The sequence below is a fragment of the Hyperolius riggenbachi genome, chromosome 6 (genome assembly GCF_040937935.1).
Source record: "Hyperolius riggenbachi isolate aHypRig1 chromosome 6, aHypRig1.pri, whole genome shotgun sequence".
Classification (NCBI taxonomy): Eukaryota; Metazoa; Chordata; class Amphibia; order Anura; family Hyperoliidae; genus Hyperolius; species Hyperolius riggenbachi.
In genome coordinates, this window is record NC_090651.1 from 1 (window position 1) to 142,934 (window position 142,934).

At 50.0% G+C, this 142,934-nt stretch overlaps 1 protein-coding gene across 1 annotated transcript; it reads right to left on the minus strand.

The window, feature by feature from the left end:
* Positions 1-2,703: 2,703 nt before the first annotated feature.
* On the minus strand, positions 2,704-101,185 carry LOC137521342 (mannan-binding lectin serine protease 1-like; the record flags this gene model as incomplete). The annotated part of the gene is made up of 5 exons (XM_068240466.1): positions 101,079-101,185; positions 74,435-74,660; positions 50,207-50,384; positions 48,575-48,709; positions 2,704-2,897 (listed from the first exon to the last, which is right to left on the minus strand). Coding segments are annotated over exons 1-5 (738 nt in total), but the record flags the coding sequence as incomplete, so codon positions are not given.
* Between the last annotated feature and the right edge of the window lie 41,749 nt (positions 101,186-142,934).

Consider the following 142,934-nt stretch of genomic DNA (forward strand, 5'->3'; position numbering starts at 1 on the left):
TCCCAAAACAGCATCACAAAAACAAAGCAGCTATACAAACGATGATTGTTATTCACAATTAGAAACACCTACCATACTTATATGTGGCTTCAAAAACCAAAAAGGATAAATGAAAATATTAAATCACAGTATACAAGATTCCGCTCACTTTATGCGTTTAGACTACCCCCATCATAAAAAAGAAGAGGTGTGCATGCACATCCCTATCTAAATGGGGATCAAGCCAATTTTGGCATAAGCATTGATCAAAAAAAAATTTCATAAACATCATGCGGAAAACTAGATGTGAGATGCCCCAGCAGAAAGCCCCCAAAGCCCCTCCCACTAGAAGAGCAGTGTAGACCCATAAGGTGTGGGATGCTTCACCGAACATCCCTAAGGTGGCAGAAAGGGGGACATAACTTGTGTTTTCATTGAGGCCTGGCTCCTTAGTTGCCTCCAAGTCAAATATCCACCTTGCTTCACGCTGTAGAAGCAGACGATCCATATTTCCACCTCTTGCAGAGTTATGAATTCTGTCCAGACCAACAAAACGCACATGTTTGAAACCTACCACCGTGGACGGACTTAAAATGCTTCGCCACGGGAGTAAGGATATTATGATTTGAACTCTTGATACTTCCAATATGTTGCGAGATGCGTGTACGAAATTCATTTTTGGTCTTTCCCACATAAAATGCCCCGCAAGTGCAGAGCAGCAGGTATACCACAAGAGTAGTGCTACAATTTACATAATGTGGGAAACACCAATCCCGACCATCCGGAAGGCGAACCGATCTGCCCACCTGGATATAACGGCATACCGAACATCCACCACAGGTGTATGTACCAGTCACCTTACAGTGCTTTTTGTTGGCCTGAGGATCGACAAAATGACTGTTGACCAAGAGATCCCGTAGGGACGGTGCCCTCCGGAATGAATAAAGGGGAGTTTGTGTTAACACTGTGCTCAATTTGGCATCGTTAGTGAGGATGTGCCCATGCCTGTCCAGTATCCTAGAAACCTCTCGATGCTGTGCCGAGAATCTGGTACAGAACCTGATTGTCTCCGACCTCTCACGGGTGGGACATCTACTCCTATCCAATAGGGCAGATCTGTTTGCTAGTATTAGCTCTCTTATAAGCCTTAACAAGAATCTTATCCTTATATCCTCTTTGTCTGAATCTCGATCTCAGCTGCAGGGCCTCCCTCTGAAAAGCATCATCCTCTGAACAGTTGCGTCGAATCCGCAAATACTGTCCGGTAGGGATACCATTAATAGTGTGTTTTGGATGGAAACTTTCTGCTCTCAAAAGTGCATTTGTTGCCGTTTCCTTTCTATATAACCTTGTAGAGACAAGGCCCGCAGCCGAGACCGAGATCAGAAGATCCAAAAATGGGACCTCCACATAACTCATGTGCATAGTAAATTTGAGATTCCAAATATTCTTATTGATAGCTGTCATAAATTGTAATAATAATTCCTTGCCACCCGTCCAGAAAAGCAGGATGTCATCAATGTACCTGTGCCAGGCTAAAGCGTGGCACAGGTACATTGCCAGGTCCTCATCGGAAAACAGCTCCCTCTCCCACGCCCCCAGGTACAGGTTGGCATACGACGGAGCACACGTGGTGCCCATCGCTGCCCCCTCCTTCCCTATACAGTTCCCTGGTGTCTATGGCCACCCTTCCTCCCCTATACATTTCCTTGGCATCTATGGCCACCCTTGCTCCCCTATACAGTTCCCTGGTATCTATGACCACCCTTCCTCCCCTACATAGTTCCCTGGCATCTATGGCCACCATTTCTCACTTATACATTTCCCTGGTATCTATGGCCACCCTTCCTCCCCATACAGTTTCCCTGGTGTCTAAAGCCACCCTTCCTCCCCATACAGTTCCCTGATATCTATGACCACCCCTCCTCCCCTATACAGTTCAATGGCATCTATGGCCACCCTTCCTCCCCTATACAGTTCCCTGGTATCCATGACAACCCCTCCTCCCCTATACAGTTTCCTGGTGTCTATGGCCACCCTTCCTCCCCTATGTAGTTCCCTGGTATCTATGGCCACCCTTCCTCCCCTATAAAGTTCCCTGGTGTCTATGGCCACCCTTCCTCCCCTATACAGTTCCCTGGTATCTATGACAACCCCTCCCCCCTATACAGTTCCCTGGTATCTATGGCCACCCTTCCTCCCCTATACAGTTCCCTGGCATATATGGCCACCCTTCCTCCCCTATACAGTTCCCTGGTATCCCATGACAACCCCTCCTCCCCTATACAGTTCCCTGGTGTCTATGGCCACCCTTCCTCCCCTATACAGCTCCCTGGTATCTATGACAACCCCTCCTTCCCTATACAGTTCCCTGGTGTCTATTGCCACCCTTCCTCCCCTAAACAGTTCCATGGCATCTATGCCCACCCTTTCTCCCCTATACAGTTCCATGGTATCTATGCCCACCCTTTCTCCCCTATACAGTTCCCTGGCGTCTATGGCCACCCTTTCTCCCCTATACAGTTCCCTGGCATTGGGAGGACTGATTTCTGAGTTCTGCAAGAAATTGCTAAGATAGGAGAGTCATCCAGAAATGTGCACCTTTCCATTCTTGCACACAGTGCTTGAATGATTGCATTTGTTCAGCAATGACACCTTGTAGTGCTGCATGTGTAGACAGGCCTTTCACTACAGGCAGTGGTAATACTATAAATCCTTGCTCACCTGTAGCCGGTCATATGGACATGAAACCTCCGGATGAGACTCCACATCAAAGTGCAGGAACCTCAGAAGAATGGAGAAGCCCTCCTCCACCTGGATTTTGTATTTGCAGTTGGTGAGCTTTGGATAGAACCCGGGGAAATCTGGGCTTGTAATCTCACCTGAGCTTTTGGTGTACATCATGGGGTCACATTTAACTGGAGTAAAGAAATACCATGTTTAGCATTGATAACTGAAGACTTGCAGACTGGCTCTTGTTTATAGAGAAAAAGCATAGCCACAGCAAAGGTAATGTGTTAGCTGTAGTTTGGGCCACGAGCATTCCTAGGCTAGCATATTATTGACAATAATAATAATATCACTCCACCATCATATTGATTGATACAGCATGTGATCCTATTTGGCCACCTTCGTGTAACTTTATCAATCTACTATTAGCATTACTTGATTAGGTACATGTTAACAACAGATCAACCACAAGGCGATTCTGGGCAGTTGCCTAGGGCATGGAGAGTAGGGATTTCCCATCATAAAATTGGAAAATGGCATCGGAAAATTGGATTTCCACAACTCTGTAATTTTAGGCCAATCACAGCCCTTTGCGAGTATTCAACCAATCAGAGATTGCAAAATTTTAAAAACATCAATTGGATTGTTGCAGTAATTATAGGTCATTCAAAAGACACAGATACTACCGAGTTTTTGTGAGTCTTCTGATTGGCATTAACCATTTCAGCCCGTGGGTATTTTTCACCTTATGCATCAGAGCAATTTTTACCTCCCATTCATTCGCCAATAACCTTATCACTAATTATCACAATTCATTGATCTATTGTAAGGAAACACGGAAAGGCCGCCGTCTCTCAAGGTGAGGCGGCTGTTTCCGCATCCAGCATGGCGTCACAACGCGGAAAAAACGCCGCGTAGGCAGTGCGGCGGAATCCGCATTGGTAACGGCGGAATCCGCATGGGTAACGGCGGAATCCGCATCAGAGGCGGCCCCCGCACTAGATACATTGCATGACAGTGCTGGTGTGGCTGGGACTGATAGTCCACCAAGATTCAGACTTACACGCGCGCGAGCACAGAGGCAGAGTTTAAATAACAGCTAGAAGGAAGTCAGCTGACCAGCTGGGTCAGCTGACAATTTCCACTGCTCTCATTGGACCAGCAATTAGGGAGGTCCTGGAAAGGTCCTAGAGTATATATACTGCTGGTTGTTCACTTGCCCTTTGTCTGGCGTGCGATCACATATGTGGAAGCACCCAGATCCGTAGTCAGATCCGCAAGTGTGCCGGGACCAGCTGGAGCTGTAATCCTACACTTAGCTATATTCTGTTGATAGCTAAAGTACTAGTTTGATTGTGATTATCTGTTATGACTTTTGCCTGCCTTGACTACCCTTCTGAACTCTGATCTTGTACCTCGATAATTCTGATACTCTGTTGCCGATCTCCAGCTCGTTTCTAGACTCCGCCTCAGCCTCCTGATTCTGTACCTCGATATATCTGATACCCCGTTGCCGAACCCTGCCTGTACCTAGACTCCGCCTTTTACGACCTGGCTTGTCCGACCTCGAGAACCGACCTTACCGTTAGAGGCGGTTCCTCGCTCTGTTAGCGACCCTTCCTCCTGAGGGTCACTTTCAGACATCCTTCCTACTGTCAGTCTGACTCCTCCCGTCTTGGAGAGCTCAGGTCTGCGGAAGGAATCAGTGCAGTACTCCTTGCTGCACTGAGGCCTAGTCCTCAAAGTGTTACTGTTACACCAAACACTACACTCTACTCAGGTGAACAGAGGTTAGCTAGTATATCGGATTATCAGTGATACTGCAGATTACGTATAATCTGGTATACATCTGTATTCCCAGTGATTCTGCAGATCACTGGTAATCAGATCCTCTCTGTGCTTCACTGATCGTTACATCTATATCTTGTTTTTTCCACCACCAATTATGCTTTCTTTGGGTGGTACATTTTGCTAATAATTATTTATTTTTAAATGCATTTTCACAGGAATATTAAGAAAAAAATTCATTATTTCTCAGTTTTTGGCCATTATAGCTTTAAAATAATACATGCTGCCATAATTAAAACCTAAAGTATGTATTTTATTTGCCCATTTGTCCCGGTTATTACACCATTTAAATTATGTCCCTATCACAATGTGTGGCGCCAATATTTTATTTGGAAATAAAGGTGCATTTTATCAGTTTTGCATCCATCACTATTTACAAGCCTATAATTAAAAAAATGTTTGTAATATACCATTTTCACATGCATACCATCTTCACATGCATATTCAAAAGTTTAGGTAACTATTTATGTTTTGGGGTTTTTTGTTTTGTTTTTTTAACTGTAATGTTTTTTTTTTCATTAAGAATTTTTGGGGGTAATTTTTGGTGTGGGAGGTAAAGAGTTAATTTTAAATGTAATAATCTATATATATAATAGAGTAAGTGCCTCAACCATCAAGCAAGAAGAAGAAGTAGCGCCCTGCCCCCAGGGCGTGCCTCAACCTTCAAGCCAGAAGAAGAAGTACTTTCGATGAGAAAATGTATGCATGCTCAAACACCAAGTTTAACCCTAGCAAGTCTGGCTTTGCAAATCTGGCCTAATTGGCTATTCATGAGGCAATGCTCTTGCAAATATGCATTTGCTTTCACATGCCAAACTATGCAGGGTCAAAAAAACAATACCGCAAAGTGGTCGCCCTGCGGGTATTAGTTCATGCTACATCAGCACTATCCATGAGTGCCACAGGGAGGCTTCCAAATGCCCTGATACAACTGGGGGGACCGTGGGGTCCCAGGCTCTCTCACTGCCTGGGAACCACAGCGGAAACCCGGAGGGGGAGGCTGGGTGGTGCAGCCGACCCCCCAAGCGTGGCCAGAGAGCCGTCTGTACCCTCCTCCCAATATTAAAAACAGGCACTTACCTTAATGTCCATTGTTTTTTGCTACATGCGCATACATTTTCTCATGGAAAGTATTTTTTTTTTTTTTATTCAACAGTTTTTATTGAATTTTTTTTTCCCAGATTACAAGTACAAGTAGCATAGAATATTGCAAACAGAGATGTATCGTATAAGACAATGATCTAGAATTCCATCAAAACAGTCAAGAGGGTTACACACGAGTGTAGAGTAGCCTCTGGCTTTGCCACTCAACGTAGCAGAATGAGGTAAGCCTCTTATAGATACAGTCCCTTAGCCAGATGCACCAAGGGGCTGGTGCCACTAGTACTTGAACAGCTTAATTTATAACCTAAAGTAAAGTAGCTTAATGCAATAAAATAAAATAGAATAAAAGATAAAATAAGAGAAAAGGAGCATTAATTAAATGAAGCAAAGTAGATTAAAGAAAAGAACACGGAATTAAACTGGGCTGAGGTAGATTAAAGCTACCCAGCCTACAGAACATAAACGCACTCTGCTCCTCTGCCTTTCTAATTTCTGCTTGTTCGTCCAACTTATATCTATATACCCGTAAGAACTGTAAGCGCTAGAAAAACTAGAGAACCGACCAAAAGGGACTAAAGTTGTGTAGGCTATGGGCCTGTGCATCCTATTTGCTGACGTGCTGTTTGGGGAGGGAAGTATAACGCGTAGTGATCTAAGAGATATCCATGACATAGACAGAACCATTGGGGCCTCCAAGGCCTCTGATACTTGATTCTAGGGACAGGTTATATTGTGATAGCTGCAGTAGCTGGGCAAATGAGGGAGGGTCAGGAGACTTCCAATTTGAGACGATAAGGTGTCTAGCTGCTGCCAGGACATGAAAGACCGCCATTCTATGTTTGATTTCCAAGTCTTCTAAGCCTATATTTAAAATTGCGAGAGTAGGGGATAGGGTGAAGGGGTGATTAGTGAAGGCCTCTATTTTTTCCTGGATTTTATACCAGTAATGTTTCAATTTGGGACATTCCCATAATAAGTGAGTCAGTGTTCCCATCTGACCACATTGTCTCCAGCAAAGTGGCGATTGTGAAGGAGAGAAGGCGGCCAGTTTTCTGGGGGTCAGATAGCATTTGAGGAAAATGTTTTGCAGTGTCTCCCAATGCGTAAGGCAGAGTGAGAGTTTGGAGGCAAGCTGCGCAGATCTGATTAACTGGTTAATGTCAATGTTGGATTGGAGATCATAGGCCCAACTTTTAGCGTATTTTGATAATGCGAGGTGGGAGTTCCTCATGAAGGAATCGTACCAAATTGAGATTCCCTTTTTTAAGTACATTGGGCTGTTTAGAGAGGCGTATACCTGTTTAGGCAGGGAGGGAAGATTTATCTTGTGTGTAGTAACCCAGTGTTTAAGCCTTAAGTAAGTGAAGAGTTGGGAGGAGTCTAGACTGAATATCTGCTTGATCTTGTTGAAATCCCATAGTCTATTACTTTCATAAATGTCGTTTAAGTGCGGGATTCCTGCTTGGGACCACTTAGAGAGGGCTATATTCCCCATTAAATTAGCAACTGATTTCAGGTCGACTCTAATGTGGGAGTTGTGGGTGTCCGCTGAAGATGTGAACTTTTTATAAAACTGCCATGAATTTAAGGTTGCCTTGCATGTGATTAAGGTAGGAGGGGAGGGAACACTACCCATAAGAATGCCCAGTATTGAATCTTTGAGAGGTAGCGAGTGGCAAGCGCTTTCTATATCCACCCATTTTTTACTCAGGTTATTATTTCACTAGTACCTGGACATGTCCAAAATGCATGCGTGATAGTATATTTCCAAATTAGGATGGCCAAGACCTCCCTTGTTTTTTGGGATGTGCATATTTTGCATTTTTAGTCTGGGCTTCCTACCAGCCCAAATGAATTTCGAGATTATTTTGTTTAAGTTAATGAAGAAAGATTTCCTTATAGGTATGTTAATAGATCTAAATATGTAAAGGATTTTTGGTAAAATCAGCATCTTGAATGAATTCAGCCTCCCAGCCCAGGAGAGTTCGACTTTAGCTAGTCCCTCCAGGTCAGTCATTACAGAAGATATTAAGGGAGCATAATTAGCGTCAAAAAGACCCGCTACTGAGGTGGTCAACTGTATTCCAAGGTACGGGATAGATTAGAGGGCCCAAGGAAAGGGAATTTTGGTAGAGATTAATTTTTTCAATTCTTGGGATAAATTTAGATTCAGCATTAGTGACTTAGAGTGGTTGACCTTGTAATAGGATATTTGTGAAAAGTTATGCAGAGCTTTAACCGTGCTCTGGACTGGAGAGAGGACAATGGTTCTGTCAGTGTCAGTATCACGTCATCCGCGAATAAGCCAATTTTGTGAGAATTCCCGCCAATATTAATCCCCTTGATGCCCTGGTTACTCCTTATCGACTCGGAAAGGGTTTCCATCAGCAGCGTAAAAATTAACGGAGAGAGAGAGCACCCCTGCCGAGTGCCATTGGAAATTTGGAATATGTCAGAGTAAAACCCAGAGGCATTGATTCTAGCTGATGGGTTGGAATAGAGCGCCAAAATACCCCTCAGAGAATCCCCGGAAAACCCAAATTTTTTTAACGTGTGTTCTAGAAATAACCAATGGACCCAGTCGAACGCCTTCTCTGCGTCCAAAGTAAGGAACACAGAAGGCGTCCGACCGGTCTCCAGATAGTGCAGAAGTGATATCATCCTCCTTGTGCCATCAGATGATTGTCTATTTTTGGTGAACCCAACTTGGTCATTCTTGACCAGTAGTGGGAGCAAATCTAGTAATCTATGGGCGAGAATTTTCACGTACAGCTTGGTGTCCGTATTTAAGAGCGAGTTGGGACGGAAACTGGCAGGATTGCTCAAGTCTTTGCCAGCTTTTGGTAAGACCACTACCGTAGCTAATAAATATTCCTGAGGGATTTGGCCTGAAGATCTAAATGTATTGAATACCTTTGCTAAGCGTGGGGCTAAAATAGTGGCATATGTCTGATAATATTCATTTGAGTACCCATCTGGGCCTGGAGCCTTGTTATGTTTCAGTGACTTTATTAAGGAAATGACTTCCAGGGCGGTAATGGGAGCGTTTAATGAGTCAAGGTGATCCTGAGAGAGTGAGGGTAGGTTGAGGGTAGATAAAAACTCCTCAATTTGCTGCGGAGATGGTTGGGGGGTCTTGGTATCATATTGCAAATTATAGAGATCTCGATAAAAGGATGCAAAAATATCAGCTATCAATTTAGGGTTAGTGACCCTCTGATTAGTTAGTGGGTCGATTAAGAACGGAATACGAGATTTAGCCTGTTTAATTTTGCATTTTTGAGCCAAAAGAGCTCCTGATTTATTACTTTGAGAGTAATATTTAGATTTAGTTCTAAGCATGTTGAATTCAAATTTGTGCAACAGCAATAAACGGAGCTCCTGGCGAGCTTGGAAGAGGTCTTTCAAAAGGTCGTGGCCCGCTGAGTTTTTATGTAAAGCTTCCAGGCGAGAGATTTTTGAGAGGATAGCTGATATTTGAGCATTACTTTGATTCTTTTGAGTAGAACCCATTTTGATTAAGATTCCCCTAATGTATGGCTTGTGAGCACTCCATACGAGCGGCTCGCCCGTTTCACCTCCCTCATTCCATGAGAAAAAGTTTCTTAGATTATCAGCGATGTATGCATTGTTTTTAGCTTCTTTTAAAATGGAGGTATTCAATCTCCGCTGACTGTGTTTAAAGTCACAGTTCAATTGGGTTATTGTAATGGTGATGGGAGCGTGGTCTGACCACGTGACTAGACCTATCGTAGAATCAGAGATTTTTTGTAAGGTGTTGCCATTCATGGAAAGTATTTTGTGCAGTTTGTATCCTTTGGAGGCAGGTGGTGGATGGCTTGCTCCGGTGGTGTGAGCCCTGGAGTGAGTTGTCTGCGTCAGTCCTCCCCCCCTCTCTGGAGTGTTGTATGTGAGCCAGCCCTGAGCTCTAAAGCTCGGGGTGACCCACTGCTTCACTCATTTCTCATGTGGAGCCCCCAAGTTAATGCGCATGTAACAGAATGCAATGGATGTTAAGGTAAGTGCCTGTTTTTAATATTGGGAGGTGGGTGCTAGTGTTGGGCGAACATCTAGATGTTCGGGTTCGGGCCGAACAGGCCGAACATGGCCGCGATGTTCGGGTGTTCGACCCGAACTCCGAACATAATGGAAGTCAATGGGGACCCGAACTTTTGTGCTTTGTAAAGCCTCCTTACATGCTACATACCCCAAATTTACAGGGTATGTGCACCTTGGGAGTGGGTACAAGAGGGAAAAAAATTTAGCAAAAAGAGCTTATAGTTTTTGAGAAAATTGATTGTAAAGTTTCAAAGGAAAAATTGTCTTTTAAATGCTGAAAATGTCATGTTTCTTTGCACAGGTAACATGGTTTTTACCGCCAGGCAGTCATAAATGTAATAAAGAGAAGAGGTTCCATAAACAGGGACCGGTAACGCTAACCCAGCAGCAGCAGCAGCACACGTGATGGAACAGGAGGAGGCGCAGGAGGAGAAGGCCACGCTTTTTGAGACACAACAACCCAGGCCTTGCATGAGGACAAGAAGCGTGCGGATAGCATGCTTTTTACCGCCATGCAGTCATAAATGTAATAAAGATAAGAGGTTCAATAAACAGGGACCGGTAACGCTAACCCAGCAGCAGCAGCAGCACAGAGCACACGTGATGGAACAGGAGGAGGCGCAGGAGGAGAAGGCCACGCTTTTTGAGACGCAACCCAGGCCTTGCATGAGGACAAAAAGCGTGCGGATATAGCAATGCTTTTTGCCGCCATGCAGTCATAAATGTAATACAGATGAGAGGTTCAATAAACAGGGACCGGTAACGCTAACCCAGCAGCAGCAGCAGCACAGAGCACACGTGATGGAACAGGAGGAGGCGCAGGAGGAGAAGGCCACGCTTTTTGAGACGCAACCCAGGCCTTGCATGAGGACAAAAAGCGTGCGGATATAGCAATGCTTTTTGCCGCCATGCAGTCATAAATGTAATACAGATGAGAGGTTCCATAAACAGGGACCGGAAACGCTAACCCAGCAGCAGCAGCACACGTGATGGAACAGGAGCAGGCGCAGGAGGAGAAGGCCATGCTTTTTGAGACACAACAACCCAGGCCTTGCATGAGGACAAAAAGCGTGCGGATATAGCAGCAATGCTTTTTGCCGCCATGCAGTCATAAATGTAATACAGATGAGAGGTTCAATAAACAGGGACCGGAAACGCTAAACCATCCCAGATGTTCATTGGTCATGTTACTTGGTTGGGGTCCTGGAGTGTTGCGTAGTCATTTCCAATCCAGGATTGATTCATTTTAATTTGAGTCAGACGGTCTGCATTTTCTGTGGAGAGGCGGATACGTGAACCTTGCAGGCAACGGCATTCTTCAAGCTTCGGGTTATTTTGCTGACCACGTGCTCATGCAACTCAGGCACTGCAGAGCGCGCAAAGTGGTAGCGGCTGGGAACCACGTAACGTGGGATGGCCACTGACATCATGCCCTTGAAGCTGTTTGTCTCCACCACTCGATATGGCAGCATTTCGCAGGCCAGAAGCTTGGCTATGCTGGCTCTTACTGCCACGGCCCGGGGGTCATTTGCTGGCAATTTCCTCTTGCGCTCAAACATCTCCGAGACAGACAACTGAACCGTAGGGCTGCACAACGAAGGGCTGTTGGTTGTTGTGTTTGATGAACACTGGGAGACCTCAAGAGCACTACTCCGGAAAGTGACAGTGTCAGCGTCATCTGATTTTTTGGAATGTTTTGAACCACGCAATGGCTGGGCTACTGCTGCTGCTGAGGCGGGTCTGGTGGTGAGTCTGGTGAACCCAAGGGAGGCAGTGTTGCTGGTGGTACCCTGTCCTGCCGCGTTTGCCCACAGAGTGGGATGTTTGGATAGCATGTGGCGGCTCATGCTGGTGGTGGAGAGGTTGTTAATACTTTTCCCCCTGCTCAGGCGGGTCTTGCACACCTTGCAAATCGCCATGGTAACATCCTCAGTGCAGTCTTCAAAGAAAGCCCAGAATTTGGAGCACCTGCCTTGCTGGCGATTTCTGTTTGCGCCTCTTTTGCCTCTCACTTGAACTTCCACGCTTGTGGTGCCTGAAATTGCGCGCCGCCTACCTTGTGGCACAAGGCGAACTCGTGCAGCAGTGGGTTCTTCAACAGACTCATCTGTGCTGCTGCTACGACGGCGATGTTCTCGTTCACAAACAAAATCTGGGTCTATGTCCACATTGTCCATACCCTCCTCTTCCATCTCCTCAAACTCGTCATATGTCATTGTGGGGGGCCGCCGCCGTGGAGTACAGCTCCCCAGCACAACCGTCAGGGGAAACACCTCTTCCCTTGCCCCTCCCTCTTTCACCGGATTTCTTCCTCATTTCACTTATCCTTACAGTACACGCTGACTGGCAGCAGTACAGTGGCAGTACAGAAATGCTATACAGTGGTGGGTGAGCGGTGTACCACTATTGCCAGCAGCGACACAGAGCACAATGCTATACAGTGGCGGGTGAGCGGTGTACTACTGTTCCCAGCAGACAAAGAGTGGCAGTAAACACAATGCTATATAGTGTGGCTGAGCCGTGTACACAGAGTGGCAGTAAACACAATGCTATATAGTCTGCTATATAGTCACCCCGAACGGGGTGATGTTCTGCAGCACCCGAACAGTGGCGAACACTGTTCGCCCAACACTACTGGGAACGCAGATTTTAGTACCTAAACACACGATACAACATGTTTTCCGGGGTCGGACTCTGAGGCACATACAGATGGTCCCGATCATCATCCTCATCATACAACTCTTCTCCTGAGTCTGACCCACCCACCACCTCTGCCACCCCAACATCCCCAGACACAGTCACAGACCCCTCATCGTCCTCAACATTAACTTGGGATGCTGGCCTGAGCCCGACCTCCTCCTCCACATCAGGCCCCATCATCCCCTCAATGGCAGCCCTCATTAATCGCTCTGGCGCCGGACCGATGGACACAACGTTCTCCTCCGGGGAGGGCTGCTGCTGACCACTGGCTGCTGGGGTGGATGTTATAGCTTGCGTGGGGCGTTGGCTGTTGCTGTTGTTGGGAGTGCTGCTCACAGCGGAGGTCTCTGAGGAACTCATGGTGAGCTCATATAGTGGTTGACGGTGAGTGGAGTATTACTGATCCCAGCAATATACACACTGACTGGCAGAGTACGCAATGCTATATAGTCTGGCTGAGCCGTGTACACAGAGTGGCAGTGAACAATGCTATATAGTCTGGCTGAGCGGTGTACACAGAGTGGCAGTACACACAATGCTATATAGTCTGGCTGAGCCATGTACACAGAGTGGCAGTAAACAATGGTATATAGTCTGGCTGAGCGGTGTACACAGAGTGTCAGTAAACAATGGTATATAGTCTGGCTGAGCGGTGTACACAGAGTGTCAGTAAACAATGGTATATAGTCTGGCTGAGCGGTGTACACAGAGTGTCAGTAAACAATGGTATATAGTCTGGCTGAGCGGTGTACACCGAGTGTCAGTAAACAATGGTATATAGTCTGGCTGAGCGGTGTACACAGAGTGTCAGTAAACAATGGTATATAGTCTGGCTGAGCGGTGTACACAGAGTGTCAGTAAACAATGGTATATAGTCTGGCTGAGCGGTGTACACAGAGTGTCAGTAAACAATGGTATATAGTCTGGCTGAGCGGTGTACACAGAGTGTCAGTAAACAATGGTATATAGTCTGGCTGAGCGGTGTACACAGAGTGTCAGTAAACAATGGTATATAGTCTGGCTGAGCGGTGTACACCGAGTGTCAGTAAACAATGGTATATAGTCTGGCTGAGCGGTGTACACAGAGTGTCAGTAAACAATGGTATATAGTCTGGCTGAGCGGTGTACACAGAGTGTCAGTAAACAATGGTATATAGTCTGGCTGAGCGGTGTACACAGAGTGTCAGTAAACAATGGTATATAGTCTGGCTGAGCGGTGTACACAGAGTGTCAGTAAACAATGGTATATAGTCTGGCTGAGCGGTGTACACAGAGTGTCAGTAAACAATGGTATATAGTCTGGCTGAGCGGTGTACACAGAGTGGCAGTACACACAATGCTATATAGTCTGGCTGAGCGGTGTACACAGAGTGGCAGTACACACAATGCTATAGAGTCTGGCTGAGCGGTGTACACAGAGTGGCAGTACACACAATGCTATGTAGTCTGGCTGAGCGGTGTACACAGAGTGGCAGTAAACACAATGCTATATATAGCGTGGCTGAGCGAGGTGCACAGTGGCAGTACACACAATGCTATATAGTCAGGCTGAGCCGTGTACACAGAGTGGCAGTACACACAATGCTATATAGTGTGGCTGAGCGAGCGGTGTACTACTATTCCCAGCAGACACAGAACAGTAAACACAATGCTATATAGTGTGGGTGAGCGAGCGGTGTACCACTATTCCCAGCAGACACAGAACAGTAAACAGAATGCTATATAGTGTGGCTGAACGAGCGGTGTACCACTATTCCCAGCAGACACAGAACAGTAAACAGAATGCTATATAGTGTGGCTGAGCGAGCGGTGTACCACTATTCCCAGCAGACACAGAACAGTGAACAGAATGCTATATAGTGTGGCTGAGCGAGCGGTGTACTACTATTCCCAGCAGACACAGAACAGTAAACAGAATGCTATATAGTGTGGCTGAGCGAGGTACACAGAGTGGCAGTAAACAGAATGCTATATAGTGTGGCTGAGCGAGCGGTGTACTACTGTTCCCAGCAGCGACACACAATGACTGGGGGGGACCCTGGCTAGCGTGGCTGGAGAGCGAACTACCCTGCCTGCCTACCCAAAGCTAAACCCACAGAGAAATGGCGGAGATATGACGTGGTTCGGGTATTTATTTACCCGAACCACGTGACCGTTCGGCCAATCAGAGCGCGTTCGGGCCCGAACCACGTGACCCGTTCGGCCAATCACAGCGCTAGCCGAACGTTCGGGGAACGTTCGGCCATGCGCTCTTAGTTCGGCCATGTGGCCGAACGGTTTGGCCGAGCACCGTCAGGTGTTCGGCCGAACTCGAACATCACCCGAACAGGGTGATGTTCTGCAGAACCCGAACAGTGGCGAACACTGTTCGCCCATCACTAGTGGGTGCGGACGGCTCTCCCCGGCACTGGCCACGCTTAAGGGGGTCACCTGCACCACCCAGCCTCCCCCTCTGGTGTGCCGCTGTGGTTCCCAGGCAGTGAGAGAGCCTGGGACCCCGCAGTCCCCCCGGTTGTATGGGGGCATTGGGAATCCTCCCTGTGGCGCTCCTGGATAGTGCTAATGTAGCATGAACTAATTCCCGCAGGGCGACCACTTTGCGGTATTGGTTTTGTGACCCTGCATAGTTTGGCATGCGAAAGCAAATGCATATTTGCATGAACATTGCCTCATGAATAGCCAATTAGGCCAGATTTGCAAAGCCAGACTTGCTAGGGTTAAACTTGGTGTTTGAGCACGCATACATTTTCTCATGGAAAGCCTACTTCTACTTCTTGCTTCAAGGTTGAGGCATGCACTGTATTAGATAGATAGAAGATAGATAGACAGATATAGATAGATAGATAGATAGATAGATAGATAGATAGATAGAAGATGGCCGCCGCTTTACATGTCTTTCATGGAAACAACATTTCCTTTAATGTTATACAAATTCCTGCGTCAGGTAACTGTTTGTTTCTATCGGTCGCATACTTCTGGAAAAATGTCATTGAGGAAACTGTTGCTCTCGAACTTCGCAACATGGCTGTGAACTATGTTTACCAACATTGGGATTACATCGGCGATGTGTTGTCCGTTGTTCTTAGCCATGAAAACATAGACATACAAGTATGCGCAACACTATGCCGACTATAGAGATGAGCTGAAATTTTCGAAATTTCGAACTGCTTTTATTACGAATGCGAAATTTAACATTACGACCCAAATTCGTAATTTCGTAATTAATTTTCAAATCGTAATTTACAATTTCGTAATCGAAATTTCACTCCCGTAATGACGAATTTCGTGTCTCCAACCGAAATTTTACTTTTTCAGGTTTGTAAGGGTTTCTATCCCTCTAGATGCCTAAAATGAATAGCACACCCAGCCAGCCACCTCTCTCTCTCTCTCTCTCTCTCTCTCTCTCTCTCTCTCTCTCTCTCTCTCTCTCTCTCTCTCCAGAGATCTGTAGTATTTCAAAACCATACTCACATTCATGACATGTCCAGGGATAACCCAGGCCAACCACATGGAAGACAGCTATGCTCACCACCATACCACCAAACACACACTAAATAGACTGCTAACCTAAATCTTACTTGTAGACAGTCATATGAGACACATGCTGGGTGCAGGGCTTTGTGATTGGACCATGGACCATGCGATAGAGTGAGGTGCAAAAATGAAATCATGCCTAGCAGAGGATGGTTTCACAATGCTAAATGCTAGGCTGGCTGTGGTGCAATTGGTTAGTGCGTCTGGCTGGTAACAGCAAGGTTACAGGTTCGATTCCATCCAGGCATGTCTTTTCCTTTTGCGTTCAACAGTTGTCCAAACAGAGCCAACAGAGCCCCAGATAGCCATGTAGAGTTAGGTCACAGCTAGCCTGGCTGTGGTGCAATTGGTTAGTGTGTCTGGCTGGTAACAGCAAGGTTACAGGTTCGATTCCATCCAGGCATGTCTTTTCCTTTTGAGTTCAACAGTTGTCCAAACACCGAGCACAAAGTTTTGCATGTGTAAAGTTTTACGCACGCAAAATACCCCATGGGGTTCAATGGCGCAGCGCGCGCACGCAAAAGGAAAAGACATGCCTGGATGGAATCAAACCTGTAACCTTGCTGTTACCAGCCAGACACACTAACCAATTGCACCACAGCCAGGCTAGCTGTGACCTAACTCTACATGGCTATCTGGGGCTCTGTTGGCTCTGTTTGGACAACTGTTGAACGCAAAAGGAAAAGACATGCCTGGATGGAATCGAACCTGTAACCTTGCTGTTACCAGCCAGACACACTAACCAATTGCACCACAGCCAGGCTAGCTGTGACCTAACTCTACATGGCTATCTGGGGCTCTGTTGGCTCTGTTTGGACAACTGTTGAACGCAAAAGGAAAAGACATGCCTGGATGGAATTGAACCTGTAACCTTGCTGTTACCAGCCAGACACACTAACCAATTGCACCACAGCCAGCCTAGCATTTAGCACTGTGAAACCATCCTCTGCTAGGCATGATTTCATTTTTGCACCTCACTCTATCGCATGGTCCAATCACAAAGCCCTGCACCCAGCATGTGTCTCATATGACTGTCTACAAGTAAGATTTAGGTTAGCAGTCTATTTAGTGTGTGTTTGGTGGTATGGTGGTGAGCATAGCTGTCTTCCATGTGGTTGGCCTGGGTTTGATCCCTGGACATGTCATGAATGTGAGTATGGTTTTGAAATACTACAGATCTCTGGAGAGAGAGAGAGAGAGAGAGAGAGAGAGAGAGAGAGAGAGAGAGAGAGAGAGAGAGAGAGAGAGAGAGAGGAGGAGGAGGAGGAGGAGGACGACTGACTGACTGGCTGGCTGTGCTATTCATTTTAGGCATCTAGAGGGATACAAACCTTTGCAAACTTTAAAATACTAAATTTCGTAATTACGAAAATTTGCGTAATTTGCGAAAATTACGAAATTTCGATTACTGCTAAAATCGTAATTGTAGAAATTTCGGAAATTCGTAATTAGGTCATTACGCTCATCCCTAGCCGACTACATGAGCACTTCTGGTGTTTATGGTGGGGAGGCAGAAATTGTCGCTATGTCCCAAATACTTCCCGCAACTATCACCATTCACTTCAGAGAACATCCTCATGTCTCTCCTCGAGTTTACAATCCCTGCCATTGTCTCTTCATTTCCCTGCTCTTTAGTGGCCCGTTGGATCATGGCCATTATGAAGTTCTCTTGCCTCTTACAATCACACGTGATGACGTTCTGCTGCCATCTATTGACAACGTTGGTACTGAACAAACACATTCCACACAGAACTTTCAATGCACCATTTGTTCGAAAATCTTCCGACTGCAGAGATATCTCAATGCACATTTAGAAACTCACTCCACTGAACAAACGTATAAATGCACCATTTGTTCCAAAACGTTCCGACAGCAGAGATATCTCAACGTACATTTCAAAACCCACTCCACTGAACAAATGATACAATGTGAACATTGCCACCAATGCTTCAAAACTACTCGCGCTCTCAAGAACCACTTACAAACTCATTCCAGTCACACCTTCTACTGCACATTCTGTAACAAACACTTCACGGCTCACGTGGATCTCCTCAACCATGTCAAAATACATACAACAAATAGATTTGTATGCAACATTTGCGACAAACACTTTAACGCATGCACATCTCTCACCAAGCATGTCAAAACACATTCTGTGACTCAGTCCTTTCAGTGTGAATACTGCAGTCAATGCTTCCAAACATCATTTCTTCTCAGCAAACATACTGTAACGTTCTGCTAGTGAGTGAGGGACACTAGCAGACTGACAGATATCAGAGACTCCCTGAAGGGAAACGCCGTACAGTTATAGACAGTGTCAGTAAAGACAGAACTGACACTGCAATACAGATATGAGAATAGTCAGACAATCGAGTCGGCAACAGATCTGATTGATGAAGTACAAAATCAGCAGGCAAGATCAGAGTGAGTAATTAGGTAGAGGTCGGCAACAGATCAGATTGGCAGAGGTACAGAATCGTTAGGCAAAATCAGAGTAAGTATTCAGGCAGGGGTCAGCAACAGATCAGATTCGCAGAGGTACAGAATCGTTAGGCAAAGAGAAGTCAGATAAACAGGCAAAAGTCAAACACAGTAATATCAATAAAATAAGCTGAGCTAGTATGGAATCCCCGGGGTCCTGCCGGTTCAAGCCACACACGGACTGACTAAGGTCTGAAGCCTTAACTGCGTAGTGTTAGCTAGAGCAGAGGAGACAAGGTGGAACTGACAGAATCAGGCTAAATAGCCCGGGGTGAGAGAATAGGCACGCCCCCATCCTGTCCAGCAATCAGCATTCGGAGGTGGACCCCTGCGTGTCAGCTGACCAACTGTCAGCTGACACGCTTCCTAAGCGCATAAGAGGTGCGACGCTGACAGCGTGTGCGTCCACCCTCCTTCTCTGCCTGCGACTGAAGCCCAGCTGGGGAGCCGCAGACGTCATCTCCAGCAACGCGGCCAGCCGACCCAGAAGTCGCAGACATGCTGCTGGCCGTTACAGCGGAGGTAAGCTCCGCAGACCTGACACATACGAAAGCACATTCCCAAAATATAATCTTTCAATGTGTACATTGCAAAACCTCTTATAAAAGCTCACATCTTCTCGCAAACCACATGCGCAGTCACCACATTCAACTTTCTGCTGCTTTCCAAGAAGATACCGCCAATCCCGTCCAGGAACATAACATTGGCCTACCTACCGCACTATGTAATTCTTGCAATGCTCTTCATTGTCCATCAGAGGTCAACAAATCGGGACATTACACTTAGTGTTGTCATAACGGCAAGGTGTGTTTGCCATCCCTATCGCAACCTCCTGTTTTATTACAAGACCTCTTGACTGGCAAGAACCCACTGTCCTGGAATTATTGTGATCATATCAGGGAATACAACTCTGCTTTTACTTTTGCTTCAATGGGTGCCCACATCGCTCAACCACCTGGCCACGGACAGTATGTTTTCAGAATTCATGGTCAAATTTATCATCAAGTCTCTCCTTTATATACCAATCCTAACATGTCACCACAATACGGTCAGTTATATATCTTCAATTCCGCTGAGGCTACCACTCAACGTTTGCAAAAAGAATGTAACAGCGCTTGCAAGGACATTTTGTTGATGAAACTAGACAAAATGATACGAAAGGTTAATCCCTTTGCTAAGTCTTATATGCAAATGCATGACATTATCAGTCACAGTAACTCTGTTGCTGCTGTACGAATGGTATTCACGGAAAACCAAGTCTGGATATCAGAAGGTATAACTCCCCATCCTGTCAAACTGATGTTGCTACTATCTTTGTAGGGGAAGACGGGGAACCTCCTGCCCAAAGCGACATTTGCATATACCCAATGGGAGACGCTTGCAAGCGTATCTCTGTACTCAATATGAACTGCAATCCCATGGTTCTATTCCCTTACAGAGATCCAGGCTGGCACATACAATTGACACATGTTGAGCACAAGCAAACCGCTAAACGAACACGGGTCACACAACTACAATATTATGCTTACAGGCTTGCCATGTGATATGAATTTTCCACCTTGCATTCCAGTGGTAAACTCTTCCAGCATTACGTCGTTGATGCGTATTTCCAAACAGAAGGCGCGCGTTTACTAGTGTTGGGCGAACACCTGGATGTTCGGGTTCGCAAACGTTCGCCGAACATGGCCGCGATGCTCGGGTGTTCACGCCTAACTCTGAACATAATGGAAGTCAATGGGGACCCGAACTTTCGTGCTTTGTAAAGCTTCCTTACATGCTACATACCCCAAATTTGCAGGGTATGTGCACCTTGGGAGTGGGTACAAGAGGAAACATTTTTTTTTTTTTTTAAAAGAGCTTATAGTTTTTGAGAAAATTGATTGTAAAGTTTCAAAGGGAAAACTGTCTTTTAAATGCGGAAAATGTAATTTTTCTTTGCACAGGTAACATGCTTTTTGTCGCCATGCAGTCATAAATGTAATACAGATAAGAGGTTCCAGGAAAAGGGACCGGTAACGCTAACCCAGCAGCAGCACACGTGATGGAACAGGAGGAGGGCGGCGCAGGAGGAGAAGGCCACGCTTTGAGACACAACAACCCAGGCCTTGCATGAGGACAAGAAGCGTGCGGATAGCAATGCATTTTGCCGCCATGCAGTCATAAATGTAATACAGATAAGAGGTTCCAGGAAAAGGGACCGGTAACGCTAACCCAGCAGCAGCACACGTGATGGAACAGGAGGAGGCGTAGGAGGAGAAGCCCACGCTTTGAGACACAACAACCCAGGCCTTGCATGAGGACAAGAAGCGTGCGGATAGCAATGCATTTTGCCGCCATGCAGTCATAAATGTAATACAGATAAGAGGTTCCATAAAAAGGGACCGGCAACGCTAACCCAGCAGCAGCACATGTGACGGAACAGGAGGAGGCGCAGGAGGAGAAGGCCACGCTTTGAGACACAACAACCCAGGCCTTGCATGAGGACAAGAAGCATGCGGATAGCAATGCTGTTTGTCACCATGCAGTCATAAATGTAATACAGATAAGAGGTTCCAGGAAAACCTCTTGCCAGGCAAGGGATGTGTCTCAGCTTAGCCAACTTTAAAGCGTGAATGAGATTGCTCCCATTGTCACAGACAACCATGCCTGGTTTCAGGTCCAGCGGTGCCAGCCACAAATCGGTCTGTTCCTTGATTCCCTTCCAAATTTCTTCACCTGTGTGCTGCTTATCTCCAAGGCAGATCAGCTTCAGTAAGGCTTGCTGACACATGGCAACAGCTGTGCTGCACGGCTTCCACGACCCTATTGCTGGGTTACCGATGCCGGATGAGGTACCGCTTTGAGAGGCGTTGGAGGAGAAGGAGTCAGAGTCAAGGTAGGTGCTGCTGTTATCTCTGAGGGACGCCGGTCCAGCAGTTTGCGGCGTGGGCAACACCCGCGCCGTAGCTGGTGAGGAGTCGCTGCCAGGCTCCACAAGGTTCACCCAGTGCGCCGTCAGGGAGATGTATCGACCCTGGCCAAAGGCACTCGTCCAGGTGTCTGTGGTGAGGTGAACCTTGCAGGCAACGGCATTTTTCAAGCTTCTGGTTATTTTGCTAACCATGTGCTCATGTAACGCTGGCACTGCAGACCGCGGAAAATAGTATCGGCTGGGAACCACGTAACGTGGGATGGCCAGCGCCATCATGCGCTTGAAGCTGTTTGTCTCCACCACGCGATATGGCAGCATTTTGCAGGCCACAAACTTGGCTATGCTGGCTGTTAGTGCCACGGCCCGGGGGTCATTTGCTGGCAATTTTCTCTTGCGCTCTAACATCTCCAGGACAGACAACTGAACCGTAGGATCGCACACCGAAGGACAGTTGGTCGTTGAAGACTGGTAAACGTCAAGAGGACTGTTGCGGAAACTGACATCGTCGTCTACTACGGATGTTTGTGTACCACGTAATGGCTGGGCTGCTGCTGAGGAGGGTCTGGTGACAACGGAGGCAGTGTTGCTGGGGGCTGGAAGCGAGCCGCTACCCTGGCCTTGCGTGTTTGACCACAGAGTGCTATGTTTGGCTACCATGTGGCGGCGCATGCTGGTGGTGGAGAGGTTGTTGATATTTTTCCCCCTGCTCAGTCGGGTCCTGCACACCTTGCAAATCACCATGGTAACATCCTCCCTGCAGTCGTCGAAGAAAGCCCATACTTTTGAGCTCCTGCTTTGCTGGCGAGTTTCTTTCGTGCCCCTTTGGCATCTCACTTCTACGGCTATGCCTGTTGTGTCCGAAATACCCCGCCCCCGCCTACTTTGTGGCACACGGCGAACAGCAGTGGGTTCTGCAGCCGACTCATCCGTACTGCTGCTATCCCGACAGCGAGGTTGTACTCAATAATCCGGGTCTGTGTCCACATCGTCCAAAACCTCCTCTTCCATCTCCTCATCTGTGACTGTGTCTGTGTGCAGTGGACTAAAGCTCCCCAGAACACCCTCTGCGCACCTCACTCCCATGTCTTCAAGATGTTCTTGGTGGACCTCCTGCAATTCCAATTCCTGCGCACATTGCTCAGGGATTTGGGTGTCTTTGTCCTCGCCTTTCATTTCAGTGCGTGGTGCATTTACCTCGCACAATGGTTGTGAATCCGGGTGCAACATTTCTGGCTGTTCCATTGTTTGTGGGGGTAGGAGTGGGAATAGCTCCTCCGAAGAGGCCATTGTGCCCGGAAATAATTGTTCGGACTGGTTATTCGGCCATTGTGTGCATGGTGTAGCTGCTTGTTGTGTCACCGTTGTGCCCACTGGCTCCTTGTAACTGGCAGAGGACCTCGTGCGTGACAACAAGGATGTGCTGGTGCTGCTGCTGCTTAACCCGCTGCTGGACGCTTGAGAGGTCATCCAATTCATTATCCGTTCCTGCTCTTGTGGATCAGTGAGGGTTGTTTGTCTGGCACACATGGGTGGTATTGAGTGGGTTTTCTTAGATGCTCCACTGCGGCCTCTACGTGAACCGTCAGGGGAAACACCTCTTCCCTTGCCCCTCCCTCTTTCACTGGATTTCTTAATTATGGTTGTACTGATCCCAGCAGTACACGCACACTGACTGGCAGTACAGTGGCAATAGACATTGCTATATAGTATGTTATAAACTGGTGATGGACGGAAGTACTACAGATCCCAGCAGTACAGTGGCAATAGAAGACAATGCTATATACTATGTTATACACTAGTGATGGACGGAAGTACTACTGATCCCAGCAGTACAATGGCAATAGAAGACAATGCTATATACTATATTATACACTGGTGATGGACAGAAGTACTACTGATCCCAGCAGTACAAGCTGACTGGCAGTACAGTGGCAATAGACGACAATGCTATATACTATGTTATACACTGGTGATGGACGGAAGAACTACTGATCCCAGCAGTACAGTGGCAATAGAAGACAATGCTATATACTATATTATACACTGGTGATGGACGGAAGTACTACTGATCCCAGCAGTACAAGCTGACTGGCAGTACAGTGGCAATAGAAGACAATGCTATATACTATGTTATACACTGGTGATGGACGGAAGTAATACTCATCCCAGCAGTATAGTGGCAATAGAAGATAGTGCTATATACTATGTTATACACTGGTGATGGACGGAAGTACTACTGATTCCAGCAGTACAGTGGCAATAGAAGACAGTGCTATATACTATGTTATACACTAGTGATGGACGGAAGTACTACTGATCCCAGCAGTACAGTGGCAATAGAAGACAATGCTATATACTATATTATACACTGGTGATGGATGGAAGTACTACTGATCCCAGCAGTACAAGCTGACTGGCAGTACAGTGGCAATAGAAGACAATGCTATATACTATGTTATACACTGGTGATGGACGGAAGTACTACTGATCCCAGCAGTACAGTGGCAATAGAAGACAGTGCTATATGCTATGTTATACACTGGTGATGGACGGAAGTACTACTGATCCCAGCAGTACAGTGGCAATAGAAGACAGTGCTATATGCTATGTTATACACTAGTGATGGACGGAAGTACTACTGATCCCAGCAGTACAGTGGCAATAGAAGACAGTGCTATATGCTATGTTATACACTGGTGATGGACGGAAGTACTACTGATCCCAGCAGTACAGTGGCAATAGAAGACAATGCTATATACTATATTATACACTGGTGATGGACGGAAGTACTACTGATCCCAGCAGTACAAGCTGAATGGCAGTACAGTGGCAATAGAAGACAATGCTATATACTATGTTATACACTGGTGATGGACGGAAGTACTACTGATCCCAGCAGTACAGTGGCAATAGAAGACAGTGCTATATACTATATTATCCACTGGTGATGGACAGATGTACTACTGATCCCAGCAGTACACGCTGACCGGCAGTACAGTGGCAATAGAAGACAATGCTATATACTATGCTATATACTGGTGATGGACGGAAGTACTACTGATCCCAGCAGTAAACGCACGCTGAGCTGACTGGCACTACAGTGCTGTGGCAAATATAGTATAGGAGGCTGGGGGGCCCTGGCTAGCCTAGCTGGTGAGAGAGAGTCTAACCTGCCTGCCTACCCAAAGCTAAACCCAAACGCAAGTGGCGGAGAAATGACGCGGTTCGGGTATTTATTTACCTGAACCACGTGACCCGCTCGGCCAATCGCAGCGCGAGCCGCGTGTTCGTGCCCGAACCACGTGACCCGCTCGGCCAATCACAGCGCGAACCAAACGTTCGGGGAACGTTCGGCCATGCGCTGTCAGGCCGAACATACGTTCGACCGCATGGCCGAACACCACGAGGTGTCCGGCGAAGCCCGAATCGAACTCGAACAGCCCGAAATCCGGGCGAACCCGAACAGTGGCGAACACTGGTCGCCCAACATTAACGTTTACATTACCTATGCTCCCATCAACAAGATTTGCGTGTAGAGCAATACAGGGGATTTCTTGATGCTGTCGCTGCTAAAGCACAAGACCATAACCTCCGCCTTGGACAATTGATCATTCTTCCCTCTACCTTTCAAGGGAGTCCAAGGTACATGCAACAGAACTACCAAGATTCAATGGCAATTGTCCGCAAATGTGGAAAGCCTGACTTATTTCTAACCTTCACCTGCAATCCTACTTGGCAGGAAATCTCCAACGCCACTTCTCCTCATAACTGACCAGAACACAGACCCGACATCGTTGCCCGCGTCTTTCATATCAAACTGCGAGAATTCCTAACAGATATTCTCGACAAGAATATTTTTGGCAATGTTATCGCTTACATATACATCATTTAGTTCCAAAAATGAGGATTGCCTCATTGCCATATGTTACTTACACTTGACTCACAATCCAAAATAAGGACCAAAGATGACATAGACAAGTATGTCTGCGCTGAGCTTCCAAATCCCCAAATACACCGTTGACTTTTCCAAATTGCCACTAAATGCATGGTCCATGGTCCGTGTGGAACGCTCAACGCCAACTCACCTTGCATGAAAGACGGCACGTGTACCAAAAGTTTCCCAAAGGACTTCAATGCTGAGATGCAAGAAAACACACAAGGATACTCCGTATACCACCGAAGACAGCTGTTGGATAGTTCCTTATAATCCCTGGCTTTCTCAGAAATTCAATGTGCATATTAATGTTGAAGTTTGCGCCTCCATTCAATGTATCAAGTACCTGACTGTATAAGTATGTGTACAAAAGACATGACGCTGCATCTATTGCACTTCACAAGGAGCCGGCCAATGGTGTTTTCCAACATGATGAAATACAGACTTTTCTTGACAGTAGGTATGTTAGTGCTCCGGAGGCTATGTGGCGTTTGAACGAATATGGTCTTTCCAAAAAATCTCACGTTACTACACGATTACTGGTTCCTATGCCAGAAAAACAAGTCATCTTCTTTCATGAAGGTCACGAGAAACAAGAGCTACAAACACAAGCTAACAAAAACACTATGCTCTTAGCATGGTTTGAACTGAACAAGACAGATCCCGAAGCTGTGGACTTACATTACACGGATGTTCCACAACATTACACATTCCAACAGTCGTCTGGAAAATGGAAAAAGAGAATCAGAGGAGGCACCAAAGTAATCGGTAGAATGCCTGTTGTTGCTATTAACGACACAGAACGCTATTATCTCAGACTTCTCCTTACCCGTTCCGTAGGCGTCAAAAGTTTTCAGCATCTACAAACTGTCAACGGCGTCCAATGTAACACTTTCAAAGAAGCATGCCAACAATTAGATCTTCTTAAAGATGACAAGATATGGGATGATACTCTTACAGAGGCATCCCAGATACGAATGCCATTCTTCTTCCAACAACTTTTCGTTTTTGTCTGCCTCTTCGGTGAACCGCACAATGTTCCACGCCTTTGGGACACGCACAAACTCTCCCTGTGTGAGGACCTTCTCACAAAATACTCCCCAGCCACCGCTTCCATGTATGCTCTCGTGGAAATTAACGACATGCTCCAACCACATGGCCGGAACCTGCACAAATTACACCTACCAACCACTGACATTCTTCCCCTGTGTCATTCATCTGTCACCATCAACACTCAGGTTGAACAATCGAACGCTATGGAACACTACACTAAACTCAACACAGAACAAAAAAACACTGTTGACTCTGTTTTACACGCTGCATACAGCGATGCCTATCTGCGGCAAACATGCTTTTTCTTAGACAGTCCTGCAGGAACAGGGAAAACCTTTGTCTACAAAACTCTGATTCATACCATCAGAGGAAGGGGAGACGTTCCTACAGCCGTAGTATCTACCGGAATTGCTGCAACCAGGGGCGGCGCTACACTGGGGCTTGCTGGGGCTGAAGCCCCAGCTGACAAACTGTAAGCACCCCCCTGAAAGCCCCCCTATCTGTCAGCGCCGATCAGGCGGCCCGGGTGCAGGCTCACTGGCTGAGCTGAACGCACGGAGAGTGGCCCGCCCCGCAAGGGTACGTGTGCACTGTCACGTGATGACGTCTGGCGGCATCACGTGACATGCAGCGCGCTCTCCTTGGCAGCGCGCTCTCCTTGCCCGGCCGTGCAGCTAGTTGCTGCTGACAGCCGGGACAGGAGAGGAGACAGTCAGATTGCATCACTGACTAATGACTAGTCTCCTCTCTCCAGACTCTCCACCGCACAGCAGCACTGAACTAGTCTACTCTCTACCCAGTCAGTCAGCAGTCACAGTCACACCCAGTGGCAGTAGCCCACCCAGGCACCCGCGGACAGCGCACAGGACTGGAGGCTCCGAGGCTGAACTCCGACAAGGTGGGTGGGGTAGGTGTCCTCCTGTGACTGTCCTGTTCACTCCAGCCAGCCTGGCTAATTGTTGTTGTTTTTTTGCACCAGACAGCCACCTAGGCCTGAGCTGCCCTCCTGAGCCTAGCACCAGCAGGCACCACCAACCACCAGGCCTGACTCTGAGCAACCCCCTGGGGGGCCCCACTCCCCAGCCCACCCACCACCAGCCGGTCCTGAGGCCTTCCCACCACCAGCCAGGCCTGAGCTGCGCTGCGGCCCCCAGCCCACCACCACCAGCCAGGCCTTAGCTGCCCTGGGGCCTCCAGCCTACCACCACCAGCTAGGCCTGAGCTGCCCTGGGGCCCCCAGCCCACCACCTACCAGGCCTGAGCTGCCCTGGGGCCCTCAGCCCACCAAATACCAGCCAGGACTTAGCTGCCCTGGGGCCCCCAGCCTACTACCACCAGCCAGGCCTTAGCTGCGCTGCGGCCCCCAGCCCACCACCACCAGCCAGACTTGAGCTGCCCTGGGGACCCCAGCCCACCACCTACCAGGCCTGAGCTGCCCTGGGGCCCTCAGCCCACCAAATACCAGCCAGGACTTAGCTGCCCTGGGGCCCCCAGCCTACTACCACCAGCCAGGCATTAGCTGCCCTGGGGTCCCCAGCCCACCACCACCTATCAGGCCTGAGCTGCCCTGGGGCCCTCAGCCCACCACCACCAGCCAGGCCTTAGCTGCGCTGCGGCCCCCAGCCCACCACCACCAGCCAGGCTTGAGCTGCCCTGGGGCCCTCAGTGCATTAACTGGTGAAAAGCTTTCTCTTATGTGCATTTACTGGTGAAAAGCTGTCTCTCATGCGCATTTACTGGTAAAAGGCTGTCTGTCATTACATGCATTAACTGATGAAAAGCTGTCTCTTATGTGACTTACTGGTAAAAGGCTGTCTCTCATTACGTGCATTAACTGGTGAAAGGCTGTCTCTTATGTGCATTTACTGGTGAAAGGCTGTCTGTCATTACGTGCATTTACTGGTGAAATTTCATATTTTTTTTATGTAACTACATCAGCTGGTACAACTACATTACAGTTAGCCCCGCCCGCATAATGTCATGACCACGCCCCTTAAATTCTCCCATTAAGCCCCTTCTGCCTGCCCTTGTGCCCCCTTTGAGCCCCCCAAAAATCTGAAGCTGGAGCCGCCTCTGGCTGCAACATTGTTACCGAGTGGATGTACTGCACATTCCGTTTTAAAATACCTTTGAAGCTGACTAATGCTTCCACATGCAACATCAAACCTACCTCACCACACGCTCAACATCTGCTGCAATCGAAATTGATAATATGGGACGAGGCACCAATGATACATGCATACGCATTCCAGGCTGTTGACAGGTTATTATGTGACCTCACGGGTGAGACGCAACCATTTGGAGGGAAAACTATACTATTCAGGGGAGATTTCAGAGAAATACTCCCCATCATTATGCGTGGCTCCCGAGCACTTACTGTTGCCAGTTGCATTAACAAACAACCTTTGTGGCATCACATGCATGTACTTACACTGATGACAAATATGAGAGCACTCCCCCACGAAAAAGATTTTGCAAAATGGCTCCTCGATGTTGGAGACGGAAAAACCGGAACAGCTGTAATATTGCCTACACATTGTTTTCCTCTGACTTCTGATCTCGTTCAAGAACTATATGGTGACATCGACTTCTCAACTGTCACTCCCGAAATACTGAGTACCCGAGCTAAATGAATCGTCACCAACGACGACTCGCTACACCTTAATGAACAAGTACTGAAACGTATCCCTACCCATGAAGTAACTTTCACCAGTGTTGACTCCATCGTCACAGACGATCCCGCAGATCAACTTTCATTCCCAGAAGAATTTCTTAACAGTCTTACGCCCACTGGCATGCCTCCGCATAAACTGAAAATTAACATTGGTGCAGTCATTATGCTTCTCAGAAACCTCAAGCCAGCAAGAGGTCTGTGCAATGGCACTAGACTGACTGTCACGCACATTCACCGCAATGTACTGGAGTGTAAAACTATCGCAGCTGCTACCCCACAAACTGTCTTTATTCCCCGCATTTCCCTCACCCCATCAGATTCAAATTTGCCTTTTACTTTTACACGCAGACAATTTCCTGTTAGATTAGCTTTTGCTATGACAATTAATAAGGCACAGGGGCAAACTTTCATCAAGATATGCCTGTACCTACCAAAACCAGTATTCAGTCACGGACAACTGTATGTTGCTCTGTCCAGAGTTCCATCTTTTCATTCCCTAACAGTGATAACCTCAGACCCCACCCCATCTGCACAACTGTGTCTATCAGGAAGTCTTCACGCATTATTAATGATGTGGCGTATGCTACAACGCGGGTCGGCTAGTGTGTGTTTATTTCATTAACACATTTATGTAGATGTAGTTTTACTACTTTTTTTTTAGTCCTGGAAGCGAACGCTCTCACTTCCAGGAAGCATAAGGAGGACGGGAAACTTTTTTTTTAATCTGAAAGACGGCGGCTTCTGATAAGAGACCGTCGGTTTTTCTACCAGGGGCTTAGATCAGTGAATGGGAACTATGTTCCTATTCATTAATCTCCAGGCTAATGAGGGGCATGCAGCGCAACAGCAACAATTTAACCATTTAAGCCACCTGGACTTAATTGTCACATTTAGGTGGCTTAAACGGTTACATTTTCGAGGTTCTCCAAATCTTCACAGTGAATCACTGTATTCTCTAATTAGTCCAAGACTACAGAGTACTTACAATTTTCTATTTTCCGATGTACCTTGAAGATTCGGAAAATAGGAAATACTCGGTAGTATTGGACTAATCAGAGAATATTGACTGTGAAAATCAGAAAACCTCAGAAATTTGAGGCAAATCAGATGACTGGAAAATGCTCTGCAGTATCCAAGTCTTTTGATTGGCCTATAATTACCGAGGCAATCCGATTTCCATTTAAAAGTCTTTCATTCTCTGATTGGTTGAATGCTTACGAACTCCAAAGTGCTTAGCCAATTAGCTGGTTACAAGTACAGTATATTGTAATGTGAAGTACAGTGACATTTTTTTTAATTTTTTTTTTTTTATGGAATCCGTAATATTTTGTGGGTGTAAAAGTTACTGACCTCCGCTAAATATTATGTATTTCATAAAAACCAAAATGTTTTTGAATTCAGAAATTGCATTACTGACGGTATACCACGGTAATGGAAATCAGCATTTGCAAAAATTGGATTTTCCAACCATTCCTACTGGAGAGAGTCTAGTGGCCTGGTGGATGGTAACCCCTCCAAATCTTATTAAAGAAAGCCTGGTGATCATCAGCGGTGGGCAAAGCTGCTATCTTGCCTAGGGCCCCTTTCATCATCTTAACCCATTTCTGGTTAAATGGATTCCATGACCCTTGTCCAATGTGCAGAAGACTTGAAGAGCGGACTAATATTGGTAATGATGGCCTGGAGAACAGTTCCCGGCAAACTTCTGGCATTCGCCGTTCCCATTTAATGCAAACTTTTGTACATGCTAGAAACACCATTTGCAGGGTTTGTTAAGGTAAACTGTGGGAACAAGAGGAAGAAAAACATTTCAAAAAAGACCTTGCAGTTTTTGAGAATATAAATTTTAAAGTTATGACAAGAAAAATGTATAAGTTTAAAGAGACACTGAAGCGAAAAAAATGATGATATGATGAATTGGTTGTGTAGAAGGGGTAATTACTAGAACGTTAGTAACAAAATACAAAAAAATATTCTCATATTTTTATTTTCAGTTGTACAGCTTTTTTTTTTATAACATTGCATCATTCTCTAATATTTGCAGTTTACACATTACTCAGCATTCTAAACGTTTTTGCAGAACAGGCAGTGAACTTTTGACCTGTCCTGAACTGTTCTCTGTAAAAAGATTAACACAATATAGCTGAGATAACCTAATCAGAAGTAAGAGCTCTCTGTGACTTTCAAAGTGTCAGAGCTCAATGGCTATTTGCATAGATAACAACTGGAGTTTCTTAACTCTTCCTGTACTGGAAACAATATTAGACTTATGTCTCTGCTCCTAATGCTTTATTTCTTAGCTGTACTACACAACCAATTCATTATATCACTAGTAGACCCAAGCCCGTTTAAAAACGGGCTCTAGGTCTTTTTTAAGGACTTCCGAGGCCAAATGAAAAAAAAAGTAAAATATCTGCATCATATTTTATGGCACGGAGGATGCCGTCCACAGCTCTAGGGCCAACCCCCCGATCCACGCTACAGCCGGCCCGGGGGGCTATTGAGCGGCGGGGACCCATCGGAACGGCACGAAGGGCGCGGACGGCGCCTTAAAATATGATGCAGGTATTTTACTTTTTTTTTTAATTTGGCCTCGGAAGTCCTTTACCTCCGCCCCCAGGAGGGAATCCTTCCTCCTCTTGGGAATCCTCCCTCCTCTTGGGAATCCTTCCTCCTCTTGGGAATCCTCCCCCCATCTTAGGATTCCTCCATCTTGGGATTCCTCCATCTTGGGATTCCTCCATCTTGGGAATCCTCCCCCCATCTTGGGAATCCTTTCCCCTCTTGGGAATCCTCCCCCATCTTAGGATTCCTCCATCTTGGGAATCCTCCCCCATCTTGGGAATCCTTTCCCCTCTTGGGAATCCTCCCCCCATCTTAGGATTCCTCCATCTTGGGAATCCTCCCCCATCTTGGGAATCCTCCCCCATCTTGGGAATCCTCCCCCATCTTGGATGCCGCTCCATTAAGAAATTGGTGAGTTTCTGAGTCTTGCTGTTGTGTCCTACTTTATGCGCTGCAGCCAAATCGCTGTTTACACTTCACTGCTTATTAGGGATGGTCAATGAGATGCTAATTCTACAGGGAGTGCAGAATTATTAAGCAAATGAGTATTTTGACCACATCATCCTCTTTATGCATGTTGTCTTACTCCAAGCTGTATAGGCTCGAAAGCCTACTACCAATTAAGCATATTAGGTGATGTGCATCTCTGTAATGAGAAGGGGTGTGGTCTAATGACATCAACACCCTATATCAGGTGTGCATAATTATTAGGCAACTTCCTTTCCTTTGGCAAAATGGGTCAAAAGAAGGACTTGACAGGCTCAGAAAAGTCAAAAATAGTGAGATATCTTGCAGAGGGATGCAGCACTCTTAAAATTGCAAAGCTTCTGAAGCGTGATCATCGAACAATCAAGCGTTTCATTCAATAGTCAACAGGGTCGCAAGAAGCGTGTGGAAAAACCAAGGCGCAAAATAACTGCCCATGAACTGAGAAAAGTCAAGCGTGCAGCGGCCAAGATGCCACTTGCCACCAGTTTGGCCATATTTTAGAGCTGCAACATCACTGGAGTGCCCAAAAGCACAAGGCGTGCAATACTCAGAGACATGACCAAGGTAAGAAAGGCTGAAAGACGACCACCACTGAACAAGACACACAAGCTGAAACGTCAAGACTAGAGTTGGGCCGAACGGTTCGCCGGCGAACGTGGTTCGCGCGAACGTAGGTGGTTCGCGTGCGGGTACCGCACGCGAACCTTTTGCGGAAGAAGTTCGGTTCGCCCCATAATGCACTGAGGGTCAACTTTGACCCTCTACATCACAGTCAGCAGGCCCAGTGTAGCCAATTAGGCTACACTAGCCCCTGGAGCCCCACCCCCCCTTATATAAGGCAGGCAGCGGCGGCCATTACGGCCACTCGTGTGCCTGCATTAGTGAGAGTAGGGCGAGCTGCTGCAGTCTCTCATATAGGGAAAGATTAGTTAGGCTTAACTTCTTCCTGGCTGCATACCTGTTCTGTTCAGTGAGCCCTCAGCCCACTGCATACCTGTACTGTGATCCTGCCACTGCATACCTGTTCAGTGATCCTGCCACTGCATACCTGTTCTGTTCAGTGAGCCCTCAGCCCACTGCATACCTGTACTGTGATCCTGCCACTCCATACCTGTTCAGTGATCCTGCCACTGCATACCTGTTCTGTTCAGTGAGCCCTCAGCCCACTGCATACCTGTACTGTGATCCTGCCACTCCATACCTGTTCAGTGATCCTGCCACTGCATACCTGTTCAGTGATCCTGCCACTGCATACCTGTTCTGTGAACCCGCCACTGTATACCTGTTCTGTTCAGTGGACCCGCCACTGTATACCTGTTTAGTGAACACGCCACTGCATACCTATTGAGTTTGGTGTGTCAGTGTGAAGCAGTACCTTAATTACACTACCTGAATGATGTATACACATGCAAGATGTTTTAAAGCACTTTAGGCCTGTCATTTAGCATTCAATGTGATTTCTGCCCTTAAAACGCTGCTTTGCGTCAAATCCAGATTTTTCCCGGGGACTTTTGGCGTGTATCCCACTCCGCCATGCCCCCCTCCAGGTGTTAGACCCCTTGAAACATCTTTTCCATCACTTTTGTGGCCAGCATAATTATTTTTTTTTTCAAAGTTCGCATCCCCATTGAAGTCTATTGCGGTTCGCGAACTTTAACGCGAACCGAACGTTCCGCGAAAGTTCGCGAACCCGGTTCGCGAACCTAAAATCGGAGGTTCGGCCCAACTCTAGTCAAGACTGGGCCAAGAAATATCTCAAGACTGATTTTTCTAAGGTTTTATGGACTGATGAAATGAGAGTGAGTCTTGATGGGCCAGATGGATGGGCCCGTGGCCGGATTGGTAAAGGGCAGAGAGCTCCAGTCCGACTCAGACGCCAGCAAGGTGGAGGTGGAGTACTGGTTTGGTATCATCAAAGATGAGCTTGAGGGGCCTTTTCGGGTTGAGGATGGAGTCAAGCTCAACTCCCAGTCCTACTGCCAGTTTCTGGAAGACACCTTCTTCAAGCAGTGGTACAGGAAGAAGTCTGCATCCTTCAAGAAAAACATGATTTTCATCCATCTCACGCGTCCAAGTACTCCACAGTGTGGCTGGCAAGAAAGGGTATAAAAGAAGAAAAACTAATGACATGGCCTCCTTGTTCACCTGATCTGAACCCCATTGAGAACCTGTGGTCCATCATAAAATGTGAGAATTACAAGGAGGGAAAACAGTACACCTCTCTGAACAGTGTCTGGGAGGCTGTGGTTGCTGCTGCACGCAATGTTGATGGTGAACAGATCAAAACACTGACAGAATCCATGGATGGCAGGCTTTTGAGTGTCCTTGCAAAGAAAGGTGGCTATATTGGTCACTGATTTGTTTTTGTTTTGTTTTTGAATGTCAGAAATGTATATTTGTGAATGTTGAGATGTTATATTGGTTTCACTGGTAAAAAGAAATAATTGAAATGGGTATATATTTGTTTTTTGTTAAGTTGCCTAATAGTTATGCACAGTAATAGTCACCTGCACACACAGATATCCCCCTAAAATAGCTAAAACTAAAAACAAACTAAAAACTACTTTCAAAAATATTCAGCTTTGATATTAATGAGTTTTTTTGGGTTCATTGAGAACATGGTTGTTGTTCAATAATAACATTATTCCTCAAAAATACAACTTGCCTAAAAATTCTGTACTCCCTGTATTCACATTTATGCAGCCTGGAAATACACTATCTGCATTTGATTGGTCCATTTCCAAAATGTACATTTACATTTATTCAGAATTATTAGCATCTCATTACCGTTTATGTGTTGTTTAGGGTTAGGGTCAGGGTTAGGGTTAGGGTCAGGGTTAGGGTTAGGGTCAGGGTTAGGGGAAATTGCAACCCTTTATGAAAAGTCCTGGAATTAAGATGTTAGGTTAAGGGTCAGGGTTAGGGCCAGGGTCAGGGTTAGGGTCAGGGTTAGGGTCAGGGTTAGGGCCAGGGTTAGGGTCAGGGATAGGGCCAGGGTTAGGGTCAGGGTTAGGGCCAGGGTCAGGGTTAGGGTCAGGGTTAGGGCCAGGGTTAGGGTCAGGGTTAGGGCCAGGGTCAGGGTTAGGGTCAGGGTTAGGGCCAGGGTCAGCGTTAGGGCCAGGGTTAGGGCCAGGGTCAGGGTTAGGGTCAGGGTTAGGGCCAGGTTTAGGGTTAGGGTCAGGGTTAGGTCCAGGGTCAGGGTTAGGGTCAGGGTTAGGGCCAGGGTTAGGGTTAGGGTCAGGGTTAGGGCGAGGGTCAGGGTTAGGGTCAGGGTTAGGGCCAGGGTTAGGGTCAGGGTTAGGGCCAGGGTCAGGGTTAGGGTCAGGGTTAGGGCCAGGGTCAGGGTTAGGGTCAGGGTTAGGGCCAGGGTTAGGGTCAGGGTTAGGGCCAGGGTTAGGGTCAGGGTTAGGGCCAGAGTTAAGGTTAGGGTCAGGGTTAGGGCCAGGGTCAGGGTTAGGGTTAGGGTCAGGGTTAGGGCCAGGGTTAGGATCAGGGTTAGGGCCAGGGTCAGGGTTAGGGTTAGGGTTAGGGCCAGGGTCAGGGTTAGGGTCAGGGTTAGGGCCAGGGTCAGGGTTAGGGTCAGGCTTAGGGCCAGGGTTAGGGTTAGGGCCAGGGTCAGGGTTAGGGTCAAGGTTAGGGCCAGGGTTAGGGTTAGGGTCAGGGTTAGGGCCAGGGTTCAGGGAAATTGCAACCTTTCATGAAATGTACTGGACATAGAATGCTTCTCCATACAAGTGGTAAAAATATCTGAACTCACAGCCAATTATTGTGGAGAGAGATTATTCTGCTGGATGCCTGACTGACGTCTCACTATTGAAATAATTTAGCATAATAAGATATTCAGTGGACATTCCAAGTACTGATCTGACAGAGGAGGAGTTGTGTTCTAAAGCTATTGATAAAACCAACAAAATATACAAAGGTTTATTGTAACAAATGTAATCATTTTATTGATCATGTGTGAGTGTTGATCTGGTCTGATCACATGACTTTAAGGTGGGCGGTACCAGCTTCTGATCTCACTTCCTGCTTCCAGGAGGTTTTATTCTTCTACAAGACACAAGAAAAGGAGGGGTATTTTGAGATTGCCACTATAAGCACTGGCATAACATACACAGGCCTATTAGCAAAGGGGTAGCTAAGGAGTTAGGGGCCCAAGTACAAATTTTACATTGAGCCCCTGAAGCACCCTATACATAACAAATGAAATGGAGCATAAAATCCTGCCAACAGCATGAGATAGGTGTAAGAAGGGGAGGGGGCAGCTGCAGTGTGAGAGATGTGTAAGCAGGGGAGGGGACAGCTGCAGTGTCAGAGAGGTGTAAGCAGAGGAGGGGACAGCTGCAGTGTGAGAGATGTGTAAGCAGGGGAGGGGACAGCTGCAGTGTCAGAGAGGTGTAAGCAGAGGAGGGGACAGCTGCAGTGTCAGAGAGGTGTAAAGCAGAGGAGGGGACAGCTGCAGTGTCAGAGAGGTGTAAGCAGGGGAGGGAACAGCTGCAGTGTCAGAGAGGTGTAAGCAGGGGAGGAGACAGATGCAGTGTCAGAGAGGTGTAAGCAGGGGAGGGGACAGCTGCAGAATAAGAGAGGTGTAAGCAGAGGAGGGGACAGCTGCAGTGTCAGAGAGGTGTAAGCAGGGGAGGAGACAAATGCAGTGTCAGAGAGGTGTAAGCAGGGGAGGAGACAGATGCAGTGTCAGAGAGGTGTAAGCAGGGGAGGGGACAGCTGCAGTGTCAGAGAGGTGTAAGCAGGGGAGGAGACATATGCAGTGTCAGAGAGGTGTATGCAGGGGAGGAGACAGCTGCAGTGTCAGAGAGGTGTAAGCAGAGGAGGGGACAGCTGCAGAATCAGAGAGGTGTAAGCAGGGGAGGGGCCAGCTGCAGTATCAGAGAGGTGTAAGCAGAGGAAGGGACAGCTGCAGTGTCAGAGAGGTGTAAGCAGAGGAGAGGACAGCTGCAGTGTCAGAGAGGTGTAAGCAGGGGAGGGGACAGCTGTAGTGTCAGAGAGGTGTAAGCAGGGGAGGGGGCAGCTGCAATGTCAGAGAGGTGTAAGCAGAGGAGGGGACAAATGCAGTGTGAGAGATGTGTAAGCAGGGGAGGGGACAGCTGCAGTGTCAGAGAGGTGTAAGCCGGGGAGGGGACAGGTGCAGTGTCAGAGAGGTGTAAGCAGGGGAGGGGAAAGCTGCAGTGTCAGAGAGGTGTAAGCATGGGAGGGGACAGCTGCAGCATCAGAGAGGTGTAAGCAGGGGAGGGGACAGCTGCAGCATCAGAGATCTATCAGCAGGGGAGGGGGTAGCTGCAGCGTCAGAGAGGTGTAAGCAGGAGAGGGTACAGCTGCCGCATCAAAGAGGTGTAAGCAGGGGAGGGGACAGATGCAGTGTGAGAGAGGTGTAAGTACACCCCGTGCTGTGTTCCCCTTGTGTACTAACACAGCCACTCTGCTCAGCCATAAAGTACAGCCCGCGCCCCTCTGTGTATGAGCATGGCCACTCTGTGCAACCACAAAGTACAGCCCGCGCCATGCTCCCCTCTGTGTATGAGTGTGGCCACTCTGCATGGCCACAAAGTACACCCTGCTGCATGCTCCCCTCTGTGTATGGGTGTGGCCACTCTGGACAGCCAAAAAGTACAGATTGCACCATGCCCCCCTCTGTGTTTGAGTGCAGCAACTCTTCACAGCCACAAAGTACAGCCCGCTCCATGCTCCCCTCTGTGCATGAGTGCGGCCACTCTGTGTGGCCACAAAGTACAGCCCGCTCCATGCTCCCCTCTAGTGGTGCTCGGATACCTCTTTTTGATATCTGGATTGTTCCGGATCTAGATAGCAAAAAATCTGGATAAATCCAGATATCTGGATACCTGTAACGATCGGTGAAGCACAGAGAGGATCTGATTACCGGTGATCTGCAGTATCACTGGGAATACAGATGTATACCAGATTATAAGTGATCTGCAGTATCACCGATAATCCGATATACCAGCTAACCTCTGTTCACCTGAGTAGAGTGTAGTGTTTGGTGTAACAGTAACACTGAGAGGACTAGGCCTCAGTGCAGTGCACAGATTCCTTCCGAAGACCTGAACTCTCCAAGGCGGGAGGAGTCAGGTCGAGAGTAGGAAGGATTGTCTGAAAGTGACACTCAGGAGGAAGTGTCACTAACAGGACGGGGAACCGCCTCCAATAGTAAGGTCGGTTCTCGAGGTCGGACAAGCCAGGTCGTAAACACACGGACAGATAAAGTACAGATTCAGAAGGCGGAGGCGGAGTCTAGGTACAGGCAGGGTTCGGCAACAGGGTATCAGAAATATCGAGGTACAAGATCAGGAGGCAGAAGCAGAGTCTAAGGACGAGCCGGGGTTCGGCAACAGAGTATCAGAGAATGGCAAGGTACAAGATCAGAGTTCAGGAGGATAGTCAGGCAGGCAAGGGGTCATAACAGATAATCACAATCAAACTTGTACTTTAAGCTATCAACAGAATCTAGCTAAGTGTAGGATTACAGCTCCAGCTGGTCCCGGCACACTTAAGGATCTGACTAAGGGTCTGAGTGCTCCCACGTTGTGTTCGCAACGCCAGACAACCAGCAACTGAACAGCCGGCAGTATATGTACACAGAGATCTCTCCACACCTCCCTAAGTGCTGGACCAATGAGGGAAGGCAGAGTTGTCAGCTGACCAGCCTGGTCAGCTGACCCCTTTCTGGCCACCACATAAGCCCTGTCTCTCCGCACGCATGCGCGTCATTCTGAACCTGGAGGGACTATGAGTCCCAGCTACACCAGCACCGCTCCGCGGTGCAACGGGGCCATGCACGCTAACCGCCACGTCAGACGCGGTGGTTTCTCCGCGTTCCGCCATGCCCTTCACAGCCGCCTCACGTAGAGTAGAGGCAGCTGCTTTTCCGTGCTGTGCCATGTGCTCCACGGAACCAGCCGCCCCACGCTGAGTGGAGGCGGCTGCCTTACCGCGATCTCTCACAATACCTCTTTTTGATATCTGGATTGGTCCGGATCCGGATAGCAAATAAATAAAGTTAACTGGATTCGACCCATTTGGAAATCCGAGTCTATCCAGATATCCGAACCCATTATCCGGATTGAAATCCAGAATCCAGATTGAAATCCGGAAGTGGCCTTTATATTGCTTCCAAAATGTCTTTTATAGTAAATGATGCATGAAGCATCATGTTTTTTTAAAGAAAAACGGCAATTGTTTATGTGGGGAGGTATAATACAAAAAAAAAAGAAAGAAAGAAAGAAAAAAGAAATGGCTGTAAATTAACATCAGGAGGTTCCAGACGGCGGTCGTGCAGCCCACATTGTGTCCAATACACAACTGGGACATCACAGTTTTCAGCCCAGACATCTCAAAAAAATTAAACAGTTTTTTTTCCAACAAAATACAGCTATTGTAGGTGGCGTAATAGCTGGTGGCAGACTGGCAGCAGAAGCTTTGTTCTGTGTGGACTCTGGCGGTGGGTAGAGATCTCTGTTGTAGAGCTGGTGGCGGCCTGCTCTTCCACCATCAGCTCCATCATAGGCTCGGCGTCTTTCTCCTCCAATCTGTGCCGACGACCCTGCTGGAAAATGGCCGCTGCATGCTGCTGCACCTCTGCAGTGTGACTCCCCCTAAGAGCTGGGGGCCCAGTGCATCCACGGCCAGTGGCTAGCGGCGGAATGGACACTGACGCGGCAGAACTGCCGACTGTGGCGGCAATTCTGCTCCCTCTCCTCTTGCCCTTGCTTTTCATGCTGCCCCTCCCCCGGCTGCCAGTGCCAGCAGACATAGTACAACTTTATATGTGTCCAAATGAAGTGGGGTACTTGTACTTTATTCAAATCAGTAGTACTAGTAGATAGTAGCAGTAGTAGAACTTCAACTAATGGAGTGACAGCAGAGTAGCACACACTGACACACTAACTGTCTGTCTATCTGTCACACTGTAACAGCACTGCAATGAAAGTAAGCTAACTCAATGCAAATTAACTATATATAACTGGTAGTAGTAGACTAGTTGTAGTAGTACTAGTAGAACTTCAATTGACGGAGTGACAGGAGCACACACTAACTGTCTATCTGTCACACACTGACTGACTCTAATGCTGGGTACACACGATGAGATTTCCCGCTCGATTTGCGGATCGATTCGATTATTTCAAACATGTTCGATTGGATTTCGATCGTTTTTTCCGTCGATTTTGCATACCTATCATGAAAAAAACGATCAAAATCCAATCGAACATGTTTGAAATAATCGAATCGATCCGTTCGATCCCGGGAATCGAACGGGAAATCTCATCGTGTGTACCCAGGCCAGCATTAAGCCCAATCTACACGATACGATTCTTTATACGATTCGATTACGATTTTATTTACGATCCGATTAAATCCGACATATCCGATCGGGATTTGATTCAATTCGATTTGCCATTATTTTGCAATGGCAAATCAAACTGAATCGAATCAAATCCCGATCGAACATGTCGGATATAATCGGATCATAAATAGAATCATAATCGAATCGTATAAAGAATCGTATCGTGTGGATTGGGCTTAACAGCAGCACTGCAGTAAGTATCTGTAATAAATGAAACTAAAGGTAGCCATACACTGGCTCGATTCCCGGCCGTTTCGACAGCAGATTCGATCCCGGGATCGAATCTGCTGCCAATCGTTCGCGGTAAACGCAGCCGCCGATCCGATTCCCTCCCGGAATCGTATCGGTCCGTCGATCGCGCCGTGCGGGAAATTACCCTTGATCGCCCGCGGGTAAAGTGGGCGTCGCTAGCGGCGGCCGATCCGATCAGGTATACATTACCTGAGGCTGGCTCCCGGGCGTCTTCTCCGCGCTGCACGGCTCTGTTCCGGCTCCATCCATCCCGGCGCTTCCTGTGTCACTGCAGTGACCAGGAAGTTCTAATAGAGGGCGCTCTATTTGAACTTCCTGGTCACGGAGTAACACAGGAAGCGCCGTAATGGATCTGGAACAGAGCCATGCAATGCGGAGAAGATGCCCGGGACCAGGCGTCAGGTAATGTATACGGGGGGGGGGGGGGGGGAGACAGGCGGCAGGAGCAGCTCAGCAGATGGTGAATCGGTTTCAGGCTGAAATCGATTCACAATCTGTTTGCAGTAAAGGCAGCCATACGATCCCTCTCTGATCAGATTCGATCAGATAGGGATCTGTCAGCTGGTCGATCTAATGGCACATCGACCAGTGTATGGCTACCTTAACATAGTAGTAGAGGAGGGAGAGATGAGATGGAGCCAGCACTGCAATTAGGGTAATTTATTGAATGAGTAAAAAACAGGAGCACTTACAGTCAGCGAAGTCGGATGCAAAGCGGGAAGGTGGGCGCCAGGTCTATGTCCCCCTGCGGACGTCCGTTTCGCGCAACAAGCGCTTGTTCACCGCAATGGGGACATCTGCCTATTGCCATACAGCCTGTGCACGCTTTTGGAAGGGGATTACATTGCCACAGTCACATGCAGATTAAAAGTCAAGTCCAGTTCCCTGCTGCAACCTTGAGAGTGCTGAAGTCTCATCTCCTCTACCTATAACTAACACAGTAGTAGTACTCTCTCTAACAACTAACTACACAATAAAATACTGGTGTAGTACAGGTGTTTAGGAGCAATAACGCTAGGTTTAGCACAGCAATACAGCACTTACTTAGCCAACAGCACTGGAGAAGTCTCTCAGTGAGCAGTCACAGCAAGGATGAGATTCTCATAATGGCGCCCGCCTTATACACAGGAGGGGCTGGCCAGGGTTCCCCTCTGTGATTGGTTGCTAGGGCTTTGGCTGGGAGCCCTCTGATTGGCTCAATGACATCATGGATGTCATCTCCATGGGTACGCTATCCAGATCCGGGTACACGAACTAGGTATCTGGACCGATTTCCGGATACCTAATACGTATCTGGATTCGCTCGGATAGTGCATTCCGGATTGATCCAGCTATCTGGAATCCGTATCCGAGTTCGGATACCAGAAAAAAAAGTTCAGATATCTGGATAGTTTGGGTATCTGGAATCTGGATGAGCATCACTGCTCCCCTCTGTGTATAAGCACAGCCACAAAATACAGCCCACGCCAAGCTCCCCTCTGTGTATGAGTGCGGCCACTCTGAACGGTTACAAAGTACAGCCCACGCCAAGCTCCCCTCTGTGTATGAGTACGCCCACTCTGCCCAGCCACAAAGTACAGCCTGTGCCATGCTCCCCTCTGTGTATAAGCACAGCCACAAAATACAGCCCACGCCAAGCTCCCCTCTGTGTATGAGTGCGGCCACTCTGAACGGTCACAAAGTAAAGCCCGCACCATGCTCCCTTCTGTGTATGAGTGCGCCCACTCTGCCCAGCCACAAAGTACAGCCCACTCCATGCTCCCCTCTGTGTATGAGTGCGGCCACTCTGCATGGCCACAAAGTACAGCCCGCTCGATGCTCCCCTCTGTGTATGAGTGCGGCCACTCTGCACGGCCACAAAGTACAGCCTGTGCCATGCTCCCCTCTGTGTATGAGTACGCCCACTCTGCCCAGCCACAAAGTACAGCCCACTCCATGCTCCCCTCTGTGTATGAGTACGCCCACTCTGCCCAGCCACAAAGTACTGCCTGTGCCATGCTCCCCTCTGTGTATGAGTGCGGCCACTCTGCCCAGCCACAAAGTACAGCCCGCTCCATGCTCCCCTCTGTGTATGAGTACGCCCACTCTGCCCAGCCACAAAGTACAGCCCACTCCATGCTCCCCTCTGTGTATGAGTACGCCCACTCTGCCCAGCCACAAAGTACAGCCCGCTCCATGCTCCCCTCTGTGTATGAGTACGCCCACTCTGCCCAGCCACAAAGTACAGCCTGTGCCATGCTCCCCTCTGTGTATGAGTGCGGCCACTCTGCCCAGCCACAAAGTACAGCCCACTCCATGCTCCCCTCTGTGTATGAGTACGCCCACTCTGCCCAGCCACAAAGTACAGCCCGCTCCATGCTCCCCTCTGTGTATGAGTGCGGCCACTCTGAACGGTCACAAAGTACAGCCCACGCCAAGCTCCCCTCTGTGTATGAGTGCGGCCACTCTGAACGGTCACAAAGTACAGCCCACTCCATGCTCCCCTCTGTGTATGAGTACGCCCACTCTGCCCAGCCACAAAGTACAGCCTGTGCCATGCTCCCCTCTGTGTATGAGTGCGGCCACTCTGAACGGTCACAAAGTACAGCCCACTCCATGCTCCCCTCTGTGTATGAGTACGCCCACTCTGCCCAGCCACAAAGTACTGCCTGTGCAATGCTCCCCTCTGTGTATGAGTGCGCCCACTCTGCCCAGCCACAAAGTACAGCCCGCTCCATGCTCCCCTCTGTGTATGAGTGCGGCCACTCTGAACGGTCACAAAGTACAGCCCACGCCAAGCTCCCCTCTGTGTATGAGTGCGGCCACTCTGAACGGTCACAAAGTACAGCCCACTCCATGCTCCCCTCTGTGTATGAGTACGCCCACTCTGCCCAGCCACAAAGTACAGCCTGTGCCATGCTCCCCTCTGTGTATGAGTGCGGCCACTCTGCCCAGCCACAAAGTACAGCCCGCTCCATGCTCCCCTCTGTGTATGAGTACGCCCACTCTGCCCAGCCACAAAGTACAGCCTGTGCCATGCTCCCCTCTGTGTATAAGCACAGCCACAAAATACAGCCCACGCCAAGCTCCCCTCTGTGTATGAGTGCGGCCACTCTGAACGGTCACAAAGTACAGCCCACGCCAAGCTCCCCTCTGTGTATGAGTGCGGCCACTCTGAACGGTCACAAAGTACAGCCCACGCCAAGCTCCCCTCTGTGTATGAGTGCGGCCACTCTGAACGGTCACAAAGTAAAGCCCGCACCATGCTCCCTTCTGTGTATGAGTGCGGCCACTCTGCCCAGCCACAAAGTACAGCCCACTCCATGCTCCCCTCTGTGTATGAGTGCGGCCACTCTGCATGGCCACAAAGTACAGCCCGCTCGATGCTCCCCTCTGTGTATGAGTGCGGCCACTCTGCACGGCCACAAAGTACAGCCTGTGCCATGCTCCCCTCTGTGTATGAGTACGCCCACTCTGCCCAGCCACAAAGTACAGCCCACTCCATGCTCCCCTCTGTGTATGAGTACGCCCACTCTGCCCAGCCACAAAGTACAGCCCGCTCCATGCTTCCCTCTGTGTATGAGTACGCCCACTCTGCCCAGCCACAAAGTACTGCCTGTGCCATGCTCCCCTCTGTGTATGAGTGCGGCCACTCTGCCCAGCCACAAAGTACAGCCCGCTCCATGCTCCCCTCTGTGTATGAGTGCGGCCACTCTGCCCAGCCACAAAGTACAGCCCGCTCCATGCTCCCCTCTGTGTGTGAGTACACCCACTCTGCCCAGCCACAAAGTACAGCCCGCTCCATGCTCCCCTCTGTGTATGAGTGCGGCCACTCTGAACGGTCACAAAGTACAGCCCACGCCAAGCTCCCCTCTGTGTATGAGTGCGGCCACTCTGAACGGTCACAAAGTACAGCCCACTCCATGCTCCCCTCTGTGTATGAGTACGCCCACTCTGCCCAGCCACAAAGTACAGCCTGTGCCATGCTCCCCTCTGTGTATGAGTGCGGCCACTCTGCCCAGCCACAAAGTACAGCCCGCTCCATGCTCCCCTCTGTGTATGAGTACGCCCACTCTGCCCAGCCACAAAGTACAGCCTGTGCCATGCTCCCCTCTGTGTATGAGTGCGGCCACTCTGCAAGGCCAAAAAGTACAGCCCACTCCAAGCTCCCCTCTGTGTATGAGTGCGGCCACTCTGCAAGGCCAAAAAGTACAGCCCACTCCAAGCTCCCCTCTGTGTATGAGTGCGGCCACTCTGCATGGCCACAAAGTACAGCCTGTGCCATGCTCCCCTCTGTGTATGAGTGCGGCCACTCTGCCCAGCCACAAAGTACAGCCCGCTCCATGCTCCCCTCTGTGTATGAGTACGCCCACTCTGCCCAGCCACAAAGTACAGCCTGTGCCATGCTCCCCTCTGTGTATAAGCACAGCCACAAAATACAGCCCACGCCAAGCTCCCCTCTGTGTATGAGTGCGGCCACTCTGAACGGTCACAAAGTACAGCCCACGCCAAGCTCCCCTCTGTGTATGAGTGCGGCCACTCTGAACGGTCACAAAGTAAAGCCCGCACCATGCTCCCTTCTGTGTATGAGTGCGGCCACTCTGCCCAGCCACAAAGTACAGCCCACTCCATGCTCCCCTCTGTGTATGAGTGCGGCCACTCTGCATGGCCACAAAGTACAGCCCGCTCGATGCTCCCCTCTGTGTATGAGTGCGGCCACTCTGCACGGCCACAAAGTACAGCCTGTGCCATGCTCCCCTCTGTGTATGAGTACGCCCACTCTGCCCAGCCACAAAGTACAGCCCACTCCATGCTCCCCTCTGTGTATGAGTACGCCCACTCTGCCCAGCCACAAAGTACAGCCCGCTCCATGCTCCCCTCTGTGTATGAGTACGCCCACTCTGCCCAGCCACAAAGTACTGCCTGTGCCATGCTCCCCTCTGTGTATGAGTGCGGCCACTCTGCCCAGCCACAAAGTACAGCCCGCTCCATGCTCCCCTCTGTGTATGAGTACGCCCACTCTGCCCAGCCACAAAGTACAGCCAACTCCATGCTCCCCTCTGTGTATGAGTATGCCCACTCTGCCCAGCCACAAAGTACAGCCCGCTCCATGCTCCCCTCTGTGTATGAGTACGCCCACTCTGCCCAGCCACAAAGTACAGCCCGCTCCATGCTCCCCTCTGTGTATGAGTACGCCCACTCTGCCCAGCCACAAAGTACAGCCTGTGCCATGCTCCCCTCTGTGTATGAGTGCGGCCACTCTGCCCAGCCACAAAGTACAGCCCACTCCATGCTCCCCTCTGTGTATGAGTACGCCCACTCTGCCCAGCCACAAAGTACAGCCCGCTCCATGCTCCCCTCTGTGTATGAGTGCGGCCACTCTGAACGGTCACAAAGTACAGCCCACGCCAAGCTCCCCTCTGTGTATGAGTGCGGCCACTCTGAACGGTCACAAAGTACAGCCCACTCCATGCTCCCCTCTGTGTATGAGTACGCCCACTCTGCCCAGCCACAAAGTACAGCCTGTGCCATGCTCCCCTCTGTGTATGAGTGCGGCCACTCTGCCCAGCCACAAAGTACAGCCCGCTCCATGCTCCCCTCTGTGTATGAGTACGCCCACTCTGCCCAGCCACAAAGTACAGCCTGTGCCATGCTCCCCTCTGTGTATGAGTGCGGCCACTCTGCAAGGCCAAAAAGTACAGCCCACTCCAAGCTCCCCTCTGTGTATGAGTGCGGCCACTCTGCAAGGCCAAAAAGTACAGCCCACTCCAAGCTCCCCTCTGTGTATGAGTGCGGCCACTCTGCATGGCCACAAAGTACAGCCCGCTCCATGCTCCCCTCTGTGTATGAGTGCGGCTACTCTGAACGGTCACAAAGTACAGCCCACGCCAAGCTCCCCTCTGTGTATGAGTGCGGCCACTCTGCATGGCCACAAAGTACAGCCCACTCGATGCTCCCCTCTGTGTATGAGTGCGGCCACTCTGCCCAGCCACAAAGTACAGCCTGTGCCATGCTCCCCTCTGTGTATGAGTGCGGCCACTCTGCCCAGCCACAAAGTACAGCCCACTCGATGCTCCCCTCTGTGTATGAGTGCGGCCACTCTGCATGGCCACAAAGTACAGCCTGTGTCATGCTCCCCTCTGTGTATGAGTGCGGCCACTCTGCACGGCCACAAAGTACAGCCCGCTCCATGCTCCCCTCTGTGTATGAGTGCGGCCACTCTGCACAGCCACAAAGTACAGCCCGTATCTTGCCCCCCTCCATGTATGAGCGTGGCCACTCTGCACGGCCACAAAGTACAGCCCGTGTCATGCCCCCCTCTGTGTATGAGCGCAGCCACTCTGCATGGCCACAAAGTACAGCCTGTGTCATGCCCCCCTCTGTGTACGAGTGCGGCCACTCTGCACGGCCACAAAGTACAGCCCGTGTCATGCCCCCCTCTGTGTATGAGCACGGCCACTCCGCATGCCTACAAAGTACAGCCCATGTCATGCCCCCCTCTGTGTATGAGCGCGGCCACTCTGCATGCCCACAAAGTACAGCCCACTTCCGTCTCCCCTCTGTGTATGAGCGCGGCCACTCTGCATGCCCACAAAGTACAGCCTGTGCCATGCTCCCCTCTGTGTATGAGTGCGGCCACTCTGCACGCCCACAAAGTACAGCCCACTTCTGTCTCCCCTCTGTGTATGAGCGCGGCCACTCTGCATGCCCACAAAGTACAGCCTGTGCCATGCTCCCCTCTGTGTATGAGTGCGGCCACTCTGCATGCCCACAAAGTACAGCCCACTTCCGTCTCCCCTCTGTGTATGAGTGCGGCCACTCTGCATGCCCACAAAGTACAGCCCACTTCCGTCTCCCCTCTGTGTATGAGCGCGGCCACTCTGCATGCCCACAAAGTACAGCCCACTTCTGTCTCCCCTCTGTGTATGAGTGCGGCCACTCTGCATGCCCACAAAGTACAGCCCACTTCTGTCTCCCCTCTGTGTATGAGTGCGGCCACTCTGCACGCCCACAAAGTACAGCCCACTTCTGTCTCCCCTCTGTGTATGAGTGCGGCCACTCTGCACGCCCACAAAGTACAGCCCACTTCCGTCTCCCCTCTGTGTATGAGCGCGGCCACTCTGCATGCCCACAAAGTACAGCCCATGTCATGCCCCCCTCTGTGTATGAGTGCGGCCACTCTGCATGCCCACAAAGTACAGCCCACTTCTGTCTCCCCTCTGTGTATGAGTGCGGCCACTCTGCATGCCCACAAAGTACAGCCCACTTCCGTCTCCCCTCTGTGTATGAGCGCGGCCCCTCTGCATGCCCACAAAGTACAGCCCACTTCCGTCTCCCCTCTGTGTATGAGCGCGGCCACTCTGCCCAGCCACAAAGTACAGCCCACTTCCGTCTCCCCTCTGTGTATGAGTGCGGCCACTCTGCATGCCCACAAAGTACAGCCCACTTCCGTCTCCCCTCTGTGTATGAGTGCGGCCACTCTGCATGCCCACAAAGTACAGCCCACTTCTGTCTCCCCTCTGTGTATGAGTGCGGCCACTCTGCATGCCCACAAAGTACAGCCCACTTCCATCTCCCCTCTTTGTATGAGCGCGCCCACTCTGTGCGGCTGCAAAGTGCATCCCACACTGGCGCAGTAACAGAAAGTCTCTCATGCATGTGTTATTCCTCTGTGCACAAGCGGCTTCATGCTACTATGCAGACGAGAACCCTACTGGTGCCTGCACAGCGCAGTCACACTTGTACATGGAGGGGAATACAGCCACAAGGAAGAAGAGGAGGAGTCGTGGAGGATCTGAAGCCTCTGGAACATTCTGAGGCTTCTCTCTGCAGTGGAGATTGCTTCACTTTCTTTCTCGTGACCTCAGGTTTTCTGTAACTATGATAATGGCATAAAATGTGACTTACCTATGCAGGTCTTCTTGTCTGTGTGTAGAGCAAAGCCAGGACGGCAGGTGCAGTAATAACCTCCAATGTAGTTGTGGCAGTAATGGTCACAGGTGGCTTCAGCATCCTCATTCTTCTGCTCACATTCATCTATATCTGAACAAAGACAGGCCAGAATGCCTATGAGACAGTCATGCTCTCCCAGTAAACTATGCAGTGATAATGATAAAAAAAACACACAAAAGAGGGTTTAAAAGGAAATAAATATGGCAGCCTCTTTACTCCTCTGACTTCAGTTGTCCTTTAAATGTTTTTTTTTTTTTTTATAAATCTTGAACCAAAGGGAGCCTGTCTTCAGAGAATTCAGTTCTCAGAAATTGTGGATAGCATCCTCCACATCCTAAAACATCTGATGACTGTTCTCCTTCTTCTTCATAAGCTGTGATAAGAAATTAGTTTTCTATTGGACTACAGAGGGAATGGATAGAAAACTAGTGATGCATATTCAGTTAGATATAATCACATTATTTAAGACTTGCTTTCCATATTCCTGCTACTCGCTCAATTAGGAAATAAATGTACAGCAAACTAAGGATTAGGGTTAGGTTTACTGGAATCTGCTCATTTCCCCCTTGCGTTTACTGAGATTAGGATTAGAGTTGGGAGTCTGTTCTTCACTTCTTAAACTCTAAACCCCATTAAATCTGAATTTTTTAGAAGGATTTATAATGTTTATATGACATTTCTATATAAACAGGTTTATCTCCCTAAAGGAGTTATCAAGGCAAATGTAATGAAAATAAGGGCTACTTATCATGTGGACCGGAGCATACTGCGCAGGCGCAGAACTACTGCGCCTGCGCAGTATGCTCCGTTCCACATGGCGGTGATTGACAGCGGTGCTCACGCAGGTCGGTCTGACGTCATCACCACGGACTGGGAGGCAGAGCTTGGGGCTGGAGGAAGTCCCGGGTAAGTATCCCTTATTTTCATTACATTTGCCTGATAACTCCTTTAAGACTTTGCCAATACATTCCCTCCAGAGGCTGTCCACACTCTACACTCTGCACAGAGACACAATCATCTACATCTGGCACTTAACATGCACAGTATATTCCCTCTGAGGGCCAATGGCAGCCTTGAAGCATCCCTTAGAGACTGTTGTTGACTTTAGTGCTCTTCTTTGGTAAGCACAAAACCCCCAACCTCACTTCCCAATCTTAAATATAAATTCACTAAAACATTTTGAAGGGTTACTGAAGGTTCAGATATAATTTTGCAGCAAAAGTCTGAACTTTAATCAAAGCACACCTGTCCCAAGTTCAAGTTAGTTAAGGTAAGCAAAGAGTATGTTCCTGGTGGATCCAAATAGCCACATACCTCTGTGCATTGTCAGTTCCTCTACTTGTCACATCCATAGCCTACCCCCCATCACCACCACCATTACCCTCCACCCCCGTGAACAATCTCCGACAGAAAGAGGCAGGTTAGGGTTAGGGGTTAGGAAGCAATGTTCTCTCCTATCACACGCCCATCCCCTCCTCTTTCCTACCACAGTCACTCCCCTTAGAAGGCAAGGAAGAGTGAAAGGAGGGAACAACATGGGAGGGATCTCAGCTTATTTCTCCTGGGATTACTTCCCTGGAACTTTACCTTCAGCCATGTAGAATGCCTCAAAGCCAGTGAACTCCTTCTCATTAGAGTAATCACTCCGGAAAATCACAGTCATCTTATTGTCCAGGGAGTAAAAGGCTGCTTCTCCAGGAGCTTTTTCTGTGTCTGTGGACTCCTTGCCACAAAAGTGGGCCACCTCCTTCCCCTGTGAAATGAGCTGTGAAGATGTGTTGTTAGTTAGTGTTAGTTGTATAAACACAAAAAAGGATGTAGTCCTGTTTGGAAAAATAGAATAAAATGTGATTGACTTGAGAAGTTGAGACATGCACATCTGATTTGTAACATTTACTGCATTTACTTAATACCATTTATTGCATTACTCTTTACGCCCAACAACAGACAACAGCTTTTCAAAGAAAAACAAGCAGCACAAGCTGCCCAGCTGGTTTCCACTCTTGACTTGCATTCAGATCCCGGCCAGGACACTATTAAAGTGGATTGTTTTGTAAATTTACATATGTTTCCTTGCAAAACTATGAAATATACTGAGGATTATCGGCTTTCCTGGAGATGTTGTGACGGTTGTACTGATTATTTGTCTGGGGCAGAACTGGACATGTGGCAGGATATGACTGGGATGGTTGCAGCATTACCTGAGATGTAGAGCAGTGTCTACATCCACACTCAAGGCCAGGTAGTCGGCTACCTGGCGGTCCAGGCGTTGGTGGAGGGTGGATCCGGAAGGACTATGGCGAGGTGTTGGACTAAAGAACGTCCGCATGTCCGACATCACCCTGAGATCGCTGGAGCGTCCTGTCCTTGCCTGCGTGGACTTGGGAGGAGGAGGGTTACTGCCAGTGGTACCTTTATTGCGTTGTACTGTCACATCACCCTTAAACGCATTGTAAAGCATCATCAACAGCTTGTTCTGCAAGTGCTGCATCCTTTCCGCCTTGTGTGGAGTTGGTAACAGGTCCGCCACTTTGTGCCTGTACCGAGGGTCTAGTAGCGTGGCCACCCAGTACAGGTCATTCGTCTTGAGTTTTTTGATACAGGGGTCCCTCAACAGGCTGGACAACATGAAAGAGGACATCTGCACAAAGCTGGATGCAGACGTACTCTCCATCTCCTCTTGCTCTTCCGCAGTGATGGGATGCAACTCCTCTTTCTCCCCCCAGCCACTAACAATACCACGGGAACGTGGAGCAGCAGAAGCCCCCTGTGACGGCTGCCGCTGTTGTTCTTCTTCCACCGCCTCTTCCTCCTCCACAGAAACACCTTCCTCATCATCACCATCATCAGAGTCTGACTCCTCTCCTTCCCCACACGACTCCTCTTCTTCCTCCTCCTCCCCCTTCTGTGCTGCCGCAGGTGTTGTGGGAACATCGGGTTCGGGTGTAAATGGCTCCCACGACTCCTGCTGCCGTAACTCTTCTCGTTCACGCTCCTCCACAGCTGTATCCAACACTCTACGCACGGCACGCTCCAGGAAGTAGGCGTAGGGGATCAAGTCGCTGATGGTGCCCTCATCGCGACTCACCAGTTTGGTCACCTCCTCAAAGGGCTCGATGACCCTGCATGCATTTTGCATCAGTGTCCAGTTGTTGGGCCACAACATCCCCATCCTCCCAGATTGTGTCCTTGTACTGTAATGATACAGGTACTGGGTGACGGCTTTCTCCTGGTCTAGCAGGCGAGAGAACATCAGCAGGGTGGAATTCCAGCGAGTCAGGCTATCGCAAATCAGGCATCTCACCGGCAAGTTGTTTCTACACTGAATGTCCGCAAAGCGTGCCATGGCCTTGTAAGAGCGCCTGAAATGCCCACACAACTTTCTGGCCTGCTTCAGGACGTCCTCTAAGCCTGGGTACTTGGACACAAATCTTTGCCTGACCAGATTCAGCGCATGTGCCATGCAGGGTATGTGTGTCAGCTTTCCCAAATTCAACGCAGAAATGAGATTGCTGCCGTTGTCACACACCACGTTGCCGATCTCAAGCTTGTGCGGGGTCAGCCATTGCTCCACCTGTTTGTTAAGAGCAGCCAGGAGAGCTGCTCCCGTGTGACTCTCCGCTTTCAGGCAAGACATGTCTAACACTGCGTGACTGGGGCTGTGTAGCTGGAGAGGAGATCGCGGCACCAGCGAAGGAGAAGGAGGACGACAGCGAAGAGGTGGTAGCAGGTGGAGAGGAGGTGGCTGGAGGCCTGCCTGCAAGCCGTGGAGGTGTGACAAGTCGGTGCGCTGCGCAGCCACGTACTCCCTGCTTGCTGCCATCGGTCACCAGGTTGACCCAATGGGCTGTGTATGTAATGTAGTGGCCTTGCCCGTGCTTGGCAGACCAGGCATCCGTGGTCAGGTGGACCCTTGACCCAACGCTCTTTGCAATAGATGACACCACTTGCCTCTCAACTGCACGGTACAGTTTGGGTATGGCCTTTTGTGAAAAATAATTGCAGCCTGGTATCTTCCTCTGCGGTGTACCAATGGCCACAAACTTACGGAAAGCCTCCGACTCCACCAGCTTGTATGGTAATAGCTGGCGAGCTAATAGTTCCGCCACGCCATCTGTCAGACGTCGGGCAAGAGGGTGACTGGCAGACATTTGCTTCTTATGCTCAAATACTTCCTTCACGGACAGCTGGGTACTGCTGTGGGCAGAGGAGAAAGGAACCGCTGAAGGGAAGAGGCGGTGTGGAGGAGGGTGGCTGTGACGGTGCAAGGGAGAAAGCGGATGAAGACAATGCACCTGAAGTAGGAAGAGGAGAAGGAGGGTGGCTTGTCTTTTGTGTGCTGCTTTTCCTCAGGTGTTTTTGCCATAGCTGTTTGTGCCTTTTCTCCAGGTGCCTTCGTAAGGCACTTGTCCCTACGTGAGAGTTGGCCTTTCCACGGCTCAATTTTTGCTGGCAGAGACAACAGATGGCTTTGCTCCGATCTGAGACACACATGTTAAAAAATTTCCAAACCGCTGAGCCCCCCTGGGGTGATGGCGCTACGGTGGCATCAGCAGCTGACGGTGACGGGCATGTTGGCTGGCTGTCCGTAGCTGGCGATACATGGCGCCCGACACTGCCCCCAGCTGTTTCTGAGGATGAGCTACATCTGCTTCTATCATGGAGTCGTCTCCTCCTACTCCTCTCTGACTCCCCCGATGAACTGTCCCCCTGGTCATCTCCTCTACCGGGAACATACGTGGTATCTGTATAATCGTCATCATAATCCTCCTGCCCAGCTTCGCTTTCCTCAGACACCTCCTCAACTGCACCAACTTCAGGTGGTTCACCATCCCCCTCCTCACACGTTACGTCCATACTATCGCCACCTAACTCAGACGTATGAGGTGGTGTACTTGCACCTTCTTCTTGTTAATGCAGTAGTGGCTGTGAATCAGTTATTTCACCACCACCACCAAATAACTCCTGCGAAGTGTCAAATGCAGCGGATGTGGTGCTTGTTGTAGCGCTGGTGGCTGCGGCAGATGAGGTGTTCTGTGTTAAATACTCAATCGCGTCCTGATCTTGGGAAGTGATGGCACGAGCCTTCTTCTGAGCACTGTATTTTGGGCCAGGTCCGCATGAAATCACAGCAACACCACCTCGCACAGACCTGCCGGTGCCTGGTGGCCTACCTCTGGGTCTGCCTCTACCTCTTCCTCTACCTGGTTTGTCCATTTTGTCCATCTCGGGGGGATGCTAGGTATATGCAGTGAGGTGGGTTCACTCGACACAACAGGTAGTTAGATGCAGTGAGCTGGGTTCACTAAACAGTAAAGGTACTTAGATGCAGTGAGCTGGGTTCACTGAACACAACAGGTAGTAAGATGCAGTGAGCTGGGTTCACTGAACACAACAGGTAGTAAGATGCAGTGAGCTGGGTTCACTGAACAGTAAAGGTACTTAGATGCAGTGAGCTGGGTTCACTGAACAGTAAAGGTACTTAGATGCAGTGAGGTGGGTTCACTCAACACAACAGGTAGTTGGATGCAGTGAGCTGGGTTCACTGAACAGTAAAGGTACTTAGATGCAGTGAACTGGGTTCACTGAACACAACAGGTAGTAAGATGCAGTGAGCTGGGTTCACTAAACAGTAAATGTACTTAGATGCAGTGAGGTGGGTTCACTCAACACAACAGGTAGTTAGATGCAGTGAGCTTGGTTCACTGAACAGTAAAGGTACTTAGATGCAGTGAGTAGTGTTGGGCGAACAGTGTTCACCACTGTTCGGGTTCTGCAGAACATCACCCTGTTCGGGTGATGTTCGAGTTCGGCCGAACACCTGACGGTGCTCGGCCAAACCGTTCGGCCGTACGGCCGAACTAAGAGCGCATGGCCGAACGTTCCCCGAACGTTCGGCTAGCGCTGTGATTGGCCGAACGGGTCACGTGGTTCGGGCCCGAACGCGCTCTGATTGGCCGAACGGGTCACATGGTTCGGGCCGAACGCGCTCTGATTGGCCGAACGGTCACGTGGTTCGGGTAAATAAATACCCGAACCACGTCATATCTCCGCCATTTCTCTGTGGGTTTAGCTTTGGGTAGGCAGGCAGGGTAGTTCACTCTCCAGCCACGCTAGCCAGGGTCCCCCCCAGTCATTGTGTGTCGCTGCTGGGAACAGTAGTACACCGCTCGCTCAGCCACACTATATATAGCATTGTTTACTGCCACTGTGTACCTCGCTCAGCCACGCTATATATAGCATTGTGTTTACTGCCACTCTGTGTACACGGCTCAGCCAGACTATATAGCATTGTGTGTACTGCCACTGTGTACCTCGCTCAGCCACGCTATATATAGCATTGTTTACTGACACTCTGTGTACACGGCTCAGCCAGACTATATAGCATTGTGTGTACTGCCACTCTGTGTACACGGCTCAGCCAGACTATATAGCATTGTGTGTACTGCCACTGTGTACCTCGCTCAGCCACACTATATATAGCATTGTGTGTACTGCCACTCTGTGTACACGGCTCAGCCAGACTATATAGCATTGTGTGTACTGCCACTCTGTGTACACGGCTCAGCCAGACTATATAGCATTGTGTGTACTGCCACTGTGTACCTCGCTCAGCCACGCTATATATAGCATTGTTTACTGACACTCTGTGTACACGGCTCAGCCAGACTATATAGCATTGTTTACTGACAATCTGTGTGCACCACTCAGCCAGACTATATAGCATTGTTTACTGACACTCTGTGTACACGGCTCAGCCAGACTATATAGCATTGTTTACTGACACTCTGTGTACACGGCTCAGCCACACTATATAGCATTGTATACTGCCACTCTGTGTACACCGCTCAGCCAGACTATATAGCATTGTTTACTGACACTCTGTGTACACCGTTTAGCCAGACTATATAGCATTGTTTACTGCCACTCTGTGTACACGGCTCAGCCACACTATATAGCATTGTGTTTACTGCCACTCTGATTCTGCTGGGAACAGTAGTACACCGCTCGCTCAGCCAGACTATATATCATTGTGTGTACTGCCACTCTGTGTACACCGCTCAGCCAGACTATATAGCATTGTTTACTGACACTCTGTGTACACCGCTCAGCCAGACTATATAGCATTGTTTACTGCCACTCTGTGTACACGGCTCAGCCACACTATATAGCATTGTGTTTACTGCCACTCTGATTCTGCTGGGAACAGTAGTACACCGCTCGCTCAGCCAGACTATATAGCATTGTGTTTACTGCCACTCTGTGTACACCGCTCAGCCACACTATATAGCATTGCGTACTCTGCCAGTCAGTGTGTATATTGCTGGGATCAGTAATACTCCACTCACCGTCAACCACTATATGAGCTCACCATGAGTTCCCCAGAGACCTCCGCTGTGAGCAGCACTCCCAACAACAGCAACAGCCAACGCCCCACGCAAGCTATAACATCCACCCCAGCAGCTAGTGGTCAGCAGCAGCCCTCCCCGGAGAAGAACGTTGTGTCCATCGGTCCGTCGCCAGAGCGATTAATGAGGGCTGCCATTGAGGAGATGATGGGGCCTGATGTGGAGGAGGAGGTCTGGCTCAGGCCAGCATCCCAAGTTAATGTTGAGGACGATGAGGGGTCTGTGTCTGGGGATGTTGGGGTGGCAGAGGTGGTGGGTGGGTCAGACTCAGGAGAAGAGTTGTATGATAAGGATGATGATCGGGACCATCTGTATGTGCCTCAGAGTCCGACCCCGGAAAACATGTTGTATCGTGTGTTTAGGTACTAAAATCTGCGTTCCCAGTAGTGTTGGGCGAACAGTGTTTGCCACTGTTCGGGTTCTGCAGAACATCACCCCGTTCGGGGTGACTATATAGCAGACTATATAGCATTGTGTTTAATGCCACTCTGTGTACACGGCTCAGCCACACTATATAGCATTGTGTTTACTGCCACTCTGTGTCTGCTGGTAACAGTAGTACACCGCTCACCCGCCACTGTATAGCATTGTGCTCTGTGTCGCTGCTGGCAATAGTGGTACACCGCTCACCCACCACTGTATAGCATTTCTGTACTGCCACTGTACTGCTGCCAGTCAGCGTGTACTTTAAGGATAAGTGAAATGAGGAAGAGATCCGGTGAAAGAGGGAGGGGCAAGGGAAGAGGTGTTTCCCCTGACGGTTCACGTACAGGCCACAGGGGAGCACCCAAGAAAACCCACTCAATACCGCCCATGTTGTCCAGGACAACCACCCTCACAGATCCAAAATAACAGGACCAGATAATTACTTGGATGACCTCTCAAGCGTCCAGCAGTGGGTTAAGCAGCACCAGCACATCACGCACGAGGTCCGAGTCCTCAGCCAGTTACAAGGAGCCAGTGGGCACAAAGCTGACACAACCGGCAGCGACACCACGCACACAACTGCCAGATAACCAGACGACGTTGGAGTGAGCTGCGCAGAGGTTGTTCTGGGGAGCTCTACTCCACGGCGGCGGCCCCACACAATGACATATGACGAGTTTGAGGAGATGGAAGAGGAGGGTATGGACAATGTGGACATAGACCCAGATTTTGTTTGTGAACGAGAACATCGCCGTCGTAGCAGCAGCAAAGATGAGTCTGTTGAAGAACCCACTTCTGCACGAGTTCGCCTTGTGCCACAATTTCAGGCACCACAAGCGTGGAAGTTCAAGTGAGAGGCAAAAGAGGCGCAAACAGAAATCGCCAGCAAGGCAGGTGCTCCAAAGTCTGGGCTTTCTTTGAAGACTGCACTGAGGATGTTACCATGGCGATTTGCAAGGTGTGCAAGACCCGCCTGAGCAGGGGGAAAAGTATTAACAACCTCTCCACCACCAGCATGAGCCGCCACATGCTATCCAAACATCCCACTCTGTGGGCAAACCCTGCAGGACAGGGTACCAGGAACACTGCCTCCCTTGGGTTCACCAGACTCACCACCAGACCCGCCTCAGCAGCAGCAGTAGCCCAGCCATTGCGTGGTTCACAACATTCACAAACATCAGACGACGCTGACACTGTCACTTTCCGGACTAGTGCTCTTGAGGTCTCCCAGTGTTCATGAAACACAACAACCAACAACCCTTCGGTGTGCAGCCCTACGGTTCAGTTGTCTGTCTCGGAGATGTTTGAGCGCAAGAGGAAATTGCCAGCAAATGACCCCCGGGCCGTGGCAGTAACAGCCAGCATAGCCAAGCTTCTGGCCTGCGAAATGCTGCCATATGGAGTGGTGGAGACAAACAGCTTCAAGGGCATGATGTCAGTGGCCATCCCACGTTACGTGGTTCCCAGCCGCTACCACTTTGCGCGCTCTGCAGTGCCTGAGTTGCATGAGCACGTGGTCAGCAAAATAACCCGAAGCTTGAAGAATGCCGTTGCCTGCAAGGTTCACCTCACCACTGACACCTGGACGAGTGCGTTCGGACAGGGTCGATACATCTCCCTTACCGCGCACTGGGTGAACCTTGTGGAGCCTGGCAGCGATTCCTCACCTGCTACGGCGCGGGTGTTGCCCACGCCGCAAACAGCTGCACCGCCGTCCCTCCCACTGGATAACAACAGCAGCACCTACCTCTCTGACTCCTTCTCCTCCAACGCATCTCAAAGCTGTACCTCATCCGGAAACGCTAACCCAGCACCAGCAGCAGTAGGATCGTGGAAGCAGTGCAGCACAGCTGTTGGCATGCGTCAGCAAGCGTTGCTGAAGCTGATCTGCCTTGGGGATAAGCAGCACACAGGGGAGGAAATTTGGAGGGGAATAAAGGAACAGACGGATTTGTGGCTGGCACCGCTGGACCTGAAACCGGGCATGAAGCTAGACACCTGGCACGAACTGGCAATGTACGCAATAGAGGTGCTGGCTTGCCCGGCAGCCAGCGTTATGTCGGAACGCTGTTTCAGTGCTGCCGGAGGCATCGTCACAGATCGGCGTATCCGCCTCTCCATAGAAAATGCAGACCGTCTGACTCAAATTAAAATGAATCAATCCTGGATTGGAAACGACTACGCAACACTCCAGGACCCCAACCAAGTAACATGACCAATGAACATCTGGGATGGTTTAGCGTTTCCGGTCCCTGTTTATTGAACCTCTCATCTGTATTACATTTATGACTGCATGGCGGCATAAAGCATTGCTGCTATATCCGCACGCTTTTTGTCCTCATGCAAGGCCTGTGTTGTTGTGTCTCAAAAAGCATGGCCTTCTCCTCCTGCGCCTGCTCCTGTTCCATCACATGTGCTGCTGCTGCTGCTGGGTTAGCGTTGCCGGTCCCTGTTTATGGAACCTCTTATCTTTATTACATTTATGACTGCATGGCGGTACAAAGCATGCTATCCGCACGCTTTTTGTCCTCATGCAAGGCCTGGGTTGTTGTGTCTCACAAAGCGTGGCCTTCTCCTCCTGTGCCTCCTCCTGTTCCATCACGTGTGCTGCTGCTGCTGCTGGGTTAGCGTTGCCGGTCCCTGTTTATGGAACCTCTTATCTTTATTACATTTATGACTGCATGGCGGCAAAAAGCATTGCTGCTATATCCGCACGCTTTTTGTCCTCATGCAAGGCCTGGGTTGTTGTGTCTCAAAAAGCATGGCCTTCTTCTCCTCCTGCGCCTGCTCCTGTTCCATCACGTGTGCTGCTGCTGCTGGGTTAGCGTTGCCGGTCCCTGTTTATGGAACCTCTTATCTTTATTACATTTATGACTGCATGGCGGTACAAAGCATGCTATCCGCACGCTTCTTGTCCTCATGCAAGGCCTGGGTTGTTGTGTCTCACAAAGCGTGGCCTTCTCCTCCTGCGCCTCCTCCTGTTCCATCACGTGTGCTGCTGCTGGTGCTGGGTTAGCGTTACCGGTCCCTTTTCCTGGAACCTCTTCTCTGTATTACACTTATGACTGCATGGCGACAAAAAGCATGTTACCTGTGCAAAGAAACATGACATTCTCCACATTTAAAAGACAGTTTTTCCTTTGAAACTTTACAATCAATTTTCTCAAAAACTATAAGCTCTTTTTCAAATATTTTTTCCCCCTTGTACCCACTCCCAAGGTGCACATACCCTGCTAATTTGGGGTATGTAGCATGTAAGAAAGCTTTACAAAGCACGAAAGTTCGGGTCCCCATTGACTTCCATTATGTTCGGAGTTCGGCGCGAACACCCGAACATCGCGGCGATGTTCGGCGAACGTTCGCGAACCCGAACATCTAGGTGTTCGCCCAACACTAGCAGTGAACTGGGTTCACTGAACACAACAGGTAGTAAGATGCAGTGAGCTGGGTTCACTGAACACAACAGGTAGTAAGATGCAGTGAGCTGGGTTCACTGAACAGTAAAGGTACGTAGATGCAGTGAGGTGAGTTTACTCAACACAACAGGTAGTTGGTTGCAGTGAGCTGGGTTCACTGAACAGTAAAGGTACTTAGATGCAGTGAGGTGGGTTTACTCAACACAACAGGTAGTTGGTTGCAGTGAGCTGGGTTCACTGAACAGTAAAGGTACTTAGATGCAGTGAGGTGGGTTCACTCTACACAACAGGTATTTAGATGCAGTGAGGTGGGTTCACTGAACAGTAAAGGTACTTAGATGCAGTGAGGTGGGTTCACTCAACACAACAGGTAGTTGGATGCAGTGAGCTGGGTTCACTGAACAGTAAAGGTACTTAGATGCAGTTAGGTGGGTTCACTGAACACAACAGGTAGTTAGATGCAGCGAGTTGGGTTCACTGAACAGTAAAGGTACTTAGATGCAGTGAGGTGGGTTCACTCAACACAACAGGTAGTTAGATGCAGTGAGCTGGGTTCACTCAACACAAAGCTAGGTATATGCAGTGATGAGGTGGGTTAAGTAAACACAACAGGTACTGGGTATATGCAGTACTGGGTAGTACAATGTGCAGCTCCCTGTCACACACACAGGTAGTCACTGAATGTGCTGGGCTGCTGGCAGTGGCACACACACTATCAATTAGCAAGGCTGTGCATGCACCAAAAGTGTCAGTTTGACACACAGAAAAAAAAAGTACAGGATGAGCTCTGAAAAGAGCTGTTGAGGGGTGCTATAAAAGCAATAATAATCAGCCAGAAGCAAGCTAAGCACTCAAGAACCTAACTAATCTGTCCCTAGAAGAACAAGTCTGCAGCAGCTGTCCCTAGTCTGTCTCTAGCAGGCACACGAGTGAGGCTAATGGCCGCCGCAGCCTGCCTTATATAAGGGGGGGTGGGGCTCCAAGGCTTAGTGTAGCCTGAATGGCTACAATGTGCCTGCTGACTGTGATGCAGAGGGTCAAAGTTGACCCTCATAGTGCATTATGGGGCAAATCGAACTTCCGCAAAAGTTCGCCTGGTGCAGGCGAGCGCGAACCCCCAAAGTTCACCTGGAACCGTTCGCAGGTGAACCGTTTGTGACATCTCTACTGAGATGTGGTGACTAGTGATGGCTGAACATCCCAATTTCACTTTCACAAAAGCGTCCGCGAACATTTGTGAACCAATTGTTCACAGCGAACCCCATTGACTTTAATGGAAAATGAACTCATGAAACCTTCAGGACATCTCTGCAGCCACAATTTCTTTAAAAAGGTTAAGGCAGGGTTCACATTTGCGTTAGCAGTCCGGATTTTCCGGACTGGATCCGGAACGTATACTGTACAAATGGAACGGACGTCTAACGATTGGTGTAGCAAACAGACGTCTGGTTATTGTGTGATCTGCAGTATCACCAATAAATCAGACACTATACCTGATTATGTGGTGATCTGCAGAATCACCAATAATGCAAGTATAGCTTAACAAGGTAATTGCACGTGTATAGTGCTTGGTGCAACAGTAGTACTGACAGATAGCAATACCTCACCTGAGGAGCTGGTGGGTACTGACAGTAAAGAGCCCCTCACCAGAGTCAGGGCCATCTGGTGAGAGTAGAGTGGTCAGACTGATCAGGTTCGGTAACAGGCGGGCAGATACAGTACAAAATCGGCAGGCAAGAGAGTAGTGAGATATTAGGCAAAGGTCAGCAACAGAGTCAGATGGGCAGAAGTACAGAATCGGTAAGCAAGAGCAGGGTCAGAGGATAGGCAGAGTCATACACAGAATATTAAATAAACAATAATACAATAATCCTAGTCTTGTGTGAAATCCCTGGTTTCCTTCCAGATCAAAGCACACTGGATACTATCTAAGGTCTGAGCGCTAGCACATAGTATTCGCAACAGCAGACAGCGAGCCACTGACAGCTTGCTGCCTTTAGGCTGGCAGAGGACTCCAGAGCATGCCCCTGCCAGCCGGACCAATCGGGAGCGAGGAGCACTCCTCGTGACGTCAGCCAACCCGTAGGTCAGCTGACGCGTCTCCGAGACGCGTAAAGGTCTCGCCGCTGGCCATAGCCCTGACGCTATGCACCGGCGAGAGGCCAGTGCGCGGCAGACCGGGCTGAGCGGTGGGAACGGCAGAGATCGTATCCCCGCCGCTCATTACAGTACCCCCCCCCCTTGAGGCGTGGACTCTGGACACGTCCTGCATGGCTTCTCAGGATGCAACTCATGGAATTTTCTCTTAAATTCCTCCGCATGCATGCGGCTACTTGGTACCCAAGACCTCTCCTCGGGCCCATACCCTTTCCAATGAACAAGGTACTGCACCGAGTTACGCACCTGACGAAAATCCAAAATCTGTTCAATTTCATATTCAGGTTCACCCTCAATCATCACAGGGGGAAGGGGAGGAATCTACATGCACAGCTGGTTTCAATCGCGGCACGTGGAATGATTTTACCCCTTTCATACTGGGTGGCAGAGAAATGACATAAGAGACATTATTAATCTTTTTAGAAACAGGGTAGGGCCCTATAAACCTGGGGCCCAGCTCCGCTGAAGGCTGTTTAAGGGCCAGATGTCGGGTTGATACCCACACCATGTCTCCTGGCGCGAATTCCCATTCCACTGATCGCTTCCTGTCTGCCTGTTTCTTTTGTTTCAGAAAAGCCTTTTCCAAATTCCTCTTAACCATAGGCCAAATTTCCTTCAAAGTTCCCTGCCAGTCCTCCAAAGCCGGAAAAGTTGAAGACACCACTGGCAAAGGAGAAAACTTGGGAGATCTCCCCGTTACCACCTGAAAGGGAGAGAAGCCCGAGGAAGTACTTTTCAGGTTGTTATGCGAAAACTCTGCGAATGGCAAAAATTTCGCCCATTCCAGTTGCGCATCAGCCACATAACATCTGAGAAACTGCTCTAATGACTGGTTAACCCTTTCAGTTTGTCCATTAGTTTGTGGGTGATAGCCAGAGGAAAATGACAGGTCCATCCCAAGATGATGACAGAACGCTCTCCAGGATCTGGACACGAACTGAACTCCCCTATCTGACACCACATTCTCCGGAATTCCATGCAACCGGAAAATGTGCTGAATGAAGAGATCTGCCAGCTCTTGGGCAGAGGGGAGTCCGTTCAGGGGAATGAAATGAGCCATTTTACTGAACCTGTCAACTACCACCCAAATGACTGTTTTACCCTCGGACCTGGGGAGTTCTCCCACAAAGTCCATGGACAAATGGGTCCATGGTTCCTTAGGCACTGGCAATGACTGCAACATGCCCCCAGGAGCCTGATGAGACGGTTTGTTCCTGGCACAAATGGAACAATCCTTCACAAATTCTCTACAATCTAGAGCCAGAGAAGGCCACCAGACACATCTGGAAAGCAGATCCTGTGTCCGAGCAACTCCAGGGTGTCCTGCATTCTTATGTGTGTGAAACAACTGTAAGATCTGCAGGCGAAAAGGAAGTGGTACAAATAGAACCCCATCAGGTTTCCCTTCAGGAACATCTTGTTGATAGGGGCCTAAAGTGATGGGCCAATCTTCCCAAGTCTCAGTGGCTGCCGAGACTATTGTTTCCGGCAGGATATTCTCCGGGGCTGGTGGCTGTACTGTCTCAGGCTCAAAACATCTAGACAGAGCGTATGCCTTGACGTTTTTACTTCCTGGTTTGTAAGTAATGACAAACCTGAACCTTGCGAAGAACAAGGACCAATGGGCTTGTCGGGTACTAAGCCTCTTGGCCCCCTCAATATATTCGAAGTTCTTATGGTCTGTATAGACCGTGATCGTATGCTCTGCCCCTTCGAGCCAATGGCGCCATTCCTCAAACGCGAGTTTGACCGCCAAGAGCTTGCGGTTCCCAATATCGTAATTTCTCTTGGCAGGAGAGAATTTCCGAGAAAAAAAATCACACGGATGCAATCTGCCCTGAAGACCTGAGTGTTGAGACAGCACAGCCCCAACCCCAACTTCAGATGCATCCACCTCTACGATAAAGGGAAGACTGATATTAACATGCCACAAAATGGGAGCAGAACAAAACAATTCCTTCAATGTTGCAAAAGCAGCATGTGCTTCCGCCGACCAATTATAAGTGTCTGCTCCCTTTTTGGTAAGTTCTGTGAGGGGTGACACCACAGAGGAAAATCCTTTAATAAACTTCCTATAGTAGTTGGCAAATACAAGGAACCTCTGGAGTGCCTTCAACCCCAAAGGTTGTGGCCACTCCAGTACAGCAGATACTTTACTGGGGTCCATGGTGAGACCAGCAGTAGAGATGACATAACCCAAAAAAGGGACTTCGGAGACTTCGAAGAGGCATTTCTCTAGTTTTGCATATAGAGAGTTCTGTCTCAGTTTTCTCAACACATACTTCACATGTTCCCTGTGTTCAGCTAAATTGGGTGAGAAAATGAGTATGTCGTCCAAGTAAACGAGGACAAACCGCCCTAAAACCTCCCGGAAAACTTAATTGATCAATTCTTGGAAGACGGTGGGAGCGTTACATAACCCGAAGGGCATAACCAAATATTCGTAGTGCCCGTCGGGCGTGTTGAACGCCGTCTTCCATTCGTCACCCTCCCTTATGTGGACCAGGTTGTATGCCCCTCTGAGATCAAGTTTAGAGAAGATACTGGCATTAGTAACCTGGGAAAACAAATCATCTATCAAAGGGAGTGGATAACGATTTTTTACAGTAATTTTGTTTAACCCACTGTAATCAATACATGGCCATAGGCCACCATCCTTCTTTTGCACAAAAAAGAAACCTGCTCCGGCCGGAGACTGTGAAGGATAGATGAACCCTTTCGCCAAATTTTCTTTAATGTACTCCTGCGTAGCAAGTTTCTAAGGGCCAGACAGGTTATACAAATGGCCTCTAGGGGGCATACAACCTGACCTTAATTCAATAGCACAGTCAAAACTTTTATGTGGCGGAAGTTTATCTGCGGCTTTGGGACAAAAGACGTCAAGGAAATCATTATAATGTGCGGGCAACCTCTCCATCTGAACCTTGGTGGCACACATAGCAACTTTCTCCAGACAATGATGATGACAGTGAGATGATCAGCTTAATAGTTGACCAGAACTCAAGTCAATCTGAGGAGAATGTTGTTGTAGCCATGGCATACCAAGAATCACTGTAGAAGTAGCCATTTTGAGCACAAAGAACTGTAACTTTTCCCTATGCAATACCCCTATATGACATAACAATTTAGGAGTCTGACAAAGAGGTCGTTTACTTTGCAGAGGGGAATCATCTACTGCTGTGACAAAAATCTGTCTATCCAACGGGATTATAGGAATCCCTAATTTCTTAACAAAATCATAGTCAATAAAATTGACTGCAGAGCCTGAGTCCACGAAAGCCTGAGTGGATGCCACTTGTTCTTCCCAGGTTATAGAACAGGGAAGGAGTAAAAGATTATCGGTTAGAGGTAACACAGGCTCGCCTAGGGTAGTACCTCTAACTACACCATTGGGGCAATTCTGCACAACATGACCCCCTTCTGCACAGTACAGACAAAGTTTCTCTGACCGTCTTTGGTTCTTCTCCACCTCTGATAATTTTGAATGTCTGATCTGCATCGGTTCATCCAGAGGAGGAGAAGGTGAAGGAGATGCATCAGAAAACGATCTCACTGAATATTTTCCCCGAGTCTGTCTATGATAACGACTGCGGCTGTCAACCTTTACCGCCAATGCAATCGCTTCATCTATTGTCTTAGGTTCTGGGTGACCTAGCAGCATATCAGAGACCGGGTCTGATAATCCTGTTAGAAAACAATCTAACAAGGCAAACTGTCCCCATCTAGCCAACACAGCCCACCTTCTAAATTCTGCGGCATAAGTCTCTACTGTGTTGCGTCCCTGCCTAAGGGTCTTAAAGATTTCAAAGGTGGGAGAGTGGCGGATGTGCTGTCGAAGGGCATTCCAGAGGAGGGGTGAGGCATGTGAGAAGTCTTGTCCGTTTTCACTAATGTGAACAGGGCCACGGATGAGCCATCCGGATCCGGTGAAGCGGTCCACTCACCGGATTCATTTGGCTCAAAACGCAGATGTGAACCGGGCCTTACTGTACCATCACTGACCCTGTATGTGCCAAAAACAATAATTTCCTGGTACAACTCTCGTTGTACTTGGCGAAATAAAGTGATTCTGATTCCAATTCTGATTCTAAACTGTTATGTTTTGTTTTTAAATACATTTATTTTTGGTTGTAAATTGTTTGACTGGAGGTAATGTTGGGTGTGGGCACACAGAGCATGCCTGTCTGAGCCGCAGGCAAGCAGTCGTGTGCCTGCCGCCGAAACACACGTAGTTGGTAGGGATGGTCGCTGGATTCCGCGAAATTAGGAAATTCCGTGATTCCGGACGGAATTTTACATAGTTACATAGTTACATAGTTATTTTGGTTGAAAAAAGACATACGTCCATCGAGTTCAACCAGTACAAAGTACAACACCAGCCTGCTCCCTCACATATCCCTGTTGATCCAGAGGAAGGCGAAAAAACCCTTACAAGGCATGGTCCAATTAGCCCCTAAAGGGAAAAATTCCTTCCCGACTCCAGATGGCAATCAGATAAAATCCCTGGATCAACATCATTAGGCATTACCTAGTAATTGTAGCCATGGATGTCTTTCAACGCAAGGAAAGCATCTAAGCCCCCTTTAAATGCAGGTATAGAGTTTGCCATAACGACTTCCTGTGGCAATGCATTCCACATCTTAATCACTCTTACTGTAAAGAACCCTTTCCTAAATAAATGGCTAAAACGTTTTTCCTCCATGCGCAGATCATGTCCTCTAGTCCTTTGAGAAGGCCTAGGGACAAAAAGCTCATCCGCCAAGGTATTATATTGCCCTCTGATGTATTTATACATGTTAATTAGATCCCCTCTAAGGCGTCTTTTCTCTAGACTAAATAAACCCAGTTTATCTAACCTTTCTTGATAAGTGAGACCTTCCATCCCACGCATCAATTTTGTTGCTCATCTCTGCACCTGCTCTAAAACTGCAATATCTTTTTTGTAATGTGGTGCCCAGAACTGAATTCCATATTCCAGATGTGGCCTTACTAGAGAGTTAAACAGGGGCAATATTATGCTAGCATCTCGAGTTTTTATTTCCCTTTTAATGCATCCCAAAATTTTGTTAGCTTTAGCTGCAGCTGCTTGGCATTGAGTACGATTATTTAACTTGTTGTCAATGAGTACTCCTAAGTCCTTCTCCAAGTTTGATGTCCCCAACTGTATCCCATTTATTTTGTATGGTGCTAGACCATTCGTACGTCCAAAATGCATGACCTTACATTTGTCAACATTGAATTTCATCTGCCATGTATGTGCCCATATAGCCATCCTATCCAGATCCTGTTGCAATATGACACTATCTTCCTGAGAGTTAATGATTCTGCACAATTTTGTATCATCTGCAAAAATAGCAACATTGCTCACTACTGCATCTACTAGGTCATTAATAAATAAATTGAAGAGCACTGGACCCAGAACAGACCCCTGTGGGACCCCACTGCTAACAGTCTCCCATTTTGAGTATGATCCATTGACCACAACTCTTTGTTTTCTGTCCATTAGCCAGTTCCCTATCCATGAACACAGACTCTTCCCCAGTCCTTGCATTCTCAACTTTTGCACCAGACTTTTGTGGGGAACAGTGTCGAAGGCCTTTGCAAAGTCCAAGTATATCACATCTACAGCATTCCCAATATCCATATTAGCATTCACTACCTCATAAAAGCTGAGCATGTTAGTCAAACAGGACCTGTCTTTAGTAAACCCATGTTGATGCTGAGAAATAATATTATTTTCTACTATGAAGTCATGTATAGTATCTCTTAGTAACCCCTCAAATAGTTTGCATACAACTGATGTTAAACTTACAGGTCTATAATTTCCTGGATCAGATTTTTTGCCCTTCTTAAATAATGGGAAAACGTGGGCTGTACGCCAATCCACTGGGACTCTGCCAGTTGCAAGAGAGTCACAAAAGATAAGATAAAGGGGTTTATCTATAACTGAACTTAATTCCCTTAGGACCCGAGGATGCATGCCATCCGGGCCAGGTGCCTTGTCTATTTTTAATTTATTTAGTCTTGCCTTCACTTCTTCCTGCGTTAAGTATTTAATATTACAGTTAGAAGATTGAGACTCTTCCGCCTCTGTAGTTTGCAACAGTGCTGTTTCTTTTGTGAAGACAGAAGCAAAGAAAGCATTTAATAACTCTGCCTTACCTTGGTCATCCACCATTGAGTTCCCATCCTCATCCTTTAGGAGTCCTATACAGTCAACCTTTCTTTTTTTAGAGTTAATGTACTTGTAAAACTTTTTTGGGTTAGATTTGATATCCTTAGCGATTTGTTTTTCAGCTTCAATCTTTGCCTGCCTAATTTCTTTTTTACAATTTTTATTGCACTCCTTATAATTGCTTAGTGCAGCCTCGGTCCCCTCCTGTTTTAAGACCTTATAGGCATTCTTTTTCCTCTTCATTTTATCTTTAACCTTTCTATTCATCCATAGAGGCCTTTTTTTATTCCTAGACATTTTGTTTCCATATGGGATATACATACTACAGTATTGATTGAGTATAAGTTTAAAAGCTTGCCATTTCCCTTCAGTGTCTTCCCCTTGTAGTACATTATCCCAGTTCACCAAACTTAGTGCCTGCCTAATTTGAGTGAACTTTGCTTTTCTAAAGTTCATAGTTTTAGTGGTCCCGCTGCCCCTTGGCCTATCAGTCACCAGCTCAAACGTTATCATGTTGTGATCACTATTTCCCAAATGTTCTTGAACCTGCACATTTGATACATTATCTGGTCTATTAGAAATGATCAGATCCAGTAACGCATTCCCCCTAGTTGGTTCAGTTACCATTTGAGTCAAGTAATTGTCCTGTAGTGCTGCCAGAAATCTGCTGCTTTTACCAGAATGGGTAGCCTCAATACTCCAGTCAATGTCTGGAAAGTTGAAGTCGCCCATAATTATGACCTCATTTTTACCTGCAGCTTTTTCAATCTGCTGTAGTAATCGCAGTTCTGCAGCTTCATTAATAAGAGGTGGCCTGTAGCATACCCCAATAAGCAATTGGCAACTTTTATTTCCACCATGAATATTTACCCAAACGGACTCCACATCTTCGCAATCTTCCTCCATCTCATCGTTGAGGACAGCTGTAAGAGAATTCTTAACAAAGAGACAAACCCCTCCACCTTTTTTCCCTGTTCTATCCCTCCTAAACACATTGTATCCTGGTGATTACGTTCTGTTATGACGGAACGGAATTGCTATATCACTATAGCGGAATTTCCGCAGAAAAATATGTAATTCCATGGAATTTTACAGAATGCAAATTTTTTTTCCCAACGAACTGATTTTTGCCTAATATGAAGAATTTCTGCTCGACAGACTTCCTTATTTCCTCCCTTCCTCCTCCGGAGGAGGAGGGTCTTGTCTTCCAGGAAATTGTAGGATTTCAAAAGCCAGCTTACATACATTGGCTGGAAATCGACCCCAGGTCTAGTGCTTGGTAGGCTGCTCTCCTCACCACTATACCACCACCAACACTGGCCAATATATGTGAGTTGGCTTTTGACACCCTACAAATCCCTACATTTTTCTCTTGGATATATCACAATGGTACATGCTAGGCTGGCTTCAGCATGTAGCATTGTAGTGTGTTGTGTTGGTGATATAATGGTTAGGATAACAGCCTACCAAGCGGTAGGCCTGTGTTCGATTCCTGGCCAATTTATGTAAGTTGGCTTTTGACATCCAACAAATCCCTAAGCAAGCTCATTTTTCTCTTGGATATATCACAATGGTACATGCTAGGCTGGCTTCAGCATGTAGTGTTGGTGGTGGTATAGTGGTGAGGATAGCAGCCTACCAAGCACTAGACCTGGGTTTGATTCCCGGCCAATGTATGTAAGCTGGCTTTTGAAATCCTACAATTCCCTGGAAGACAAGACCCTCCTGAGGAGGGGGAGGAAGGAGAAAAAGAAGTAAGGGAACAGTCAATAGGTTCTATGGGCTACCATTTAGCATAAACAAGGTTCCATTTGCGATTACTTTAATTTTTCCGCCGGAATCCGGAATTCCATGGAATTTCGCAAAAATCTGACAGATTTTCATAGCGAAGGAATTAAGTGCTGGCGGAATCCGTGAATTCCGGCGGAACGGAATTTGCTCTTTCCGATCATCCCTAGTAGTTGGGAGAGGGGTAGTGGGTGGGACAAGGCTTGCATGCTACATATTCACTATGAAACCACCCACCACTCCAAGAAATCAAAACACAGATGCAATACCTGACACCTCCCCCCCCCAAATCAATTGTCAACATACCTTAAGTAGTTATCTACTTCCGATTCAGTTGATTGAATTCCTCCACATACACCTTGCAGATGTCCTCCCACAACTTCCTGCACTTCCGGATGTCGCTGTGGTCTGGGTGCCCCTTGTCCCAAAGGGCAGGTTGCCGCTGCACTTGGACAACCAGGTTTTTGATGCTGTATGGCCTGATTTCTTCCATATCTTCCAAAAACTCAAGCACAACCCGGGATAAATCCCACTCTTGCAGCACCGCTGGGCACATGTGCCAAACAAGCCAAGATAGGTGTCAATTCACCAGAGGTTACCAACCTATTTATCTCTTGGAAGGTAATTTACCTCCTGTGATATCTCCAAATAGCAATTCTCCAGAAGTATAGGGGAAAATATCGACAGAGAGAAATGCAAGAGATAAATGTGAGATAAGTATGAGATAAATAAGTGATAGTTAGTAGTTAGTTTTTCTCCAAATCACAATTCACCAGGGAAGAAAGGGGGTGTGGCCATTCGTTATTTTTTCATCTCTTTATCTCCTGAATGAACCTGGAGATATCGTGGTTTTCACACAGCAGCTGCTGCTGTGGTAGATGGAGCCTTTTGAGCTTACTCTGTTAGGCCTGGTGCACACCAAAAACCGCTAGTAGATCCGCAAAATGCTAGCAGATTTTGAAACGCTTTTTCTTATTTTTCTGTAGCGTTTCAGCTAGCATTTTGTGGTTTTGTGAAGCGTTTTTGGTGTAATAGATTTCATGTATTGTTACAGTAAAGCTGGTACTAAACAGCTACTGTAACGAAAAACCGCCTGGCAAACCGCTCTGAAGTGCCGTTTTTCAGAGCGGTTTGCGTTTTTCCTATACTTAACATTGAGGCAGAAACGCATCCGAAATCCAAAATCTGCAGCAGCCCGGGAGTATGCGTTTCTGCAAAACACCTCCCGCTCTGGTGTGCACCAGCCCATTGAAATACATTGCCCAAGCGTATCCGCAGCCACAAGCGGATCACAAAACGCAGCCGAACCGCTCTGGTGTGCACTAGGCCTTAGAGCTTGCTTCTATTATGAGGAGACGAAGGCGCAGGAGGAGGGTCTGTTTACTCGCCCCTCGTATTTTTCGTGAGAGAACAGTTCTTGATAATTTTACTGAGACAGAGGTGGTGAAGTTCAGACTCACTCGTGATATGATTTATGATATGATCCGGCAGTAAAAGGCGGGAATACTCTGGTCACATAGTGGTAAAACTCCGCCTCCTACCCACAATGCTTCACTTTCAAGCTTAAAGAGAGGAAAAGTATCCCATGTAAATCATTAATACCGATTACCTAACTCTCTGCTTTCTCACACTTTCCTCATGCATATCTCTCCATTATCCCCTGCTATCCAACACTTTTCTCTCTGTCCTCTCACACTGGTGAATTGACTCCAGAGTGTTAAAATACCTCATGAGATAAACTACCTACCTTTTTTCTCTTAGCAAATCCTCTCTGGTGAATTGACCCCATAGTCACTGTACCATAGAGAGTACACAGGAAGTGGCTAGAAAGGTCAGGTTTTATAGCCAGTGTGTTGTAAACTTCAGTTTTCTATTGGTTCCTATTGCTCTGCAAAACCTTCCGTTTCAGTTCAACAACAAAGGTCTTGAAAATGAGGGCATGCAGCATTATTTTTGGTCCCGCCATCGGAACGTAAGCAGCATATCCGTACAAACTGACGCATTAACTTTGGATCCGTTTGCATCTGTTCCATTTGTACAGTATACGTTCCACTTCAGGTCCGCAAAAACACGCTAATGTGAACTGGGCCTTAGCAGTACAAGTAGAGGTTTGAGTGCTCTCCTATTCGCTAAAGTTATTGGGGAGATACTTGGAAATATCTAGATGCATCCCTCATTAACCATTGTTGTATCTTGATCTTTGGCTAGTGGCCACCCCCATTACATTTTCCTTAAGTTGAAATGAAGAGAGGTAACAGACAATGTCCCTGGGGGATACTCCCTATCAGGGGCGTTTCGACCACAAGGCAAGTAAAGGCAGTCGCCTGGGGTGCCGGGGGAGGGGAGGCAAAACACAGGGGGGGAGGCGCTTGCCGTGGCCGCTACTACTGTGTGCTTGTTTTTTGGAATCCATTCCCATTCATGGGCTCCCCTATGGCCACGGCTCTATGCACGCAGTGCCGCCTGCCAGACCGCCCCTCTCTGTCGGAGCGAGCAACCACACGGGTACTTTGTGTACCTCATGTGGCGCTGCCTCTAACTCCACTCCCACCTGTCAAACATGCATGTGACGCACCAGGCCTTCGAGTGCCATCGCTGGCTACAAACAGGAAGCTGTGCGTGCCTCCCTGCTGTGCCCCCTGGCTGGCCCTGGTTTTGTGTGGCAGAGCAGAGACCCAGACACAGGCAGCAGCTGAGCAGCTAATCCAGGATGGAGGAATAAGGTGAGCCCAGGGCCTGGCGAATCCATCCAGAAGTATTAGGTAGTAGGCATTGCTCATTGCTGCCGCCTGCCTTCATTATTAATGTGTATGTGTAGTGTTATAATTTAAGTAGGCCTCAGTTATCAAAACCGAGTTACCGGTAGTTAAAAAGGCTTGTTGCGCAGAATGGCCCTTGAAGGCGATTTTCTCTTAGAAGAAATGATGGCAGGCAGCTACCAGGAATACGGTTCTGGTTGTTCCTGATAGAAGGCCATTGGTATACGATGCCCGACCGGGAGGCGGCAGAAAGGTAAACATAGCCCATGTTTATTAAAATAGTAGATTCCTTGTATGTAGGTTATAGACCGAGCGGAATATTAATTAAGTAGGTGTGTATCATGACATCACAAGGGGTCTGAGCCAATAGTAGGTTTGGGAGGATGGCTCAGATGATGTCACATTTAACTCTCTGGTGACCGGTATTAAAAGGGGTCACAGGCTGAGGAGAGACACTCTTTGCTTCTCTCTCCTGGGTTTCTCCAACCCTTGACTTCTATCCAATGATGTTGTGTCATATTCTATAACGTATGCTGTATATACTTAGTTTAGATGTAACTTAGTATAGAAAGAAGATAACCTGATTAACATGCATTAGGAAGGTAATCAAGAAGAAGCTGTAACGCAACGGACTTACTACAGAAGAATCTGCTTTGCTAAGATGTAACTGACTGTATCTGTATATCTGTTTACTGAAATAAACACTTTGGAACTTGGAAGACACCTAAAGAAGTTCTATCTTCTATGCTGGTTTGCTGTGTGATGAGAGTCGTGTTTGCAGCTCTTACTAATGATGCCGGAATAAAGGTGTGTTGTCCAGAGAAACATATATAGTTTCTTACAGGGACGACACTTGAGCTGTCACTAGACAGGAAAGCTTTGCTTGGCAGAGTGTGAGGCAGAGTTTAGTGACGCAGCTGCAGCACCACTGATGATATATTAGCAGGCAGCAAGCAATCCTGCTGTCTGAGGTGATGCTGCTGCTGCTGAATCTTAGCTTCAGTCTGTTACAGTGTCTCTGATTTTAAAGGATACTTTAGTTTTTAATGAATTCTATAATCGACACCCTGTGTATGTGGAGGTGTGCATAGGCTTACTGCACCTCCCATGGCCTGTCTGTTGTTCATCTGTAAAAGGTCCCCTTCCAAAGCAGTGGTTGGCGCAGCATGTCTGCACGCATTCTCGCAGGAAGGCGTGGCCGGCGCATGTGCGCTGGACTACAGGTCGGCAGGGAGCATGGTCACAGGTGCTCAAGCTGACATATTGTGCATGCACACAGTATCTCTGATTCACAGGGTACATGTGACTGCTACACCTTCTCGCAGGAAAACGTGCGGACTTACTGCGCCTACACCGAACCCTTCTTAGGAACGTGACCTTTTATAGGTGAATGGAAACACTCCGATTGTGATTTCCCTAGAGGTAGGACAAGAGTAATGTAAGTCTCACATCCCATTGTTGTAAGTGGAGAATGATCACTGTTAAATTTAAAAAAAAAAAATAACAGGCACAGATTGGCTCAGGAAACACTTGTTACCTTTCACCAATCAGTGATACCTTTGGAGCTGCCTGGAGCATTGGCTCAATCGTTTGGAGCAGCCAGGCAACTACAGGGATGTGAGACTCAAATCCAAGTGGCCCTGGAGGTAGTAAAACAGGACATGAGTCAAGTGGTTAAGCGGTACCTTCACATAGTCATATTCACACAAATAGGACAGCTCCAGGAGGAAGTGGGTGAAGTAGATCTTGACTAGATGTCCTTCTGGGACTTGGATATTCCAGGTCAGGGTCTGGTCATTTGGGTAGGGCTTTGGGTAGCCAGGAGAGGCAATCCTGCCAAACAGTCCAGTGAGATCTGTGCAGTCACCATGTGCAAGGATTAAGGTTGTGATGATTAGGAGACAGTAGATCCTACAGAACAAAGATAATTCATGTCAGTTTATTTCATACAGGTGAAGAACTGAAAGCATATCTATGGTCCGAGGGATGGACAAAGCAACCAGTGATGAAAACTAAAGCCAGTATAACGTATTTCTATTGCCTTCAATGCAAGAACAAGTTGTCCAGCTTCTTATTTTCACCCATGCAAAGTGTATAAATGAAAACTCAAATAAACATACTGTACAGTGCAGCACCGACCAGAACTCCTGGTAAGAAGACTTACCTCAGCTGCTCCAAATACTGACCCTACAGTCTCTACATTGTCCCCAGAGAGGGAGGCATAGGGCCACTATAGCTAAAGAACTGACAGAGATGCCACTGGGGAGGTTGGCAGTGAGGAGTGGGCCTGGAACTGGGGGATGCACAAGGGGGAGGTGAGTATAAGTTTTATAATTTATACATACTTTCAATAAAAAACCGCTTACAAAGCTAGGTTTTGTGTTTTATGTATTTTATGTGCAACTTAATCTGCCCCAACGTTTTCTGCTGCAAAGCTTTCTATTGGTGAGCCTGGTGCATTTAGTTCAGAACAAAACTGAGCAAGATTTTACGGTTTTAAAGCGTAATAATAAATGGCGGGAAAAAAAATCCTGTGAAAATTCAGCTTTGTATGCAAGTTTATGGCATGCAGAGTATCTCCCGATCTCATGTGGAGTGGTGGTGCTCACACACTGGCATACTCCTAAATCTCCAGAGCATAGATTTAGGAGTATTACCATTTTACACTACAGCAGTGATCACGTCGCAGGGGAGCCAGTCACCTCTCTGTACCACGATCTGCTGTTTACACTAACTGCATTGACTCGCATTACTGCATGATCTGTGCAGCAGGCATGCTTAATGCGCAAACGCACTGCAGGCTTTGCAAGGATATTGCATAGAAAGTAATACTTCCATCTCACCGCATCACAACTCAGTGACATGAAAGACTCCGAAAGACATTCATCTCCCTTTCCATGAGCTGCAGAGGTTCAGAGTACTGCACTGTGACGCACCATGCGCAGTGTAAGAGGGCCGCAGTGATAGTGTGCTGTCACATCCAGCTACAATGTATGACACTGCACACTGTGACGCACCATGCGCAGTGTAAGAGGGCCGCAGTGATAGTGTGTGCTGTCACATCCAGCTACAATGTCTGACACTGCACACTGTGACGCACCATGCGCAGTGTAAGAGGGCCGCAGTGATAGTGTGCTGCCTGTCACATGCAGCTACAATGTCTGACACTGCACTGTGACGCACCATGCGCAGTGTAAGAGGGCCGCAGTGATAGTGTGTCCTGTCACATGCAGCTACAATGTCTGACACTGCACTGTGACGCACCATGCGCAGTGTAAGAGGGCCGCAGTGATAGTGTGTCCTGTCACATGCAGCTACAATGTCTGACACTGCACACTGTGACGCACCATGCGCAGTGTAAGAGGGGCCGCAGTGATAGTGTGCTGTCACATCCAGCTACAATGTCTGACACTGCACACTGTGACGCACCATGCGCAGTGTAAGAGGGGCCGCAGTGATAGTGTGCTGTCACATGCAGCTACACTGTCTGACACTGCACACTGTGACGCACCATGCGCACTGTAAGAGGGGCCGCAGTGACAGTGCGCTGTCACATCCAGCTACAATGTCTGACACTGCACACTGTGACGCACCATGCGCAGTGTAAGAGGGCCGCAGTGATAGTGTGCTGTCACATCCAGCTACAATGTCTGACACTGCACACTGTGATGCACCATGCACAGTGTAAGAGGGCCGCAGTGATAGTGTGCTGTCACATGTAGCTACAATGTCTGACACTGCACACTGTGACGCACCAGACGCAGTGTAAGAGGGGCCGCAGTGATAGTGTGTCCTGTCACATGCAGCTACAATGTCTGACACTGCACACTGTGACGCACCATGCGCAGTGTAAGAGGGGCCGTAGTGATAGTGTGCTGTCACATGCAGCTACAATGTCTGACACTGCACACTGTGACGCACCATGCGCAGTGTAAGAGGGGCCGCAGTGATAGTGTGCTGTCACATCCAGCTACAATGTCTGACACTACACACTGTGACGCACCATGCGCAGTGTAAGAGGGCCGCAGTGATAGTGTGTGCTGTCACATGCAGCTACAATGTCTGACACTGCACACTGTGAAGCACCATGCGCAGTGTAAGAGGGCCGCAGTGATAGTGTGTGCTGTCACATCCAGCTACAATGTCTGACACTGCACACTGTGACGCACCATGCGCAGTGTAAGAGGGGCCGTAGTGATAGTGTGCTGTCACATGCAGCTACAATGTCTGACACTGCACACTGTGACGCACCATGCGCAGTGTAAGAGGGCCGCAGTGATAGTGTGTCCTGTCACATGCAGCTACAATGTCTGACACTGCACACTGTGACGCACCATGCGCAGTGTAAGAGGGCCGCAGTGATAGTGTGTGCTGTCACATGCAGCTACAATGTCTGACACTGCACACTGTGAAGCACCATGCGCAGTGTAAGAGGGCCGCAGTGATAGTGTGTGCTGTCACATGCAGCTACAATGTCTGACACTGCACACTGTGAAGCACCATGCGCAGTGTACGAGGGCCGCAGTGATAGTGTGCTGTCACATCCAGCTACAATGTCTGACACTGCACACTGTGACGCACCATGCGCAGTGTAAGAGGGCCGCAGTGATAGTGTGTGCTGTCACATGCAGCTACAATGTCTGACACTGCACACTGTGACGCACCATGCGCAGTGTAAGAGGGGCCGTAGTGATAGTGTGCTGTCACATGCAGCTACAATGTCTGACACTGCACACTGTGACGCACCATGCGCAGTGTAAGAGGGGCCGCAGTGATAGTGTGCTGTCACATCCAGCTACAATGTCTGACACTACACACTGTGACGCACCATGCGCAGTGTAAGAGGGCCGCAGTGATAGTGTGTGCTGTCACATGCAGCTACAATGTCTGACACTGCACACTGTGAAGCACCATGCGCAGTGTAAGAGGGCCGCAGTGATAGTGTGTGCTGTCACATCCAGCTACAATGTCTGACACTGCACACTGTGACGCACCATGCGCAGTGTAAGAGGGGCCGTAGTGATAGTGTGCTGTCACATGCAGCTACAATGTCTGACACTGCACACTGTGACGCACCATGCGCAGTGTAAGAGGGCCGCAGTGATAGTGTGTCCTGTCACATGCAGCTACAATGTCTGACACTGCACACTGTGACGCACCATGCGCAGTGTAAGAGGGCCGCAGTGATAGTGTGTGCTGTCACATGCAGCTACAATGTCTGACACTGCACACTGTGAAGCACCATGCGCAGTGTAAGAGGGCCGCAGTGATAGTGTGTGCTGTCACATGCAGCTACAATGTCTGACACTGCACACTGTGAAGCACCATGCGCAGTGTACGAGGGCCGCAGTGATAGTGTGCTGTCACATCCAGCTACAATGTCTGACACTGCACACTGTGACGCACCATGCGCAGTGTAAGAGGGCCGCAGTGATAGTGTGTGCTGTCACATGCAGCTACAATGTCTGACACTGCACACTGTGACGCTCCATGCGCACTGTAAGAGGGGCCGCAGTGATAGTGTGCTGTCACATGCAGCTACAATGTCTGACACTGCACACTGTGAAGCACCATGCGCAGTGTAAGAGGGCCGCAGTGATAGTGTGTGCTGTCACATCCAGCTACAATGTCTGACACTGCACACTGTGACGCACCATGCGCACTGTAAGAGGGCCGCAGTGATAGTGTGCTGTCACACGCAGCTACAATGTCTGACACTGCACACTGTGACGCACCATGCGCAGTGTAAGAGGGGCCGCAGTGATAGTGTGCTGTCACATCCAGCTACAATGTCTGACACTGCACACTGTGACGCACCATGCACAGTGTAAGAGGGGCCGCAGTGATAGTGTGCTGTCACATCCAGCTACAATGTCTGACACTGCACACTGTGACGCACCATGCACAGTGTAAGAGGGCCGCAGTGATAGTGTGCTGTCACATCCAGCTACACTGTCTGACACTGCACACTGTGACGCACCATGCGCAGTGTAAGAGGGCCGCAGTGATAGTGTGCTGTCACATGCAGCTACAATGTCTGACACTGCACACTGTGACGCACCATGCGCAGTGTAAGAGGGCCGCAGTGATAGTGTGCTGTCACATGCAGCTACACTGTCTGACACTGCACACTGTGACGCACCATGCGCACTGTAAGAGGGGCCGCAGTGATAGTGTGCTGTCACATCCAGCTACACTGTCTGACACTACACACTGTGACGCACCATGCGCAGTGTAAGAGGGGCCGCAGTGATAGTGTGCTGTCACATGTAGCTACACTGTCTGACACTGCACACTGTGACGCACCATGCGCAGTGTAAGAGGGCCGCAATGATAGTGTGTGCTGTCACATGCAGCTACAATGTCTGACACTGCACACTGTGACGCACCATGCGCAGTGTAAGAGGGCCGCAGTGATAGTGTGCTGTCACATGCAGCTACAATGTCTGACACTGCACACTGTGACGCACCATGCGCAGTGTAAGAGGGCCGCAGTGATAGTGTGTGCTGTCACATGCAGCTACAATGTCTGACACTGCACACTGTGACGTACCATGCGCAGTGTAAGAGGGCCGCAGTGATAGTGTGCTGTCACATGCAGCTATAATGTGTGACACTGCACACTGTGACGCACCATGCGCAGTGTAAGAGGGGCCGCAGTGATAGTGTGCTGTCACATGCAGCTATAATGTGTGACACTGCACACTGTGACGCACCATGCGCAGTGTAAGAGGGGCCGCAGTGATAGTGTGCTGTCACATGCAGCTACAATGTCTGACACTGCACACTGTGATGCACCATGCGCAGTGTAAGAGGGGCCGCAGTGATAGTGTGCTGTCACATGCAGCTACAATGTCTGACACTGCACACTGTGACGCACCATGCGCAGTGTAAGAGGGCCGCAGTGATAGTGTGCTGTCACATCCAGCTACACTGTCTGACACTGCACACTGTGACGCACCATGCGCAGTGTAAGAGGGCCGCAGTGATAGTGTGTTCTGTCACATGCAGCTACAATGTCTGACACTGCACACTGTGACGCACCATGCGCAGTGTAAGAGGGCCGCAGTAATAGTGTGCTGTCACATCCAGCTACAATGTCTGACACTGCACACTGTGACGCACCATGCACAGTGTAAGAGGGGCCGCAGTGATAGTGTGCTGTCACATCCAGCTACACTGTCTGACACTGCACACTGTGACGCACCATGCGCAGTGTAAGAGGGCCGCAGTAATAGTGTGCTGTCACATCCAGCTACAATGTCTGACACTGCACACTGTGACGCACCATGCACAGTGTAAGAGGGCCGCAATGATAGTGTGCTGCCTGTCACATGTAGCTACACTGTCTGACACTGCACACTGTGACGCACCATGCGCACTGTAAGAGGGCCGCAGTGATAGTGTGTGCTGTCACATGCAGCTACAATGTCTGACACTACACACTGTGACGCACCATGCGCAGTGTAAGAGGGCCGCAGTAATAGTGTGCTGTCACATGCAGCTACAATGTCTGACACTACACACTGTGACGCACCATGCGCAGTGTAAGAGGGCCGCAGTGATAGTGTGCTGTCACATGCAGCTACAATGTCTGACACTGCACACTGTGACGCACCATGCGCAGTGTAAGAGGGCCGCAGTAATAGTGTGCTGTCACATCCAGCTACAATGTCTGACACTGCACACTGTGACGCACCATGCACAGTGTAAGAGGGGCCGCAGTGATAGTGTGCTGTCACATCCAGCTACACTGTCTGACACTGCACACTGTGACGCACCATGCGCAGTGTAAGAGGGGCCGCAGTGATAGTGTGTGCTGTCACATCCAGCTACAATGTCTGACACTGCACACTGTGACGCACCATGCGCAGTGTAAGAGGGGCCGCAGTGATAGTGTGCTGTCACATCCAGCTACACTGTCTGACACTGCACACTGTGACGTACCGTGTGCAGTGTAAGAGGGCCGCAGTAATAGTGTGCTGTCACATGCAGCTACAATGTCTGACACTACACACTGTGACGCACCATGCGCAGTGTAAGAGGGCCGCAGTAATAGTGTGCTGTCACATCCAGCTACAATGTCTGACACTGCACACTGTGACGCACCATGCACAGTGTAAGAGGGGCCGCAGTGATAGTGTGCTGTCACATCCAGCTACACTGTCTGACACTGCACACTGTGACGCACCATGCGCAGTGTAAGAGGGCTGCAGTGATAGTGTGCTGTCACATCCAGCTACAATGTCTGACACTGCACACTGTGACGCACCATGCACAGTGTAACAGGGGCCGCAGTGATAGTGTGCTGTCACATCCAGCTATAATGTCTGACACTGCACACTGTGACGCACCATGTGCAGTGTAAGAGGGCCGCAGTGATAGTGTGCTGTCACATGCAGCTACAATGTCTGACACTGCACACTGTGACGCTCCATGAGCAGTGTAAGAGGGCCGCAGTGATAGTGTGCTGTCACATGCAGCTACAATGTCTGACACTGCACACTGTGACGCACCATGCGCAGTGTAAGAGGGCCGCAGTGATAGTGTGCTGTCACATCCAGCTACAATGTCTGACACTGCACACTGTGACGCACCATGCGCAGTGTAAGAGGGCCGCAGTGATAGTGTGCTGTCACATCCAGCTACAATGTCTGACACTGCACACTGTGACGCACCATAAGCAGTGTAAGAGGGCCGCAGTGATAGTGTGCTGTCACATGCAGCTACAATGTCTGACACTGCACACTGTGACGTACCATGCGCAGTGTAAGAGGGCCGCAGTGATAGTGTGCTGTCACATGCAGCTACAATGTCTGACACTGCACACTGTGACGCACCATGCGCAGTGTAAGAGGGCCGCAGTGATAGTGTGTGCTGTCACATGCAGCTACAATGTCTGACACTGCACACTGTGACGCACCATGCGCAGTGTAAGAGGGGCCGCAGTGATAGTGTGTGCTGTCACATCCAGCTACAATGTCTGACACTGCACACTGTGACGCACCATGCGCAGTGTAAGAGGGCCGCAGTGATAGTGGCTGTCACATGCAGCTACAATGTCTGACACTGCACACTGTGACGCACCATGCGCAGTGTAAGAGGGCCGCAGTGATAGTGTGTGCTGTCTCATGCAGCTACAATGTCTGACACTGCACACTGTGACGCACCATGCTCACTGTAAGAGGGGCCGCAGTCAGGGCCGGTCCTGTACTTTCTGCTGCCTGAGGCAAAGATCGTAAAGGCGCCCCCCCCCCCCCCAATATTTGTACATAACATGAGCGGTGGCCGGCGGCAGCCAGCCAGCCTTATCATCATCATCGTCACGTCGGCGGCGCTCGCTGCTCAGTGACTGACCGTGACAATCAGCCGCAGCCAGGGCAGCAGAGCGGGCGGCAGCCGCCGCCATCAAATCAGCAGGCTTAGGCACTAGGCAGCGTCACCAGCATGCAGCCTTGGAGGAGACGGGAGAGGCCGCAGAGCTCAGAGTCATCGGACTCGGAGGCCGGCGGCAACAGTGCAGTTTCTAGGCTAAAATGCACCCAGGGCGAGGGTGTAAAAATTGCGCCCCCCCCGGTATAGGTAACCAGCTATAGGTCCCCCCCGAGTATAGGTGGCTAGGCATGGGTGAGCCAGTAAAGTTGCCCCCAGTATAGGTTAGCCAGGTAGTTGCCTCCAGTATAGGTAGCCAGTATAGTTGCCCCCAGTATGTTAGATAGGCAGGCACCCCCCGCCCGGTATAAGTTAGATAAGTAGGTGCCCCCAGTACAGGTTAGCTAGGTAGGTGCCTCCAATATAGGTAGCCAGTATAGTTGCCCCCAGCATAGGTTAGATAGGTAGGTACCCCCAGTATAGGTTAGTTAGGTAGGTGCCCCCAGTATAGGTAGCCAGTATAGTTGCCACCTGTATAGGCTAGCTAGGTAGGTAGGTGCCCCCAATACAGGTTAGATAAGTGCCCCCAGTATAGGTTAGATAGGTAGCTTCCCCCCAGTATAGGTTAGATTAGGTCGCTGCCCTTCAGTATAGGTTAGATTAGGTAGGTGCCCCCAGTACAGGTTAGATTAGGTAGCTGCCCCCAGCATAGGTTAGACAGGTAGCTGCCCCCCAGCATAGGTTAGATAGGTAGCTGCCCCCCCAGTATAGGTTAGATAGGTAGCTGCCCCCCAGTACAGGTTAGATTAGGTAGGTGCCCCCCAGTATAGGATAGATAGGTAGCTGCCCCCAGTACAGGTTAGATTAGGTAGGTGCCCCCCAGTAGAGGATAGACAGGTAGCTGCCCCCAGTATAGGTTAGATAGGTAGCTGCCCCCCAGTATAGGTTAGATAGGTAGCTGCCCCCCAGTACAGGTTAGATTAGGTAGGTGCCCCCCAGTATAGGATAGATAGGTAGCTGCCCCCAGTACAGGTTAGATTAGGTAGGTGCCCCCCAGTATAGGATAGATAGGTAGCTGCCCCCAGTATAGGTTAGATAGGTAACTGCCCCCAGTATAGGTTAGATAGGTAACTGCCCCCCAGTGTAGGTTAGATAGGTAGCTGCCCCCCAGTATAGGATAGATAGGTAGCTGCCCCCCAGTATAGGATAGATAGGTAGCTGCCCCCCAGTATAGGTTAGATAGGTAGCTGCCCCCCAGTATAGGTTAGATAGGTAGCTGCCCCCCAGTATAGGATAGATAGGTAGCTGGCCCCCAGTATAGGTTAGATTAGGTAGGTGCCCCCCAGTATAGGATAGATAGGTAGCTGCCCCTAGTACAGGTTAGATTAGGTAGGTGCCCCCCAGTATAGGATAGATAGGTAGCTGCCCCAAAAACAGGTTAGATTAGGTAGGTGCCCCCCAGTATAGGATAACAACAACAACAACAACAAATAACATTTGTAAAGCGCTTTTCTCCCGTGGGACTCAAAGCGCATAAGCATGGCTCAGACCATCGTGGTACAGAGGAAGAAATTTTATAAATCTGGAAATGCCAGGCTAAACAGGTGGCTTTTCAGTCTGGATTTGAATAGCTCCAGGGATGGTGCTGTCTTTACTGGGTGTGGTAGGGAGTTCCAGAGAGTAGGGGCAGCATGGCAGAAGGCTCTATCTCCAGATTTTTTGAGGTGCACTCTGGGAGTGACCAAGTTTATAGAACTTGCTGATCTGAGGTTGTGAGAGGTGTGGTGCAGCTTCAGCAAGTCCTTCATGTATCCAGGGCCTAGACTGTGCAGGGATTTGAATGTCAGCAGTCCAATCTTGAAGAGTATTCTCCATTCTACTGGTAGCCAGTGCAGTGAGCGAAGGATCGGTGTAATATGACAGTGGCGAGGCTGGTTTGTTAGCAATCTGGCAGCAGAATTCTGCACTAATTGCAGGCGGCGCAGGTCCTTTTTGGGGAGGCCAACATAAAGGGCATTGCAGTAGTCCAGACGTGATGTGATGAAGGCGTGGACTAGGGTTGGAAGATCCTCTGGGGGAATCAGATGTTTAATCTTTGCAATGTTCTTCAGATGAAAGAAGGAGGATTTAACTACAGATGAAATTTGGTTTCTGAAATTCAATTCCCCATCGATTAGTACACCAAGGCTGCGCACAAAGTTGGAGCTGTTTATGTCTGAATTCCCAATCCTGATTGGTGTTGCTTTAGGATAGAGCTGTTTTGATGGCGGGCACTGGCTTTGGACAAACAGGACCTCAGTTTTGTCAGCATTCAGTTTCAACCAGTTATCATTCATCCATGCCTGTAGCTCAGCTAAGCAAGAGTTTATTTTTGGGGTAGGGTCTGTTCCACCAGGTTTGAAGGACAGGTATAGCTGTGTGTCATCGGCGTAGCAGTGGTACGTCAGGCCATGTCGTTGGATAAGTGTGCCGAGTGGCAACATGTAGATTGCAAACAGCAGAGGGGATAGGATTGATCCTTGTGGCACTCCGAATTGTAGAGGTGCAGGTTTGGACATTATGGGTCCTAGGGATACTCTCTGTGTTCTGTCAGTCAGGAATGATCTGAACCACTGGAGGACTGATCCACTGATGCCACAGTACTCCTGCAGTCTGTTAAGCAGGATTTCATGGTCAACTGTATCAAAAGCCGCTGAGAGATCCAACAGGATTAGGATGGAGCATTCCCCTCTGTCCCTTGCCATGAGCAGATCGTTGCAGACTTGGATGAGGGCTGTTTCACAGCTGTGGTGTTTCTTAAAGCCAGATTGTAGAGGGTCCAGGATGTTGTTTACTGACAGCCAGGTTTCAAGTTGCAGATAGACAGCCTTTTCAATAACTTTACCTAAGAAGGGGAGGTTGGAGACAGGTCTGTAGTTGCTCATAGCATCTGGATCCATGGAAGGTTTTTTAAGAAGGGGCTTGATGATTCCTTCTTTTAGAGAGGTAGGAAACCTCCCTGCTTGTAGAGAGCAATTTACTATTTTGTGAAATGCTGGACCAAGCAGGTCAGGGCATTTCAGCATATGTTTAGTTGGTCCAGGGTCCAGGTCGCAGGTTGTCTGGCGGAGGCGACGGAGGATGTCTGAGATCTCTTCCTCACTAATACTTTTGAAGTCAGTCCAGGGTGTTAGGTTGTTTTTGCAGCTATTTCCAGGAGTTGCATGAGTCTTGGGTGCTGTGGATTGAATGAGAGACCGAATGGAGGATACTTTGTCAGCAAAGTAGCACGCAAATTTCTCACATAGCTCCTTTGAGGGAGTTATAGTAGGTTTTAGACAGGATGGGTTACATAGTCTATCAACTGTGCGGAATAGTTGGGCTGGTCTGTTGGCGGCCTTTGCGATCTCCTGTGATAGGTAGAAGGATTTTTTCTTGGTGATCGCATTTTGGTAGTTTTCCAGGTGAGAGACAAGGGTGTGTTTATCTTTTGAATTCTGGGATTTTCGCCACTTCCTTTCTAGTCTGCGCACTTCTTTCTTCATGTCCTTTAGTGAGCTGTCAAACCACCGTGCATGGTGAAGTGGTGTAGACTGTTTAATGCGAACTGGAGCAAGGGCGTCATAGGCAGATGACACTGCATGGTTGTACATCAGGACCATGGAGTCTGGGTCTGCGCAATGATTGGTTAATGCGTCAAAGTTGAGGGTATTCTGAACGTGCTGGGGTGAGACATCTTTCAGTGGACGGTATTTTATGAGTTCTTTCCCTCTGTGTTTTATCGCTGGTGCTGTCAGAGAGAAGTGGATGGTGTGGTGGTCTGACCATACCACTGGGTTTATATCTATGTGTGATATTAAAAGTCCGGAATGAAATATAAGATCCAGGGTGTGCCCTTTCGTGTGGGTGGGGAGGTTGACAGCCTGAGAGAGACCCAGTTCATTCATTATGAGAAGTAGTTCACTTCCTAGGTGGGAGTCGTGATCATCCACCCATGCATTGAAGTCTCCCAGGATGATCCATCTAGGGTGTTCCACTGTTAGGCAGGATAAGAGTTCAGATATTTCCTTAAGAAAGACTGGACCATTTTTTTGGGGGGGGCGGTATATGAGCAATATGTTGATGTTTACTTCTGCTGACAGTTGGGCTGCAATACATTCAAAGGTTTCAGTGGGGCCTATGGGCAGGGGCCTTATGTTCAAAGAGGATCTGAAGCATATGGCAACCCCCCCACCCTTGCCGACTTGTCTCTCACAGTGCAAAACTGAATAATTGGTCGGCACGGTTGCTTCAAGAGTTGGGCCTGCATGCTTCCCAAGCCAGGTCTCTGTCAAAAAGGTCAAATCAGAGAGCTCTATTAGGTCATGTATAGTTGCAGTCTTATTATTTATCGATCTGGCATTGCAGAGTGTGGCTGTGATTGAGCTTTGCTGGGGATGTTTTTTAGGCTTCACTGTCAAAGTTGTTATCCTTTGCCTGGTGCCTGGATAGATAGGTAGCTGCCCCCAAAACAGGTTAGATTAGGTAGGTGCCCCCCAGTATAGGATAGATAGGTAGCTGCCCCCAAAACAGGTTAGATTAGGTAGGTGCCCCCCAGTATAGGATAGATAGGTAGCTGCCCCCAAAACAGGTTAGATTAGGTAGGTGCCCTCCAGTATAGGATAGATAGGTAGCTGCCCCCAAAACAGGTTAGATTAGGTAGGTGCATCCCAGTATAGGATAGATAGGTAGCTTGCCCAGGTAGGTGCCCCCTCATAATGGCGGAGGGGGGAGCCGGAGCCGCGGGGAGGGCAACCCGACCTCTCCCTCCCTCTCCCCGGGCCGCCCTCCATGCTCCCCCCTCGGACTTTAGGCAGCAGAGTTAGCGCGCAGGGAAGCGCTGCTGTACACAGCCTGTTACTCACCTCCCTGGATCCGATCGCCGCTCCCGCCCTGCTGGTCTCCTCTCTGCCTAGCCGCTGCGCTGATACACACGCGGCTGCTTCCTGTGTAAACAGGAAGCAGCGTGTGTAATGTATCAGCGGCTACATTGCAGAGAGGAGACCAGCAGGGCGGGAGCGGCGATCGGATCCAGGGAGGTGAGTAACAGGCTGTGTTCAGCAGCGCTTCCCTGCGCACTAACTCTGCTGCAGTCCGAGGGGGGAGCATGGAGAGCGGCCCGGGGAGAGGGAGGGAGAGGTCGGGCTGCCCTCACCGCGGCTCTGGCTCCCCCCGCTCAGTCACAGCCATTTCATCTGGTGCCGCCCCTCCACTTCCTGCCGCCTGAGGAACCCGCCTCACCCCGCCTCATGGGCGGGCCGGCCCTGGCCGCAGTGATAGTGTGCTGTCACATGTAGCTACAATGTCTGACACTGCACACTGTGACGCACCATGCGCAGTGTAAGAGGGCCACAGTGATAGTGTGTGCTGTCACATGCAGCTACAATGTCTGACACTGCACACTGTGACGCACCATGCGCAGTGTAAGAGGGCCACAGTGATAGTGTGTGCTGTCACATGCAGCTACAATGTCTGACACTGCACACTGTGACGCACCATGCGCAGTGTGAGAGGGACCGCAGTGATAGTGTGCTGTCACATGCAGCTATAATGTGTGACACTGCACACTGTGACGCACCATGCGCAGTGTAAGAGGGCCGCAGTGATAGTGTGCTGTCACATGCAGCTATAATGTCTGACACTGCACACTGTGACGCACCATGCGCAGTGTAAGAGGGCCGCAGTGATAGTGTGCTGTCACATGCAGCTACAATGTCTGACACTGCACACTGTGACGCACCATGCGCAGTGTGAGAGGGACCGCAGTGATAGTGTGCTGTCACATGCAGCTATAATGTGTGACACTGCACACTGTGACGCACCATGCGCAGTGTAAGAGGGCCGCAGTGATAGTGTGCTGTCACATGCAGCTACAATGTCTGACACTGCACTGACACTTCCCACTGTGACGCACCATTAACAGTGTAAGAGGGCCGCAGTGATAGTGTGCTGTCACATACAGCTACAATGTCTGACACTGCACACTGTGACGCACCATGCGCAGTGTAAGAGGGGCCGCAGTGATAGTGTGTGCTGTCACATGGAGCTACAATGTCTGACACTGCACACTGTGACGCACCATGTGCAGTGTAAGAGGGCCGCAGTGATAGTGTGCTGTCACATCCAGCTACACTGTCTGACACTGCACACTGTGACGCACCATGCGCACTGTAAGAGGGGCCGCAGTGATAGTGTGCTGTCACATGCAGCTACAATGTCTGACACTACACACTGTGACGCACCATGCGCAGTGTAAGAGGGACCGCAGTGATAGTGTGCTGTCACATCCAGCTACAATGTCCGACACTGCACACTGTGACGCACCATGCGCAGTGTAAGAGGGCCGCAGTGATAGTGTGCTGTCACATGCAGCTACAATGTCTGACACTGCACACTGTGACGCACCATGCGCAGTGTAAGAGGGCCGCAGTGATAGTGTGTCCTGTCACATCCAGCTACACTGTCTGACACTACACACTGTGACGCACCATGTGCAGTGTAAGAGGGGCCGCAGTGATAGTGTGCTGTCACATGCAGCTACAATGTCTGACACTGCACACTGTGACGCTCCATGCGCAGTGTAAGAGGGGCCGCAGTGATAGTGTGCTGTCACATGCAGCTACAATGTCTGACACTGCACACTGTGACGCACCATGCGCAGTGTAAGAGGGCCGCAGTGATAGTGTGCTGTCACATCCAGCTACAATGTCTGACACTGCACACTGTGACGCACCATGCGCTGTGTAAGAGGGGCCGCAGTGATAGTGTGTGCTGTCACATCCAGCTACAATGTCCGACACTGCACACTGTGACGCACCATGCGCAGTGTAAGAGGGCCGCAGTGATAGTGTGTGCTGTCACATGTAGCTACAATGTCTGACACTGCACACTGTGACGTACCATGCGCAGTGTAAGAGGGGCCGCAGTGATAGTGTGTGCTGTCACATGCAGCTACAATGTCTGACACTGCACACTGTGACGCACCATGCGCAGTGTAAGAGGGGCCACAGTGATAGTGTGTGCTGTCACATCCAGCTACAATGTCTGACACTGCACACTGTGACGCACCATGCGCAGTGTAAGAGGGCCGCAGTGATAGTGTGTGCTGTCACATGCAGCTACAATGTCTGACACTGCACACTGTGACGTACCATGCGCAGTGTAAGAGGGACACAGTGATAGTGTGCTGTCACATGCAGCTACAATGTCTGACACTGCACACTGTGACGCACCATGTGCAGTGTAAGAGGGGCCGCAGTGATAGTGTGCTGTCACATGCAGCTACAATGTCTGACACTGCACACTGTGACGCACCATGCACAGTGTAAGAGGGCCGCAGTGATAGTGTGCTGTCACATGCAGCTACAATGTCTGACACTGCACACTGTGACGCACCATGCGCACTGTAAGAGGGGCCGCAGTGATAGTGTGCTGTCACATCCAGCTACAATGTCTGACACTGCACACTGTGACGCACCATGCGCAGCGTAAGAGGGGCCGCAGTGATAGTGTGCTGTCACATGCAGCTACAATGTCTGACACTACACACTGTGACGCACCATGCGCACTGTAAGAGGGGCCGCAGTGATAGTGTGCTGTCACACGCAGCTACAATGTCTGACACTGCACACTGTGACGCACCATGCGTAGTGTAAGAGGGGCCGTAGTGATAGTGTGCTGTCACACGCAGCTACAATGTCTGACACTGCACACTGTGACGCACCATGCGCAGTGTAAGAGGGCCACAGTGATAGTGTGCTGTCACATGCAGCTACAATGTCTGACACTGCACACTGTGACGCACCATGCGTAGTGTAAGAGGGGCCGTAGTGATAGTGTGCTGTCACACGCAGCTACAATGTCTGACACTGCACACTGTGACGCACCATGCGCAGTGTAAGAGGGCCGCAGTGATAGTGTGTCCTGTCACATGCAGCTACAATGTCTGACACTGCACAATGTGACGTACCGTGCGCAGTGTAAGAGGGCCGCAGTGATAGTGTGCTGTCACATGCAGCTATAATGTCTGACACTGCACACTGTGACGCACCATGCGCAGTGTAAGAGGGACCGCAGTGATAGTGTGCTGTCACATCCAGCTACAATGTCTGACACTGCACACTGTGACGCACCATGCGCAGTGTAAGAGGGCCGCAGTGATAGTGGCTGTCACATGCAGCTACAATGTCTGACACTGCACTGACACTTCCCACTGTGACGCACCATTAACAGTGTAAGAGGGCCGCAGTGATAGTGTGTGCTGTCACATCCAGCTACAATGTCTGACACTGCACACTGTGACGCACCATGCGCAGTGTAAGAGGGCCACAGTGATAGTGTGTGCTGTCTCATGCATCTACAATGTCTGACACTGCACACTGTGACGCACCATGCGCAGTGTAAGAGGGCCGCAGTGATAGTGTGCTGTCACATCCAGCTACAATGTCTGACACTGCACACTGTGACGCACCATGCGCAGTGTAAGAGGGCCGCAGTGATAGTGTGCTGTCACATCCAGCTACAATGTCTGACACTGCACTCTGTGATGCACCATGCGCAGTGTAAGAGGGCCGCAGTGATAGTGTGCTGTCACATCCAGCTACAATGTCTGACACTGCACTCTGTGATGCACCATGCGCAGTGTAAGAGGGCCGCAGTGATAGTGTGCTGTCACATGCAGCTACAATGTCTGACACTGCACACTGTGACGCACCATGCGCAGTGTAAGAGGGGCCGCAGTGATAGTGTGCTGTCACATCCAGCTACAATGTCTGACACTGCACACTGTGACGCACCATGCGCAGTGTAAGAGGGCCGCAGTGATAGTGTGCTGTCACATCCAGCTACAATGTCTGACACTGCACTCTGTGATGCACCATGCGCAGCGTAAGAGGGCCGCAGTGATAGTGTGTGCTGTCACATGCAGCTACAATGTCTGACACTGCACACTGTGACGCACCATGCGCAGTGTAAGAGGGGCCGCAGTGATAGTGTGCTGTCACATGTAGCTACACTGTCTGACACTGCACACTGTGACGTACCATGCGCAGTGTAAGAGGGGCCGCAGTGATAGTGTGTGCTGTCACATCCAGCTACAATGTCTGACACTGCACACTGTGACGCACCATGCGCAGTGTAAGAGGGGCCGCAGTGATAGTGTGCTGTCACATCCAGCTACAATGTCTGACACTGCACACTGTGACGCTCCATGCGCAGTGTAAGAGGGGCCGCAGTGACAGTGCGCTGTCACATCCAGCTACAATGTCTGACACTGCACACTGTGACGCACCATGTGCAGTGTAAGAGGGCCGCAGTGATAGTGTGCTGTCACATCCAGCTACACTGTCTGACACTGCACACTGTGACGCACCATGCGCAGTGTAAGAGGGCCGCAGTGATAGTGTGCTGTCACATCCAGCTACAATGTCTGACACTACACACTGTGACGCACCATGTGCAGTGTAAGAGGGCCGCAGTGATAGTGTGTGCTGTCACATGCAGCTACAATGTCTGACACTACACACTGTGACGCACCATGCGCAGTGTAAGAGGGACCGCAGTGATAGTGTGCTGTCACATGCAGCTACAATGTCCGACACTGCACACTGTGACGTACCATGCGCAGTGTAAGAGGGGCCGCAGTGATAGTGTGTCCTGTCACATGCAGCTACAATGTCTGACACTGCACACTGTGACGCTCCATGCGCAGTGTAAGAGGGGCCGCAGTGATAGTGTGCTGTCACATGCAGCTACAATGTCCGACACTGCACACTGTGACGCACCATGCACAGTGTAAGAGGGCCGCAGTGATAGTGTGCTGTCACATCCAGCTACAATGTCTGACACTGCACACTGTGACGTACCATGCGCAGTGTAAGAGGGCCACAGTGATAGTGTGTGCTGTCACATGCAGCTACAATGTCTGACACTGCACACTGTGATGCACCATGCGCAGTGTAAGAGGGCCGCAGTGATAGTGTGCTGTCACATGCAGCTACAATGTCTGACACTACACACTGTGACGCACCATGTGCAGTGTAAGAGGGCCGCAGTGATAGTGTGCTGTCACATCCAGCTACACTGTCTGACACTGCACACTGTGACGTACCATGCGCAGTGTAAGAGGGCCACAGTGATAGTGTGTGCTGTCACATGCAGCTACAATGTCTGACACTGCACACTGTGATGCACCATGCGCAGTGTAAGAGGGGCCGCAGTGATAGTGTGCTGTCACATGCAGCTACAATGTCTGACACTACACACTGTGACGCACCATGCGCAGTGTAAGAGGGCCGCAGTGATAGTGTGTGCTGTCACATGCAGCTACAATGTCTGACACTACACACTGTGATGCACCATGCGCACTGTAAGAGGGGCCGCAGTGATAGTGTGCTGTCACATCCAGCTACAATGTCTGACACTGCACACTGTGACGCACCATGCGCAGTGTAAGAGGGCCGCAGTGATAGTGTGCTGTCACATCCAGCTACAATGTCTGACACTGCACACTGTGACGCACCATGCGCAGTGTAAGAGGGCCGCAGTGATAGTGTGCTGTCACATGCAGCTACAATGTCTGACACTGCACACTGTGACGCACCATGCGCAGCGTAAGAGGGCCGCAGTGATAGTGTGTGCTGTCACATGCAGCTACAATGTCTGACACTGCACACTGTGACGCACCATGCGCAGTGTAAGAGGGGCCGCAGTGATAGTGTGCTGTCACATGTAGCTACACTGTCTGACACTGCACACTGTGACGTACCATGCGCAGTGTAAGAGGGGCCGCAGTGATAGTGTGTGCTGTCACATCCAGCTACAATGTCTGACACTGCACACTGTGATGCACCATGCGCAGTGTAAGAGGGCCGCAGTGATAGTGTGCTGTCACATCCAGCTACAATGTCTGACACTGCACACTGTGACGCTCCATGCGCAGTGTAAGAGGGGCCGCAGTGACAGTGCGCTGTCACATCCAGCTACAATGTCTGACACTGCACACTGTGACGCACCATGTGCAGTGTAAGAGGGCCGCAGTGATAGTGTGCTGTCACATCCAGCTACACTGTCTGACACTGCACACTGTGACGCACCATGCGCAGTGTAAGAGGGCCGCAGTGATAGTGTGCTGTCACATCCAGCTACAATGTCTGACACTACACACTGTGACGCACCATGTGCAGTGTAAGAGGGCCGCAGTGATAGTGTGCTGTCACATCCAGCTACAATGTCTGACACTGCACACTGTGACGCACCATGCGCACTGTAAGAGGGGCCGCAGTGATAGTGTGCTGTCACATGCAGCTACAATGTCTGACACTACACACTGTGACGCACCATGCGTAGTGTAAGAGGGGCCGTAGTGATAGTGTGCTGTCACACGCAGCTACAATGTCAGACACTGCACACTGTGATGCACCATGCGCAGTGTAAGTGGGGCTGCAGTGATAGTGTGCTGTCACATCCAGCTACAATGTCTGACACTGCACTCTGTGATGCACCATGCGCAGTGTAAGAGGGGCCGCAGTGATAGTATGCTGTCACATCCAGCTACAATGTCTGACACTGCATACTTTGACGCACCATGCGCAGTGTAAGAGGGCCGCAGTGACAGTGTGTGCTGTCACATCCAGCTACAATGTCTGACACCGCACACTGTGACGCACCATGCGCAGTGTAAGAGGGGCCGCAGTGATAGTGTGCTGTCAAATGTAGCTACAATGTCTGACACTGCACACTGTGACGCACCATGCGCAGTGTAAGAGGGACTGCAGTGATAGCGTGTGCTGTCACATCCAGCTACAATGTCTGACACTGCACACTGTGATGCACCATGCGTCGTGTAAGAGGGCCGCAGTGATAGTGTACTGTCACATGCAGCTACAATGTCCGACACTGCACACTGTGACGCACCATGCGCAGTGTAAGAGGGCCGCAGTGATAGTTTGCTGTCACATCCAGCTACAATGTCTGACACTGCACACTGTGATGCACCATGCGCAGTGTAAGAGGGCCGCAGTGATAGTGTGCTGTCACATGCAGCTACAATGTCTGACACTGCACACTGTGACGCACCATGCGCAGTGTAAGAGGGCCGCAGTGATAGTGTGTGCTGTCACATCCAGCTACAATGTCTGACACTGCACACTGTGACGCACCATGTGCCGTGTAAGAGGGCCGCAATGATAGTGTGTGCTGTCACATGCAGCTACAATGTCTGACACTGCACACTGTGATGCACCATGTGCAGTGTAAGAGGGCCGCAGTGATAGTGTGCTGTCACATCCAGCTACAATGTATGACACTGCACAATGTGACGCACCATGCGCAGTGTAAGAGGGGCCGCAGTGATAGTGTGCTGTCACATGTAGCTACACTGTCTGACACTGCACACTGTGACGCACCATGTGCCGTGTAAGAGGGCCGCAGTGATAGTGTGTGCTGTCACATGCAGCTACAATGTATGACACTGCACAATGTGACGCACCATGCGCAGTGTAAGAGGGCCGCAGTGATAGTGTGTGCTGTCACATCCAGCTACACTGTCTGACACTGCACACTGTGACGCACCATGCGCAGTGTAAGAGGGGCCGCAATGATAGTGTGTGCTGTCACATGGAGCTACAATGTCTGACACTGCACACTGTGACGCACCATGCACAGTGTAAGAGGGCCGCAGTGATAGTGTGCTGTCACATCCAGCTACAATGTCTGACACTGCACACTGTGACGCACCATGCGTAGTGTAAGAGGGCCGCAGTGATAGTGTGTTCTGTCACATGCAGCTACAATGTCTGACACTGCACACTGTGACGCACCATGCACAGTGTAAGAGGGCCGCAGTGATAGTGTGCTGTCACATGCAGCTACAATGTCTGACACTGCACACTGTGACGTACCATGCGCACTGTAAGAGGGCCGCAGTGATAGTGTGCTGTCACATCCAGCTACAATGTCTGACACTGCACACTGTGACGCACCATGCGCAGTGTAAGAGGGCCGCAGTAATAGTGTGCTGTCACATGCAGCTACAATGTCTGACACTGCACACTGTGACGCACCATGCGCAGTGTAAGAGGGCCGCAGTGATAGTGTGCTGTCACATGCAGCTATAATGTGTGACACTGCACACTGTGACGCACCATGCGCAGTGTAAGAGGGGCCGCAGTGATAGTGTGCTGTCACATGCAGCTATAATGTGTGACACTGCACACTGTGACGCACCATGCGCAGTGTAAGAGGGGCCGCAGTGATAGTGTGCTGTCACATGCAGCTACAATGTCTGACACTGCACACTGTGACGCACCATGCGCAGTGTAAGAGGGCCGCAGTGATAGTGTTCTGTCACATGCAGCTACAATGTCTGACACTGCACACTGTGACGCACCATGCGCACTGTAAGAGGGGCCGCAGTGATAGTGTGCTGTCACATGCAGCTACAATGTCTGACACTGCACACTGTGACACACCATGCATAGTGTAAGAGGGCCGCAGTGATAGTGTGTGCTGTCACATGCAGCTACAATGTCTGACACTGCACTGTGACGCACCATGCGCACTGTAAGAGGGGCCGCAGTGATAGTGTGCTGTCACATGCAGCTACAATGTCTGACACTGCACACTGTGACGCACCATGTGCAGTGTAAGAGGGGCTGCAGTGATAGTGTGGTGTCACATCCACCTACAATGTCTGACACTGCACACTGTGACGCACCATGCGCAGTGTAAGAGGGCCGCAGTGATAGTGTGTGCTCTCACATGCAGCTACAATGTCTGACACTGCACACTGTGACGCACCATGTGCAGTGTAAGAGGGCCACAGTGATAGTGTGTGCTGTCACATGCAGCTACACTGTCTGACACTACACACTGTGACGCACCATGCGCAGTGTAAGAGGGGCCGCAGTGATAGTGTGCTGTCACATCCAGCTACAATGTCTGACACTGCACACTGTGACGCACCATGCGCAGTGTAAGAGGGCCCCAGTGATAGTGTGCTGTCACATCCAGCTACAATGTCTGACACTGCACACTGTGACGCACCATGCGCAGTGTAAGAGGGCCGCAGTGATAGTGTGTGCTGTCACATCCAGCTACAATGTCTGACACTGCACACTGTGACGCACCATTAACAGTGTAAGAGGGCCGCAGTGATAGTGTGTGCTGTCACATGCAGCTACAATGTCTGACACTGCACACTGTGACGCACCATGCACAGTGTAAGAGGGCCGCAGTGATAGTGTGCTGTCACATGCAGCTACAATGTCTGACACTGCACACTGTGACGCACCATGCGCCGTGTAAGAGGGCCGCAGTGACAGTGCGCTGTCACATCCAGCTACAATGTCTGACATTGCAACGCACCATGCGCAGTGTAAGAGGGCCGCAGTGATAGTGTGCTGTCACATGCAGCTACAATGTCTGACACTGCACACTGTGACGCACCAGACGCAGTGTAAGAGGGCCGCAGTGATAGTGTGTTCTGTCACATGCAGCTACAATGTCTGACACTGCACACTGTGACGCACCATGTGCCGTGTAAGAGGGGCCGCAATGATAGTGTGTGCTGTCACATGCAGCTACAATGTCTGACACTGCACACTGTGACGCACCATGCGCCGTGTAAGAGGGCCGCAGTGATAGTGTGCTGTCACATGTAGCTACACTGTCTGACACTGCACACTGTGACGCACCATGCGCCGTGTAAGAGGGCCGCAGTGATAGTGTGTGCTGTCACATGTAGCTACACTGTCTGACACTGCACACTGTGACGCACCATGCGCCGTGTAAGAGGGGCCGCAGTTATAGTGTGTGCTGTCACATGCAGCTACAATGTCTGACACTGCACACTGTGACGCACCATGCGCAGTGTAAGAGGGCCGCAGTGATAGTGTGTGCTGTCACATGCAGCTACAATGTCTGACACTGCACACTGTGACGCACCATGCGCCGTGTAAGAGGGCCGCAGTGATAGTGTGCTGTCACATGCAGCTACAATGTCTGACACTGCACACTGTGACGCACCATGCGCAGTGTAAGAGGGCCGCAGTGATAGTGTGCTGTCACATCCAGCTACAATGTCTGACACTGCACACTGTGACGCACCATGCACAGTGTAAGAGGGCCGCAGTGATAGTGTGCTGTCACATGTAGCTACACTGTCTGACACTGCACACTGTGACGCACCATGTGCACTGTAAGAGGGGCCGCAGTGATAGTGTGCTGTCACATGCAGCTACAATGTCTGACACTGCACACTGTGACGCACCATGTGCAGTGTAAGAGGGCCGCAGTGATAGTGTGCTGTCACATCCAGCTACAATGTCTGACACTGCACACTGTGACGCACCATGCGCCGTGTAAGAGGGCCGCAGTGATAGTGTGCTGTCACACGCAGCTACACTGTCTGACACTGCACACTGTGATGCACCATGCGCAGTGTAAGAGGGCCGCAGTGATAGTGTGCTGTCACACGCAGCTACACTGTCTGACACTGCACACTGTGACGCACCATGCGCACTGTAAGAGGGGCCGCAGTGATAGTGTGCTGTCACATCCAGCTACACTGTCTGACACTGCACACTGTGACGCACCATGCGCCGTGTAAGAGGGGCCGCAGTGATAGTGTGCTGTCACATGTAGCTACACTGTCTGACACTGCACACTGTGACGCACCATGCGCACTGTAAGAGGGGCCGCAGTGATAGTGTGCTGTCACATCCAGCTACACTGTCTGACACTGCACACTGTGACGTACCATGCGCAGTGTAAGAGGGGCCGCAGTGATAGTGTGCTGTCACATCCAGCTACAATGTCTGACACTACACACTGTGACGTACCATGCGCAGTGTAAGAGGGCCGCAGTGATAGTGTGTGCTGTCACATCCAGCTACAATGTCTGACACTACACACTGTGACGCACCATGCGCAGTGTAAGAGGGGCCGCAGTGATAGTGTGCTGTCACATCCAGCTACAATGTCTGACACTACACACTGTGACGTACCATGCGCAGTGTAAGAGGGCCACAGTGATAGTGTGTGCTGTCACATGCAGCTACAATGTCTGACACTGCACACTGTGACGCACCATGCGCAGTGTAAGAGGGGCTGCAGTGATAGTGTGCTGTCACATGTAGCTACACTGTCTGACACTGCATACTGTGACGCTTCATGCGCAGTGTAAGAGGGGCCGCAGTGATAGTGTGCTGTCACATGCAGCTACAATGTCTGACACTGCACACTGTGACGCACCATGCGCAGTGTAAGAGGGCCGCAGTGATAGTGTGCTGTCACATCCAGCTACAATGTCTGACACTGCACTCTGTGACGCACCATGCGCAGTGTAAGAGGGCCGCAGTGATAGTGTGCTGTCACATGCAGCTACAATGTCTGACACTGCACACTGTGATGCACCATGCGCAGTGTAAGAGGGGCCGCAGTGATAGTGTGCTGTCACATCCAGCTACACTGTCTGACACTGCACACTGTGACGCACCATGCGCAGTGTAAGAGGGGCCGCAGTGATAGTGTGCTGTCACATGCAGCTACAATGTCTGACACTGCACACTGTGACGCACCATGCGCAGTGTAAGAGGGCCCGCAGTGATAGTGTGCTGTCACATGCAGCTACAATGTCTGACACTGCACACTGTGACGCACCATGCGCAGTGTAAGAGGGCCGCAGTGATAGTGTGCTGTCACACGCAGCTACAATGTCTGACACTGCACACTGTGACGCTCCATGCGCAGTGTAAGAGGGCCGCAGTGATAGTGTGCTGTCACATGCAGCTACAATGTCTGACACTGCACACTGTGACGCACCATGCACAGTGTAAGAGGGCCGCAGTGATAGTGTGTGCTGTCACATGCAGCTACAATGTCTGACACTGCACACTGTGACGCACCATGCACAGTGTAAGAGGGCCGCAGTGATAGTGTGTGCTGTCACATGCAGCTACAATGTCTGACACTGCACACTGTGACGCACCATGCGCAGTGTAAGAGGGGCCGCAATGATAGTGTGCTGTCACATGCAGCTACAATGTCTGACACTGCACACTGTGACGCACCATGCACAGTGTAAGAGGGGCCGCAGTGATAGTGTGTGCTGTCACATCCAGCTACACTGTCTGACATTGCACACTGTGACGCACCATGCGCAGTGTAAGAGGGGCCGCAATGATAGTGTGCTGTCACATGCAGCTACAATGTCTGACACTGCACTGTGACGCACCATGCGCAGTGTAAGAGGGCCGCAGTGATAGTGTGCTGTCACATCCAGCTACAATGTCTGACACTGCACACTGTGACGCACCATGCGCAGTGTAAGAGGGCCGCAGTGATAGTGTGCTGTCACATCCAGCTACAATGTCTGACACTGCACACTGTGACGCACCATGCGCAGTGTAAGAGGGCCGCAGTGATAGTGTGCTGTCACATCCAGCTACAATGTCTGACACTGCACACTGTGACGCACCATGCGCCGTGTAAGAGGGGCCGCAGTGATAGTGTGCTGTCACATGCAGCTATAATGTGTGACACTGCACACTGTGACGCTCCATGCGCAGTGTAAGAGGGCCGCAGTGATAGTGTGCTGTCACATCCAGCTACAATGTCTGACACTGCACACTGTGACGCTCCATGCACAGTGTAAGAGGGCCGCAGTGATAGTGTGCTGTCACATCCAGCTACAATGTCTGACACTGCACACTGTGACGCTCCATGCGCAGTGTAAGAGGGCCGCAGTGATAGTGTGTGCTGTCACATGCAGCTACAATGTCTGACACTGCACACTGTGACGCACCATGCGCAGTGTAAGAGGGGCCGCAGTGATAGTGTGTGCTGTCACATCCAGCTACAATGTCTGACACTGCACACTGTGACGTACCATGCGCAGTGTAAGAGGGGCCGCAGTGATAGTGTGTGCTGTCACATCCAGCTACAATGTCTGACACTGCACACTGTGACGCACCATGCGCAGTGTAAGAGGGGCCGCAGTGATAGTGTGCTGTCACATGCAGCTACAATGTCTGACACTGCACACTGTGACGCACCATGCGCAGTGTAAGAGGGCCGCAGTGATAATAAGTCTGTTCTGCACTAGAGTTTCTCTGGCAAAATCTTTAAGCTTGTGTTCTTAAAAACGACAAGGTTCCCACTAGTGATATATGTAGTAAATGTGATTATTGCAGCAGCTTTGCGGGCTCTCAAATATTAAAGTCAGAAGTGAAATAGAAAACTGGCCTTTTAAAGTGTGTGGAACAGAAGTGTGAAGCTTCTGACCTCCTGCCTGTTCCAGGCAATTATTGTGTTTATGATTAAGGGGGTAACTTGTTGTTCATATTCTTTCTTTATGTTTTATAGGCAAGCTTATGGGGAATGCATTGAACTCTTCTTCACAAGATGAAATACAATATGTCTTTTTCCCTTGTTGTCTTCTTTCCTGAATAGCTGAGGGAGTGAATGAGGCAACCTCTAGACCTCACTATAATAAGATTTATATAAACTTCCCAATCCCGGCCTTATAAGGCCTCTTTCACATCTAGAGCCCTTTTTCTGCGTTTCAACGCAAAGTCAAAACTTTGCATTAACTAAGTCCATAGACTTTCATTTTACCTTTCACACCCGACGCTGCGCTTCGATGCATTGCGGTTCAACGCACCTGGGAGCTCTTTATCGCCAGGAGCCGGCGTTTTCACATCGGGTTATTTAATTACTATCACCGCTAATCAGTGTTGCACTGCAGCATCCCAACAACACGCCGCAGGCTATTCAACGCATGCAGGAAACAGCTCCTGCACACGTTCTCTAATGTGGAAGAGCCCTAAGCCAAATGCTGCAATCTACACTGGAGTCTCCAGGATTTCAGGAAAGAGTGTAAGAAAACATTTCCCTTATCACGTCACACAGCAATAATGCAGCCCTCTTTTCTGTACGTACCTCATGTTGCTCGCTCTCTGGATCTCTCCTGAGTGTTGCTGCTGGCCGTGTACAATCACTCTACCTTTGGTCAGTTTCACAACCTCAGCAGGACAATGACCTGGGTGTTCAGAAGAGGGCTCAGTGTGTTTACCTGAATTCACTGCTGTCACATCCCAGAAATGTGTTTAGCAACCTTCTAACGCCTCTTAACCACTTCACCGCTGAGGGATTTACCCCTTATGGACCAGAGCAATTTTCACCTGTCAGTGCTCCTCCCATTCATTTGCTAATAACTTTATCACTACTTATCATAACAAAATGATCTACATCTTGTTTTTTCACCACCAATTAGGTTTTGTTTGGGTGGTAAATTTTTCTAAGAATTATTTTATTCTAAATGAATTTTAATGGGAAAAATAAGAACAAAAATTGAACAAATTCATTATTTCTCAGTTTTTGGCCATTTTTTGTTTTAAAATAAAACGTGATACTGTGGATAAAACGCACACATTGTATTTGCCTATATGTCTCGGTTATTACAACAATTAAAATATGTCCCTAGTACAATGTATGGCAACAATATTGTATTTGGAAATAATGGTGTATTTTTTTCATTTTGCATCTATCACTAACTACAAGCCCTATTTGCAAAAATAACAGTAATATACCCTCATGACATACATATTAAAAAAGTGGAGTCCTTAAAGGACTTACGAGGCCTGTTTGGAAAAAAATAAATAAAAAAAGTTAGATACCAGTGTCTGTTTGTAAGGCACGGAGGACGCCGTCCGCGCCCTCCGTGCCGGTCCGCCGGGTCCCCGCTGTTCAATATCCCCCCGAACGTCCCCCGACCGCACGGCCCGGGTCGGGCTCTCCAGGCTTCACAAAGATGGCCGCCGGAGCTGGCCGCGGCTGCGCAGTCCGCATAGCCGCGAGTGCGGCTGCGCAGCTCTAAGGCCAACCCCCCGATCCACGCTACTGTTACGTTTTAACCGTTTTTATTCGCAGGACCAGTCAGTCAGTAAATCGGGTCCACTGGCCCATACCAGTGGTGGTGGCAGATCCCCTGGAATCGTGTGTACGTTGTAATTACCCATATCTCACAGGCTCCCTTCTGGTTTGTCTGCGGCTAATTCTTAGCGGTTCCTGCGCATTGACTGCGACCAGAGTTCGCACGATCTGTGCGCTGGCACCGTTTAGAAGGCCAATTGCGGTCAGCCACCAGGGCTCCTGTGACAGTGTTGGCAGCGGTTGGGACCTGTGTTGTGCTGAAAGTATCTACGATAGCGCTAGCGCTATCGAGAAACGAACAAATTCGTTGGTGTAGCTGGAAGGCAACATATTTTTTATATATACAGAGAGACTGTGTAGCCAGTACCCCTCCCCAAAAGTTTTATTTTATTTGGCATGGAAATGTCCGGGAACTACCAGCAAATGTGCCTGGCGGACCTGCAAACTATTTTCCAAGCGAGAGGCATTGAAGTTGGCCGCAAGAAACAACAGGACCTGGTAACGGAATTATTTCAATGGGATATCCAGCAACTGCGGGAGCTGGATTTGTCTGCTGAGGTAGACGCTGCCCCATCTGACTCAGGGCCAGGGGAACCAGAGGCTGAAGATCCTAGGCGTACAGAGGTTGAGCATCCTGCGGGCCCTGTTGCAACAGATACGCCAGAGACTGTCAGTATGGACCCCAATCCCAGAGTCTCTGACAGTACTCGCTGTGACGAATATTACGAAAGTCGTGCGCGTAAACGCCAACGATTTTCGCATAGTCGTGCACAGTTCTGTCAGTCTTGGGTAAAAGGCACAATAGATGTCAATTTCCCTCTATCTTACTGAGAGAGGGCAGCCCTTCCCCCTCCCCACATCCTGTTCAGGTCAGGAAAGAATTCACAAGTGGCCAGACCACCTGGGCAGCAGGCATTTGGTCACATAGCTCATGTTCCACCAAACCAGCTCAAACTGGTTGAGACTCACATTTCCCTCCAAGCTCATAGCTTCACACAATGAGAACCTTTACTTTATTAATAATTCAAGATGGGTTTGGCACAGAAAGACAACAAACACATTTCCTGATACCCAGAAATCAGTTCTATCACTCACATGATTTATAATTTTCTGGCTATCAGGAATCAATAGAGAGACCCCTTTATCCGGCCTGCGTAGAGAAAATTCGTTAGACTAGGCGTGTATAGTCTCGTTTAATACAGAGTCGCATGCTGCTTATGAATATGGTCTCGGATTTGCGTTGCACCCATCTGGGGCGGAATTACACAAATTATTAATAATTGGTACATTCCTTGCTCCAAGTCTGTGGGTGGTAACCTGACTGCCAGGAGGTAACCCTGCCTCAAACACACCTACTTTCCAGGTAGTGACCGCCCCAAAACTCTGGTCAGTAAAAAGCGTTTGCAAGGAACCCCACCCAGTTCTTCAATTTCCATCTATGAGGGAAGTCCAGACATGTGCTCACGGAGAACCGGGCACATGTTGTGTACAAAGGACTTTTAAGCTGATTGCCTTCTTTTAAACTGGACTATTTTCTTCATGCTTCAAATGGACTGCTCAGCTAACTAAGTAAGAACTTTCTGATTTTATCCCTTTTATTTTTAAGCTCTGTGTTTTATATGTTAATAGGTGTATATAACTGTATGTAATGCATTTGGGTTATTAAACGTTTAAAAATCGTTTAGCGGTTAGGACCTGTTGCTGAACATACACAATCGTACCTATTCTCCTGAACTCGCTACCCTGTGTTTAATAGAAGTATACATTTATAACCCGTATGCGAGAACCCGGCCCAGACATAACGATCTGACCCAGATTCTTGCATACTGCTAAGGGTTACTAAAGTGTTCTCGAAGTCCTAGTAAAATTACAGTAGCGGGCTGTGTAACTCGCTTGGTGGCAGATCTTTGAATTGTATATGTGTGTGGAGTGATTCGGTTGGTATCAGAACGCTCCCTTCGCGAGTCAGTTCATCAAATTGCGAACGCGGGTTACCCTTCGTGATGAACAAATGACCGTGTAAGAGGATTTCTGACGCTGATCGATTTACCCCACCCGCAGACCGGCTCGCGGTCTGTGGCATTTGTTTGGCAGCTTTTTGGGATTTGTGTATGTTCAGAACATCAACGGCAACGTTATTTGATTAACCTGCCAGAACAGATCAAAAATCTGTGGTCGATAACCGGTGCATTACCATTTATATAGACTAAACGTGTAGCACAGAGTTCCCCCCCAATTTCTTTTCCGATCCTATCTTTTTTTTGGCAAAAATGGCTGCAGCAAGATACAAGAAAATGGCAGTGGTAGACCTAGTGAACTTGTGTGAAGAAAAAGGCATTATGACATATAGAAAAAAGAAATCGCAATTGATCGAGGACTTGTTGCGACTGAATACCCAGCCGGAGCAGATGCTGGGAGAGCACACTCCTGGTTCAGACGGTGCTGTAACTGGGGCAGAGGAAAATGAGCGGTTGGAGCAAAGCAACCCACTTCCAGACCCAGAGGAAAACGGTACCGCGTCTGAACCGGTCGCTGTAACTGCTGAGGAGCATGGTGGCCGGCAGGAGCCCGCCCATGCAAACCCTTTCTGTGTTCCTGATGCTGGAATGCAACCTGGATTACAAAGGCTGTTGGAGACAAATCCTGAGCTGTACATGCAGATTGTCAGAGAAAATGCTGACCGTGCAGAACGCCAGCGCCAGGCGGAAATGGAAGCCTCAGAACGCCGGGAGCAGGCAGAACGGGAAGCCTCCGAGCGCCGGTGGTTTGCTGAGAGAGAAGCGGAAAGAGAGGAGAGAGCAGCCGCACGCAGACATGACCTTGAAATGGCCAACCTGCGAACGCAAGGCCAAAATCCCTCACAAAGTGCTCCGGAACTCCGGCCCACAGCAGGCCCGTTTGGGACTCCAAAGTTTAAATTCCCAGAAATGGAGAAGGGAACCGACCCGGACACTTATTTACACTCATTTGAAAAGACTTGTCGTCAGCATCATCTGCCCCAGGAGCAGTGGGCGAGATATTTGACCCCCAACTTGCGGGACAAAGCACTCGAGGCGTTTGTGGACTTACCCGCTGAGAAAGACAATGACTATGAGGCGATAAAAGCTGCAATTATCGCCAAATACCAGCTGACCCCAGAGGTCTATCGCAAAAAGTTTCGCTCCCTGCAGAAAGGCCACACCGACTCTTACACCGACCTGGAGAGTCGCCTGCTGACTGTGTTCAGGCAGTGGTCACGGGGCCTCAAAAAAGACTCTCACCAAGGTCTGGAGGACCTCATCGTGCAGGAGCAGTTGCTGAACTGCTGCACTCCAGATGTCCGGCAATTTGTCTTGGAGCGGAAGCCTGAATCCGCCAAAGCTGCCGCAGAACTTGCAGACACTTTTGTGGCCACCCGTGTGCCGGACAGCCGCAAACCTCCAGTCCCGAGCTGGAGAGGGGGGAGACCTATGCAACCCAGCTCTCCTCCCCCTGCGAACCGTGGGAACCGGGTCCCACAGCCACAGAGGCCGGGAGCTGCACCTGCTGCTCATTCGTCAGATGCGACCTATGTTCCCAAGTGCTACCAGTGTGGGGATCGAGGACACCTCAAGTCCGCCTGTCCAAAGGCAAAGATGACAGCGCCAGGGCCCAGTCAGAGGCTGCCTAGCAACCCCTTTTCCTCCCCATCGGCTCTGGTTGTCGGCCAGGAGGGCACCCATCGCAGCTCCGATAACCATCAGCTTGTACGGGTGAACGACCAGATTGTCACTGGCCTCCGAGATACCGGCGCCGACATCACCTTGATTCGTTCCCACCTTGTTGCGGAAAAGGACATTATCCCTGACAAGCACCTCACCCTCACAGGAGTGGGGGGCACCCTTTCCCACATTGCCCAGGCTCGTGTGGAGATTGATTGGGGTGTAGGCCCCCAAGAGAAAGTAGTCGGCATCTGGGATAATATCCCTGTTCCCGTGTTGCTGGGAACTGACCTGGGCAGGTTAGTGTCGTATTATGAGCCTGCCGCCAGCCAACGGGAAACCCCTGCCAACCCTCAGGTACTGTGCACCCTTGGGACTGAACAGGAGAGGGGAGGGGATGTGGTAGTACCTTCTACAGAGGTACTGGGTTTGAATGTACAGCCATCCAATCCTGGCTTTTCTACTACAGAACTTGACAATGATGCTCTCAATATATGTGTAACTAATGTAAATGATGACAATGATGGTGATATTGATGTTATACCTGTGTTAGCAGTGACTCGCAGCAGCACTGCTAAGCGCCTGAGCTCGGAGCAAGCAGGAGGCGCTGCAGCCCCCCCTCCTTGCTCCAACCCCAGGGATAGCACCCCTCAACAGCTGGTCACCTATACCACAGGCCAGCTGGCTGAGACTAACGGTTTTGTTCAGGCACTGAGGGACGATCCCAGTCTGGAGTCGCTCAGAAGGCAGGCCTCTGAGCCACTCGCAGACGGTGCCAGTTTTAAAGTGTACTGGGAAGAAGGGAAGCTGTATAGTGAACCGATACAGCCCACCAGAGAGGAGACAGGCCTGGATGCCAAGTGGCTTGTGGTACCAAGGGCCTACCGAGGGCATGTGCTGAAAGCTGCACATGACATTCCCCTGGCAGGACACTTAGGGATCCACAAAACATTTGATCGCATTCAACGGCATTTCTACTGGCCTGGAGTTCGGTCAGATGTGACTAATTATTGCCGGTCATGTGCGGTGTGCCAGAAGGTTAAGAAGGGAAGAACCTGCAGGGCTCCTCTTTGTCCGCTGCCAGTCATTGGTGAACCCTTCCAGAGGGTGGCAGTTGACATAATAGGACCCCTGCCCATTCCAAGCAGCTCTGGGAAAAAATACATCTTGACGGTGGTGGATTATGCCACCCGCTACCCAGAGGCTGCCGCACTCTCCTCCCTAAGGGCAGACAAAGTGGCAGATGCGCTACTCGGCATTTTTTCACGAGTAGGCTTCCCTGCTGAGATGCTCTCAGACCAGGGACCACAATTCATGTCTGACCTTATGGGGGCCCTCTGTACGAAAATCCAGATGACGCACATCGTCTCCAGCCCCTACCATCCGCAGACCAACGGCCTCTGCGAGCGATTCAACGGGACGCTGAAGCAGATGCTTTCAACGTTCGTCGAGTCGCAAGGGGGGGACTGGCAGCGATATTTGCCTCACCTGTTATTTGCGTACCGAGAGGTGCCACAGGAGTCCACAGGGTTCTCACCCTTTGAACTCCTGTACGGAAGGAATGTCAGAGGTCCCTTGAAGCTGATCCGGGAGACGTGGGAAGGAAAAGGTGACCCCACCGACTCGTCCGTGATTGATTATGTCCTTAAATTCAGGGACAAAATGGAATCACTCATGGAGGTGGTAACTGAAAACATGGCCCGGGCACAGGCCAATCAAAAAATGTGGTATGACCGCAATGCCAGAGACCGAGCATATGAGGTAAATGACAAAGTGTATGCGTTACTCCCGGTAAAGCATAATAAGCTGCACGCCGCATGGGAGGGACCGTACACTGTAGTGAAGCGGGTGACCCCTGTTACATATCTAGTGAACATGGGAGGTAGAAGGCAAAAAAGCTTCCACGTGAACATGTTGAAGGCCCACAGAGACAGAACGCAGTATGCTTTGCCAGTGTGTAGCCAGCTGGAACCAGGAGAGACAGATCCCCTTTTAGATTTACTGGCCGACACACGGGGGTTCGAAGGTGGGGTCAATGTCAACCCCCAACTCACCCCCTCACAGGAAGCGCAGCTGCAAGAGGTGTTAGGAAGGCATGGCCAGACGTTCACCAGTACCCCCGGGCGAACCAATCTCGCTGTTCACAGAGTAGACACAGGAGCCCATTCGCCCCTCCGGCAATCTGCCTATCGCATCTCTCCTGAGGTACAGGCAGATATGAAGAGAGAGATAGAGGAGATGTTAGAGTTAGGGGTGATTCAGAAATCCTGCAGTGCATGGGCCGCCCCAGTGGTCCTTGTCCCCAAAAAGGACAAGACCACTCGGTTCTGCGTGGATTACCGGAGGCTAAATGCCATCACCACCACTGACGCCTACCCCATGCCTCGCATCGATGAATTGTTGGATAAGCTGGCTGCCGCAAGCTATCTAACAATCATGGACCTGAGCCGGGGGTATTGGCAAATTCCTCTTGCACCCGAAGCGCGAGAAAAATCGGCATTTGTCACGCCATTCGGCCTCTTCGAGTTCACGGTGATGCCGTTTGGCATGAAAAATGCGCCTGCCACGTTTCAGCGGGCTGTAAACGACCTGCTGGCAGGGATGCAAGACTTTGCCGTAGCCTACCTGGACGATATTGCCGTGTTCAGTACCACCTGGGATGAACATCTCAATCACTTGTCGCAGGTTCTAGAGAGGCTGTCCTCTGCCAATTTGACAGTTAAACCAAGTAAGTGCCAAGTTGGCATGACAGAGGTACAGTATTTAGGACACCGGGTGGGAGGCAACACCCTGAGACCTGACATTGGGAAGGTTGACGCCATCCTAGCATGGCCTCGACCTATCACCAAGAAGCAGGTCCAGGCCTTTCTAGGCACAGCAGGCTACTATAGGAAGTTTGTCCCAGCCTATAGTACCCTGGCCAAGCCCCTGACCGATGCCACTAGTAAAAAGCACCCCAAGATAGTCAGTTGGACCCCGGAGTGTGAGGCCGCTTTTCAGGCCTTGAAGCAGGCGCTAGTCAGCGCTCCTGTGCTTCAAGCCCCGGACTTCAGACGTCGGTTCCTGGTGCAAACCGACGCCTCTGACTACGGACTCGGGGCAGTTCTCAGCCAGGTAGACGAGAAGGGCGGGGAACACCCTATCCTCTACCTGAGCAGGAAGCTGCTTCCCCGAGAGGTAGCGTATTCAACCACCGAGAAAGAATGCTTGGCGATTGTATGGGCCCTACAAAAACTACAATCGTACCTGTACGGTCGCTCTTTCACGATCATCACGGATCACAACCCCCTTACCTGGCTGAATCGTGTTGCTGGAACCAATGGCAAACTCATGCGTTGGAGTCTGTCCCTGCAGCAGTATGACTTCACAATCCAGCATAAGGCGGGGAGTCGGCACCAGAATGCCGACGGTCTGTCGCGCTGCGGAGAACCCGTTCAGTAGCTAAGCGCCGCGTAGAGCGGGTCATGCAGACTCACTCTGTGCGTCCGTCTGGTAGGGGAGAGATGTGACGAATATTACGAAAGTCGTGCGCGTAAACGCCAACGATTTTCGCATAGTCGTGCACAGTTCTGTCAGTCTTGGGTAAAAGGCACAATAGATGTCAATTTCCCTCTATCTTACTGAGAGAGGGCAGCCCTTCCCCCTCCCCACATCCTGTTCAGGTCAGGAAAGAATTCACAAGTGGCCAGACCACCTGGGCAGCAGGCATTTGGTCACATAGCTCATGTTCCACCAAACCAGCTCAAACTGGTTGAGACTCACATTTCCCTCCAAGCTCATAGCTTCACACAATGGGAACATTTACTTTATTAATAATTCAAGATGGGTTTGGCACAGAAAGACAACAAACACATTTCCTGATACCCAGAAATCAGTTCTATCACTCACATGATTTATAATTTTCTGGCTATCAGGAATCAATAGAGAGACCCCTTTATCCGGCCTGCGTAGAGAAAATTCGTTAGACTAGGCGTGTATAGTCTCGTTTAATACAGAGTCGCATGCTGCTTATGAATATGGTCTCGGATTTGCGATGCACCCATCTGGGGCGGAATTACACAAATTATTAATAATTGGTACATTCCTTGCTCCAAGTCTGTGGGTGGTAACCTGACTGCCAGGAGGTAACCCTGCCTCAAACACACCTACTTTCCAGGTAGTGACCGCCCCAAAACTCTGGTCAGTAAAAAGCGTTTGCAAGGAACCCCACCCAGTTCTTCAATTTCCATCTATGAGGGAAGTCCAGACATGTGCTCACGGAGAACCGGGCACATGTTGTGTACAAAGGACTTTTAAGCTGATTGCCTTCTTTTAAACTGGACTATTTTCTTCATGCTTCAAATGGACTGCTCAGCTAACTAAGTAAGAACTTTCTGATTTTATCCCTTTTATTTTTAAGCTCTGTGTTTTATATGTTAATAGGTGTATATAACTGTATGTAATGCATTTGGGTTATTAAACGTTTAAAAATCGTTTAGCGGTTAGGACCTGTTGCTGAACATACACAATCGTACCTATTCTCCTGAACTCGCTACCCTGTGTTTAATAGAAGTATACATTTATAACCCGTATGCGAGAACCCGGCCCAGACATAACGATCTGACCCAGATTCTTGCATACTGCTAAGGGTTACTAAAGTGTTCTCGAAGTCCTAGTAAAATTACAGTAGCGGGCTGTGTAACTCGCTTGGTGGCAGATCTTTGAATTGTATATGTGTGTGGAGTGATTCGGTTGGTATCAGAACGCTCCCTTCGCGAGTCAGTTCATCAAATTGCGAACGCGGGTTACCCTTCGTGATGAACAAATGACCGTGTAAGAGGATTTCTGACGCTGATCGATTTACCCCACCCGCAGACCGGCTCGCGGTCTGTGACACTCGCCTGGAACCGGCCAGTACTGGACTGTCCATGGGTGCTGACCCGGTAATGCAGCAGGCATTACGAAAGCTGATGGAGACTGACCTGGACAAGTACCTGCAGTACATGCGTGAGGAGCGCCAATCTGCAGAACGCAAGGCGGCTGAGGAACGCCAATCTGCAGAACGCAAGGCTGCTGCTGCTGCAGAACGCCACGCGGAGAGGGATGCCGCTGAGCGAGAACGGGAGCGCCAACGACAGCATGAGCTAAACATGGCAAAAGTGCAACAGGCCAGCCAGGATTCACCGCCCAGCCTTCCTGCTGAAGGAGCTGCAGCACCCGTAAGTGCAAAATTTAAATTTGCTAATATTGAGAAAGACACAGACATTGACTTGTTTTTGCGATCTTTTGAGAAAGCATGCCGTCAGTATCGTCTGTCCCAAGACCAGTGGGCCAGACATCTGACACCTTTGCTGCGCTACAAAGCGCTTGATGCCTTCGCAGAATTGCCTGCGGAGAAGGATAATGATTATGCTGCTATAAAAGACGCTATCATTACTAAGTACCAGCTGACGCCAGAAGCCTATCGGAAAAAGTTCAGGGCCTGGCAGAAAAAAATCTTCTGATTCGTACCGAGATGTGGTCAGCAGCTTGCTCACCACACTCCGCCAGTGGACTCTAGGCCTCACCAAAGGGTCTTATGATGTCCTGGAGGACTTGATAGTCCTAGAACAATTTCTGAACATTTGCACTGCGGATGTACGACAGTTTGTGCTAGAGCGCAAGCCGGCATCAGCAACTGTCGCTGCAGACCTCGCTGAGACTTTTGCGACTACCCGGGTGCCTGATGCACGCAGAACCGCACCATCCAGCTGGAGAGGAGGTCAGCCCAATGCCCAGGCAGACTCTCCTGCCCCTGTGAGCCGTCAGCCACAGAGGCCACCCAGCACAGCTTCTGCACCCAGGCCTGCAGCCCCTGGAGAGGTCACCTGTCACTACTGCCACAAGATGGGACACATGAAGTTCACCTGTCCGGAGCGGAGGCAGACCACCCCAGCACCGGGACCACCTGCACCTCGCCCGCGGCAGACACCACCCGCCAGTGTACCCCAACCAGGAGCCGCATCCAACATGATGTTTGCCACGGGGGCAGAGAACTCCCCCATCACAAGCAATCACCAGCTGGTTACTGTGAATGACCAGCTTGTCACTGGTTTCCGTGACACCGGAGCAGATGTCACTCTGGTGCGTGCACACCTTGTCCCCGCAGAGGTCATCATTCCTGACCAGTACCTCACCCTCACTGGAGTGGGGGGCACTCTTTCGCACATTCCCCAAGCCCGGGTGTTCATCGACTGGGGGGTGGGAGTTCAAGAGAAGGTTGTTGGGATCCTGGACCAACTGCCGGTCCCTGTTTTGCTGGGGACCGACTTGGGCACGCTGGTGTCGTACTATGAACCTGCACCAAGCCCTGTGGAATGCCAGGACGGAGACGGACTCTCTGCCCACACCCAGGTACTTTGCACCCAGGGGCAAGAACAGGGGGGAGGAGGGTTGAACGTGCCCAGTTCAAGGAAACCGGGTTTCATAGTACCTGTGTCACAGGTACCTGTGTTTGATGTACAAACTGTCTGTGATGAAAATGTTCCTGCTACTGTTATTAATGCTTGTAACAATGATGTAGGTGATGCCAATATGTGCCATTCTGAAGGTATACCTGTGCTAGCGGTAACCCGCAGCTGTACTGCTCAGAACCTGAGCTCAGAACAGATGGAGGAGGTTCCGGCCTCCCCCCCCCCTCCTCTGACCACAGGGATGGTACCCTTCAGCCACTAACCTCATATGCCACGGGCCAGCTGGCTGAGAGTGAGAGTGCTGCATTTGTGCAAGCACTCCAGACTGACCCTAGCCTCGAGGCCCTCAGAAAACAGGCTTCTGAGCCCCTCACAGACGAGGCTACATTCAAGGTATACTGGGAAGGTGGGAAGTTGTACAGTGAGCCTGTACACCCCACCGAAGGTGAAATGGGGATGGGTACCAAGTTGCTTGTGGTACCTAGTGCCTTCCGGGGGCATGTGCTGAAGTCCGCACATGACATTCCCCTGGCCGGGCACTTGGGGATCCACAGGACACTTGATCGTATCCGGGGACATTTCTACTGGCCTCAAATGCGGATAGATGTGACGAACTACTGCCGCTCATGTACCATTTGCCAAAAGGTAAAAAGGGCTGGGAATCCCCGCAAAGCTCCCTTGTGTCCACTGCCAATCATAGGTGAGCCCTTTCACAGAGTGGCAGTCGACATAATTGGACCGTTGCCCACTCCCAGCAGCAGTGGCAAAAAGTACATCCTGACGGTGGTGGATTACGCCACCCGCTATCCTGAGGCCATGGCACTTTCCTCCCTGAGGGCGGACAAGGTAGCCGACGCGCTACTTAACATTTTCTCCCGAGTCGGGTTCCCTGCGGAGATGCTCTCTGATCAGGGAACCCAGTTTATGTCCGGACTCATGGAGGCCCTGTGCAAAAAGATACAGATGACGCACATTGTCTCCAGTCCCTACCACCCGCAGACCAATGGACTATGTGAAAGTTCCAACGGGTCGCTGAAGCAACTGCTGACCACGTTTTGTTGAGTCGCAAAGTGGGGACTGGGAACGATACCTGCCTCATCTGTTGTTTGCATACCGGGAGGTGCCGCAGGAATCTACCGGGTTCTCCCCGTTCGAGCTCCTGTATGGTAGGAATGTCCGAGGACCCCTACAATTGATGCGGGAAACGTGGGAGGGCAAGGGGGACCCCACAGATGTCTCTGTAGTTGATTATGTTCTCAGGTTCAGGGACAAGATGGAGTCCCTCACAGAAATGGTAACGGAAAACATGGCCCAGGCTCAGGCCAAACAAAAACTCTGGTATGACCGCACTGCTAGAGAGGGGATTTGAAGTAGGTGACAAAGTGTATGCCCTTCTTCCAGTGAGGCAGAACAAGCTGCAAGCGGCCTGGGAGGGACCCTACACTATAGTGCAACGGTTAACCCCTCTGACATATCTGGTGAACATGGGAGGCAGGAAACAGAAAAGCTTTCATGTCAACATGCTGAAGGCCCACCATGACAGGACCAAGTATGTGCTGCCAGTGTGCAGCCGGTTTGAGCAAGGAGAGGCAGACCCCCTGTTAGACCTGCTGGCTGACATACGAGATGTGGACAGCGACCTAAGCGTCAACCCACAACTCTCCTCGTCCCAGCAAGAGCAGTTGCAGGAGGTGCTGGGTCCGTACCAGCACACCTTCTCCGGTGTCCCGGGGCGGACCAGTCTGGCAGTGCATAGGGTAGACACGGGCACCCATCCCCCCATCAGGCAATCCGCTTACCGCATCTCCCCAGAGGTGCAAGCGGACATGCAGAAAGAGGTGAGGGAGATGCTGGAGCTAGGGGTGGTTCAAAAGTCCTGTAGTGCCTGGGCAGCCCCTGTTGTCCTGGTCCCCAAGAAGGACCAGACAACTCGGTTCTGCGTGGACTACAGGAAGTTGAACGCCATCACCACTACAGACGCCTACCCCATGCCTCGCATCGATGAGTTGTTGGATACGCTGGCGTCCGCCAGGTACCTATCAATCATGGATCTGAGCCGGGGGTACTGGCAGATACCACTTGCACCTGACGCGAGGCCTCTTCGAGTTCACGATGATGCCCTTTGGGATGAAGAACGCTCCTGCCACGTTTCAGCGGGCCGTAAACGACCTGCTGGAGGGACTGCAAGGGTTCACTGTAGCGTACTTGGATGACATTGCGGTGTTCAGCCCCACCTGGGAGGAACACCTCAAACACCTGTCCCAGGTACTAGAGAGGCTGGCCGCAGCCAATCTGACAGTTAAGCCGAGTAAGTGTCAGATTGGTATGACCGAGGTGCAGTACTTAGGTCACCGGGTGGGGGGTAACACCCTGAAACCTGACACGGGAAAGGTTGACGCCATCCTGGCATGGCCTCGGCCTATCACGAAAAAGCAGGCCCAGGCGTTCCTGGGAACCGCCGGCTACTATAGGAAATTTGTTCCAGCCTATAGTACCCTGGCGAAGCCCCTGACCGATGCCACTAGCAAGAAACACCCCAAGGTTGTTAGCTGGACCCCCGCTTGCAAGAACGCCTTCCAGCCCCGTTTCTAGGGGCGTGCCACGGCACTGAGCGCTGTGAGGGACGTGGGGGCGCAGCCAGTCAGGGCTGAATATCAAACAGGAGTTCCGAAGTTGTGGGCGTGGCCTAGGGCAACAACTATAATCAGCGCAATATGGGCGGCTGGCTAGCACTTGCTAGCGATAGTGCTATTTCTGATGCCAGCCCTACAGCAGCGGCGCCCCCAGGTCCTTCTAGCCTCTTTCCCCCAGGCAGACTTCTCCGACATGACAGGACTGCACAGTAACTCCTATCTGTGCAGCTGTCACTAGAGAGCAATCTGCTACTATCAGCAGCGGCAGCCATGTTTTTGTAGCCCAGCTTTATATGTATTGTCTATGGTAAGGAGACCACAGCCTCCTTGCACTGAGGACACTTTTTGGGAGGCTGTCTTGCTCTGACAGCCTCCATCACACAGTCATGTGACTCGCCTTCCCTCCTCCCCGGGCTTTCTGAATCCGCAGCAGCCAGCATTGCCTGTGTGTCCCCTTCAGCTGGAAGAGAGACCTGTGTGCAGCCAGCCTTCATCAAACACAGCAGCAGCCAAAATGCCTGCATTATCCTGTCTGTGTAAGTGTGCCAAGGGGGGAGAAGTCTGGAGGAATGTGTGTCTTTCTGTGTTGTTTACATATATTGCTGAGTGTAGTGCTGTATTGTGTGTTTGTGTAGGTTTATGCAAGTGTGTGTGTGTTGTATTGCTGGCTGGCTCTGTGTGTGTGTGTGTGTTGTATTGCTGGCTGGCTCTGTGTGTGTGTGTGTGTGTGTGTGTACAGTGTGTGTGTGTGTGTACAGTGTGTGTGTGTGTGTGTGTGTGTGTGTGTGTGTGTGTGTACAGTGTGTGTGTGTGTGTGTGTGTGTGTGATGTATTGCTGGCACAGTGTGTGTGTGAGTGATGTATTGCTGGCAGTGTGTGTGTGTGTGAGTGTGTGTGTGAGTGTGTGTGTGTGTGTGTTGTATTGGTGGCAGATTGTGTTGGCTGCACCTATACCTAGCTTACCTATATTGTTGGTACCTATACCTAGCTTACCTATATTGTCGGCACCTATACCTAGCTAACCTATACTGGCTGCACCTATACTTGGCTAACCTACACTGGTGGCTGGATAGTGTACTGGTTAAGGGCACTGCCTTAAACATGGGAGACCAGGGTTTGAATCCTGGCTAGGGTCTGTACCTATTCAGTAAGGAGTTCAAGGCAAGACTCCCTAACACTGCAGGGTGGCCTCTTGAGCGCGTCCCAGTGCCTGCAGCTGTTGAGCGCTTTGAGTATGACAGAAGAAAAGCGCTATACAAATGTTTTCTATTATTATCTATACTGGGGCACCTGCAGCTGGTTAACTATACTGGCGACACCTATGCCTGGCTACCAATACTGGGGTACCCCATACCTGACTACCTATACTTGGTCCGTACTATGGATTCGCGAGTCGGGGGAGGCAATTTTTACACCCTCGCCCTGGGTGAATTGTAGCCTAGAAACTGCCCTGACGCCTTCCAAGCATTGAAGCAGGCACTCGCGAGTGCCCCTGTGCTTCAAGCCCCGGATTTCAGTCGTCGGTTTGTTGTGCAAACCGATGCCTCTGACTACGGTCTCGGCGCAGTCCTCAGCCAGGTGGATGGAGAGGGAGATGAACACCCTATCCTCTACCTGAGCCGGAAGCTCCTGCCCCGAGAGGTAGCCTACTCCACAACTGAGTGCCTAGCGATCGTGTGGGCCATACAGAAACTACAATCGTATCTGTACGGCCGCTCCTTCACGGTCATTACCGACCATAACCCCCTCAGTTGGCTAAACCGTACTGCTGGGACCAATGGCAAGCTCCTACGGTGGAGCCTGTCATTGCAACAGTACGACTTTACGATCCAACACAAAGCAGGCAGCCGACACCAAAACGCTGATGGGCTGTCCCGGTGTCAGGGGGAACTAGACCCAACAGCGCCAATGACTGCTACGGCGGATGTCTTGCTGACAACCCCCTACACAGCGTCAGGAAAGGGAGGTGTCACGGAATAGCCGTGAGAAACGCAGGTGTTCACAGTACTGTGCTGTAACTGATCACTGCCCATACAAGTCTATGGGTCTGGTCACAGTACTGCTCTGTAACTGATCACTGCCTGTCACGGAATAGCCGTGAGAAACGCAGGTGAATCTAGAGAATTCACAGTCGCTTTCCTGATCGCTCCCTGTCGGATCTGTGCAGTCATGCAAGCGATCCGAAAACGACATTCTTGTGTTGTTTTAAATCCAGAGATCTGTTCCCCTGTCAGCCAAAGCAGTCCCCCCACCCCTCATGAATGCCTCACCACCAGTGGTGCTCAAATACCCCTTTTTAAAATTCGAGTTTGGTCGAATTCAAATAGTAAATTATTCGAGGTCAGTCGAATATTCGAGTCAAATAATTTTTACTATTCGATTCGACCTCGGACTTCGAGCTCACTATTCGAGCTCATTATTCGAGCTGACTATTCAAATTGGCCTTAAATAGCTTCCAACACTTGTTTTGAGGGTGAATGATGCAAGAAACATCTTTTTTTCCAAGTAACAACAGCAAGTGATTATGTGGGGATGTTCCTTTAAAAAAAAAAAAAAGGTGGAAAGAGAAGTTGTGTCCAGAATTTTGTTCAGTACTGTATTTCTTCTTCTTCGTCTTCGTCTTCGTCTTCTTCTTCTTCTTCTTCTTCTTCTTCTCTTATTTCTCTTTTCAATTTTTTTTTTAAAGAAATGCAGCTATTTTTGAGCGTAACAAATAGCTGGTGGCGCACGCATGTTGGAAGCGCCATTGTATGTGCTCCCTGGCAGTGGAAACACACAGACAGCAGGAGGTAAATTCAGCAGCAGGAGGAGGAGGATGAGTGTGTGGCAGCAGGCAGTCAATGAGGCAGGCAGCGTGACATAATAGCCCTGGTACCTAGCGGTGATACCAGTGCTGTAAATAAACACAACAGGAGGTCCCAGACAGCGGTCGTGCAGCCCACATCGTGTCCAATACACAACTGGGACAACACAGTTTTCAACCCGGGCACCTCAGAAAAATTAAACCTTTTTTTTTTAAATGGTTTTGTAGTTTTGGTTTTACAACCAATTACAGATATAGCTATTGTTTGACGTAATAGCTGGTGGCAGAGTGGCAGCAGAAGGTAATTCTGTCACTGTGTACCCTGGCAGTGGGAAACACAGACAGACAGCAGCAGCAGCAGGAGGAATGGAGGAGTAGTGTGAGTGTGGCAGCAGGTAGGCAGCGTGACATAATAGCCCTGGTACCTAGCGGTGATACCAGGGCTGTAAATAAACACAACAGGAGGTCCCAGACAGCGGTCGTGCAGCCCACATCGTGTTCAATACACAACTGGGACAACACAGTTTTCAACCCGGGCACCTCAGAAAAATTAAACTTTTTTTTTTTTAAATGGTTTTGTAGTTTTGGTTTTACAACCAATTACAGATATAGCTATTGTTTGACGTAATAGCTGGTGGCAGAGTGGCAGCAGAAGGTAATTCTGTCACTGTGTACCCTGGCAGTGGGAAACACAGACAGACAGCAGCAGCAGCAGGAGGAATGGAGGAGTAGTGTGAGTGTGGCAGCAGGTAGGCAGCGTGACATAATAGCCCTGGTACCTAGCGGTGATACCAGGGCTGTAAATAAACACAACAGGAGGTCCCAGACAGCGGTCGTGCAGCCCACATCGTGTCCAATGCACAACTGGGACAACACGGTTTTCAACCCGAGCACCTCAGAAAAATTAAACTTTTTTTTTTTTAAAATGGTTTTGTAGTTTTGGTTTTACAACCAATTACAGATATAGCTATTGTTTGACGTAATAGCTGGTGGCAGAGTGGCAGCAGAAGGTAATTCTGTCACTGTGTACCCTGGCAGTGGGAAACACAGACAGACAGCAGCAGCAGCAGGAGGAATGGAGGAGTAGTGTGAGTGTGGCAGCAGGTAGGCAGCGTGACATAATAGCCCTGGTACCTAGCGGTGATACCAGGGCTGTAAATAAACACAACAGGAGGTCCCAGACAGCGGTCGTGCAGCCCACATCGTGTCCAATACACAACTGGGACAACACAGTTTTCAACCCGGGCACCTCAGAAAAATTAAACCTTTTTTTTTTTAAATGGTTTTGTAGTTTTGGTTTTACAACCAATTACAGATATAGCTATTGTTTGACGTAATAGCTGGTGGCAGAGTGGCAGCAGAAGGTAAATCTGTGTACCCTGGCAGTGGGAAACACAGACAGACAGCAGAAGGGCAGTACACAGCAGCCCACTGTAGGTGTAAAATGTGTGGCTGCAGGCGACGTAATAGTCAAAGTGAACCAGGCTGGCTTAGTGAGCAGGAGCCAGGAGGTGGTAAAGGGTGGTAAGGCACATTAACGATGGTTCTAAGTTCCGGCAGCCAGTTCATGTCCCCCTCTCGCCGACAACAGGGGCCAGGAACTCGCCTTCCACCCACGCCTGGTTCATCTTGAGAAACGTCAGTCTGTCCACAGACTTGTGAGACAGACGTGAGCGTTTCTTGGTGACCACGCCACCAGCTGCACTGAAGCAGCGCTCGGACAGCACGCTGGAAGGGGGGCAGGGCAGCACTTCCAGGGCGTACTGCGCCAGCTCGCTCCAGATCTCCAGGCGCTTGACCCAATACTCCATGGGATCAACAGGGGCATCGCTGTCAAGCCCGCTGTAGGACCCCATGTAGTCAGCCACCATGCGGGTCAGGCGCTGGCTGTGACCGGAGGAGGATGCTGCTGCATGCACCTCCTCTCTAGTCACTGCTGCCGGAGCCTCTACAGTCCTGTAGAGCTCGTGGCTGAGAGACAGCAGGTCTGTGGGGCGCTTGCTGCTGGATGCAGGCACCTGCTGCTGCCTCTGTGCTGGCTGGACAGTGGGGGTGGAAAGCTGGGGGAAGGCTTCCTCCAAGCGCTCAACAAGGGCCTGCTGCAAGCTCCTTATTTGTTGCGCTGGGTCTCCTCCTGCAGGCGGCAGGAACTGGCTCAACTTCCCCTTGAGGCGTGGGTCCAACATCATGCTGATCCAGATGTCCTCCCTCTGCTTCATCTGGATCACCCTGGGGTCCTTGCGCAGGCACGTCAGCATGTGCGCTGCCATTGGGAAGAGGCGGGCCACGTGTGCTGGCACATCGATGGCAGTGCTGTCCTCATCCTCCTCCTCTGCCTCCTCAGCCTCATCTTCTCTCCACCCCCGCACCAACTCAGCTGCACTGTGCTGATCCCCGTCATCAGCAGCAAGGTCAGGGACCTCCACCAAGTCCTCCTCCCCCTCAGAGGTGGACTGTGCAGCTGCATGATGACGCTCCTGCTGGTCCAAGGCTGCCGCTCCCTGTTCCAGCAAAGCATCGAGGGCCCTGTTTAGCAGACAAACCAGGGGCACCCACTCGCAGACCATAGCATGGTCCCTGCTCACCATGTTAGTGGCCTGCAGAAAGGGAGCCAGCACTAAGCACACCTGCTGCATGTGCCTCCAGTCATCATCGGGGACGATGGACGGGATGTTGCTGGTCCTTTCCCTTCTCTGAGCGGAGGACACAGTGGCCAGGGCAAGGTACTGGTTGACAGCGTGCTTCTGTTCAACCAGACGCTCCAACATCGCCAGGGTGGAGTTCCAGCGAGTCGGAACGTCGATGATCAGCCGATGGCGTGGCAGCTCCAGCTCCTTTTGCACGTCTTCCAGGCTCGCACAGGCTGCAGCCGAGCGCCGGAAGTGACGCACAACCTCCCTTGCCATTTCCAGCAGTTCGCCCATCCCCTGGTAGGTGCGCAAGAACTTCTGCACCACCAGGATCAGCACGTGGGCAAGACAGGGGATGTGGGTCAGGTTTCCCCTGTCTATTGCGGCAACCAGATTGGCCCCATTGTCGGCCACCACCTCTCCGACTCTGAGGCCTCTGGGGGTCAGCCAAATCCTCTCCTGCTCCCGGAGTTTGGCCAACACATGGGTTGCCGTCAGCTTGGTCTTCCCAAGGCTGACCAACTGCAGCAGCGCTTGGCAGTGGCGGGCCTTCACGCTGCTGCTGAGGCGGGGGGTTTGGCCAGGTGTGCCGGAGGATGGCAGAGGATCGGAGGAACCTGCTGCAGTTCCCCTGACCCTGCGGGGTGGCACCACCCACTGTGTTGCTGCTGCTGCTGTGCCTGCTGCTGCTCTCCCATCCTCACCCCCTTCCACCAAGCTGACCCAGTGGACAGTGAAGGACAGGTAGCGGCCTGTCCCGAAGCGGCTGCTCCAGGAGTCCATGGTGACGTGGACCCTTTCACCAACCGCGTGCTCCAGCCCTCGCTCCACATTGGCCATCACAAAGCGGTGCAGTGCAGGAATGGCCTTGCGGGCGAAGAAGTGTTTGCTGGGGAGCTGCCAGTCTGGGGCTGCACAAGCAAGCAGCGCACGCATGTCGCTCCCCTCCTGCACGAGCGTGTACGGCAGGAGTTGGGAGCACATGGCCCGTGCCAGCAAGCCGTTCAGCTGCCGCACGCGACGGCTGCTGGGAGGCAGAGCCCTAACCACCCCCTGGAAGGACTCGCTCAAAAGGCTCTGGCGTGGCCTTTTGCTGGCACGGGAATCAGCAGACACAGCAGAGGAGGCCACTGAGGACTGGCTGCCAGAACAGGCCTCAGTGTCAGCGGCAGGAGTTGCAGAGGGGGGAGGAGCAGTGCGTTTCCGCACTCCTGCTGGTGCTGCTGAAGGAGCAGGAGGGTGGGTGGCTGCTGTTGCTGCTGCTGCTGCTGAAGGCTGTGCAGTGATGGGTGTGGTGCCACTGCCAGCACCGGATTCCTTCAGCCTCTGGAACTCCTCATGCTGGTGGAAATGTTTCGCAGCAAGGTGGTTGATGAGCGAGCTGGTGCTGAACTTTAAGGGGTCTGCACCTCTGCTCAACTTCCGCTGACAGTGGTTGCAAGTGGCGTACTTGCTGTACACTGTGGGCATGTTGAAAAAACGCCAGATTGGTGACAAAAACAACCCCCTACGGCATGGAACCGCTGCTGCCTGTCTCCCTGTGGTGGTTGGGGGGGGGGGGGGGGGGGCTTGGGTGCGGCTGGTGGTGGTACTGGCAGATGCTGCTGCTGCTGCTGCTGCTGAGCCTGAGACACCAGCAGGCTGTGGGACCTGCCTACTGCTGCCAATGCTTGCAATGATGCGCCTCCTTGCAAGGCCCACAAGCGCATCCTCCTCCTCCTCCTCAGAGCTGCTGAGGACGACATCCCCTGGAGGTGGTGGCACCCAGTCTCTGTCTGTCACTGTGTCATCATCATCCTTCCCCTCCTGAAACATGTCCTGCTGGGATGATGACCCCCCAAACTCCTCTCCTGATGCATGGATCGGCTGCTTGACTGTCGCCACAGTCTTGCTGTCCAATCCCTCATCCCCCAAAGTGCCCATCAGCATCTCCTCCTCCAAATCGCCAACAACAGCAGACAATTGACTCATCATGCCTGGGGTCAAAAGAGTGCTGAATGACAGGTCGGCGACTGACGGTGAACTGGCCTCCTCCCCAGGCCCTGCTGGGCGGCTGCTGCGAACAGGGGTGGTGGTGGTGAGGGTGGAGGCCTCGGATGCAGAGCTGATGGCAGGCTGCTCATCCTCCGTCATCAGTTGCACCACAGTGTCTGCATCCTTTTCTTCAATGGGACGTTTCCGACCCGGCTGGAGGAAAATCGGAGCAGGTGCTACACGCTGCTGCTGCTGTGTCTCTGCAGCGTGAGTTGCAGATGCTCCTGCTGGGCGGCGCCCAAGGCGTCCACGGCCAGTGGCTATGGGAGGAATGTTAGCCACTGACGCTGCTGCTGCTGCGGAACTGTGCATGGTGGCGCGGCCGCGGCTTGCCACAATGCTGCTCCCTTTCCTCCTGATTCCCTTGCTGCCCTTCCCCTTGCCCAAACCGCGCTGGCTGCCACTTCCAGACATCTTCGATGTTTTGGGCGTAAACACAAAAGTTTTTTAAAAGGACGGGTGAAAAGTGGGGTACTTTAATGGAGTGGGTTGGTGGGTGAGGTGACTGAGTGAGTGTCCCTAGTACAGTAAGTAAGTAGTAACAGTCAGGAAGTACAACTAGCAGTTACAATAATCAGTAGTAACCACAAGGAAATTTAGTGTGTGTACACTACAGACAGTGAGTGCACGCACGCGCAAACACGCGCAGAAGCTAGCCTATGAACAGTGACTGAGTGAGTGTCCCTAGTACAGTAAGTAAGTAGTAACAGTCAAGAAGTACAACTAGCAGTTACAATAATCAGTAGTAATCACAAGGAAATTTAGTGTGTGTACACTACAGACAGTGAGTGCACGCACGCGCAAACACGCGCAGGAGCTAGCCTATGAACAGTGACTGAGTGAGTGTCCCTAGTACAGTAAGTAAGTAGTAACAGTCAGGAAGTACAACTAGCAGTTACAATAATCAGTAGTAATCACAAGGAAATTTAGTGTGTGTACACTACAGACAGTGAGTGCACGTACGCGCAAACACGCGCAGAAGCTAGCCTATGAACAGTGACTGAGTGAGTGTCCCTAGTACAGTAAGTAAGTAGTAACAGTCAGGAAGTACAACTAGCAGTTACAATAATCAGTAGTAATCACAAGGAAATTTAGTGTGTGTACACTACAGACAGTGAGTGCACGCACGCGCAAACACGCGCAGGAGCTAGCCTATGAACAGTGACTGAGTGAGTGTCCCTAGTACAGTAAGTAAGTAGTAACAGTCAGGAAGTACAACTAGCAGTTACAATAATCAGTAGTAATCACAAGGAAATTTCGTGTGTGTACACTACAGACAGTGAGTGCACGCACGCGCAAACACGCGCAGAAGCTAGCCTATGAACAGTGACTGAGTGAGTGTCCCTACTACAGTAAGTAAGTAGTAACTGTCAGGAAGTAGTAGAAATTACAATAATCAATCAGTAATCAGAAGGAAATAGAGTGTGTGTACACAGACAGTGAGTGCACGCACACGCAGGAGCTAGTAGCCTATGAACAGTGACAGTGAGTGTCCTTATACAGTTACAGTATATAACTACAATACAAAATACAATCAATCAGTAGTAAAGGACAGCAGAAATACTGGTATAGATGATGAGAAATAAACAGAGGACAGGAGAGAACAGCTGCCCACACAGGCAGGCCCTGAGGCCTAAAGCTGTAAGCCTGCAGCAGCAGCTGTCTCTCTATGTAACACAAAAGCTACTAACTAAAATACAATGTCTATCTAACTAACAACAATATAGGTGTGTATAGGAGGTGTATGTGAGCAAAAACGCTAGGTAAATGACCACAATAGAGCTCTTGCTAAGCCAAAGCACAAAGGAGCAACTCTCTCTCTGTACAAGTCTCAGGCAAGGATGGAAAAACCTAAAATGGCGGCCGCTATTTATAGGGTAGGGGCTGGCCAGGGCCCCCCTCTGTGATTGGCTGCCGTCAGAGGGCCTGGGAGCCCTCTGATTGGCTCTAAGGACATCAATCTGGGCTATGACGCTATTCGAGCTCGGTATTCGAGCTCGAATAGCGCTGTTTGCTCGAATAGCTCGAATAGTGAATGGGCTACTCGAGTTTACTCGAATAGCCTATTCGAATAGCTACAGCTATTCGGAGCTCGAATACCGAGCTCGAATAGCTGAAAAAGAGCTTGAATATTCGAGCTCTGCTGAGCACCACTGCTCACCACTCAGGAATCTCGCACGTGGCTGGGTTCCCTGCAGGGCCTAGCTCAATCCCCCTACAGCAGATCTCCCCATGAAAAGGACCAGGAAGCTGGCTCCACAGGGGAGGCCATAGAAAGCCAGACGATCCGGCACTGAGCACGGGCCATAAGAAAAGCATGGGTGGTATGATTTCCTGTCAGCATATGAAAACCGTATGTCGCACAGCTATAAAATTCATATCGTCTTGTTCGGTAAAATCTGGCCATCGTGCTGATATGAAATTCATTGGGATAGACCGTCCGATTATCGAGATATGAATCTTCTCAGGAGCCTGACCCGCTGGCTTAGCCGTGTCTGATGTCATATTAATCTGTATTTTCCAACAAATATGAAGCTGTTACCCCCCTAAATATAACGTGTATGGTTCAGGAGTTACAGCATTTCATAAGTTTAGCCCTAAAATCTCTCAGAGGGAATGAACTGTCATTGGTTGGTAACTCAGAGGGGCCGGCCTTGCCACACCCCCAAACCAGCTTCATCAAAAGCACATGGCCAGCAGGCGGGCATCAATTCCTCCCTTTACCATCTTCATGACACATGGCCACTGTGAGGAACAAGTGGTGGCCATCTTGCCAGAGCTGAAACAAAGGACATCCTCCATTTTGTTTGGATTTTAAATCTTGCTGAACTTTACTCTGAAACAAAGAACTTTAAGTACTTGAAACCGTTTTGCTTGGACTTGATGATTTTTCCACAAAAGGACATATTTCCACAAACCATAAGTATTTTCTCCCTTTTTATTTCATACTGGCTATTACTGTCTTAATAATTGTGATTTTAATAATTGTCTGTATATATTAATTATTTATATTGCCGTGAATAAAACGACTTTCTCCAAGTCATTCACTGTCCGCTACCCTGCTTATCAGCACACACAGAACTGATCCCGGGTCTCTGAAGAGACGCTACTGTTTGTTTGTTTGTTGTTGGCTAGACAGAATACAGCGTGTTTTAACCGTTTTTATTCGCAGGACCAGTCAGTCAGTAAATCGGGTCCACTGGCCCATACCAGTGGTGGTGGCAGATCCCCTGGAATCGTGTGTACGTTGTAATTACCCATATCTCACAGGCTCCCTTCTGGTTTGTCTGCGGCTAATTCTTAGCGGTTCCTGCGCATTGACTGCGACCAGAGTTCGCACGATCTGTGCGCTGGCACCGTTTAGAAGGCCAATTGCGGTCAGCCACCAGGGCTCCTGTGACACTGCCCATACAATGCTATGGGCCTGGTCACAGTACTGCGCTGTAACTGATCACTGCCTATACAATGCTATGGGCCTGGTCATTGTGCTGCGCTGTAACTGATCACTGCCCATACAATGCTATGGGCCTGCTCACAGTACTGCGCTGTAACTGATCACTGCCCATACAATGCTATGGGCCTGGTCACAGTACTGCGCTGTAACTGATCACTGCCTATACAATTCTATGGGCCTGGTCACTGTACTGCTGTCACGATCGGTGTAGCAGAGAGAGGGTCTGATTACCGGTGAACTGCAGTATCACCGAGAATTCAGAATATACCCGATTATCGATGATCTGCAGTATCACCGATAATCCGATATAACGCTAACCTCTGAACACCTGAGTAGTGTAAGTGCTTGGTGCAACAGTAATACCTTGAGGACTAAGCTTCAGAAACAAGTGCCGTACAGTATGAAGTACTGCAGCAATACAGATTCCTTCCGAAGGCCTGGACTCTCCCAGGGGAGGAGTCAGGCGGAGCGTAGGAAGGACAGAACGTGAGTGACACCTAGGAGAGAGTGTCACTAACAGATCTGGGAACTGCCTCTAACAGTAAGGTCAGTTCTCGAAGTCAGGCAAGCCAGGTCGTAACACACGGACAAATACAGTACAGATTCAGAACGCAGAGGCGGAGACTAACAAACAAGCAGGGTTCGGCAACAGGGTAACAGAAATATCGGGGTACAGAATCAGGAGTCAGATGCAGAGTCTAAGAGCGAGCCGAGGTTCGGCAACAGGGTATCAGAATGACAAGGTACAAGATCAGAATACAGAAGAATAGTAACAAGCTTGGGGAATCTGAGGAGCAGGAGGAATACAGGATGGGCCCTGGGGCAGTAAATACAGAGCTGGCCCTGTGGAGCAGGTGCCCAGCAAATACAGCGCTGGCCCTGGGGAGCAGGTGCCCAGCAAATACAGAGCTGGCCCTATGGAGCATGTGCCCAGCAAATACAGAGCTGGCCCTGTGGAGCAGGTATCCAGTAAATACAGAGCTGGCCCTGTGGAGCAGGTGCCCAGTAAATACAGAGCTGGCCCTATGGAGCAGGTGCCCAGTAAATACAGAGCTGGCCCTATGGAGCAGGTGCCCAGTAAATACAGAGCTGGCCCTGTGAGCAGGTGCCCAGCAGATACAGAGCTGGCCCTATAGAGCAGGTGCCCAGTAAATACAGAGCTGGCCCTATGGAGCAGGTGCCCAGTAAATACAGAGCTGGCCCTGTGAGCAGGTGCCCAGCAGATACAGAGCTGGCCCTGTGAAGCAGGTGCCCAGCACATACAAGGCATGAACTATCTCCTAGCGATAGAGATAGTTCTCAGGGTCGGGAAGGCCAAGTCGGCAACTCACAGACAAAGTACAGGATCAGAAGACAGAGGCAGAGTCAGGGGCTAGCGGAGGTTGGCAACGGAGAATCAGAAAGGCAAGGTACAGAGTCAGATATCAGGAGAGTAGTCAGACAGGCAGAAAGTCATAACAGATAATCACAATCAAACTAGTACTTTAGACTATCAACAGAATCTAGCTAAGTGTAGGATTACAGCTCCAGCTGGTCCCGGCACACTTGCGGATCTGACTACGGATCTGCGTGCTCCCACGTATGTGTTCACAACGACAGGCAACCAGCAACTGACCAAGCAGCAGAATATATAGTTGCTGGACACTGCTGCCCCGCCCGAACCATTCAGCCAATCATGAGTCCTGCAGGAGTCAGCTGACCTTCCTGATCAGCTGACACTTCCTCTGCAGGTATAAAGGTCCTGAATTCAGGCCCGCGCGTGCATAGCTCTCCATCTGTCCAGGTGCACTAACAGACCCAGCCAAACCAAGCACATGCTGCTGCATGCAAACAGCCGCTTTGCTATCAGGACATGCGGCGGCTTTTCCGCGATCCACCAAACAACCAGACGCGTGCAAACCGCCACATAGGACGCGGAGTCAGCCGCCTAGCTCTTGGCACACGCGGCGGCTTCCGCGTTTCCTCACAACTGCGCTGTAACTGATCACTGCCCATATAATGCTATGGGCCTGGTCACAGTACTGTGCTGTAACTGATCACTGCCCATACAATGCAATGGGCCTGGTCACAGTACTGCTCTGAATCTTATCACTGCCCATACAATGCTATGGGCCTGGTCACAGTACTGTGCTGTAACTGATCACTGCCCATACAATGCTATGGGCCTGGTCACAGTACTGCTCTGAATCTTATCACTGCCCATACAATGCTATGGGCCTGGTCACAGTACTGTGCTGTAACTGATCACTGCCCATACAATGCAATGGGCCTGCTCACAGTACTGCACTGTAACTGATCACTGTCCATACAATGCTATGGGCCTGGTCACTGTACTGCGCTGTAACTGATCACTGCCCATACAATTCTATGGGACTGGTCACAGTACTGTGCTGTAACTGATCACTGCCCATATAATGCTATGGGCCTGCTCACAGTACTGCACTGTAACTGATCACTGCCCATACAATGCTATGGGCCTGGTCACTGTACTGCGCTGTAACTGATCACTGCCCATACAATGCTATGGGCCTGGTCACAGTACTGTGCTGTAACTGATCACTGCCCATACAATGCTATGGGCCTGGTCACAGTACTGTGCTGTAACTGATCACTGCCCATACAATGCAATGGGCCTGCTCACAGTACTGCACTGTAACTGATCACTGTCCATACAATGCTATGGGCCTGGTCACTGTACTGCGCTGTAACTGATCACTGCCCATACAATGCTATGGGCCTGGTCACAGTACTGTGCTGTAACTGATCACTGCCCATACAATGCTATGGGCCTGGTCACAGTACTGTGCTGTAACTGATCACTGCCCATACAATGCTATGGGCCTGGTCACAGTACTGCGCTGTAACTGATCACTGCCCATACAATGCTATGGGCCTGGTCACTGTACTGCGCTGTAACTGATCACTGCCCATACAATGCTATGGGCCTGGTCACAGTACTGCGCTGTAACTGATCACTGCCCATACAATGCTATGGGCCTGCTCACAGTACTGCACTGTAACTGATCACTGTCCATACAATGCTATGGGCCTGGTCACTGTACTGCGCTGTAACTGATCACTGCCCATACAATGCTATGGGCCTGGTCACAGTACTGCACTGTAACTGATCACTGCCTATACAATGCAATGGGCCTGGTCACAGTACTGCGCTGTAACTGATCACTGCCCATACAATGCTATGGGCCTGGTCACAGTACTGCGCTGTAACTGATCACTGCCCATACAATGCTATGGGCCTGGTCACAGTACTGTGCTGTAACTGATCACTGCCCATACAATGCAATGGGCCTGGTCACAGCACTGTGCTGTAACTCATCATTGCCCATACAATGCTATGGGCCTGGTCACAGTACTGTGCTGTAACTGATCACTGCCCGTACAAGTCTATGGGTCTGGTCACAGTACTGCGCTGTAACTGATCACTGCCCATACAAGTCTATGGGCCTGGTCACAGTACTGCGCTGTAACTGATCACTGCCCATACAATGCTATGGGCCTGCTCACAGTACTGCGCTGTAACTGATCACTGCCCATACAATGCAATGGGCCTGGTCACAGTACTGCTCTGTAACTGATCACTGCCCATACAATGCTATGGGCCTGGTCACAGTACTGCACTGTAACTGATCACTACCCATACAATGCTATGGCCCTGGTCACAGTACTGCTCTGAATCTTATCACTGCCCATACAATGCTATGGGCCTGGTCACAGTACTGTGCTGTAACTGATCACTGCCCATACAATGCAATGGGCCTGGTGACAGTACTGTGCTGTAACTGATCACTGCCCATACAATGCTATGGGCCTGGTCACAGTACTGCTCTGAATCTTATCACTGCCCATACAATGCAATGGGCCTGGTCACAGTACTGCGCTGTAACTGATCACTGCCCATACAATGCTATGGGCCTGGTCACAGTACTGCTCTGAATCTTATCACTGCCCATACAATGCTATGGGCCTGGTCACAGTACTGTGCTGTAACTGATCACTGCCCATACAATGCAATGGGCCTGGTCACAGTACTGCGCTGTAACTGATCACTGCTCATACAAGTCTATGGGTCTGGTCACAGTACTGCGCTGTAACTGATCACTGCTCATACAAGTCTATGGGTCTGGTCACAGTACTGCACTGTAACTGATCACTGCCCATACAAGTCTATGGGTCTGGTCACAGTACTGTGCTGTAACTGATCACTGCCCGTACAATGCTATGAGCCTGGTCACAGTACTGCGCTGTAACTGATCACTGCTCATACAATGCTATGGGCCTGGTCACAGTACTGCGCTGTAACTGATCACTGCCCATACAATGCTATGGGCCTGGTCACAGTACTGCGCTGTAACTGATCACTGCTCATACAAGTCTATGGGTCTGGTCACAGTACTGAGTTGTAAAGGATGGCGTTATTCTTAGTCGCTGCATGCAGGCTTTGTATTGAAGTCTATCTCCAGTCTCCAGTCCACACACATTATAACGTGCACCTGAACACTGTGAATCGAGCCTGAAATTAATAAGGGGCAGAACCTCTGTTATGCCCCCTGTAGTTCAGCAGCCGCCACTGCAGCCAGGTCTGAAAATAACACACACAACAAACAAGTGACACAAAAGTCTTTTAATGTAAAAATCCTAAGAAACTGTACATTACAGTAAGTATTTATCATCTTGTGAGAATCGGAGGGATGGGGCAGTGTGACCAGATGTGGCCGGAAAAGGCTCCTTTACCAACCAGTTTCTTGCAAAATATAGAATAGATGAAGGAGACGTCAAGCTGTATATGTCACAATAATCTGGAGGAGGAATTTCCAGGGGAAACACTCTAAATAGCACTATTGCATTTCAGATAAAAAAATGTAATGGATGTTTTATTTTTAACTCTATGCACATTTACTAAAGGGCAGCCACTAAACTCAGGACAGTAATTGGAGGTTGGCAGAGCGTTGTACTCGTACTAAGGGGAATATGGGCGCTGCCACCTTGGCCTGAAGTCAACCAACATTTTTTAAAAAGTGAGAAACATTACCATAGTTATGCAAAGTCTCTGGATGGTCTCTACGGCTTCCCAGAGCTTCTCCAGCCCACCAATCCAGCGCTGGGTCCCTCTATATCTTCTGACTGGGAGAAGGAATGTGGAGGAACGCATTTACACATGTACGGTCTGCACAAGCCCAGGAGAACAAAGCCACATGTACATGGACTATTTCCTCCAACTGTTTCATTGTACTGGGCATGCCCGGACCTTCCTCTCACATGCCTAGTAGGATGTGCTAGCTTACATGCTCTGACTGCTTCATTGTACTGGGCATGCCCGGACCTTCCTCTCACATGCCTAGTAGGATGTGCTAGCTTACATGCTCTGACTGCTTCATTGTACTGGGCATGCCCGGACCTTCCTCTCACATGCCTAGTAGGATGTGCTAGCTTACATGCTCTGACTGCTTCATTGTACTGGGCATGCCCGGACCTTCCTCACATATGCCTAGTAGGATGTGCTAGCTTACATGCTCTGACTGTTTCATTGTACTGGGCATGCCCGGACCTTCCTCTCACATGCCTAGTAGGATGTGCTAGCTTACATGCTCTGACTGCTTCATTGTACTGGGCATGCCCGGACCTTCCTCTCATATGGCTAGTAGGTTGTGCTAGCTTACATGCTCTGACTGCTTCATTGTACTGGGCATGCCCGGACCTTCCTCTCACATGCCTAGTAGGATGTGCTAGCTTACATGCTCTGACTGCTTCATTGTACTGGGCATGCCCGGACCTTCCTCTCACATGCCTAGTAGGATGTGCTAGCTTACATGCTCTGACTGTTTCATTGTACTGGGCATGCCCGGACCTTCCTCTCACATGCCTAGTAGGTTGTGCTAGCTTACATGCTCTGACTGCTTCATTGTACTGGGCATGCCCGGACCTTCCTCTCACATGGCTAGTAGGATGTGCTAGCTTACATGCTCTGACTGCTTCATTGTACTGGGCATGCCCGGACCTTCCTCTCATATGCCTAGTAGGATGTGCTAGCTTACATGCTCTGACTGCTTCATTGTACTGGGCATGCCCGGACCTTCCTCTCACATGCCTAGTAGGATGTGCTAGCTTACATGCTCTGACTGCTTCATTGTACTGGGCATGCCCGGACCTTCCTCTCACATGCCTAGTAGGATGTGCTAGCTTACATGCTCTGACTGCTTCATTGTACTGGGCATGCCCGGACCTTCCTCTCACATGCCTAGTAGGATGTGCTAGCTTACATGCTCTGACTGTTTCATTGTACTGGGCATGCCCGGACCTTCCTCTCATATGGCTAGTAGGATGTGCTAGCTTACATGCTCTGACTGCTTCATTGTACTGGGCATGCCCGGACCTTCCTCTCACATGGCTAGTAGGATGTGCTAGCTTACATGCTCTGACTGCTTCATTGTACTGGGCATGCCCGGACCTTCCTCACACATGCCTAGTAGGATGTGCTAGCTTACATGCTCTGACTGTTTCATTGTACTGGGCATGCCCGGACCTTCCTCTCACATGCCTAGTAGGTTGTGCTAGCTTACATGCTCTGACTGCTTCATTGTACTGGGCATGCCCGGACCTTCCTCTCATATGGCTAGTAGGATGTGCTAGCTTACATGCTCTGACTGCTTCATTGTACTGGGCATGCCCGGACCTTCCTCTCACATGCCTAGTAGGATGTGCTAGCTTACATGCTCTGACTGCTTCATTGTACTGGGCATGCCCGGACCTTCCTCTCACATGCCTAGTAGGATGTGCTAGCTTACATGCTCTGACTGCTTCATTGTACTGGGCATGCCCGGACCTTCCTCTCACATGCCTAGTAGGATGTGCTAGCTTACATGCTCTGACTGCTTCATTGTACTGGGCATGCCCGGACCTTCCTCACACATGCCTAGTAGGATGTGCTAGCTTACATGCTCTGACTGCTTCATTGTACTGGGCATGCCCGGACCTTCCTCTCATATGGCTAGTAGGATGTGCTAGCTTACATGCTCTGACTGCTTCATTGTACTGGGCATGCCCGGACCTTCCTCTCACATGCCTAGTAGGATGTGCTAGCTTACATGCTCTGACTGCTTCATTGTACTGGGCATGCCCGGACCTTCCTCTCACATGCCTAGTAGGATGTGCTAGCTTACATGCTCTGACTGTTTCATTGTACTGGGCATGCCCGGACCTTCCTCTCACATGCCTAGTAGGATGTGCTAGCTTACATGCTCTGACTGCTTCATTGTACTGGGCATGCCCGGACCTTCCTCTCATATGGCTAGTAGGTTGTGCTAGCTTACATGCTCTGACTGCTTCATTGTACTGGGCATGCCCGGACCTTCCTCTCACATGCCTAGTAGGATGTGCTAGCTTACATGCTCTGACTGCTTCATTGTACTGGGCATGCCCGGACCTTCCTCTCACATGCCTAGTAGGATGTGCTAGCTTACATGCTCTGACTGCTTCATTGTACTGGGCATGCCCGGACCTTCCTCTCATATGGCTAGTAGGATGTGCTAGCTTACATGCTCTGACTGCTTCATTGTACTGGGCATGCCCGGACCTTCCTCTCATATGGCTAGTAGGATGTGCTAGCTTACATGCTCTGACTGCTTCATTGTACTGGGCATGCCCGGACCTTCCTCTCATATGGCTAGTAGGATGTGCTAGCTTACATGCTCTGACTGCTTCATTGTACTGGGCATGCCCGGACCTTCCTCTCACATGCCTAGTAGGATGTGCTAGCTTACATGCTCTGACTGCTTCATTGTACTGGGCATGCCCGGACCTTCCTCTCACATGCCTAGTAGGATGTGCTAGCTTACATGCTCTGACTGCTTCATTGTACTGGGCATGCCCGGACCTTCCTCTCATATACCTAGTAGGATGTGCTAGCTTACATGCTCTGACTGCTTCATTGTACTGGGCATGCCCGGACCTTCCTCTCACATGCCTAGTAGGATGTGCTAGCTTACATGCTCTGACTGCTTCATTGTACTGGGCATGCCCGGACCTTCCTCTCACATGCCTAGTAGGTTGTGCTAGCTTACATGCTCTGACTGCTTCATTGTACTGGGCATGCCCGGACCTTCCTCTCACATGCCTAGTAGGATGTGCTAGCTTACATGCTCTGACTGTTTCATTGTACTGGGCATGCCCGGACCTTCCTCTCACATGCCTAGTAGGATGTGCTAGCTTACATGCTCTGACTGCTTCATTGTACTGGGCATGCCCGGACCTTCCTCTCACATGCCTAGTAGGATGTGCTAGCTTACATGCTCTGACTGCTTCATTGTACTGGGCATGCCCGGACCTTCCTCTCACATGCCTAGTAGGTTGTGCTAGCTTACATGCTCTGACTGTTTCATTGTACTGGGCATGCCCGGACCTTCCTCTCACATGCCTAGTAGGTTGTGCTAGCTTACATGCTCTGACTGCTTCATTGTACTGGGCATGCCCGGACCTTCCTCTCATATGGCTAGTAGGATGTGATAGCTTACATGCTCTGACTGCTTCATTGTACTGGGCATGCCCGGACCTTCCTCTCACATGGCTAGTAGGATGTGCTAGCTTACATGCTCTGACTGTTTCATTGTACTGGGCATGCCCGGACCTTCCTCTCACATGCCTAGTAGGTTGTGCTAGCTTACATGCTCTGACTGCTTCATTGTACTGGGCATGCCCGGACCTTCCTCTCATATGCCTAGTAGGATGTGCTAGCTTACATGCTCTGACTGCTTCATTGTACTGGGCATGCCCGGACCTTCCTCTCACATGGCTAGTAGGATGTGCTAGCTTACATGCTCTGACTGTTTCATTGTACTGGGCATGCCCGGACCTTCCTCTCACATGCCTAGTAGGTTGTGCTAGCTTACATGCTCTGACTGCTTCATTGTACTGGGCATGCCCGGACCTTCCTCTCATATGGCTAGTAGGATGTGCTAGCTTACATGCTCTGACTGCTTCATTGTACTGGGCATGCTCGGACCTTCCTCTCACATGCCTAGTAGGATGTGCTAGCTTACATGCTCTGACTGTTTCATTGTACTGGGCATGCCCGGACCTTCCTCTCACATGCCTAGTAGGATGTGCTAGCTTACATGCTCTGACTGCTTCATTGTACTGGGCATGCCCGGACCTTCCTCTCATATGCCTAGTAGGATGTGCTAGCTTACATGCTCTGACTGTTTCATTGTACTGGGCATGCCCGGACCTTCCTCTCACATGCCTAGTAGGATGTGCTAGCTTACATGCTCTGACTGCTTCATTGTACTGGGCATGCCCGGACCTTCCTCTCATATGCCTAGTAGGATGTGCTAGCTTACATGCTCTGACTGCTTCATTGTACTGGGCATGCCCGGACCTTCCTCTCACATGCCTAGTAGGATGTGCTAGCTTACATGCTCTGACTGCTTCATTGTACTGGGCATGCCCGGACCTTCCTCTCACATGGCTAGTAGGATGTGCTAGCTTACATGCTCTGACTGTTTCATTGTACTGGGCATGCCCGGACCTTCCTCACACATGCCTAGTAGGATGTGCTAGCTTACATGCTCTGACTGCTTCATTGTACTGGGCATGCCCGGACCTTCCTCTCATATGGCTAGTAGGTTGTGCTAGCTTACATGCTCTGACTGTTTCATTGTACTGGGCATGCCCGGACCTTCCTCTCACATGCCTAGTAGGATGTGATAGCTTACATGCTCTGACTGCTTCATTGTACTGGGCATGCCCGGACCTTCCTCTCACATGCCTAGTAGGATGTGCTAGCTTACATGCTCTGACTGCTTCATTGTACTGGGCATGCCCGGACCTTCCTCTCATATGGCTAGTAGGATGTGCTAGCTTACATGCTCTGACTGCTTCATTGTACTGGGCATGCCCGGACCTTCCTCACACATGCCTAGTAGGTTGTGCTAGCTTACATGCTCTGACTGCTTCATTGTACTGGGCATGCCCGGACCTTCCTCTCACATGCCTAGTAGGATGTGATAGCTTACATGCTCTGACTGCTTCATTGTACTGGGCATGCCCGGACCTTCCTCTCACATGCCTAGTAGGATGTGCTAGCTTACATGCTCTGACTGCTTCATTGTACTGGGCATGCCCGGACCTTCCTCTCATATGGCTAGTAGGTTGTGCTAGCTTACATGCTCTGACTGCTTCATTGTACTGGGCATGCCCGGACCTTCCTCTCACATGCCTAGTAGGATGTGCTAGCTTACATGCTCTGACTGCTTCATTGTATTGGGCATGCTCGGACCTTCCTCTCACATGCCTAGTAGGATGTGCTAGCTTCCATGCTCTGACTGTTTCATTGTACTGGGCATGCCCGGACCTTCCTCTCACATGCCTAGTAGGATGTGCTAGCTTACATGCTCTGACTGCTTCATTGTACTGGGCATGCCCGGACCTTCCTCTCACATGCCTAGTAGGATGTGCTAGCTTACATGCTCTGACTGCTTCATTGTACTGGGCATGCCCGGACCTTCCTCTCACATGCCTAGTAGGATGTGCTAGCTTACATGCTCTGACTGCTTCATTGTACTGGGCATGCCCGGACCTTCCTCTCATATGGCTAGTAGGATGTGCTAGCTTACATGCTCTGACTGTTTCATTGTACTGGGCATGCCCGGACCTTCCTCTCACATGCCTAGTAGGATGTGCTAGCTTACATGCTCTGACTGCTTCATTGTACTGGGCATGCCCGGACCTTCCTCTCACATGCCTAGTAGGATGTGCTAGCTTACATGCTCTGACTGTTTCATTGTACTGGGCATGCCCGGACCTTCCTCTCACATGCCTAGTAGGATGTGCTAGCTTACATGCTCTGACTGCTTCATTGTACTGGGCATGCCCGGACCTTCCTCTCACATGGCTAGTAGGATGTGCTAGCTTACATGCTCTGACTGTTTCATTGTACTGGGCATGCCCGGACCTTCCTCACACATGCCTAGTAGGATGTGCTAGCTTACATGCTCTGACTGCTTCATTGTACTGGGCATGCCCGGACCTTCCTCTCACATGCCTAGTAGGATGTGCTAGCTTACATGCTCTGACTGTTTCATTGTACTGGGCATGCCCGGACCTTCCTCTCATATGCCTAGTAGGATGTGCTAGCTTACATGCTCTGACTGCTTCATTGTACTGGGCATGCCCGGACCTTCCTCTCATATGGCTAGTAGGATGTGATAGCTTACATGCTCTGACTGTTTCATTGTACTGGGCATGCCCGGACCTTCCTCTCACATGCCTAGTAGGATGTGCTAGCTTACATGCTCTGACTGTTTCATTGTACTGGGCATGCCCGGACCTTCCTCTCACATGCCTAGTAGGTTGTGCTAGCTTACATGCTCTGACTGCTTCATTGTACTGGGCATGCCCGGACCTTCCTCTCATATGGCTAGTAGGATGTGCTAGCTTACATGCTCTGACTGCTTCATTGTACTGGGCATGCCCGGACCTTCCTCTCATATGGCTAGTAGGATGTGCTAGCTTACATGCTCTGACTGTTTCATTGTACTGGGCATGCCCGGACCTTCCTCTCATATGGCTAGTAGGATGTGATAGCTTACATGCTCTGACTGTTTCATTGTACTGGGCATGCCCGGACCTTCCTCTCACATGCCTAGTAGGATGTGCTAGCTTACATGCTCTGACTGCTTCATTGTACTGGGCATGCCCGGACCTTCCTCTCACATGCCTAGTAGGTTGTGCTAGCCCACATGCTCTGACTGCTTCATTGTACTGGGCATGCCCGGACCTTCCTCTCATATGGCTAGTAGGATGTGCTAGCTTACATGCTCTGACTGCTTCATTGTACTGGGCATGCCCGGACCTTCCTCTCACATGCCTAGTAGGATGTGCTAGCTTACATGCTCTGACTGCTTCATTGTACTGGGCATGCCCGGACCTTCCTCTCATATGGCTAGTAGGATGTGCTAGCTTACATGCTCTGACTGTTTCATTGTACTGGGCATGCCCGGACCTTCCTCACACATGCCTAGTAGGATGTGCTAGCTTACATGCTCTGACTGCTTCATTGTACTGGGCATGCCCGGACCTTCCTCTCACATGCCTAGTAGGATGTGCTAGCTTACATGCTCTGACTGCTTCATTGTACTGGGCATGCCCGGACCTTCCTCTCATATGGCTAGTAGGATGTGCTAGCTTACATGCTCTGACTGCTTCATTGTACTGGGCATGCCCGGACCTTCCTCTCATATGGCTAGTAGGATGTGCTAGCTTACATGCTCTGACTGCTTCATTGTACTGGGCATGCCCGGACCTTCCTCTCACATGCCTAGTAGGTTGTGATAGCTTACATGCTCTGACTGCTTCATTGTACTGGGCATGCCCGGACCTTCCTCACACATGCCTAGTAGGATGTGCTAGCTTACATGCTCTGACTGCTTCATTGTACTGGGCATGCCCGGACCTTCCTCTCACATGCCTAGTAGGATGTGATAGCTTACATGCTCTGACTGCTTCATTGTACTGGGCATGCCCGGACCTTCCTCTCACATGGCTAGTAGGATGTGCTAGCTTACATGCTCTGACTGCTTCCTTGTACTGGGCATGCCCGGACCTTCCTCTCATATGGCTAGTAGGATGTGCTAGCTTACATGCTCTGACTGCTTCATTGTACTGGGCATGCCCGGACCTTCCTCTCACATGCCTAGTAGGATGTGCTAGCTTACATGCTCTTGACTGTTTCATTGTACTGGGCATGCCCGGACCTTCCTCTCACATGCCTAGTAGGATGTGCTAGCTTACATGCTCTGACTGCTTCATTGTACTGGGCATGCCCGGACCTTCCTCTCACATGCCTAGTAGGATGTGCTAGCTTACATGCTCTGACTGCTTCATTGTACTGGGCATGCCCGGACCTTCCTCTCATATGCCTAGTAGGATGTGCTAGCTTACATGCTCTGACTGTTTCATTGTACTGGGCATGCCCGGACCTTCCTCTCACATGCCTAGTAGGATGTGCTAGCTTACATGCTCTGACTGCTTCATTGTACTGGGCATGCCCGGACCTTCCTCTCATATGCCTAGTAGGATGTGCTAGCTTACATGCTCTGACTGCTTCATTGTACTGGGCATGCCCGGACCTTCCTCTCACATGCCTAGTAGGATGTGCTAGCTTACATGCTCTGACTGCTTCATTGTACTGGGCATGCCCGGACCTTCCTCTCACATGGCTAGTAGGATGTGCTAGCTTACATGCTCTGACTGTTTCATTGTACTGGGCATGCCCGGACCTTCCTCACACATGCCTAGTAGGATGTGCTAGCTTACATGCTCTGACTGCTTCATTGTACTGGGCATGCCCGGACCTTCCTCTCATATGGCTAGTAGGTTGTGCTAGCTTACATGCTCTGACTGTTTCATTGTACTGGGCATGCCCGGACCTTCCTCTCACATGCCTAGTAGGATGTGATAGCTTACATGCTCTGACTGCTTCATTGTACTGGGCATGCCCGGACCTTCCTCTCACATGCCTAGTAGGATGTGCTAGCTTACATGCTCTGACTGCTTCATTGTACTGGGCATGCCCGGACCTTCCTCTCATATGGCTAGTAGGATGTGCTAGCTTACATGCTCTGACTGCTTCATTGTACTGGGCATGCCCGGACCTTCCTCACACATGCCTAGTAGGTTGTGCTAGCTTACATGCTCTGACTGCTTCATTGTACTGGGCATGCCCGGACCTTCCTCTCACATGCCTAGTAGGATGTGATAGCTTACATGCTCTGACTGCTTCATTGTACTGGGCATGCCCGGACCTTCCTCTCACATGCCTAGTAGGATGTGCTAGCTTACATGCTCTGACTGCTTCATTGTACTGGGCATGCCCGGACCTTCCTCTCATATGGCTAGTAGGTTGTGCTAGCTTACATGCTCTGACTGCTTCATTGTACTGGGCATGCCCGGACCTTCCTCTCACATGCCTAGTAGGATGTGCTAGCTTACATGCTCTGACTGCTTCATTGTATTGGGCATGCTCGGACCTTCCTCTCACATGCCTAGTAGGATGTGCTAGCTTCCATGCTCTGACTGTTTCATTGTACTGGGCATGCCCGGACCTTCCTCTCACATGCCTAGTAGGATGTGCTAGCTTACATGCTCTGACTGCTTCATTGTACTGGGCATGCCCGGACCTTCCTCTCACATGCCTAGTAGGATGTGCTAGCTTACATGCTCTGACTGCTTCATTGTACTGGGCATGCCCGGACCTTCCTCTCACATGCCTAGTAGGATGTGCTAGCTTACATGCTCTGACTGCTTCATTGTACTGGGCATGCCCGGACCTTCCTCTCATATGGCTAGTAGGATGTGCTAGCTTACATGCTCTGACTGTTTCATTGTACTGGGCATGCCCGGACCTTCCTCTCACATGCCTAGTAGGATGTGCTAGCTTACATGCTCTGACTGCTTCATTGTACTGGGCATGCCCGGACCTTCCTCTCACATGCCTAGTAGGATGTGCTAGCTTACATGCTCTGACTGTTTCATTGTACTGGGCATGCCCGGACCTTCCTCTCACATGCCTAGTAGGATGTGCTAGCTTACATGCTCTGACTGCTTCATTGTACTGGGCATGCCCGGACCTTCCTCTCACATGGCTAGTAGGATGTGCTAGCTTACATGCTCTGACTGTTTCATTGTACTGGGCATGCCCGGACCTTCCTCACACATGCCTAGTAGGATGTGCTAGCTTACATGCTCTGACTGCTTCATTGTACTGGGCATGCCCGGACCTTCCTCTCACATGCCTAGTAGGATGTGCTAGCTTACATGCTCTGACTGTTTCATTGTACTGGGCATGCCCGGACCTTCCTCTCATATGCCTAGTAGGATGTGCTAGCTTACATGCTCTGACTGCTTCATTGTACTGGGCATGCCCGGACCTTCCTCTTATATGGCTAGTAGGATGTGATAGCTTACATGCTCTGACTGTTTCATTGTACTGGGCATGCCCGGACCTTCCTCTCACATGCCTAGTAGGATGTGCTAGCTTACATGCTCTGACTGTTTCATTGTACTGGGCATGCCCGGACCTTCCTCTCACATGCCTAGTAGGTTGTGCTAGCTTACATGCTCTGACTGCTTCATTGTACTGGGCATGCCCGGACCTTCCTCTCATATGGCTAGTAGGATGTGCTAGCTTACATGCTCTGACTGCTTCATTGTACTGGGCATGCCCGGACCTTCCTCTCATATGGCTAGTAGGATGTGCTAGCTTACATGCTCTGACTGTTTCATTGTACTGGGCATGCCCGGACCTTCCTCTCATATGGCTAGTAGGATGTGCTAGCTTACATGCTCTGACTGCTTCATTGTACTGGGCATGCCCGGACCTTCCTCTCACATGCCTAGTAGGTTGTGCTAGCCCACATGCTCTGACTGCTTCATTGTACTGGGCATGCCCGGACCTTCCTCTCATATGGCTAGTAGGATGTGCTAGCTTACATGCTCTGACTGCTTCATTGTACTGGGCATGCCCGGACCTTCCTCTCACATGCCTAGTAGGATGTGCTAGCTTACATGCTCTGACTGCTTCATTGTACTGGGCATGCCCGGACCTTCCTCTCACATGCCTAGTAGGATGTGCTAGCTTACATGCTCTGACTGCTTCATTGTACTGGGCATGCCCGGACCTTCCTCTCATATGGCTAGTAGGATGTGCTAGCTTACATGCTCTGACTGCTTCATTGTACTGGGCATGCCCGGACCTTCCTCTCATATGGCTAGTAGGATGTGCTAGCTTACATGCTCTGACTGCTTCATTGTACTGGGCATGCCCGGACCTTCCTCTCACATGCCTAGTAGGTTGTGATAGCTTACATGCTCTGACTGCTTCATTGTACTGGGCATGCCCGGACCTTCCTCACACATGCCTAGTAGGATGTGCTAGCTTACATGCTCTGACTGCTTCATTGTACTGGGCATGCCCGGACCTTCCTCTCACATGCCTAGTAGGATGTGATAGCTTACATGCTCTGACTGCTTCATTGTACTGGGCATGCCCGGACCTTCCTCTCACATGGCTAGTAGGATGTGCTAGCTTACATGCTCTGACTGCTTCATTGTACTGGGCATGCCCGGACCTTCCTCTCATATGGCTAGTAGGATGTGCTAGCTTACATGCTCTGACTGCTTCATTGTACTGGGCATGCCCGGACCTTCCTCTCACATGCCTAGTAGGATGTGCTAGCTTACATGCTCTTGACTGTTTCATTGTACTGGGCATGCCCGGACCTTCCTCTCACATGCCTAGTAGGATGTGCTAGCTTACATGCTCTGACTGCTTCATTGTACTGGGCATGCCCGGACCTTCCTCTCACATGCCTAGTAGGATGTGATAGCTTACATGCTCTGACTGCTTCATTGTACTGGGCATGCCCGGACCTTCCTCTCATATGGCTAGTAGGATGTGATAGCTTACATGCTCTGACTGCTTCATTGTACTGGGCATGCCCGGACCTTCCTCTCACATGCCTAGTAGGATGTGCTAGCTTACATGCTCTGACTGTTTCATTGTACTGGGCATGCCCGGACCTTCCTCTCACATGCCTAGTAGGTTGTGCTAGCTTACATGCTCTGACTGCTTCATTGTACTGGGCATGCCCGGACCTTCCTCTCACATGCCTAGTAGGATGTGCTAGCTTACATGCTCTGACTGCTTCATTGTACTGGGCATGCCCGGACCTTCCTCTCACATGCCTAGTAGGATGTGCTAGCTTACATGCTCTGACTGCTTCATTGTACTGGGCATGCCCGGACCTTCCTCTCACATGCCTAGTAGGATGTGCTAGCTTACATGCTCTGACTGCTTCATTGTACTGGGCATGCCCGGACCTTCCTCTCACATGCCTAGTAGGATGTGCTAGCTTACATGCTCTGACTGCTTCATTGTACTGGGCATGCCCGGACCTTCCTCTCACATGCCTAGTAGGATGTGCTAGCTTACATGCTCTGACTGCTTCATTGTACTGGGCATGCCCGGACCTTCCTCTCACATGGCTAGTAGGATGTGCTAGCTTACATGCTCTGACTGTTTCATTGTACTGGGCATGCCCGGACCTTCCTCACACATGCCTAGTAGGATGTGCTAGCTTACATGCTCTGACTGCTTCATTGTACTGGGCATGCCCGGACCTTCC